General features: G+C 40.7%; 1 protein-coding gene across 4 annotated transcripts; it reads right to left on the reverse strand.

The window, feature by feature from the left end:
* Window positions 1-19,557: 19,557 nt before the first annotated feature.
* ATF7IP2 (activating transcription factor 7 interacting protein 2) lies at window positions 19,558-97,100 on the reverse strand. 4 transcript variants are annotated; one of them, XM_047780522.1, is made up of 11 exons: window positions 96,982-97,100; window positions 74,545-75,398; window positions 73,380-73,504; window positions 68,436-68,570; window positions 67,493-67,591; window positions 57,702-57,862; window positions 40,408-40,481; window positions 38,943-39,004; window positions 37,889-37,964; window positions 21,608-21,693; window positions 19,558-21,090 (listed from the first exon to the last, which is right to left on the reverse strand). In XM_047780522.1, exons 2-11 carry the CDS (start codon window positions 75,386-75,388, stop codon window positions 20,662-20,664), a joined length of 2,091 nt encoding a protein of 696 aa, XP_047636478.1. In that variant the 5' UTR covers window positions 75,389-75,398; window positions 96,982-97,100; the 3' UTR covers window positions 19,558-20,661. The 4 variants fall into 4 exon arrangements, 3 of the variants coding, with proteins under 3 accessions (XP_047636478.1, XP_047636479.1, XP_047636480.1); XM_047780523.1 differs by lacking the exon at window positions 68,436-68,570; XM_047780524.1 differs by lacking the exon at window positions 37,889-37,964 and having other exon boundaries at window positions 20,811-21,090.
* Window positions 97,101-144,179: the final 47,079 nt, after the last annotated feature.

Consider the following 144,179-nt stretch of genomic DNA (forward strand, 5'->3'; position numbering starts at 1 on the left):
AAAACTCCGTGGTAGGGCTTTATATACCAGGAAATACGGTGATTGAGGAAACCACGAGGAAACCGCCAGGGTCCGCAGACACTCATGCCACTGGGAAAGGAAACAGGATGAAGCCATGGACAGCCTGCCCCACATGGCCCCTGGCCTGTCTCTGGTCAGCACAGCATGTTCCTGATCTCAAGGCTCTCACTGCGTGTTAGCTCAATGTTTGTCATCAATTAGAACAAACAGAGCCCGGAGGAACGGGAAAGAATGGCCCCTCCATGTTTGTAGAGAGACAACAGCATAATTTGACCAGGGACTTGGACGCATACGAGGAAAGAGAGGTGTGACTTGATCTTGGCACATGTTCCCTTAAATAACTTTTTTTTTGGCCAGGCGGGGAAGTTAAATTGCCATGACATGCTGCTGCCTCGTCCACAGAGAGAAACGCTGCTTCCTGGAGAGAAGAGCCCGGCCAGCAGAGCACCCTCAGCCCTGGCCCCACCCTGAGCAGGTGAGGGGGGCAGGGTGTAACAAGGTGACCCCCTTGCCTCTGTCTTCTTTTTGCGCTTTCCTGAAGCCAGCATTTCTTCTGTCACCCCCTGTCACCCTACAGCAGCCTGGGATGGATGGTCTTTTGTCCTGAAAGGTGCCACGAATAAGGTGTGACATCCAGAAGCATTCCAATGGGACCAAAGAGACCTGCCCGCCAGGGCTAACTCTTCCTGGCATTCCAACCTGGTCCCAGCTGTGTCCCTGCTGTCTGATCTCAGGCAAGCTGCTTGATGGCTCTGGCCTCTGCTGCCTATAAAATGGGCAGAAACAGCAGGGGGCTTCCACCCTGTGCTCAGGGAGGGCTTTCAATCTCTTAATGACTGTTAAGTCACTGGGCCATGGTTGGATACCCTGTAAGTGGCAGATTCAAGCCTTGAAATGAGATTTTCTGACTCTAAATCCTGGGTTCTGAATCTTGCCACATTCTGGAACCTCTCGGGGGGTTTCCGAAGCCTGGATCCCACAAAGGTTGACATTTCCTTGGTCTGGGGAGCAGCCAGGTGTGGAAAGTGTTGATGTTTTCCAGGTGATTCTAGCATACAGCCTGCAGGGAGAGCCCATCTCTGCACCACCTTGGTACTCAGGTGCAGCCAAAGGACAGTCAGGCTTGGACAGAATCTGACCTCCCATGACTGGCTTATCTCACTGAGCTTAATGTCTTCCATGTTCCTCCATGCCACAGCCTGTGACAGGATATCCTTTTTTCTTGCCTGAATAATATTCCACCCTCTGTACACACCACATTTTCTTACTCCATCCTTCTGTTGATGGATATTTAGTTTGTTCCCACCTCTTGATACTGCTTACCCGAGGTGTTTAAAATAGTCAAATTCATGGGAACAGAAAGTTGCTGTCTAATGGGTACAGAATTTCAGTCATGCAAGATGGAAACATTCTAGAGAGCACCATGCAACATAGTAGTTATAGTTAACCATACAATTAACTATACATTTACAACTTTGTTAAGAGTATAGATGTCAGGAGTTTCCATTGGGGCTCAGCAGTAATGAATCCCACTAGTAGCCATGAGGATGTGGGTTCAATCCCTGGCCCCGCTCAGTGGGTTAAAGATCCAGCGTTGCTGTGAGCTGTGGTGTAGGTCACAGATGTGGCTCATATCCCATCTTGCTGTGGCTATAGCCTAGACTGACAGCTGCAACTTCGATTCAACTCCTAGCCTGGGAACTTTATATGCCACAGGTGAGGCTCTAAAAAGCAAAAGAAAAAGGACTGTAGATCTTGTTAGGTGTTTTATTGTTTACTGCAATGGAAGAGAAAAAAAATGAAAGGGTCAAATACGTGGTTTAAGGAAGTGCAGAAGGCTCCAGGGTGGGCCAGGCCCGAAAACCATGAGACAATCACAAGGGCTTCCTGGAAGAGGAGTGCCAGGAAGAGCCAGAAAGTGGACCCCACATGTGGAGGAATTGCTGGAGCAGAAGGCTTTCCCGGGGATTAATGAGAAAGAAGGGCTGCCAGGAGTTCCAGACAGGGATCTGGAGCCTCCAGGGTGAGCTGCAGCCAGACTCCTGAGAGCTGCCTCTGCTGGTTAATAAGGTGTGACATGCAGACTCTTGCCTACCTGGGTAAGTTGTCACAGTAACCAGAGTGCCCATGAAGGGATGGGTGACTCAGCCTCCAGTTGCAGCCTCTGTCTTGCTTGGCCTGTTTTCTGGCAAAGGAGTCAGAAGGCCAGTGGGACAAAATGGGGCAGTGTGTGATTTGCGATTTTGCCAGCAACTCAACTGACTTCAAATTCCGCCTAAATTTGTCTCATTGTACATGAAAAAGTCTTTATAATTTGCTGGAGGGTTTCTGGGGAGAGGCCTCTTAAAGTCTAGCCCAAAGACCTTGGAATTCCCTGGGGAACATGTCAGAAATACAGATTTCTGGCCACACCCCAGGCTTAAGGGACCTTCAAGGGATGGAGCCCTGGATTCTGCCATTTTAACAAACTTCTCCAGGGATTTGGACCTAACGATATCAGCAGATTGCAACTGGGAATATTTCATGGGATGCTGAACCCTGCAGACGGCCCAGATTAGGTGATGGTGGTCACCCCACCCGAACTTCCTTTCTGCTCTGCTCCTTCTCGTCTTTGTCTCACCAAGCAGGATAAACGGAGTGGACCTCAGAGGTGGTTGGAAATGCAATGATCTGATGTCAATGTTGTTTGACCAAAAATGACAGAATTTATTTTAATTCTTTTATTATTATTATTTTTTTGTCTTTTAAAGCCTTACTTCACATGTGGGGTGCACATTTTTTTTCCTTTTTTTTTTTTTTTTTTTTTTTTTGGGCCGCACCTGCGGCGTATAGACTTTCCCAGGCTAGGGGTCGATTCAGAGCTACAGCTGCTGGCCTACACCACAGCCACACCGACACCAGATCCGAACCTCTTCTATGACCTACACCACAGCTCATGGCAATGCTAGATCCTTAACTCATTGAGCAGGGCCAGGGATCCAACCCACATCCTCATGGATACTAGTCAAGGTCACGTTACTACCGTGGCACAACGGGAACTCTCGCTCTCTTTTTTGTTTTTTCTAGGGCTGCACCTGTGGCATATGGAGGTTCCCAGACTAGGGGTCTAATCGGAGCTGTAGCCTCCGGCCTATGCCAGAGCCACAGCAACACCGGATCCCAGCCGCATCTGCAATCAAAACCACAGCTTAGGGCAACGGCGGATCCTTAACCCACTGAGCAAGGCCAGGGGTCGAACCCTCAACCTCATGGTTCCTAGTCGTATTCGTTAACCACTGTGCCATGACAGGAACTCCAATGGGAACTCTTCTAAAAAATTAAATTTAAGGAGTTGATTTTATATTCTGTAGCTATCTGGAGTTCCCAAATCAGACTAGGAACCATGAGGTTGTGGGTTAAGGATCCGGCGTTGCCCTAAGCTGTGGTGTAGGTTGCAGGCGTGTCTTGGATCCCGAGTCACTGTGGCTGTGGTGTAGGCCGGCGGCTACGGACCCCTAGCCTGGGGATCTCCATATGCCTTGGAGCAGCCCTAAAAAAGGCAAAAGACCGAAAAAAAAAATTAAATTTAAAAGGAGGAAATCTCGCTTAGTCAACAGGCTTCCAAAACACCTATTAAACAGGTTGACTTGAATCAGGTCTTTTTGGCTGTTTAATATGCAGTGACCCTTGCTCTGATAACAACACCTCAAGTTCCTTCTGGAGTCATCTCTCTTCCTGCGGGCAATCTTGATGAGCAGGTCCATCAAGGTGTCCTGAGGCATGTGACCCAAGCCTGGCCAATCAACCCTTCTGTCCTAGACTCTCCTAGGTGCCAGGAGGGCATAAGCCCTGCCCCCAGGCTGCCGCCTCTTCTGCCTTTGATTTTCTCGGTGCGCCTTCCTGAGCCTTCTCTAGGCTACAGCACAATTCTGTGGGCTACCCCAGGTCTCTCCCATAAAATGCCCTTGCTGCTTAAATTCGGGTCCCCTAGACAACGCTGAAGCTTCTCTTCATCTATGTCTGCATGCTGCAAAAATTTCTAGAAAGTTTTGTCCCATTTCAATTTTTCAGGGGGATAGGGGAGGAGCTCAGATGGGGACGATAATGTGGCAGTTTCTATGCTCTTCATTTCTTCGCTGTACCCATGGCATAGGGACGTTCCCGGGCCAGGGATCACATTGCACTGCAGTTGTAATTTGCACCCCACTGAGGCAACGCGGGATCCCTAACCTGCTATGCCACATGGGAATTGCCATTTTGCCATGTTCAATCCAGCCCCTCAGAAAAGCTTTACATTTCCTTTTTAGTGATCGTTTTCTTTTTTGGCCACCCCACGGCGTATGGAATTCCTGGGCCAGGGATCAGATCGGCGGGGCAGTTGTGACCTACGCTGCAGCTGTGGAAACGCTGGATCCTTTAACCCATGGTGCCTGGTGGGGATCGAACCTATGGCCTAGCACGGCAGCGACATAGCTAATCCCATTGCGTCACAGTGTGAACCCCAAACTTGACATACTCATCATAGGATAAGTTGTTTCCAGAGTCTGAGATTGTCTTTTTCAACTTGCGTTGGATTTTTGGCTTAAACTAATTGCTTTTATTCTATCCTCATTCAATTCCAATTTGATGAAATGAGCAGATGATAAAGTCCACCTGCAAGGGCTTTTGTTTGTAAGTAGAACAGAAGTTCTAGAGTAGAGAACACAACCAGGGAAGAGTTTCTGACTCTCGAGTATAGAAAAGTAATTCCAGTTAAAATTTTTGACTCCAGACCAAAAAAAAAAAAACAACAGAACAGAATCAGTGTGGAGGGCTGGGAGGAAAGGACCGTATTCTACTTAGACATGAGCTATAATCCTTCTACACTGGCACCATATTTCAAATGTAGTGTATGGTAGTATTGCGACAGTCGATTGGCCTCAACACCAAAAAGGAAGAAAGGTTTTTAACTTCTATTTCAGAAATGTGGAAGAGAGACACTACTGCCACCTGGTGGCTACTTTTCCAAATTGTTCGTTCAGGTCTTCAGGATGAAATTTGTGACCTTGAATGCCAGGTAGGCAGTAAACTGCAAATATCCCAAAGCTTCAACATTTGGCTATTAACCTGAACTCTGAATTTCTATAGTCAATTAAAATCCAATCACAGGCAGTTCCCTTTGCGGCGCAGCAGAAACAAATCCAACTAGTATCCATGAGGATGTTGTTTCGATCCCTGGCCTCACTCTGGGTTAAGGAACCTGTGTTGCCGTGAGCTGCAGCATAGGTTGTAGGTGCGGCTTGGATCCCACATTGCTCTGGTGTAAGCGGGCAGCTATAGCTCCGATTTAACCCCTAGCCTGGGAACTTCCATATGCCTTGGGTATGGCCCTAAAAAGAAAAAATGAATAAATAATAAATTTTAAGTAATTAAATTTTTGTCTTTTAACACTTGTGACGTATAGAAGTTCCCAGGCCAGAGGTCAAATTGGAGCTACAGCTGCTGGACTATGCCAGAGTCACAGCAATACAGGTTCCAAGCCACCTCTGTGACCTATACCACAGCTCATGGTAATGCTGGATCCTTAACCCACTGAGAGAGGCCAGGGATTGAACCAGCATTCTCATGGATAGTAGCCAAGTTCATTACCAGGAGTCACAATGGAAACTTTTTCTTTTTTTCTTGTCTTTTGAGGGCAGAACGCTTGGCATAGGGAGGCTCCCAGGCTAGGGGTCGATTCAGAGTTGTAGCCCCTGGCCTACGCCACAATCATAGCAATGAAGGATCCAAGACGCGTCTGCGACCTACACCACCGCTCACAGCAATGCTGGATCCCGACCCACTGAGCAAGGCGAGGGATGGAACCTATACCCTCGTGAATTCTAGTCAGTTTCTCAGATTTGTTTCCTCTGAGCCACGACAGGAACTCCCCCACCCTTTTATTTTTAAATAAAATTTAAAAGGAGGAAATCTCACCTAGTCTATGGCTTTCAAAATACCTATTAAACAAGTTGAACTGGGTCTTTTTGGCTGTTTCATATGCAGTGCCCCTTGCTCTGATAACAACACCCCAAATTCATTTTGGAGTCATCTCTCCCTTCCTGTGGTGTAGGCCAATAGCTACAGCTCCGATTTGACCCCTGGGCTGGTAACTTCCATATGCCATGGGTGTGGCCCTAAAAAGAAAAAAAAAAAAGAATGAATAAATAAATATAATAGTTTGCTTCTATTAATCCCCAACTCCCAATCCATCCCACTCCCTCCCATTTCCCCCTTGGCAACCACAAGTCTGTTCTCATTGTGAGTCTATTTCTGTTTTGTAGATAGGTTCATTTTTGATGCCATAATTTAGATTCCACATGTAAGTGATATCATATGGTATTTGTCTTTTTCTTTCACTTCTCTTAATATGAGAGTCTCTAGTTTCATCCATGTTGCTGCAAATGGCATTGTTTTGTTCTTTTTATGGCTGTGTAGTATTCCATTTTGTATATGTACCACATCATCTTATCCATTCGTCAGTCAATGGACATTTAGATTGTTTCCATATCTTGGCTATTGTGAATAGTGCTACCATGAACATAGGGGTGCATGTATGTTTTGGAATGAATGTTTTGTCCAGATATATGCCCAGGAGTGGGATTACTGGATCACATGGTAGTTCTATATGTAGTTTTCTGAGGAACCTTCATACTGTTTTCCATAGTGGTTGTACCAGTTTAACATTCCCACCAGCAGTGTAAGAGGGCTCCGTTTTCTCCACACTCTCTCCAGAATTTATTATTTGTAGTCATTAATGATGGCCATTCTGACTGGTGTGAGGTGGTACCTCGCTGTAGTTTTGATTTGCATTTTTCTAATATTTAGCAACGTTGAAGATTTTTTCATGGGCCTGTTGGCCATCTGTATGTCTTCTTTGGAGAAATGTCTTTGAAATGTCTTCTGCCCATTTTTCAATTTTTTTTTCCTTTTCTTTCTTTCTTTCCTTTTTTCTTTTTTGCTGTTGAGTTGTATAAGTTGTCTGTATATTTTGGAGATTAAGCCCTTGTCAGTTGCATTATTTGAAACTATTTTCTCCCATTCTGTAGGTTGTCTTTTCATTTTTTTTTTAATGGTTTCCTTTGCTGTGCAAAAGCTTGTAAGTTTGATTGAGTCCCATTGGTTTATTTTTGTTTTTATTTCTATTGTCTTGGTAGACTGACCTAAGAAAACATTTGTATGGTAGGTGGCAGAGAATGTTTTGCCTATGTTCCCTTATAGGAGGTTTAAAGTGTCTTGCCTTATGTTTAAGTCTTTAAAACATTTTGAGTTGATTTTTGTACATGGTGTGAGGGTGTGATCTAGTTTCATTGATTCACATGGAGCTGTCCAGTTTTCCCAGGACCACTTGCTGTAGAGACTGTTTTTTTCCCTATTATATGTTTCTTGCCTCCTTGTCGAAGATTAATTGACCATAGGTGTCTGGGTTTATTTCTGGGATCTCTATTCTGTTCCATTGGTCTGTCAGTTTTTGCACCGGTACCACAATGGATTACTGTAGCTTTGTAATATTGTCTGAAGTCTGAAAGAGCTACGCCTCCTGCCTGGCTTTGTTCCTCACAATTGCTTTGGCAGTTCTGGGTCTTTTATGGTTCCACAACAATTTTTGGATTGTTTGTTCTAGTTCTGTGAAAAATGGGTAATTTGATAGGGATTGCATTGAATCTGTAGATTGTTTTTGGTAGTATGGCCATTTTAACAATACTAATTCTTCTAATCCATGAGCATGGAATATCTTTCCATTTCTTTGAGCCCTCTTTAATTTCCTTGATTAATGTTTTATAGTTCTCAGCATGTAAATCTTTTAGCTCCTTGGTCAGGTTTATTCCTAGGTATTTAATTTTGAGGGGTGCAATTTTAAATACTGTATTTTTATATTGCTTTTCTAATAGTTCATTGTTAACATACAGAAATGAAGCTGATTTCTGAATGTTAATCTTATATCCCGTTACTTTGCCGATCAGTTTGAGTATTTTTTTGTGTGCAGTCTTTCGGGTTTTCTGTATGTAGTACCATGTCATGTGCATAGAGTGACAATTTTACCCCTTTTCTTCCTATTTGGATAACTTTTATTTCATTTGTTTGTCTGATTTCTGTGGCTAGGACTTCCAAAAATATGTTGAATAAAAGTGGTTAGAGTAGGCGTCCTTGTCTTCTTCCAGATTTTAGCGGAAAGGTTTTCAGCTTTGTCCATTGAGTATTACATTGGCTGTGGGTTTGTCATAAATGGCTTTTATTAAGTTCCCTTGATACCCATTTTTCTAAGAGTTTTTATTATGAATGGATGTTGGATTTTATCAAATGCTTCTGCATCTATTAAGATGATGATGTGGTTTTTGACTTTTGTTAATGTGGTGTATGACGTTGATTGATTTGTGAATGTTGAACCATCCCTGTGAACTTGGGATGAATCCCACTTGGTTGTGGTATATGATCTTTTTTATGTGTTGTTGGATTTGATTAGCTAAATTTTATTGAGAATTTTTGCATCTATATTCATCAAAGATGCTGGCCTGTAATTTTCTTTTTTGGTGGTATCTTTGTCTGGTTTTGGCATTAGGGTGATGGTGGATTCATAGAAGGTCTTTTGAGAGTGTCTTTGGGATTGAAGAATGTCTTTATTCTTCAATCTTATGGAAAAGTTTAAGAAGGATGGGTATGAGTTCTCCATATGTTTGGTAGAATTCTCCTGTGAAGCCATCTGGTTCTGGACTTTTGTTTGTAGGGAATGTTTTTTATTACATACTCAATTTCATTTAAAGTGATATATCTGTTCAAATGATTTATTTCTTCTTGATTCAATTTTGGAGGACTGTATGTCTCTAGAAATTTGTCCATTTCCTCTAGGTTGTCGAATTTGTTGGCACATAATTGTTCATAGTATTCGCTTATGGTTTTTTTGTATTTCTGCAGTATCCATTGAGAGTTCTTTCTCATTTCTTATTTTGTTTATTTGGGTTCTTTCTTCTTGGTGAGTCTGGCCAGAGGTTTGTCAATTTTGATTACCCTTTCAAAGAACCAGCTCTTGGTCTTATTGATTTTTTTTCCTATTTTAAAAAATCTCTATTATTATTATTATTATTTGCTTTTTAGGGCTGCACCTGCAGCATATGGAAGTTCCCAGGCTTGGGGTCCAAACAAAGCTGCAGGTGCCAGCCTACACCACAGTCACAGCAAAGCGGGATCCACGCTGCAACTTCAACCTACACCACAGCTCACAGCAATGCCAGATCCCTGACCCACTGAGCGAGGTCAGGGATTGAACCCTCATCCTCATGGATACTAGTCAGGTTCATTTCCACTGAGCCACAACAGGAACTCCCTAATCTCTGTTTTATTGATTTCCTCTCTGATCTTTCTGATTTCTTTCCTTCTGCCGACTTTAGGTTTTGTTCGTTCTTCTATTCCTAATTCTTTGAGGTAGTAGGTTAAGTTGTTGATTTGAGATTTCTACTCTTTTTTTGAGGAAGGCCTGTATCACTATGGACTGACTTCTAAGAACTTCTTTTGCAGCATCACATAGATTTTGAATGGTTGTGTTTTCATTGCCATTTGTCTTGAGGTATTTTTTTAATTTCCGTTTTGATTTCCTCATTGACCCATTGGGTTCTTCTTTTTTTTTTCTTTTTTTTTTTTTTTTTTGGTATTTCTTTGGGCCGCTCCGGCGGCATATGGAGGTTCCCAGGCTAGGGGTCGAATCAGAGCTGTAGTCTCCAGCCTACGCCAGAGCCACAGCAACGCGGGATCCGAGCCGTGTCTGTAATCTACACCACAGCTCACGGCAACGCCGGATCGTTAACCCACCGAGCAAGGGCAGGGACCGAACCCGCAACCTCATGGTTCCTAGTCGGATTCGTTAACCACTGCGCCACGACAGGAACTCCGGGTTCTTCTTTTTTAATTTATCTCCTTATTTTATTTTTTTCAGTTGTATTATGAAGTCATTTCTTTGGCCAGTCACTTGACTTTTTCTTTATTTTGTTCATCCTTTCTTGAGTCTGATCATTAACAAATTACTCACAATTACTACCAAAGACCTACAGTAATATTTTGTCAAATTCTAAAAGAACTCTCCATGTATTGAATTTTCAAATAAGTAGCTGTATTAAAAAGCTTTTAGCAGTTCCTGCCATGGCACAGTGGGGTTAAGAATCCAACTGTAGTAGCTCAGGTCATTGCAGAGGTGTGGGTTCAATCCCTAGCCTGGTGCAGTGTGTTAAAGTATCCAGCATTGCTGCAGCTGCATCGTGGGTTGCAGCTGTGGCTTGGATTCAATGCCTGGCCTGGGGAACTTCCATATGCCCTAGGTGTGGCCATAAAGAACAACAGCAACAAAAAAGAAGGCTTTTATAGTCCATACTTAACCCATACAGGGGCCAGCAAAAATGTATTTTTATGCTATAATATTAGACCCATTGGCTTTTTAGTAGCATGTTGTTTAGTCTCTATGTAGTCAGTTTTTTCTCATTTCTTTTCCTGTGGTTAATTTCTAGTTTCATGCCATTGTGGCAGAGAAGATGCTTGAAATAATTTCTCTATTATTAAATTTGTTGAGGTTAGTTTTATTTATTTCTTTATTTGCTTTTTAGGGCCATACCTGAGGCATACAGAGGTTCCCAGGCTAGGGGTCTAATTGGAGCTACAGCTGCAGGCCTATGCCACAACCACAGCAACTTGGAATCCAAGCCATGTCTGCAACCTACACCACAGCTCATGGCAACACTGGATCCTTAACCCACTGAGCGATGCTAGGGATCGGATCAAACCTTCATCCTCATGGATGCTAATCAAATTCGTTAATCGCTGAGCCACGACGGAAACTCCTGACCAAACTTCTTAACATGGACAATAGTCTCTAATAGTGTCTCAGATGCTACTTCTGCCTCATAAACAAGTTCTGAACTTAGTGGCTTAAAGTAACTTTTATGTCGCTTGTGGTTTTGTGGGTCCACAGTTTTGTGGATCCAGGATTTGGATAGGACTCAGTTGGGCTATTCCATGGGGCTTCAGCTGGGGCATTTGCAACCCAGGATCTGCTCCAAAGATGACATCTTCACTCAGGGGCTGCCACCTTCGTGCTCCCTGGTCTCTCTCTCTCTCCATGTGGTACCTTGTCCTCCAGGGTCGTGTGGTCTGGGCTTTGGGGATCTTGGGGATGGTTGCACTTGCATGGTGGCTGGTGTCCCAGAGGCAGGAAGTAGAAGCCACCTAGCCAGCTCCCAGCACTGGCACAACATTGCTTCTAGGGTATTCCATTGGTCAAAGCAATCGTAGCCCCTCTAGATGCAAGTTAGTTGCAGCCATCAAGACATTTTTCCTCCAAGGGCTTCAGAATCTCCTAAGAACAAGAACAATCTCCCATGTAAGCCCAATATGGTGACCATTTTCAGGTGATTTAATGTGGATGTAACACTGTAATCTGTACAGTCCAAAGTCAGACTTCACCAAGGTCCACATAACGTCCTCAATCCAGGATCCGCTGAGAGTTATGCATTGCATTTCACTGGCTTGTGGGATCCCCTCTTCCACCCAAATCTTTTTTTTGTGGGGGGAGGGGTGCACTGTGGCATATGCAAGTTCCCAAGCTAGGGGTCGAATTGGAGCTGTAGCTGCCAGCCTACACCACAGCCACAGCAACTCAGGATCTGAACCGTGTCTGTGACCTACACTATAGCTCACAACAATGCCAGATCCTTAACCCACTGAGTGAGGCCAGGGATTGAACCAGTTGGGTTCATAACTGCTGAGCCTCAGTGAGAATTCCCCAAATCCTTTTCCTTCAGATGACTTTCCCGATGGGCATTAAGCCTATGGGTCTGGCACAACCCCTTCCACAGACACTCTGTGCCTTTCTCTTTGTCTTTTTTTGTCTTGTCTTTCTAGGGCCGCATCCTCAGCACATGGAAGTTCTCAGGCTAGGGGTCAAATTGGAGCTTCAGCTGCAGGCCTACACCACAGCCACAGCAACACCAGATCCTTAATCCCCTAAGTGAGGCCAGAAGTCTAACCTGAGTCCTCCTGGATACTAGTCGGGTTCATTACTGCTGAGCGAGGCCAGGGATCAAACCCGCATCCTCACGGACGTTATGTCGGGTTCTTAAGCCACTGAGCCATGACGGGAACGCCTCATGTGTGCACTTCTCATTTGTGAATCTCCTCTGTCCCAGACCAAGTCAGCTCCAAAACGGTAGAGACAGTGTCCAGTCTTGCTCTCCACATCAGCTCCTGCCACCGTGTCTGGCATCTGGTAGCACCTGGCACGTTCTGTGATGAATAAATACATGAGTATTTCACTGTGAGAATGTAAGTAATGGGCCGAAAAGAGTTTGGGGTAGCCTGGGCTGTGTGTTTTTACTAAGCCTTCACCAGGTCATAAACCACTTAACCCAGCTGCTAAGATTTTCTGCTGTCTGGGGATATGATCCAGCCATGCTTGTTTTTCTCAGAGAAATAACCCCTACTCATAAATTTACCAAATTGCCTTTTTCCATTTCCTTTTTTCTTTTATTTGTAGGGATGCACCGTGGCATACGGAAGTTCCCAGGCTAGGGGTTGAATCGAAGCTGCAGCTACTGGCCTACACCACAGCTACAGCAATGCCAGATCCATGCTGTGTCTGTGACCTACACCACAGCTCATGGCAAGACCTGATCCTTAACCTACTGAGCGAGGCCAGGGATCAAACCGCATCCTCATGAACACTAGTTGGGTTCATTACCACTAAGCCACAATGGGAAATCTCCAAATTGTTTTTATACAGAGCCCATTTGGCCTGAAACAAGGCCCTCAATCCTACTACTTAAAATACCCCAAATAGCTCTGCTTGCTGCTCTTGGGTCTCTTGGGTCCCAGTCTGTGAGCCAGAGATGGGTGCGTAACTCCAGCCCTGGGATAATTTTTTTTTTTCATGAAGAAATAAGTGCTAAATAAGTACCCTTAGCCCAGAAGGACTGAGCTCAAGGTGTGGTGGTGTTGGGGGGATTTGTAGGTACCTTGATTCCCCATGATCCTAAATAATACCACCGTGTGTGGTTTCCATGGTGGCAGGGAAAGCTGGAATGGATTATTTGCTCTCATCACAGAACCACCTGTCCTGCATCTGCGTCCTTCCTTCGCAGGTACTCTGCACCTCCATCCCGCAGATTGTTCCTATCTTCAGGAACCCTCCCCAAACCCAGTGTTGTCTTTCATGTGTGTGAATATAACTCTGCGTGGTGAAAATCAAGTAGGCTCCCGTTTTGTATTACCTTGGCTTGAATTCCACCCCAGCGTGTTCCATGGCATTTACTATATTCCTCTGGAGCCAAAATCCAGGGGAACATAATGGGGTTAGAAATAGCTTTAAATAAAGCTCAAGTGTAGAAATCCCGTCTTCACATATCCAACATCACTGCCCTCCATCCAAGTAATGAAAAGCAACCTCGGTGTCTTTGCCCCTGATGTCAATTACAGCATCTATGGATTGGTTCCTGGATATCAGCTGTATTCATCCAACTTACCGTGATTTTTTTTTTTCTTCCTTTTCCTGCCCCCCAACTCCCTGAGGCATACGGGAGTTTACTGCGCCAGAGATTAGATCCAAGCCTCAGCTGTGACCTAAGCAACAGCTGCAGCAATGCTGGATCCTTAACCCACTGTACCAGGCCGGGGATTGAACCTGTGTCTGAGGGCTCCCAAGATGTCGCTGATCCTGTTGGGCCACGGTAGGAATTCCCAACTTACTCTGCTCTTTAAAGAGTTTTGCTTCCCTGGGAGTTCCCATTATGGTGCAGAGGAAACTAATCTGACTCATGACCATGAAGTTGCAGGTTTGATCCCTGGCCTTTCTCAGTAGGTTAAGGATCCAGCATTGCCATGAGCTGCAGTATAGGTTGAAGATGCAGCTCAGATCTGGCATTGGTGTGGCTGTGGCATAGGCCGGCAGCGGTAGCTTCACTTTGACCCGTAGCCTGGGAACCTCTATGTGTGGTGGGTACAGTCCTAAAAAGCCAAAAAAAAAAAAAAAGTTTTTCTTCACTGGCATTGAGAAACAGCTGTCCATCTTGTAACTGAACTTGAGTTCACCTGCCAGATGCACAGCAAACCACTCTACCGACACCAGGTTGTGGTGAATTGTGGGGTGCCAAGCAAGAACAGGCAACTCATGCTCAAAAGACCCCAACTCTTCGATGGCTTCTAGGGAAGGATTTTTAGAGGCAACATTAGGGGTGAGGGTTGCAGAGGATATGATCAGCTTTTGGATGTTCTGATGGGTTGGTGGTGAGGTTAACAGCTGGTGAAGTTTGAGGTTAATCATCAACTTTTGTGCTCCAACCAGTCTGGGGTCTCTGTGCTTGTGGTCAGCAGTTTCTCTCCAATGGAGCCCTGGTTACTGTAAAATAACTCAAGGGTATGTGTCAGATTTATTCTATAACCCTTGAGGACTAATGGGTCCTGTGACTCTGTTTTATGGCCAGCCTATTGTTTAGGCTATCATTACTTTTCTCACTTGACTGCTTTTCCTTTGTTTCTGCATTCCCTCACTTCCCTAATTAGTAACTGCTCAAGTCTGTTCTCTGCAACCTGGGAAGGCCTAGGGAGTGGCCACCAGGAAGGGCCCACAGGGGTCCTGCTTGGTTTCAGTCTCACAAACCCCTGGCCCTAATTTTAAAATTAGAAGAAATCGTTCCTTTCAAAGAAATTTGAGAAAACATCCTGGTGTATGGATTATCATTTCCTTGCCTGTGTGCAAGAGTTGTTGCTTGTTAACCAGCGATGGTTTGAGTTTTAACTAATTTTAATCCTTTTCTGCAATCTAGATAGCTAATTTGTTAAGATCTGCCCCCCCCCCCCCCGTTGGTCCTGTGATCACTGTCATCTTAGATGTTACCTGTGCATTGGATGCTTAGATCCTGGGGGGGTGGGGCTCCTTACCCCAACACGGTTCTACCACCTTTACCAGAGCTCACACTGTGGAGGAAGAAAACTTTTCCCTTTTAGGGTCTATGAATGGAAACTGTGGATAAACTGAAAAAGGAGTAATAGAAAAAAAGAATAAAATTAAAAAAAATTTTTTTCATGCCTGGAGGTTTCGGAGAAAACACGTGAACTCCCAAAGAAGCCGTTAGACAATAGAGGGTTTTTTGGTTTTTTTTTTTTCTCTTTTTTCTTTTTAGGGCCACACTTGTGGAAGTTCCCCAGGCTGCAGTTGCTGGCCTACACCACAGCAATACCAGATCTGAGCCTGCATCTGAGACCTATACCACAGCTCATAGCCATGCTGGATCCTTAACCTACTGAGCAAGGCCAGGGATCAAAGCCACATCCTCATGGACACTATGTTCAGTTCATAACCTGCACAACAGGAACTCCTAGACTCTAGAGGCTTGTTTTGTTTTGTTTTTTTAAAGGGCCGCACCTGCAGCATATGGAAGTTCCCAGGCTAAGGGTTGAATTAGAGCTGCAGCTGACAGCCTACACCACAGCCACTGCAACGCAGGATCAGTGTGACCTACACCGCAGCTCATGGCAACACTGGATCCTTAACCCACTGAGCAAGGCCATGGATCGAACCCAAGTCCTCATGGCTACGAGTCAGGTTCATTCCCACTGAGCCACTGTGGGAACTCCTAGACTGTAGAGTTTTAACAAAAGGTGATAAATTCCGGAGAAATGCAAAGGAAAGGGGTTTGGGGCTCCTAGAGGTGGTAAACTGGGGAGGAGGGTGACTAGGGAATGTATGGTAAGTATGGTTGCTGGGTTGGGTTGCACAGATTGATCTCAGGTCTTCCTGGTCCTGGAGACGGAAACACCTTTACAAAGGGAGATTTACGCGCTTATTTTAGGCGGAAAGGAGGAGGGCAGAAAGCTCGCTCTTGGCTTCAGTTTTCTCGAATGCCTTCAGCTCGACATAATCCTTAGGCTGAAGTGGCCTATTCATGGAGGCATGTTCTGATCCCTTTCAACAGGAATACAAAGTTAGCCACATCCTTCCCCCTGAGAAAATCTCGTGAGGCCAAAAGGTAGGAAGTGATGGATTAGGTTTGTCCCTGTTACAGGACTCTTTCGTCCTTTTAACGTTCAAGGAACCAACTCCATCCTCTGGATTTGTGGCCCTCGGTGAGTTGACCTCTGAGTTTCTGCCGCTCCAGCGGTGCTAAAGGACAATTGAAATGGAGCTCGGGTTCTAACCACGCTCTGAAATGAGCCGGGAGGCCCATGAGGAAGTGAGACTGGTGCGCGGCTCTGCCCCAGTGGAATCTGACCTTTTGACCACTTATTGTCTTAACCTCTGCACAACGATCCAGAAACTCAAGACACTTATTGGACCCTTACTCTAAATAACTCACGGCAGCCCATTGCTTAAGGACAAGGATTTCCTTTTTGCGTCAGAGTCCATCCTAATTCTTGCCCGGCAGCAGGCAGAGAGCAACCCTGTGGCCTTTGCCTTTATAAGGCCCTGACTCCCTCTTCCCTGGAACATTCCCTTCAGTTTTATCTGAATCTGTCTCTGGAATTGTGGGGGTTTTTTTGTTTTTTTTTGTTTTTTTTTTGGGGGGCCACACCTGAGACACATGGAAGTTCCCAGGCTAGGGGTTGAATTGGAGCTATCACTGCCGGCCTACCCCACAGCCACATGGGATCCAAGCTGTACCTGCAAGCCTACACCACAACTCACGGCAACGCCCGATCCTTAACCCACTGAGTGAGGCTAGGGATCGAACCTGCATCCTCACGGATGCTAGTTAGGTTCGTTAACTGCTGAGCCACAATGGGAACTCCTGGAATTGCAGTTCTTAAAATGCCAAATAAGGTTCTTTGTTCTTTGAAGCCTTGACACTGATTATTGTCCACAGCTGCTTGGATCTGCCGGTTAAAGCCTCCGTCTGAATCCGTGATGGGCAGGCGTAGTTCGAAGAGGAAGATACTGTAAAGCAACTGACGGGGCTTCGCATGTTCCTTGTTGGGGACATGAAACCACCTCCCAGCTGACGTGTCTAGGAGCACCCAGGAGGCCCCACCTCCACGGTGTATGGGGTAAGGGCCAGGTGCCCTTGTTTTAAACAAATTGTGGTCCCTGTGAAGAGTGATTGTGTTAGTTTTCCTAGGGCTGCTGCAGCAAATTCGCACTAATTTGGTGGCTTAAAAACAGAAATGTATTCTCTTATGGCTCAAGAGGCTAGAAGTCTGAAATCAAGATGTTGGCAGGGCTGTGCTCCCTCCAAAGGCTCTGGGGGAGGGTCCTTCCTGCCTCTTCCAGCTTCTGGGGGCTTATGGTGTTCCTTGGCTTGTGGCTGCTTCAGCCCACTCTCTGCCTCTGTCTTCACAATGGATTCACATTACAGTGATTTCGAATAGGATTTTCTTTTCTGTCCATGGCCACCTCCGAGTGCCATGCGGTCGCCTGCTGACCCTCTTGTCACAGCAAATTATCGGTTGCCTTAGAAACAAGGTGTTTCTAAGTCCCTCATCCCCTAGCAAATGTTTTGGTTTTTTTGCTTTCTATCATTTACTAATAAGGATTTGCTTTGTCCTAGGTATTCTGCTTTATCTTGTTAACACCTTATGATGACCTGGAATCCATCAGGGCGTCTTTTTTGGAGGCTCTCACCTGTGGCATATGGAAGTTCCCAGGATAGGTGTCCAAGCGGAGCTGCAGCTGCTGGCTTACACCACAGCCACGCCAGATCTGAGCCATATCTGCAACCACTGCAGCTCACAGCAGTGATGGGTCCTTAACCCACTGAGTGAGGCCAGGGATTGAACCTACATTTTCATGGCTACTGGTTGGATTCACTACTGCTGGGCCACTGCAGAAACTCCCCATCAGCATTCTTGATCTCACGCAGCAGGACAAGTTACATGAGGAAGGAGAGAGGGAGAGGAGTGCTGCCTTCATTCTGCTCGTTGAGAAAAAGGAGACTCAGAGAGATGTCCACCTCACTGTGAGTGTTGGAATTACTGTGTCTGAGTTCCTCATCCCACAAAAACAAGGCATGAGATGTGCAGTTTCCAGGACAGCCAGACAAGCTACTGCTCCCCTGGGCTTCCAGATGAGGGCTTGCTCCCTGCCTGGGGACCCCACGGTCTCAGTGAGGGAGCCATTGAAACTAGAACCAGGAGCAGATTACAGGGGCTAGACTTGGCCCAGGGTAGGAGAGCTGAGGGGGGAAGCTATGCAAACTGTTCCCTTTGGGTCTAGTGTTGAGTCTGGAGTCACCAGAAGTCAAGAGGGAAGGATATGAACAAGAGCCAGTACAAACTGGAAGCAAGTCTGTGTTGTCGCTGCTTCCAGCCATGATGCCTCAGGAATCACGGAGTAAGCCTGGAGCTGCCCACAGATGCATGCGTCCTGCACTTGGACAGGCTCTGTCGGACGCTGCAGGAGCGGCGGCCAGATCAGTGGTGCAAGGAGACCGACAGAGAATCTCAGGCCCCGTGTCCACCTTTAGAACACAAAACAGAACTGCTGTTTCAGCTCTCCTCTGAATCTCACACCGGGTCTCATGCCCAACACTGAATTTGAACCAGCCAGGGAAGGACATCCTGGGGAAGGTAGTTCAAGCTCAGTGACATGGATGTGGTCCAAAGTCACCACATCCAGCCTGGGTGGCAACCAACCCCAAATGCCAGAGGTTCACCTTGCAGCTCTGCCACCACCTGAGGACAAGCTCATCATATGTGTGTCTAGGGTCTGGGCCACAGGGCCATAAGAACAGTGGGGCAGTCTTCCCATTCTGTCGTCCCACACAGTCCCAGAGCTGCCTGTGAGCTGGGTCCCTGACTTGGGCAAGCCACCTGAGCTGCTGGGCCTGCTTCCCCATCTTTAAAATGGGCAGAAAACACCTTAACCTATTACTACGGGGTAGAATAGAAACTGTATAAGCTGGCACAGGTTTGAAACTTCATAGGAATTTGTTTCAAGTATCTTTTTTCCCCTTCTTGTTTTCCAAGCCTGAGTCTCTTAGTTCCCTGGAGATTCCATGAACTTGCCCATAGCCTTTTCTCAATATGTTCAATTTTAGCACATCAGAGTGTAGTTCTGCTGCTTAAAGGAAAGTATAAGGGTTTCCCACCTGAAGTACATAAGACATTTTCTGGGTGGGGTGGGGTGTCTGCCCTTTAGTGTGTGACTATACACACCCTGGGTCTTGTTCCCAGGCTTGCTCTCTTCTGGTGGCCCTGCCCCTCCAAAAGGCAGGAAATACTAATACTTTGAGCCACTGGCTCTAAGACGCTTGCCAGCAGCATTTCTTACTCTATCACATGAAAAGCTCCCTTGCTTAAAGACTTGAGCACGCATCAACATTCCAGAAGACCTGCTGGTTTAGACGCAGTTTCCCCTCTCGTGATGGGCACCAAATTCTTGCTTATGGCGTCAAGTCTTTGGGCTTGAGTAAGTGAACATCTAGGCGATGCCAGCCCCAAGGGTGCAATCACCCTGCAGTGAAGCCCTCATCCTGAGCCCCCAGACGCCCTCACAGACGGCAGCTCATCTCTTCAAACTCAGTTCAGACTCTGGCTCTCTCAGTCATGTTTTAAAAAGGCAAAGACACAGGAGACTGGAAAATAACAGCTTTATTTATGATGGAAGGCGTGAAGGCATTCACAAAATGCCAAGGAAAAACATTCCCTGTTCAATTGTCTAAACCTCAGAGCCTCTGAAGCCTGAACTTTGTCTATGTACCAGGAAAGAATGCCTCTTGAACACACTTCCACGCTAACAGTTATTTTTCTGTCTTCTCAGCATCCTGGTATTATTTATCCACAGTTTTGTCCCATCGGGTCCTGACCAACCACACTCATCAAGTCTGCTTGACCGTCAAGTTTCTTGGGCGACTTACGGAGCCACGGTTTCAGTCAGTGTGCCTGAAGACAGAGGTATGGAGGGAGGACACACCTATGGGAGTTATGTTCTTCCTCTGAGTAATGATGGCAGCCAGGAAATAAGTAAAAAAAAAAGGGGGGGGGGGGTGGTGGTGGTTGCATTAGGGAACCAGCAAATTAAAGCCTTACATCTAAGGCAGACAAGTCCATTTTTCTCAACTGAATTAGTGGGTTGGATAATTTATAAGAGATACTGTATTTTTTTGTGTGTGCACAGCACACAGTTTGAGTATATAAACTGATTTAGGGAAAAACCTCTAGACTATTTCCCCAAATGATTGACATAGACCGAGACAAAAAGGGGGCACAAATTCATAGCCCTTAGAATCTGAAGAGAATGGGAAGACATTTTCATAAAATTGTGGTGGAGATGCACCCCAGGGATGATCTGGTCTCAGTAAAGAACTGAATTTTCCTGCACCAATACTGACCATAAGCAGGGCCCCCAAAGCTGACTGTCAACAGAGGAAATGGGGGCTGCCTGCACCCCAGGGCTTCTGACAGCAGCAGCAGCTCTAGTCACCAGAGGTACTGTATTTAACGCAGCTTAGTGACATGAGTCCATGATAGTGTATGTCTTAGAACATAGCCTTTGGCAGTACTTACTGAGTGCAAATCAGAAATTCATGAAGGCCGCTTACAACGTAGGGAAGAGGACTGTCCCTATACAAAGGGTTCACAATCTGAACTGGCCTTTAAGACATCAAATAGTGTTAAGAGAACACTGTAAACAAACAACTCAAATAGAAAAAAATAAACATGTACAATACACAATTATCAAGTACTTTTTCCTTCAGTAAGACTTTCAGAAAACCCAGGAATAGATTTTATATCACAAAATGGCCCATATCGTCCAAAAATGTCTTTTGACTGGACAGTAAAATAGTATTTGTTGGAAGCTAAAAACTGAGATAAAGTGCAGGCCATTGGGAGTGGTAAAGCTTTAATTTCTCCAATCTTCTTCCAAATCAACTTATTATTAGGGTTCTCATGGCACAGGAACAGGTGGTAGCTTTCCACGGGGGCACACTTGGGATTGATTTTGGTGATGTTCCAAGTCAGGGCAATGCCCCTGGGTCTCAGCACTCGTTTTACTTTCAGCTCAGGCTTCTGGGGAGGAAGCGTGTCTCGGATTTTGTCCACGAGTTCGGGTAGTAGTGGTGGAGGTTCTGGGAGAGGTGGCAGGTGCTCAAAGGATTCAGGAACCTAAGACACAGGTAGAGAAAGTTTAGCGAGCTGGACGGGTGGGTTCTGATTGTTTTAAAGTGGTCAACAATATATACTTCCCATTCCTCAATCCATTTATCAAAACTGATGAGGCTGGATCCAATCTTTCCAAGCCTAAGCTTCTTTTGGAGTTAAAAGCTCTACACTCTGAAATATCGCTAATCCAGAATGGGTTAGGTCCAAGCCATTCTGAATAAATATTCCATCCCATTTCCAAACCGTGCTCCCGAACACTGTGCTAATTTACATGAAAAGTGAGAGGGTACGAGAACACCCATCTCCATCCACCCTCATCGACAATGGCTACTGCTCTTAAAAGTCGTTTCCAATTTGTTGGATTAAAGAAATGTATTTAACCTCTATAGCTTCTGGAAAATTCAATTAGACTATTTTGAGTAAATAGACACACAATAACACATTTAAAAAAGCATATTAAGGGCATGGACACCCCACTCCCCTGGGAATGGCTCCTTCACAGAGCATGTCATCTCTGTACCTGGGCTGCATTTTGTGCCACTGTGGTTGCCTCTTTTGAGACTGAAACAGCTTTCGTAGGTGACTCAAGGGTGGATACTGGAGTTTCTGTGAAAAACACAAGGTTTAAAAGTAAAATTTATCTGCAATGATCAATCTTGTAGCCTTTAAGCTGTAGTTTATGTCTTGAGTAGTAATTAAATGTGAACTAAAATTACAAAACTGTGAAATCACGTAAAATTCTGATAAGAGTTCAAGGCCTAAAAGTATCAAATATAGAGACGTCTCTAACTTGACAAAAATTCCCCTCTTAAGGTAAACACTTAAGTTAAGATGCAACTAGAAACTAGGGAAAACTACCCATGGGAGAAGGATTCCTGCTCAGTAGTCTCCGGCAGATTCTGCTCTGTGAGGTCAGTGAGGATGTTTGCAAACACAGAGCCATTTACAAACCTCAAACTAAAACTCAGGCAGTTGAGGTATTTCTACTGTTGAGATCCGTGGTGGCCTAGAGGGAATGAGACATAACCTGTGGACAGCCAAAAGGGAGGTGGGGAGACAGAAGGGTGAAGAGAAGAAAGAGATGGTTAGAAGAAAGAAAAGGAGGAAAACAGAGAAAATCATGTGAGGTGAGCAAGAAGATTTAGTAGTTACAAGTATGGTTTGAGAACGACTGGGGAGTGTTATGGGGAAGGTAAGAAAAAGGGCTCATGTTGCAAAAGCAGTAGGGCTGGGTAGCCAAAAATTTCACGTTTGGCCATATCTAATAGGCAGTAAAAACCACTTTAGATACACTGGGTGTGGTGATAAAACTTTAAAATATTCTATAAATTTACCCAAATAAAATTTATTTCTATTTTTCTTTTAACTGACAAGGATAATTAAGACTCTACTTGTGTTTCAATGTTAACTTATTAGTCACTTTATTTACTGGCATTAAAAAAAAAAACCTTTTTAAAAGAGGTAAAAATTTTTTGGTTTTAATTGTAAGAGAATCTGTACAGCTTTTATAACTGGTTTAATTAATTTAAAACTAGAACTAGTTTTGTGAAATCATAATCTGCAGGTTAATCAATGTACAAGAACTGATACCAATAATCTTTAAATTTTCAAGTGAACAGTTTCATGCAAAAAAAAAATCTAATAGATATAACTTTCATAACTAACTTTTCTTCTTTTAAGGTAGTAAGTCAGCAAGCCCTTAGCAACTAAAACAGGCTAAAACAGAAACTAACTCTATGATAAGAAGAGATAAAACAGGACTTTTATCCCAAATGAGTTAATGTTTATATTCTTTGTGTCATCAGTGTGTTGTAAATACTCTGCAGCTTTTATCCGTATGTTTATAGAAATGGTATTAGACCTTCCAGATCCTTTGCTGTAAGTATATGCACATGTAAACACATTCACTCATGTAAATATTTATATTATACACATGATTTTTAAAGTTTGTATTTTAAAATGAACTATTCAGACATAATTTACATACAATAAAATGTATCCATTTAAAATGTGTACTTCTTTGTGTTTTGACAAATGTGCAATTGTAAAACCATAACCAAAATCAAGACAGTGTTTTTATTACCCCCAATAGTGACCCTTCTTGTGATACAGAACAAATCTGATTCCATACTGGATGTTTCTTTTTTTTATAAACTTTGTTCTCTATGGCTTTTGCTGTAAGTACTCTATAGGCTTTTTGCCTATAACCTGAAATACAGCCCATTCTCAAGGCCCTGACTTTTAAAGGTGTGACGCTTGCCCCCTGACACAGTTGCGGGACAGAGACTGACAGCTGCCTTGTTGGAGGTTTACAGGACCATTGTGACCAGACCTATGTGGACAACAGCTGTGAGAACAAAGGATTCCAGCACCAAGAAGTTTGCAGCAATCAACCCCACCTTCTCTCCTTTTTGTATAAAAGAAGCCTGAATTGTAACTCAGAGAGGATGGTCCTTTGGGACATTGGTCCATCATCTTCTCAGTCTTTTGGCTTTTTCTCTCTCTCTTTTTTTTTTTGCTTTTTAGGGCTGTACCTGTACACATGGAAGTTCCCGGGCTAGAGGTCAAACAGGAGCTGCAACTGCTGGCCTAGGCCACAGCCACAGCACTGTGGGCTTTGAGCTGCATCTGCGACCTATACTGCACCTCACAGCAACACCGGATCCCCAACCCACTGAGTGAAACCAGGGATTGAATCTGCATCCTCATGGATACTACTGAAGGTTCGTTACTGCTGAGCCAGAATGGGAACTCCTGGATTTCTAAGGTCACTCTTCCTTGTCCCAATGACCCATCTCTTGACTTAGTGGCCTGTTGTGCAGCAAGCAGTATAAACTTGGACCTGTTAACAAATTTTGATGTGCCAGCTAGGAGCCTTGCTGCTTGGAGCTCGCCCGTCCCGGTTGGGAAATTTTGGGATAAGGCCCTACTAGCAGCTGCTGGAGCCATTTGTCCTGAGGATCTTCCTTTCAAATTTCTCTAACGCAGCACCAGCTGCCTCAGCACTTGGCAGCTGGAGCAAGGAATCAACACCTGGCAGCTGACTGGCCTCAGACAGTAGGTAAATCACTCTGGGATGCATAGCTCGAGACTTTATTTCCTCCCTGTTTGGGGCTCTTTTACTCTGGAATAAGCCACTTTGTTTTGTGTTTGAGTAGGGCACCCTGTTAGTTGTGGACTTTCACCTGATTTTTGAACTTGTTTCTTTGGACACTAGTATTTGTATGCACCATCTGGGTTTTGCTTGTCTTGTATTTCTGTCTTTAAAAATTGAAAAATATTTCAGCTATCCCTAAAAAATGTCCTCTGGAGTATACTTTGGGATAAATGGACTGATGACAATTAAGAACCCATGACTAACAGAATTTTTTTTTTTTTTTAAAGGCCATACCTGTGGCATATGGAGGTTCCCAGGCTAGGGGTTGAATCACAGCTACTGCTGCTGGCCTACACCACAGCCAGAACAATGCAGGCTCTGCGCCTCGTCTATGACCTACATCACAGCTCACGGCAACACCGGATCCTTAACCCACTGAGCAAGGCCAGGGATCGAACCTGACTCCTCATGGATCCTACACGGGTTCATTAATCCCTGAGCCATGAAGGGAACTCCCGAAACAGAATTACTGTTACAATTATTGTAACAGCACTTGTTAGGATCTCCACAAGGGGTTTATGCAGGGTTATCCTGGGACCCTGCCCTGTGTACCATATGCTGTCACCCTTGCTTTGTGAATTACGTTGTTTGCTGTTACTGTGTCTTCCGTCTAGCCAAGGAGTCACACTGTGTGAGCGTTGACCTCATGGTTCCTGTGATATGCAAAACCAAACTTTAGGGTTTCTTTAGGGTTTTATGTTCGTACTTTGGGTTTTACGTTTCATTTTGCTTTGACACTGTTTTTCCATTTACAGCCAAATCAGTTTTGTGATGTTTAAAACTTTTACTGATGTCTAACGGAGGAAAAGAACAATCTTTTTTTTCCTTTTTTTTTTTTTTTTTTTTGCATATGGAGGTTCCCAGGCTAGAGGTCAAATTGGAGCTGCAGCTGCTGCCTTGCACCACAGCCACAGCAACATGGGATCTGAGCTGTGTCTGTGATCTGCACCACAGCTCCTTAACCCACTGAGTGAGGCCATGGATTGAACTCAGGTTCTCATGGATACTGGGCAGGTTCGTTTCTGCTGAGCCACAATGGGAACGCCCAAGGAAAAGAATCTTAGCTGAAAGTGGGGCACTGCCGGGAAAAAGACAAAGATTCCATTTGGTTCCTAGAATCACCAAAGGCCCCAGCTCAGAATTCAGCCTGGTTGGTTGATGTCAAGGCAAAAAGGCATCCTTTTAATGGCTAGAGAAGACTGAGCACTCTTGATGGTTGTTTGGTGACCTCTGAGTGGCTCTACATAATCCTGCAATTAGAGCTATTCTGTGAACAAGTGAGGAAGAATGATGAAATCCTTTACGTGAAGGCACTTGTGCAATTACATCAAGGAAAATAAGGAAGGGAACGAGAGTGAGGACATGTTGCATTGAACCTTAACTCTTCTGGCGGAGCTGGGCTGTCCCCGCCTCCCATTCCCGTCCAGCCCCGATTCCTGACACTGGGGCTCAAGAAGTGGTCAGACTGGCTTCCCCTCCTCCTGGGGATCAATGAGAAAACCCTGTATTAGTTCCCATGGCACAGGGAAATTTCCCTCATACAGTTAATGCCATAGGGGGCCTAAGTGCAAATGGCCTGCAGGCTGGATTCCTAGGGATGACCTGCCACTCTTTATGGGCAGCAAAAAAAATCTGAACAAAATTCAAGAAATTCAGCAAAAAGCAAATGAAGACCCCCTCTGAATAGTTGGAAAAGATGTATCAGGCCACAGACATTAGAATGATCCTGAAGCCCCTGCAAATGGGCCGAGTGCCCTAGATATCAGGAGAACACTGCAAAAAGTTGATGGCACATTTGGAATGAATCCTTCTCAGCTAATACTCATTGCTTTTAAGATATTTAACAGCAGAGAACAATGACAGAAGAAAGAAGATGCCACTTTTCTGGCAGCAGTCCTGGACTCCCAGCAGGTAAGTAACTCAGAGAGAGGTGAGCCGCCCCTGGGGAAGGAACACTGTGCTTACTGTAAGGAGCAAGGGCACTGGAAAAAAGACCGCCCCGGCTGAAACATTAGAAGGAAAACAGTAAAAGACAGGGGTGTTCCATATGGTAGAAAGAAACACTGACGAATAAAGAGGCCAGGGGACTCCCTTAGACTTGAGACACCCAATTCCAATTTCCCCAGAGGAGCCCTGGATAATAACACTGATGCAGAGAATGAGCTGAGTGACTTTCTGATAGATACCAGCAGAACATACTCTACGGTAAACACTAAGGTGGCACAGAAAGCATCTCAATCCATCCTGGTTACTTGAAGTCTCTGGGAAGCATAAAACTGTTTGTTCTTACACCCTTTAGAATGCCAACTAGGGGACCTCACCCTGAAACAATTTCTTATATATAGGCCAGAGTATCCAATCTCTCTCTGGCCAAGATCTCCTTTGTAAATTAAATGCCCACATAATTTTTCCGCCAGGAACACGTGTTAAGGCTACAGATGATGCTCAAGAAAACCCTGGAAAAGGAGATGGAGGTCTCCTTCTACCCCAGGACTATGAAAGGGTAAGACCAGAAATGTGGGCTGATGGCACCCCAGGGAGGACCAAAAATGCATGGTCAACACAGGTCCCATTACAGAGGGATGCTGGGACACCTAATCTAAAACAATGTCCTTTGAGGCAAGAGGCCCAAAAGGGCATTCAGCCAATTCTCAAAAGTTTTTGAAAACAGGACTGATTAAACCGTAAGGTCCCTGTACAACACTCCTATTCACCTTGTCAAAAAGCCAAACTCAGCAGATTGTCACTTTGTGCAAGACTTGAGGGCTATTAATGAAGTGGTCCAAGATTTACACCCTGTGGTGCCTAAGCCATGCACTTTGCTTACAACTATGCTGGGAGAAAACTGCTGGTTCTCAGTTTTGGACTTAATGACTTTTTTTCTTTTTTTTCCCCATTTTCCCATTGCAAAGAATCACAGAAGCTATTTGATATTGAAAGGCAGGACCCTGAAACACAGGAAGTCTAACAGTATTGCTCAAGGATTTAAGACCTGCCCTGCCTTGTTTGAGGAAATGCTGTTGGAAACCTAATATTAGATCAAAGACTTTTACTCCCAATTTGCTCCAAATACCCATTACCAGAGAGATGCCACCTCACAATGGATTCACCAGGTTAAGGATGGAGCATTGTTTTCTGGTTATAGCTGTGGCATGGATTCGATCCCTGGCCTGGGAACGTCCATGGGTTGTGGGTGCGGTCAAAAAAAAAAAAAAAGTGTATAATGGGGCTTAACCTATAAGAGAGACTCTAGCAAATCACTCAGAATTGTATGGTTTGTACTAAAAATAATTGAGAGACTCAACACAGAGGAATGTGCCCCCCTGAGGACTGGCAAACAGAGTTTACTCAAATGTCTTGAACTGCAGGAAATTTCAGATCCCTGCTAGTGTTTGTGGACACTTTTTCAGGATGGGTGGAAGCATGTACCTACTAGACAGAAAAAAGACTCTAAAAGAGGTTAAAGTCCTCCTTAAGGAAATTATTTCCCAGTTTGGATTGTCTAACACACTTCAAAGTGATAACAGGCCTGCTTTTGTCTCTAGCATAACCCAACAAGTATCTAAAGCACTGCACATTGACTGAAAAAATGAATCATACATTAAAAAGAACATTGCTGGGGTTCCCGTCGTGGCGCAGTGGAAATGAATCTGACGACGAGGAACCATGAAGTTGCAGGTTCGATCCCTGGCCTTGCTCAGTGGGTTAATGATCTGGGTTGCTGTGAGCTGTGGTATAGGCCAGCAGCAACAGCTCTGATTAGATCCCTGGCCTGGGAACCTCCATATGCTGCAGATGTGGTCTTAAAAAGACAAAAGACAATAAATAAATAAAAAGAACACTGCTAAAATATGTCAGGAGATTAATTTAATTTGAGATATTGGGATAAGGTCTTGCTAATTGCCCTGCTACAGATTTGAGGGGCTCCCAGAAACAAGTTTAAATTAAGTCCTTTGAAATGTTGCACGGTAGGCCATTCCAGGTGTCTGCCCAGGCAGGACAATCTGTAGATGTCTTAAAAGAGGGGGTAGTCAGCAACTATGTTAAGACTTCAGCACTATGCTTACTTCTGTTCATGTGTTTGCCTCCCATAGATCCACCTACCCAACTGAGGTGGTCTTTCACCCCGAGATCGAGTCCTCCTCAAAACCTAGCGAGAACAAGAACCTGGACATCAACTTGCCACTAAGTGGACAGGAGCCGCTGAGCACTCACTCCCATGTTAAATTAGCCCAGGGTGAGACTGCGGATTCACCACTCTCAAGTCAACACTCACTCCTCCAGAAATTGGATGGGACAGAGAAAAGCAGATTTGGTCTTGTGAGCTATTAGAAGATCTTTTTTTCTTTGATTTTTTTTTCTTTTTGGCTGAATCCATAGCATGTGGAAGTTCCTGGGCCAGAGAAAGAACCTATGCCACAGTAGCGACCACTTCGGTGACAATCCCAGATCCTCAACTGACTGAATCACAAGAGAATTCCAGAAGGTTTTTTTTTTTTTTTTTTTTAATCTTTTTAAGGCCGCACCTGTGGCATATGGAAGTTCCCAGGCTATGGGTGGAATCAGAGCTGCAGCTGCAGCTGCCAGGCTATATACCACAGCTGAAGCAACACAGGATCTGAGCTGCATCTGCAACTTACACCACAGCTCACAGCAAAAGCAGATCGGCTCCTCAACCCACTGAGTAAGGCCAGGGATCACACTTGTGCCCTCATGAATACTAGTCAGGTTCATTACCACTGAGCCATGACGGGAACCCCCAGAAGTTTTTAAGTTGCTGTTTTAAGCCAAGCCTCCTCCCAGGTAAGTAATGATGACTTTTGCTCTTCTGTTTCACTACCCTGGTGATAGACACTTACTGGAAAAGACCACAGGGAGAAATATTGCCCCCACTCAGTAAAATAGTTGGCAGGATATAAAGAAAACACAGAGCAGAGCACCGTGGGTATCTCTATCCCAAGTGCTGGAGTTCAGGTATAATGTTCCAGCGCTTGTCTAAGTGTTGTGACAGGGCCCTGAAAAGTGGAGCCAAAGATGCCCAACCATGGACTCGGGAATCCTTCCAGTCCCAAGTCCATCAGTTCTATTCCATGAGCACCCCCTCGTTGTCCCTGTTCATCAGAAAGTAGCCAGGGTGGTCATCACCCCTTTTCCCACAAGATTATGGAATGGACAGTAACAGTGGAAAATACTGCAATAGGGAAGAACAAATGATTTCTTTTACTTTATCCTTTCTATTCTATGGCTTTGGCTACAAGTTAAGAATGTTGCTTATAACCTGAGACATACAAGACAGGCCATTCTCAAGACCCTGACCTTGAGGATGGCCTATGGGTATAACACTTTCCCATTTATGAGACAAGAATTTGCAGAAGAGAGAATGAAATTTGCCTTGTTGGAGCTTTATAGGAACTTTGTGACTGATCCTACATGGGCAGCTACAAGAACAAAGGATTCTAGCACCTAAAAGTTGGCAACAACCACACCCCCTCCCCTTTAGAGTATAAAAGAAGCCCCAATTCTCACTCAGAAAAGATGGTTCTTTGCAACACTGGTCCATCATCTTCTCAGTCTGCTGGCTTTCTGAAAAACGTCGCTATGCCTTGCCCCAACAACACATCTCTCCATTTATTGGCCTGTTGTGCGGCCAGCAGTATGAGCTTGGACTCAGTCAATTCCTCTCCCACTGCAGGCCACAAGCCTGTCTTCACTAAAGATTAGATTGGCCTTTTCTAGAAATTGACATAAATCAAATCACACAGTATATAGAATTCTTTCACCCAGTGTTTTGTTGCATATGATACTCTGTTCATTTTTATTATTGAGTATTACTTGGCTATATAGATATGATACGACCTATTCATCTGCTGATGAACATTTGGGCTGTTTCTAGTTTGGGGCTATTAGGAATAAAGTTGCTATGAACATTTGTGTGCAAATCTTTGGATAGATGTAGGTTTTCATTTCTCTTGGGTAAACACATAAGAGTGGAGTAAGTCTGTTAAGAGTATAGTTAATGTTTTAAGAAACTGCCAAAACACCTCCAAAGTAGTTTTATCATTTTACATTCCTAGCAACAAAACCTGAGAATTCCAGGCTGCTATACATCCTTACCAACACTTTGTATATTTTCAGTTGTTTTCATTTTAGCCATTTTAGTGGATGTGTTGTGGTATCTCATTATACCACAACAATGCTGAGGATGCCTTGTGTTTATTTGCCATCTCGGTATCTTCTCTAATGAAGTGTCATCTACTTGCTTTGGGTTTAATTTATTCTTTTTATCCCAGCATCTTAAGGCAGAAGCTTAGATTGCTCATTTTAGACTTCCCATTTTTTTTCTAATATAAGCATTTAATGCTAGAAATTTGTAAGTACTGCTTTAGCCAAAGCCCTCAGATTTTGATATGCTGTGTTTTCATTTTTTGGTTTTTTTTTTTGTCTCTTGAGGGCCGCACTCTCAGCATCTGGAGGTTCGCAGGCTAGGGGTTGAATCAGAGCTGGCCTATGCCACAGCAAAGCCAGATCTGAGCTGCATCTCCAACCTACACCTCAGCTCACAGCAATGCCGGATCTTTAACCCACTGAGCGAGGCCAGGGATGGAACCTACGTCCTCATGGATGCTAGTTAGATTCGTTTCCACTGAGCCACGACAGGAACTCCTGTTTGCATTTTCATTCAAGTTCAAAATATTTTTCAACTTTTCCTTTTGATTTCTTCTTTGACTCATGTGTTATTTAGAAATGCAATGTTTAGTTTCCAAATATCTAGGTATTTCCCAAGTACCTTTTGTTACTGATTACTAATTAAACAATGTTGTGTCAGAGAACATACTCTGTATGATTACAGTCCTTTTAAAAACACTGAGACTAATTTTATGGTCCAGAACCTGATGTGTTTCAGAGTTCTCTAAATGTCAAGTAGGTTATGTTGGTTGATAGTGTTGCTCAGGCCTCTGTAACTTTACTAATTACATACTGTATCAATTACTGAGAAGGGAGTATTGGAAACTCCAAATATTTTTCTATTTATAATTTTGGTCCCATCAGTTTTTATAAATGAAATTCTGAAGTTATACTATTATGTGCAAAAACATGTAGGATTGTTTTGTCTTTCTGATGAGATGACTGCCTTATAGTTAGGAAACAGCCTTCTTTATCCCTGGTAATATTCCTTGTTCTAAAGTCTGTTTGATAATAATATAGTCATTCTAGCTTTCTTCCGATTACTGTTTGCATGTTTTTGCATGGTTTATATTCTTCCATCCTTTTAATTTTAACCTATTCAAATATTTATATTTAAAGTCCATCATGTAGTCACTACATAGTTGGGTCTTATTTTAACAGTGTCTGCTTTTCGAAGGGATATTTAGGCCATCTATACTTACTCTGTCAATATGGTCAAGTTTAAATCTACAGTCTTGCCTTTTCTCTATTTAGTGTCATTTGCTCTTTGGGTTTTTGGTGGCTTCTCTTGCATTGAGAATTTTTAAAATCCCTTTTTATCTCTATTATTGGTCTATTACCTATACTTTGACTTAAAATATTGCTCCAGGGATTGCCACATGAATCTTGAATAGTCTATCCTCAAAAAACATTAGACTACTCGTATCTCTTAAGACCCTGTACAAGAGCATACTTTTATTCCTTTGACCATCTTGTGCATTAGTGTCATACATTAGCTTCTATACAAACTATGACCTCTACAATATGGTGTTATATTCCTTTGTGTAGATCCACTTTTCATCTAATCTTTTCCCTTTGCTTGAAGAACTTCTTTTTAGTTTTTTTGTTTTTGGCTGTGTGTGTGACACACACCATAGCAGTGACTACACTGGATCCTTAACTGCTAGGCCACCAGAGAACTCCAAAAAAATTCCTTTATTTTTTATAATGAAGATCTGCTGGCAACAAATTATGTTTATCTGAAAAAGTCTTATTAGCTTTCACTTTGGAAACACATATTAGCTGGATATAGAATTCTAGGTTGACGATTATTTTCCCCAGCCTTTTAATGAGACCATTTGATTTTCTTTTGCTTTGCATAGTTCTCATTGAGAAAACCGTTCATTCTTTGTTCTTTCCTGTCTTCTCTATATGTATCGTGTCTGCTGGCTCTTAGGTTTTTTCCTCTTAATCATTGCATTTTTAGGAATTGATTATGATGTGCCTTGATATGGTTTTCTTTGGATTTGTCCTATTTGGAACTTTTTTTGAAGTTCTTCGTTTTGTGGGCTTATATTCTTCATTAAAATTGGAAAACTTTTTTTTTTTTTTTTTTTTTGTCTTTTCTAGGGCTGTTCCTGCAGCATATGGAAGTTCCCAGGCTAGGGGTCGAATCGGAGCTGTAGCCACCGGCCTACACCAGAGCCACAGCAACACAGGATCCGAGCCGCATCTGCAACCCACACCACAGTCCACGGCAATGCCGGATCCCCAACCCACTGAGCAAGGGCAGGGATTGAACCCGCAACCTCATGGTTCCCAGTCAGATTCGTTAACCACTGCGCCACGACGGGAACTCCCAAAATTGGAAAACTTTTGACCATACGTGTATGTTAAACCACATGAAATTGTTCCACAGTTCACTAAGGTCTGATTCCTTTTCCCCCAGTCCTTTTTTCTTTTCTTTTCATAATCTTTCTTTAATTTGGATCAATTTGGATAGTTTCTTGCCAAACGATCTGGTCAGGTACTATTTTTTCCAGTATACCAATTTGTTTTTCCTTCTTCAGTGTTTAATATGCTGTTTATTTCATTTGGTTCTATTTTATACCTTTTATTTCTCATAAGTTCCTGTTTTCCTTTCAGTCTTTTAGGTATGTTTCTATCAGTTCTTTGAAAGTCCTTGTCTGTTAATTCTTTTTTTTACTCAATGAATTTTATTACATTTATAGTTGTACAACAATCATCACAACCCAATTTTATAGCATTTCTATCCCAAATCCCCAGCCCATCCCCCCACCCCCTAACCTGTCTCATTTGGAAACCATAAATTTTTGAAAGTCTGTGTGAGTCAGTATCTGTGTGCAAGGAAGTTCATTGTGTCCTTTTTTTTTAGATTCCACATGTAAGTGATAGCATATGATGTTGGTGTCTCCCTGTCTGACTGACTTCACTTAGTGTGATAATTTCTAGGTTCATCGATGTTGCTGCAAATTCTTTCTTTCCTTTTAGTGGCTGAGTAATATTCCACTGTGTATAGTACCACATCTTCTTTATCCATTCCTCTGTCAATGGACATTTAGGTTGTTTCCATGCCTTAGCTATTGTATCTAGTGCTGCAATGAACATCGGAGTACATGTGTCTTTGCGAGTCATGTTTTTCTCTGGATAGATGCCCAGGAGTGGGATTGCTGGATCAAATGGTAGTTTTATTTTCAATTTTCTGAGGAATCTCCATACTGTTTTCCACAGTAGTTGCACCAATTTACATTCCCACCAACAGTGTCATAGGGTTCCCTTTTCTCCACACCATCTCCAGCATTTATTGTTGGTAGACTTTTTGATGCTGGCCATTCTGGCTGGTGTAACGTGGTAACTTATAGTGGTTTTGATTTGCACTTTTTTAATAATTAGTGATGTTCAACATCTTTGCATATTTTTTTGGAGACTTGTCTTTGGAGAATTGTGTAAGATCTGTCCATTTTTTTTGACGGGGTTGTTTGTTTTTTTTTTGTATTGAGCTATAGGAGGTGTTTATAAATTTTGGAGATTAATCACTTGTCAGTTGCTTCATTTGCAAATATTTTCCTCCATTCTGTGGGTTGCCTTTTTGTTTTGTTTAGGGTTTCCTTTGCTGTGCAGACACTTTTAAGTCCCAGTTGTTTATTTTTATTGTCATTGCTCTCGGAGGTAGGTCTGAGAAGATACTGCTGTGGTTTATGTCAGAGAGTGCTGGGCATATGTTTTCCTCTAAGTTCTATAGTATCTAGTCTTATATTGAGGTCTTTAATCCATTTTGAGTTTATTTTTGTGTATGGTGTTAGGAGTGTTCTAACTTCATTCTTTTACATGTGGCTCTCCAGTTTTCCCAGCACCACTTATTGAAGGGACTGTCTTTTCTCCACTGTATATTCTTGCCTCCTTTTTCATAGATTAGTTGGCTGTAGGTGCGTGGTTTTAATTCTGGGCTTTCTATCCTGTTCTACTGATCTGTATAGTCCTTGTGCATTACTGCTGTCATCTGTCATTTCTAAGTTTGTTTCTTTTGACTGACTTTTCTTCTGGTTGTGGATTCCATTACTTTTCCTTACATCTTGAGTGGTTTTTTTTTTAATTGGATGATGAGCATTATGGATTTTACATGGTTGGGTGCTGAATTCTGTTGTCTTCTTTGAAGAGAAAGTAGACTTTGTGTGATAAGCCACTGAGTTACTTCCAGTTCAGTTTGACCCTTTCAAAGCTTGTTTTTAGGTTTTATTAGGGCAAAGCTAGAGTTGCCTTTGCCCTAAGATGAGTTTACACCTAGGTAATCACTAAGAATCTGTCACTATGGCTGGTCATATCTGAAATATTTCCCAGTGCTGTTTGAGCTCTGGAATTTGTTTAGTATAAAGCTCCATGGTCATTCTTCGCCCATATTCCGAGTTCCATTCTGTGCATGTGTGGCTCAATACTTCAGCAAAGACCCAAGAGGACTCTTAATGCTAACCTCTTGGAGGTCTTTCTCAGAGTGGCTTCCTCATTTCTGATAGTACTCTTTCCCCTCACCCCAGTTTCCTCAGCATCTCTGAATGCCAATCTGTCTCTTTACCTCAGCAAGACAACTATTGTCTGCTTGGGATCTCCATCACTGCACAACAGTCTAGGAAGAAAGCTGAGGCAGCCCAAAGGGCTCATCTCATTCATCTCCCTTCTCTCAGGGACTACAGTCATGTTCTCCAGTATATGAAAAATTTTTTCTTATATCCTATTTCTTATATCTTATTTAGTTTTCTAGTTTAGTTGTTTACTGCAGAAAAGTTAAGTCTGATCCCATTTACTCTATCATGACTACATGTATACTTTTATAACTTTTTTCTCATTATATTATTGACATGTTTACATCAACACACATACTTCTATGTTATTTTTAATGGGTGAATATTGTTGCACAATATAAATCTAAGTTCTGTGATTAATCCCTTATTTCTAGAAATTTAAGGGTTTCCAAAGTGTTATTTTTCATAAATAGTACTGTAATGAACATTTTCATATTTCCCCTATACTTTAGTATCTTCAGGTAACTATTCAAAGAATTTTGAGTCACAAGGCTTGTATATTTGTAAAGTTTTGATAGTGACAAAATGTCTTCCAGAAAAATTAATTTACACTCCCATTCACAATATATGATCTTACATTTTTTGAAAAACTATTTAGAGGAAATTCTGGATTAATTAATCTGCATTAGTTCCATTTTTTTCCTCAGAAAAGTATACTCTGTGCCAGGCACTGTGCTAAAAAGATGTAAGTATACGGATTACTAAAAGCATTAATGCTGCTGAAAAGAATTTCAAGCCCTTTTAGGAAGTCGGATATGTAAAGAAACAATTATAGAACCATGAAATAAAGCTATAATATAGGCACGCACAAAATACAATGAGTACCCAATTCTGCCTGGAAGGAACCATTCAGCCCAAGTGTCTAAACTTATACTGAAGGATGAAAAGTGAGGTCATCAGATGACCCTATGAAAGTACAAGAGGGGGAGTTACCGTTGTGGCGCAGCGGTTAACGAATCCGACTAGGAACCATGAGGTTGCGGGTTCGGTCCCTGCCCTTGCTCAGTGGGTTAACGATCCGGCGTTGCCGTGAGCTGTGGTGTAGGTTGCAGACGCGGCTCGGATCCCGTGTTGCTGTGGCTCTGGCGTAGGCCGGTGGCTACAGCTCCAATTCGACCCCTAACCTGGGAACCTCCATATGCTGCAGGAGCGGCCCAAGAAATAGCAAAAAGACAAAAAAAGAAAGTATAAGAGGGAGAGCATTCCCGGAAAATAGATCAGCAGGTGTAGAGATGGCAAGGAGAGGATAGGTACTATCTACTAAAAAACAATTAAGGCACAAATAAGGACTTTGTAGAAGATAAAGCTAGAAAAGTTTTTAGGGTCTTAAGTCATTAAGAATTCTGTAAATCTTGGAGTTCCCGCTGGGGTGCAGTGGAAATGAATCCGACTAGGAACAATAAGGTTGTGGGTTCGATCCCTAGCCTCGCTCAGTGGGTTAAGGATCTAGTGTTGCTGTGAGCTGTGGTGTAGGTCACAGATACGGCTTGGATCCTGCGTTGCTGTGGTTGTGGTGTAGACCGGCAGCTGTAGCTCTGATTCGACCCCCAGCCTGGAACCGCCAAATGCTGTGGGTGAGGCCCTACAGAGCAAACAAAAAATTCTGTAAATCTTGTTAAGGAATTGGGATTTTATCCTAAAGACAGAAACATAACTAGATTTGTATATAGGAAATAACATTTTAGTGGCAGCTTAGAAGACTCATTAAAAGCAGTAGTTTAGAGCAGAACCAACTGATATCCATGAGGATGCTGCTTTGATCCCTAGCCTTGCTCAGTGGATTAAAGATCCAGTGTTGATGTGAGCTGTGGTGTAGGTCATAGATGAAGTTTAAATGTGGCATTGCTGTGGCTGTGGTGTAGGCTGGCAGCTCCAGCTCCAATTCAACCCCTGGCCCTAGAACTTCCATATGCCGTGGGTATGGCCCTAAAAAAAAAAAAAAAAAGAAAAAAGTGCCATAAACATTCAAGTGCAATTATTTATTTATTTATTTTTTGTCTTTTTAGGACCGTACCCACAGCATATGGAGGTTCCAAGGCTAGGGGTATAATCAGAGCTGTAGCTGCTGGCCTATGCCACAGCTGCACCAACACCAGATCCGAGCCACATCTGCAACTTACACATGGCAACACCGGATTCTTAATCCACTGAGAGAGGCCAGGGAATGAACCCAAAATCTCATGGTTCCTAGTCGGATTTGTTTCCACTGCACCACAACAGGAACTCCCAAGTGCAATTATTAAGATATGAAACCTTATAACTGATAACCAGCCCCAGAAGACTGTATTTTACTTCTCTTTCTTTAAATCTGAGAAAGAGGGCACTGCTGTTACTCTCCCTCTACATTCTCACGTTATGCCCTGGCATCCTCTCACAGCCACTGCTGTTATGATTAAGGAAAAAAGGTGTGTCTCACAAGCAGCCTCCAGCCACCCAGATGTCTTTCAGTGAATGAATGGATAAACTATTAAACATTCACACCATGGAATACTACTCAGCAATAAAAAGGGAATACTTAACAACTCGGACGACTTGTGGGGAAAATTACGCTAAGTGAAATAAGCCAATCTTAGAAGGATACATATTCTATCACATTTATATAACATTCATGAAATAAGATAATTATAATGGTGAGGAACAGATTAATGGTTGCCAAAGTTTGGGGGCTGGGGGAAACCAACCCCACTTCCCTTGCCCCCAAAAAAATCCTATAAAGGGGGTAGCATGAGAGAAACTTTTGGTGATAGAACAGTATAATTAGTGGTGGCAGTTATAGTAATCTACATATGTGATAAAACCGTATAAGGCAATGAACATGCAAAAAACTTCTTAATAGAAGGGTCAAATTATTTTGAGTTGTTACCCTTCCCTCTTTCTTTACCTGTGCTGCAGTTTGACAGGCCTTCTTTTGTCAGGTCAATCACAGAATCAAGTTTCTTCTCCATAGCCTGAAAAAGCTGTTTAAAAAAATGAGATTTTGCCTCAACAGAAAATCTTTTTAATTTTTTATTTTTGCTATTTAGGGCCACACCTGTGGCATATGGAAGTTCCCAGGCTAGGCGCTAAGTTGGAGCTGGAGCTGCTGGCCTACACCACCGCCACAGCAATGCAGGATCTGAGGTGCACCTGTGACCTATATGGCAGCTTACGACAACACCAGATCCTTAACCCACAGAGCAAGGCCAGGGATTGAACCCACACCCTCATGGATACTAACTAGGTTTGTAACCTGCTGAGCCACAATGGGAACTCCAGAAATGTTTTTTAAAAATCAAACATATATCATTTAAAATGACCACTTAGAAGCTAGAGATTGAACATTGTATGTCTTATGGTTTAATTTAATTCTAATATGAAAGAGAAGCTCATGAAATATTGTATGATTTCTGAGAATATGACTAGGCAGAGTCTAAATGGTTAATTTGGAAATAAATATGGTTGTGAAATATGTTTATCATTAGCTATTTGCTTTTTAATGTTTAAGCTGGACTGGAACCTGGTTATACTAACTAGTTAGACATTAATTTATTTCTTTCCTTTTTTTTTTTTTTTGTCTTTTGTCTTGTGAGGACTACACCCGCAGCATATGGAGGTTCGCAGGCTAGAGGTTGAATCAGAGCTGTAGCCGCTGGCCTACACCACAGCCACAGCAACGACAGATCCAAGCTGCATCTGTGACCTACACCACAACTCACGGCAACACCAGATCCTTAATCCACTGAGCAAGGCCAGGGATTGAACCTGTGACCTCGTGGATGCTAGTCAGATTCATTTCTACTGAACCATGATGGTAACTCCAGTCAGACATTAATTTCTTAGAGAATGAATCTCCCAAAGAATGAATGACAAGGATGACTCATCCAATATGTAGCAACACTGAAGTTCCTAGAACATATTCAAATAAACAACATTCAGAGACAATATTTAGTACCTACCATGGCTTCACTTTCAGCATCAGGGGAATCGTTAGAACATCCTAATGTACTTTTTCCAGTATCTGAAAGAAAATTATTAAAATAGGAACTTTGGACAAGTTTATTAACTAGTAAATATTTACAGACTTTATAATATACAAATGCTGAACAATAATAATGGAGATGCTAATTTACTATTATATAATCAAAAATGTAACTCAATTAATTTTACCTATTCCAAAGACCAATTAACAGGTCCCCAAAAAAGCAAAATCTAATTTCGGCTCAAAAAATTTTGTCCTTCTATATCTTTACAACTATATTAAGAACTTAAAAAAAAAACCTATCTGTAAATTTGAGGAAATAAACTTGGAAATGTGCATATTTTTAAATTCATAGTATCTTTTTAGACTAGACCACTTGAGATGGCTAAGGGGGATTCTTCATAGAATCAGTTAAAACCTTAGATAAATGATTAATATCCTTTAACTATGTGATTTACAATCTTTTTTTTGTGTGTGTCTTTTTTTTGCTATTTCTTGGGCCGCTCCCGCGGCATATGGAGGTTCCCAGGCTAGGGGTTGAATCGGAGCTGTAGCCACCAGCCTACGCCAGAGCCACAGCAACGCGGGATCCGAGTCGCGTCTGCAACCTACACCGCAGCTCACCACAACACCGGATCCTTAACCCACTGAGCAAGGGCAGGGACCGAACCCACAACCCCATGGTTCCTAGTCGGATTCGTTAACCACTGTGCCACGACGGGAATCCCCCCCCCCTTTTTTTTGTCTTTTTTTTGATTTACAATCTTAATAGCCCAAATCATGGGGAATATTAACTAGCTACATAACTGGCAACAAAGCTTTGTGAAATTAAGATGCAAATTAAATTCTCTAGTACATAGTACAAATGAAAAGGAAATAGTACAAATGAAAAGGAAATGGGGAATTTTGAATGAGAAATTATGGGCCAACAAGATAGCTATTTTAAGAGAAAGGAAACTTATTGTAAATCTAAGGTTAAAGGTTTTTACATAAGTGTTATTTAATGAATGACTCTAAAGAGTAACAAAAGTATTATTTTTAGCAGTTTAAAAAAAAAGATACAAAGGATTATCCAATTTTAAATCTTAGGTAGACTATAAGATAATGCAATAGGTAAAACAAAAAGACAAATAAAAACTAAACCACCACTACCACCACCAAGGCCAGAGCAAGCAAGTAAAAATAATGAATATGAAAGTTAAGTAGTTCTATAATTTACAAAGCCATTAAACAGAGTAAAGAAACAAAAGGCCATAAACTAATAAATACAAGGTTAAAAAGAAACCTCAACTGTATTAAAGAATCACTGATTTATTCAGGTAGTATTAATCACAGACACACAAAAAAACATTGAGAGCAGAATTAATATTTTCTATTTTTAAACAAATACTGATTTGAGCCTTTCTAATTCGATAGGTCATATTTTTATCAACTTAAGATACCTGCTGAATTTGATGTAACTGGAGTTGTCAAATTAGGACTTTCCACAGAAATCAACACAACATCATCATCGTTACTAAAATGATAAAAACAAAGCAAAAATAAACTAAACATGCAATCAATGGTTAGCATTCTTCTGATTTAACATTTCATAACTGCTAGGTTTTAATCTAACAATTTGTGGGGATAGGGGAATGAAGATGATAAAATCAAAACGCCAAGAAGCTTTGTTTAAATCACCAATTCATCACATGACTTAAAGTTCATGATATCCAATAACAACAGACCCTTAAAACTTAGTAGAGCAATGAGGTCCTACTGTACAGCACAGGGAACTATATCCAATCTTGTGGGATAGAACATGATGGAAGATAATGAGAAAAAAATGTGTATGTATATGTATGTATCACTGAGTCACTGCAGTACAGCAGAAACTGACAATATTATAAATCAATTACACTTTAAGAAAAAATTTTAAAAAACTTAGAGACCCATTTACATGAATCCCAATGTACAATCTCTAAGTATAGAATATACAATAAATGTAACAAATATGTAAGTTATTCTAGCACACATAATTGCTTTCATAAAAATGAAACTGGAGTTCCCGTCATGGCGCAGTGGTTAACGAATCCGACTAGGAACCATGAGGTGGCAGGTTCGGTCCCTGCCCTTGCTCAGTGGGTTAAAGATCTGGCGTTGCCGTGAGCTGTGGTGTAGGTTGCAGACGCGGCTCGGATCCCGCGTTGCTGTGGCTCTGGTGTAGGCCAGTGGCTACAGCTCCGATTGGACTGCTAGCCTAGGAACCTCCATATGCCGCAGGAGCGGCCCAAGAAATAGCAAAAAGACAAAAAAAAAAAGAAAAAAAGAAACAATATAACAAAAATAAACCCATTAAAACTGACTTAGAGATATAAAACTATAATACAGATATTAAAAAATTAATTCTATCACTACTTTATCACTATAGTAGCAGTATTTACCACACATTTACTAAACTTAGGCAATGATGATACATGATGCTAATTACAGTAACAGAATACTCAGAGTCAGAAGACTGTCTTCTGTTCCCACTTGATCCCAATTCCACTTTTTTGAGTCTGACATTTAATCAGAATTTTTGCTAGGAAAATCTTGACAAAACAAGGACCTACTGTATAGTACAGGGAACTATACTCAATATTTTGTAATAATCTGTAAGGGAAAAGATTCTCAAAAAGAATATATATATATATATATATATATGAATTGCTGTGCTGTATGCATGAAATTAACACGATATTGTAACTCAATTATATTTTAAAAAATTAATAGGAAGATTACTTTCCAAGCCCCCAAAAGGTTTAACTGTTCTAATCCTGGTTTTTAAGATCCCTGAAAATAATAACATTCTAGAAAGCACATACAAGTAGCCAACAAAAGAACAAATAGCCTAATGTGTATCTCTGCTGAGTTCCTACTTACAGGGAAAGAAAAGAGGGAAAGGAACCAAAATCAAGAAAATGTAAAAAAAGATAATCCTGACACAAATTTCAGTAAACCCATAAATCTGCTATGTGAATTTTCTATACTATTATAGATGTTAGTAATTTTTAGCTTTTGTATGTGGTCTATGACCAATTTTAAATTATTTCTGTATATGGTTTAAGAGACAAAGTTTACTTTTCCCCTCTGGTTATTCCAGCAACATTTGTTGAAAAGACTATCTTTTCCCCATTAAAATACCTTGGCATCTTTGTTGAAAGCCAATGTGCTATATGTATACTCTCTAATTTGTACATTGTTTTATATATTTGTCTTTATGCCCACACCATATTGTCTTTTTTTTTTTTAATCTCAGCACCTGTGGCATAGGGAAGTTCCCTGGCTGCCTACCCACAGCCACACCAGATCCGAGCTGCATCTGCAACCAACAACTCAAGGCAACACTGGATCCTTAACCCACTGATCGAGGCCAGGGATTGAACCTGCATGCTCACAGAGACAACGTCAAGGCCTTAACCTGCTTAGCCACAATAGGAACTCCCAACACCATATTGTCTTAATTACCAGCTTTATAGTAAGTCTTGAACTGAGGCAGTGTACGTCTTCATCTAGGTTTTCTGCATTTCACAAGGTTTTGATCAGTTACTTTCTATAGAAAAGGATGCCACGATTTGAATTAAAGCTGCATTAAATATACAGAACAATTGTGGTGAAGTGAAAGATAAGGCCAGGCCCAAGAACAGCCCCCTCATGTATAGGCATCAGGCAGAAGGCAAAGGCACATCCTTGTTCTGCATTTCATGAGGCATGGAGGAGTGACATTTAAAACATCCACTTTGTAACATCTGAACAAGAAACTGACCATGAAAACCCTGGCACATGTACTTCGAGGCAGGAAATAGAGAGGCTTTGGGTTAACCTGCTGCAACTGGTTTCATGCTGACCCTTTGAGATAAACTACTATCTGGATGAGTCCTGATTGGGGGAAGGACAGAAGCAACCTGCCAGTCCCACAGTCTGTGGACAAGGGGATTTCCCAGCCATCCTCTAGTAACCTTGGGCTCATTGTAATCTCATTATAATACCATTAGCACTGCGCTTTTGACCTCTCCTCTGTGGTTTCATTCAGGTGTTCACAGGAAAGTTTCAAAACGGTGGCTTGTGAGGTCCAAATAAGGAATTGCAGATGATGTGATCATAGGGGAGGGAAAAGAGGGGTCATCCTCATCCGAACAGCAGATCAACCCCATATTAACAATCTAAGGTACCCCTATTGTGCACAACTCAGCGAGTTCGACTGCGTGCTCTCCCTCACTTACTGTGCTGCTAATAAATGCTGTACTTGCTTTGAAAATCTTAGTCTCTCTGTTCAATTCTTTCCTCCATGAAGACCAGAACTGAGGTCCTCTTGCCGGCCAAAATCAACATTAACAACGGATTTTCTGATTTGCAAACATGGTATATCTCACCATATGTTTTTGTCTCCTTTAATTTCTCTCGGCAGTATTTTTCACTTTTAAAAATTATTAATAAACTATTTTTAGAGCACTTTTAGGTATATAGGAAAGTTGAGTGGAAAGTTCAGTTCTCCCACATACAACCTCCCACAAAATCCTGTACCCCAGTGATACTCTTGCTATAACTGATGAAACTACACTGACAACATCATTCTCCTCAAAGTCTGTATTTACAATATGTTCATTCTTAATGCTGAGACAGTCTATGGATTTTGACAAATGTATGACATATATCCCCCATTACAGTATACTAAAGAACAGTTCCGCTGCCCTAAAAATCCCCAGTGCTCTGCCTATTCGTCCCTCCCACTAACCTCTGGCAACATTCAATCTTTTTCTTATCTCCATAGTTTTGTCTTTTCTGAAATGTCACAGTCAAAATCAGACAGTTATATAGCCTTTCAGCTTGGCTTCTTTCACTTGGTAATATGCATTTAAGCTTCTTCCATGTCTTTTCATAGCCTGATAGCTCATTTCTTTTTCAGCACTAAACAGTATTCCATTGTCTGAAAGTAGCCATTTATCTGTTCATTTACTGAAGGACATCCCGGTTGCATCCAAGTTTTGCCAGCTCTGAATAAAACTACATTTTACATGATTCCATTTTCTCTCCTTTCTAAACACATTATACTTCTGCTTTTAGTCGGTGCCCTAGAGTTTGCAATATACTTTTACAACTAATTCAAATCAATTTTCAAAGAATGCTACACTGCTTCACTAGTACAAGTACCTTAGAACAACAAACTATCCCTAATTCCTCCTACCCATTCTTTGAATCATTGATGTCATTCATTTCCCTTATATAAGTGTATAAGCATGCCCAAGCACACAAAAGCATAATCAAATATATTGTTCCTATTTATTTGAACAGACTCTTGTTGGTTAAATAAATTAATAAGAAAAACAAGAGTTCCCGTTGTGGCACAGCAGAGATGAATCTGACTAGGAACCATGAGGTTGTGGGTTTGCTTGCTGGCCTTGCTCAGTGGGGTAAGGATCTGGCGTTGCCGTGAGCTGTGGCATAGGTCACAGACGGGCTCGGATCTGGTGTTGCTGTGGTGTAGGCCAGTGGCTATAGCTCTGATTAGACCCCTAGCCTGGGAACATCCATATGCCTTGGGTGTGGCCCTAAAAAGACAGAAAGACAAAAAAAAAAAAAAAAAGAGAGAGAGAAACAAAAGGTTCTATTTTACCTTCACTCATTCCTTTTCTGATGATCTTCTTTATGTAGAGCTGACTTTCTGACATATTTTCCTTCTCTATGAAGGATTTCTAACACTTCTTGCAAGGCAGGTCTACTGGCAACAAACACCCTAAATTTTTGTTTGAGAAAGTCTTTATTTCTTTCACTTTTGAAGGATAATTTCACAGTGTGCAGAATTTTAGGTTGGTAGTTTTTCAAAATATTTCACTCCACTCTCCTTGTTTACAGAGTTTCTAAGAAATTGTTGTATGTGAATCTTACTTTTGCTCCTCTATAGGTAAGACATTTCTTCCTTGGCTTCTGCCAAGATTTTATCTTTAATTTTCTGAAATTTAAATATGATGTGCCTAGGTGTATGTTTTTGGTATTTACCCTGCTTGCTTGGTGTTCCAAGCCTCTTGGATCTGTGGCTTGGTGTCTAACATTAACTTGGGGGAAATTCTTAGCCACTCTTACTTCAAATACTGCTGCTGTTCCTTTCTTTTTTTCCTTCTGGTGTTCCCATTATGCATATGTTACCCTCTTTGTAGTTGTCTTAGGTTTTTGGATAGTCTGGATTGCTTTTGTTTTCTTTTCTCCTTGCTTTTCCATTTTGGAAGTTTCTGTTGTCATATTCTCAAGCTCAGTGATTCTTTCCTCAGCCAAGTTTATTTTACTAATGAGCCCATCAAGGCATGCTTCAATTCTGTTAGTGTTTTTGATCTCAAGAATTTCTTTTTCTAAGAATTTCCATCTTTCTGCTTATATTACTCACCAGTTTGTGCATTTTGCCTACTATTTCCATTATAGCATATTAATCATAGTTTTAAAAAAATTCTTGGTCTAATAATTTGAACATTCTTCCCATATCTGACTCTGGTTCTAATGCATTTTCAATCTTTTCAAATTGTGGTTTTTGCTTTTCAGTATATGTCATAATTTTTTTGTTGTAAGGTAGACATGATGTCCTGGGTAAAAGGAACTATTGTAAATAGGCCTTTAGTAATGTGGTGGTAAAATGTGAGGGAAGGAGAAGCATTCTACTTATCTTATGATTATGTTTGTCTTTTAAGGAGCCTGTGCCCCTAGAATGTGAAATTCACTAATGCATCTCAGGGCCCAACACCCCCCCTTAGCTGGGACATGATGGCTAGAGGGGCTAGAGCTGGGTATTTTTTCTTCCTCCATGTGGAAGGCTAGAGGGAGCAGGTGTTGCATATTTAAGTGTGGGATTTAACATATGACACAAATGCACTTATCTATGAAACAGACTCACAGAAACAGAACAGACTTGTGGTTGCTGACGTGGAGGGAGGGTTGCGAAGGAACGGATTGAGAGTTTGGGATTAACAGATGCAAACTATTATATATAGAATGGATAAACAACAAGGTCCTACTGAAGAGCATAGGGAACTGTAGTCAACATCCTGTGATAAACTGTAATAGGGAGTTCCCATCGTGGCGCAGTGGTTAACGAATTTGACTAGGAACCATGAGGTTGTGGGTTCGGTCCCTGCCCTTGCTCAGTGGGTTAACGATCCGGCGTTGCCGTGAGCTGTGGTGTAGGTTGCAGACTCGGCTCGGATCCTGCGTTGCTGTGGTTCTGGCGTAGGCCGGTGGCTACAGCTCCAATTCAACCCCTAGCCTGGGAACCTCCATATGCTGCGGGAGCGGCCCAAGAAATAGCAACAACAACAACAACAAAAAAAGACAAAAAAAAACCGTAATAGAAAAGAATATGAAAAAGAATGTACATATATGTTTAACTTAATCACTTTGCTATATAGCAGAAAGCAACATAACATTGTAAAGCAACTATAATTCAATAAAATAAAAATTAAAAAAAATACAGGCATACCTCAGAGCTATTGCAGGTTCAATTCCAGACCACTGCAATATAAGCGAATATTTCAATAAAGTGAATCACGTGAACTTTTTTTTTCCTTTTCAGGGCTGCCCCATGGCATACTGAAGTTCCCAGGCTAGGGGTTGAATCAGAGCTGCTGCTGCTGGCCTGTACCACAGCCACAGCAATTTAGGATTCGAGCTGTGTCTGCAGCCTACACCAGTGCTCATAGAAACGCTGGATCCTTAACCCACTAAGCGAGGTCAGGCATCAAACCTGCATCCTCATGGACACTAGTTGGGTTTGTTACTACTGAGCCACAAGGGGAACTCCTCACAAACTTTTAGATTTGTCAGTGCATACAGTTATGTTTACTATATAGTAATGTATTGTAGAGTTCCTATATACTTCACTATATAGTACTGTATTGTGGTGTAGGTTGCAGACATGGCTTGGATTCCACATTGCTGTCGCTGTGGCACAGTGCGCAGCTATAGCTCCAATATGACCCCTAGCTTGTGAACTTCCATATGCTGCAGGTGTGGCCCCAAAAAGAAAAAAAAATACTGTACTGTATACTATACTGTACCCTATTAAGGGTGTAATAGCATTATGTCTAAAAAATATATATACCTTAATTTAAAAAATACTTTATTGCTAAAAAATGCTAACCATCCGAGCTCCTTCAGTGAGTCGTGATCTTTCTGCTGGTGAATGCCTTGTGTTGATGTTGATGGCTGCTGAATAATCAGGGTGGTGGTTGCTAAAGGCTATGGTGATTGTGGGAATTTCTTAGGGTAAGACAACAATGAAATATGCTGCATAAATTAATTCAAACAAGCGATCAATTTTTCTTTAGCATGTGATGCTGTCTGATAGCACTTTACCCACAGTAAAATTTCTTTCAAAATTGGAGTCGGTCTTCTCAAACCCAGCCACTGCTTTATCAACTAAGTTTATACAATATTCTAAATCCTTTGTTATCACTTCAACAGCCTTCACAAGATCTTTATCAAGAATAGATTCTATCTCAAGAAACCACTTTCTTTATCTGTTAAAGTTTTATCAGAGATTATCTTCAGGCTCCACTTCTAATTCTAGTTCTCTTGCTATTTCCTTCACATTGGCAGTTACTTCCTCCACTGAAGTCTTAAACCTCTCAGTCATCCATGAAGGTTAGAATCAACTTCTTCCAAACTCCTGTAAATATTTTTAATTTTGACCTCTTCCCATGAATCATGAATGTTCTTAATAGGTCTGGGATGGTGAATCCTTTCCAGAAGGTTTTCAATTTACTTTGCTCAGATCCATTGAAGGAATCACTATCTATGGCAGCTATAGTTTTTAAAAATACTTAAAAATGATACATTGAAGTGCCTTCTTGATTCAAGGGCTGCAGAAAGGATGCTGTGTTAGCAGGCATGAAAACAATATTAAATCTCTTTGTACATGTCCATTAGAGCTCTTGGGTGACAGGTGCATTGTCAATAAGCAGTAATATTTTAAGAGGCATCTTCTTCATGAGGAGTAGGTATCATTGTTCGCTTGAGTAAAATATTCAGAAATTCAAGCCAGGATGTACTGTCAGCCAGGCTTTGTTGCTCTATTTAGCCCAGGAAAAGAAGATTTAGCATAATTCTTATGGCCCCTAAGATTTTTGGAAAGGTAAATGAGTACTGGCTTCAACTGAAAAGTCATCTGCTGCTTTAGCCTCACAAAAGAGAGAGAGCCTGTCCTTTAAAGTTTTGAAGCCAGGCATTGACTTCTCTGTAGCTATCACATCCTGCATGGCATCTTCTTAAAATATAAAGTCGTTTCATCTACACCAAAAATCTTCTGCTTAGTGTAATCACCTTCATTAGTTACCTTTGCTAGATCTTCTGAATAGCTTGCTGCAGTTTCTATGTCAGCACGTGCTGCTTCACCTTGCACTGTTATGGAGACAGCTTCTTTCCTTAAACCTCATGAGCCAACCCCTGCAAGCTTTTTTTTCCAGCTTCCTTACTACTCTAAGTCTTCATAGAACTGAAGAATAAGAAGTATGCTCTAGATTAGGCTTTGGCTTAAGTGAATGTAGTGGTTGGTCTGATCTTATATCCAGACCAATAAACTTTTATATCAGAAATAGGGCTGTTCTGCTTTCTTATCACTCATGTGCTCTGCACTAGTATTTTTAATTTCCTTCAAGAACTTTTCCTTTGCATTCAGAACTTGGCTAACTGGTGCAAGAGGCCTAGTTTTTTGACCCTCTCAGCTTTCAACATGCCCTCCTCACTAAGCTTAATCATGTCTAGCCTTTGACTTAAAGTGGGAGACATGTGGCTCCTCCCCTTTCACTCAAACACTTAGAGGCCAATGTAGGGTTATTAATTGGCCTGATTTCAAAATGGTTATGTCAGAGTTCCCATCGTGGCTCAGTGGTTAACGAATCTGACTAGGGTTAAGGATCTGGCGTTGCCGTGAGCTGTGGTGTAGATTGCAAATGTGGCTCAGATCCCGAGTTGCTGTGGCTCTGGCGTAGGCCAGTGGCTACAGCTCCAATTCAACCCCTGGGAACCTCCATATGCTGTGGGAGCAGCCCAAGAAATGGCAAAAAGACAAAAACAAAAAAAAAAAACAAAAAAAAAATATGGTTATGTCTCAGAGAGTAGGGAGGCCTAAGGGAGGGAGAGATGGGGGAGTGGCTGCTCAGTGAAGCAGTCAGAACACACACATTTATTAAGCCCACTACCTTATATGGGTGTAGTTTGTGGCACTCCATAACAAGTCCATTAAAGATCACTGAACAGACCACCATGTGACACAAAAAAAACATGAAGTGAGCAAATGCTGTTGGAAAAATGATGCTAATTGTTTGATGCAGTGTTGCCACAAACCTTCAATTTGCAAAAAAAAAACCAAAAAAACAAAAAAACAAAAAAAAAAACAGTATCTATGATGCACAATAAAGCAAAGTGCAATGAAACAAGTCATGCCTGTATGTGATGCTATAAACATACCAGTGTGGCTAAAATGAAGAAGACAGATAATACCAAGTGTTGGCAAGGATATGAAATAAGTGTAACTTCGTACAACTTCTTTGGTAAAATGTTTGGTAGTATCTATTAAACCTGAAAACACACACCCTTTGACCTACCAATTCCACTTCCAGTCAAATGTCCAATAGAAATGTATATATATACATTCACCAACAGACATGTAAAGGAATGTTCAGAGCAGCACTAATCATAATTTCCCCAATCTGCATATAACTCAGATGCCCATCAACAGCTGTGAATGGAGTAAGGTGTGGGATATTCATATGATGGACATTATATAAGACAGTAATGAGAAGGAGCAAATTATTGTTACTAAGCAACAGCATGGATGAATCTCTTAACACAGAAAGTTGGGCAAAAGAGGCAAGACACCAAAGAGTTCATTAATATGATTACATTTATATAAACGTGAAGAGGAGACAAAAACAGTTTATGGTGTTAGCAGTCAGGATGACGTTTACTGAAGTCAGTGAAGGAGGGATGATGGCGACTGGCATGAGACAGAACGGATGCCACTGGTGTTTTTTTTTGATCCGGGTAATACTTACAAAATGTGTTTACTTTGTCAAAATTCACCAAGCTATACATTTACGTTTAGTTTTCAGTAGGTATGTCAATTAACTTTATTTTAAAAATTGTGTGTGTGTGTATGTATGTAGGTAAAGCTGCTAATGCTTATCCTGAGAAATGCATCAATAAGAAGAATGTGGCTGAAATCACAGTGGACTGTACTGGGGAGACAAAAATTGGAGTAAAGACCAGCTAGACCATAGGAATGGGAGAACATCAGAATAGACTGAGTCTTATAAAAACTGCTAATCAGCCTTAGTTCTGCCCAATGCCTGACTGAACGGAAATGTTGTATTATTTACCTACTGCTATATAACCATTTATCCCCAAACATGCTGTCTTTAAAAAATAAACATTTAGATGGCCAAAAGACACATGAAAAGATGTTCAACATCACTCATTATTAGAGAAATGCAATCAAAACCACTATGAGATACTACTTTACACCAGCCAGAATGGCCATCATCAAAAAGTCTCCAAACAATAAGTGCTGGAGAGGGTGTGGAGAAAAAGGAACCCTAGTACACTGTTGGTGGGATTGTAAATTGGTGCAACCACTGTGGAAAACAGTATGGAGATTCCTCAGAAAACTCAAAATTGAACTACCATTTGATCCAGCCATCCCACTCCTGGACATCTATCCAGAGAAAACCACGTACTCCGATGTTCATTGCAGCACTATTTTAAAGAGCTAAGACATGGAAACAACCTAAATGTCCATCGACAGAGGAGTGGATCAAGAAGATGTGGTACATATACATAGTGGAATATGACTCAGCCATTAAAAACAACAAAATACTGGCATTTTTAGCAACATGGATGGACCTATCATGCTAAGTGAAGTCAGTAAGACAATGAGACGCCAACATCAAATGCTTTCACTGACATGTGGAATCTGAAAAAGGGACAGAATGAACTTCTTTGCAGAACAGATACTGACTCACAGACTTTGAAAAACTTATGGTTTCCAAAGGAGACAGTTTGAGGGGTGGGGGGATGCGCTGGGGTTGTGGGATGGAAATCCTATAAAAATGGATTGTGATGATTTTACAACTATAAGTGTAATACATTCATTGAGTAATAAAAAATAAATTAAAAATAAACATTATTTCATTGTTTTTGTGGGGAAAGTAGGGAACAGAATAGTTGGGAGGTTTCGGCGCAGGATTTTCCATGACATTGGAGCCAGGATGTTGGTGGGAGGTGAAGTTATCTGAAGACATGACTGAGGCGGCAAGTTCTGCTTCCAAAATGGCTTACTCACATGCCTACTGGCGGGGTGCCTCACTATGTGGGTGCAGAGGCTGCTTGATGTCCTCAAGTAACCTATTCTTGTCACCATCTTATCATGTCAGTTAACTTGCCCCAGAGTAAGCAGTCCAAGAGAAAGCAAGGAAGCTACAATGTCTTTTCAATTTCATTACATACAGTTACTTTGCCACTTTTGTATTCTATTTGCTGTCTCTAAGTGTAGTGCAAGACAGGAATCGGGCTCCATCTTTTAATGGAAAGACTCTCAAAGAATTTATGGGCATATTTTAAAACCATTAACAAAAGAGGCTGTGTTCCTCTCGCTGCCTCCTATCAGAATATAGGGTGAATCCATCATGATAGAAGATATTTAGAGACTCCACAATTTTCAATATACATTGCCTAAGATTCAAACAAAAACATCAATAGGTATAATAAGAAACTGAGCAAACTTGAAGTATAGTAAACAGAAACAGAGCTCAAAGTGACCTAGATATGAATTATAAAAAATAAACCAGAAAATAATAGTGATTACAATATTCAACACGTGGATGACAAGATGAACTTCATCAGAGGACTTGAATCTATAAAAATGGATCTAATGGGAAGAGGAGACTGGAAAATTAAACAAACTGAAACTAAAAACACAATACATTAATTTAACAGCCATTTTGATCCAGGTGAAGAGAGAATTCATAAACTAGAAAATAGAAAATATCCAGACAAAAGCAGAGAGAACAGAAAAGATGGAGTATACAAAGAAATATGTAATTGGAGTATCAGAAGGGGAGAAGAGATAGAATGGTGCAGAAGCAATATCTAAAAAGATAATAGCCAAGAATTTTCTAAAGATTATGAAAGGCATGAAGTCACAGATTCAAGGAAAAAACTATGAGCCCCAATCGAAATAAATTCCTCCCCATCCCAGTATCATACAGCATACTGAAGAAAACCATGGATATGTAGATTATCTTGAAAGCAGCTAGAGAAGTAGAGACACTATCCTTAAAGAAGGAACAATAATATGGATATCTAACTTTTCAACAGAAACAATGAAAGTTAGAAGACAATGCAATAACATCCTGAAAGTGTTGAAAATAACTGCCAACCTATAATTAATTCAATACTCATGTTAAAATATCCTTTAATGGAGTTCCCATTGTGGCTCAGTGGAAACAATCTGACTAGCATCCATGAGGATGCAGGTTGGATTCCAGGCCTCGCTCAGTGCATTAAGGATCCGGCGTTGCTGTGAGCTGTGGTGTAGGTCGAAGACGCAGCTCTGATCCCACATTGCATTGCTGTGGTGTAGTCCGGCAGCTAGAGCTCTGATTTAATCCCTAGCCTGGAAACTTCCATATGCTGTTGGTGCAGCCCTAAAAAGACAAAAGCTAGAAAAAAGAAAATACTAAGAAAATCATAAGGAAAATAATTTATAGTACTGTCTTGTATTTATTGATACTGTTAAGTTTACACTGTTTACAAGATGATTTGTCTATGAGTACCTTACATCAGTATTATCCTGTGTGATACACACTGCCATAGATGTTACATGTATGATGAACACTAGACATGAAAAATGTGAAAAAGAAATTTTTGTTTATAGGTACTATATTTATGGGGAAAAAATCCATGCATAAGTGGACCCAAGCAGTTTAAACTCTTGTTTTTCAAGGGTCAACTGTATTTAGGTAATGCTAAATGAATGACTGCACAAAGTAATGATACTGTCTGATGAGATTTAAAATAATGTAAAATTTAAACGTGTAAAACAAATGAGGGAGAAGCAATAGATGAAAGGTCCTAAGGTTAAGCGTTGCCTATAAAATGGCTGGCCTAAGTAGCAATTCTTATTAGACTCTAATATTAAATTGAGTCTAGAAACTTTATCATGATCTTTCGGATAACTTCTACAGGTACAATGAAAGATGTATGATTGAAGAGGTAATGAGAAATGGAAAAAAGAAACCCAAAGGAAGACTAAAATAAGCAGAGAGAGATACAGATAAGGGAAAAGGACCGTAAAATAATGGGACAAACAGAAAACAAGCAGTAAGATTGTAGTTATAAACTCACATTTATCAGTAGGATTACGTTAAACATAAATAATCTAAAATTTCTAATATATATATTTTTTCAATTTAGATTAAAAATACGTGCTCAGCTTAATAAAGGTCCATGTGACCTCTACTCAGATACATTTTTAAATATCAGCACTTCAGAAACCCATGTGCCTCTATCCTGCATCATAAATCTCCTTCATAAATAGCATTTGTGATACTAAGTTCTTTAGATTTACCATCTAGCTTTGAACTCCTAAAACATGTACTTTTTGCTGTCTATTTTTGAACTTCATTCGAATGGAATCATACTATTCCTGGTATATGCTTCTCAATAATGTTTTTGTGGGATAACTCATACTATTACATGTGAATGTAGTTTCTTCGTTCTCATTAATGTACAAAAGTCCACCATATGGATTTATAGCAATTATTTTTCTTTTCAACTGTAGATGAACATTTTTTTCTTATGGGCTTTGGCTATTATGGAAAATGCTGCTAATAAACATGTGTACATGTTCAATATGGACATATATATAGGATGTATGTATATATACTATATGGTATGGACACACATATATGGGGGGTGTGTGTGTGTGGTGTGAGTGTATATATATAGAGCGAGCCTTCCTATCCCTCGATATATACCATGGGGATATACCGAGGGATAGGATGGCTAGGTCAAAGGATATTTAGATTTTCAGTATTTTTAGATAATGCCAAATTTATTCTAAAGACTATACAGATTTACTCACCCAACAACAAAATACTAAATAAAACCAATTCCCTTTATCACAAAACCTCATCAAAACCTGGGTATTGTCAGGTTTTTAAAATATTTTACTTCTCCTTACCTGATACGAAAAGGTATCTCATTGTGGTTTTAATTTGCATTTCCCTGATTACTAGTGAAGATGGGCACCTTTTCATATGTTTATTTGCCATTTGGAATTCCTCTTTGTGAAGTAGATATACAAGTCTTTCGCCCATTTTTCTTTTGCATTTATCTGGATTTTACTCATTGATTTGCTGAAGTTCTTTATATATATTCTGGGTACTAGTCCTCTATAGGTTATATGTGCTGCGAGTATCTTCTCCCACTCGATGGCCTGTCTTCTCACTATCTTTATAGTGCCTTTTGAGAAAAGAAGTTTCTAATTTTAATCTGATAAAATGGATAAGTTTTTTCTTTTATGGCAAGGGTATCTGTGTCTTAAAAAATCTTTCCTTATCCGAAGTTCATGAAGACATTCTATGCTACCTTCTAAAAGTTTCACAATTTTCCTTTTGATATTTAGTTAATTCACATGAGACTGATGTATATAGCCTGATAAACGGATCCAATTTCTTTCATGTTTCTCCCAATTTGAATAGCACCACTTATTAAAAGCCAATTATTTCCCAGATGATCTGCCATACAATCTCCAATACAAATCACTCATACATATATGCTTAGGTTTCTGGATTCGCTGTTACCCTGCTTTATTTGTCTAGCACTTGACGATATCACATTATCCTCACTACTGCAGTTTCTTAATGTGCTGACATCGATGGGAAATTCCCTCTTGTTTCTCTACTTTAAGGATATCTTGGCCTCTTAACCCGCTGCACTTATATATACATTTAGAATCAAATCAGCTTGTCAAGTTTCACAAAATTACATACTGGGAAACTAACTGAAATTGTACTCTATAAATTAATTTGGCCAAAAGTAAAAACATTTTATAATACTACATTTTCCAAACCACAAACATAGTACATTTCTCTACTGAATTCTTTAAATGTCAAAGTTTTGTAATTTTCTTCAGAATTATTATGTCTTGTTAATTGTATTTCTGGGTACTTCATATTGAATACTAGTATGCATTAAAAATTTTTTCATTTCCTAATTGTTTATATCTGGCATATAGGAACATAATTGATTTCTTATATATTTTAATTTGGCAATCTTACTGAATCCTTATTAGTCCTAATAATTTGTCTGTAAGTTACTTTTTTTATAGCCACATCTGCAACCTACACGGCAGCTCATGGCAACACCAGATCCTTAACCCACTGAGCTAGGCCAGGGATTGAACTTGCATCCTCATGGACACTAGATGGGTTCCTAACCACTGAGCCACAACGGGAACTCCTGTAAGTTCCTTTGGATTTCCTACATATCTCCAATCATTTAAGAATAGTAATATTTACTGTTCCTTTTTGAATCTTTCATATTTTTCTTTTTCTTTAAATTTTTTGTGTTCTTGAATTAGCCAAGATATCCAGTATAACATTAAAGTGGTAATCCTTCTATTTTTATTTCGAAGGAAATATTTCCAATATTTTACTATCAGATTTGTTTTAAGGTTATTATAGATACTCTTTTTATCAGACTCCTTTACAGAAGTTACCTCCTAGACTACATTTGCCAAGAATTTGTTTCTAATCATAAACAGGTATTTTATCAAATCCACATCTATTTTGAGCTGATGATTCTTCTCATATTACATAAGTTGATTTTTTAAAATCATTAAACAAATATTGCAGGATTCCTGGAAGAAAGTCAACTTCTGTAGATTGTTGAATTTGATTTTCTGGTTTTGGATATCTCTATTTTGCAAGTAAAAGTAAACTGTAATTTTCCATTTCTGAAAAATCTTTAAATTGATTTATCAAAGTAGCAGAGTTACACTAAATTTTATTATCTGTTCTCGTAAAAGGAACTGAAGAATACTCCCTCTTTTTTTTTATTCTTTGGAATAGTTTGTTTAAAACTGATATTGTTTCTGCTTTAAGTGTTTTATAAAGTTCACCACTCAACGGGCCTATCAGGGTCAAGTTACACCTTTATTACACCTAGTCTCACATTCATCATGGATGGAGAGGGCCGCCTGAAATAGTTTGATAAAATGCACATTTCTCCTTCATTACAGAGCATAAGGTCAACTGTTCGTATCATAGATATAAGCCACTCAAATTTAATATATTTTTGTCCATTAAATGCTATTTTAATGGTATCTTCACTTTTTCACTTCCATGAACAGCATTTTATTTTTCTTTTTTGTCACTTTATGATTTTCAGCACAGGTGTTAACAAGCGGTAAAACAAAGACTCACTGAAATGTGACTCCTGCCTTCACAAACTAAATAAATGACTTCCTCACAGCAGCTTTCTGGCTCAAAACTAAAATGCTGGCCTCAATATTATGGAATATTAGGGTTTCTTTTTTTTCAACAGGCAAGAAATAGATTTATTAAGATAGGACGCTTGTGAGAGATGCAGGAGGGCAGGCAAGGAGGCTCTGCCTGGTTTCTTTTGAAGAGTCAAAACTGCATGTAAATTCTCAAATACCAAGAATCTCCTATAAATGGTGTATCTTCATAATGCTTCTCCTTCATTTTGTGGCATCCTTGAGTATGCAGTTATTTGGCGGAAAGGGTGCAGTTCTTCAAACAATGGCCATAATTCGTTTTTTGGCTGTGCCTGTGGCATATGTCGTAAGTTCCCGGGCCAAGGGTTGGACCCATACCACAGCAGTAACCAGAGCCACAGCAGTGGCAACGCTGGATCCTTAATCTGCTGAACCACCAAGGAACTCCTAATTCACTTATTTTTGTTGATAAATTTTCCTCTTTTTAAAAGCTGAGGGATAATTTAACAATGTAAAAGCAAAACCATAGGACATTTTTAAGGAGTAAATGTTAAAAATAAATAACGTTACAAAGCTCCAAAACTACTGATAATCACCAGTGAAAAGAATTCATTAAAATGTGCCCCCCCCACCCCAAACCTTGAACATCAATCCAGGCCAGGCTCACCCATCACGCTTTCTCGTTAAACTGAACTACCTCTTCCCTACCAGCCCCACATCTTTTATAGATTAGATTGGAGAGTAGGGGTCTCAGCTGCTCTGTGATCAATTAGATGAGTAAGTTAACTTGTTCACTCTAATGTGAAGTTCTGATAGTACTTTTAACATGCAGGGAACTAATTTTAGATACTTTTTCCTAGTCTTACTCTTCTGTGTACTTTTTTAAAACTAATGTTTCATAGGGCCTTGATGCTTTCCTGTGTAGAAGTGGAAACGACTGGAGTGATCCAGTTGATCACTCAGCTGCCACACCAAAAATGGAGAGCATCCCAATGAAAAGATCTGATCACCTAACCAATTGAGAATTTTCTTTAATACTGTTACAATAACAACGAAAACTAGAGTACCAATTCCATTTCTTCATAACACACAAAAAGTGTTCTCATAAGTGTGAAGCTTGAAGCTACTGTATGCTTAACTAAGAAAAAGAGACTATGTGCTTATAAACATATTTAGATAAGTAAGTTTATGCATTTTTATAGAAATGCCTACCTTTCAGAAACAGCCTCATTATGATCCCGTGACACATTAACCTTTTCACTTGCTTTTTCTGAAGGGTTAGAAGGTTCCGAGTTCACAGAAGTTTTTCTTTCCTGTGGACTATTAACCGACTCTGTATTCTTATCCAAATTCATAGTCTCTGAATTTGCAACCTGTTAATTGGGTGAGGAAAAAGCAGTTGAGGGGAGGATTACCAATTGGGCTCTTTTACACAAAATTAATGATAGATAAAATTTCGCTTGCAAAATCTTCTCAAAATAGTCTCACATACATATGAAAAAACATAAATTACATGCACCTATCAATGGCTGATGACCATGACTGCAGTTACTCTGCCAAAATGAATTTAAAAAAATACTTGAAAGAAATAAAAAAGACAGCACAAATCAACTTCCCAGCTTGACTGGAAAGAAGAACAAATACTTAAGTACTTAGACAACATTTTATTCCTATTAGTTTTAGGGACTAATAAACATTAGACTTTAACAAGTAAACTTACTTTGCTATACTTCTAATAACAGTGAAGACCAGAAATAAAGCAATTTTCCAACTTGTTCTATTTGATGCATTTTGGATAGGCTCAGAATTCCCCAAATCAAACCCTAGTTCCTTTTTATTAAATGGTTCCTCCCTTCAATTTCTCTCCTCCCTCTCACATTTCACTGTAAGCAAGAAATCAAGCCAAACCTTCAACACTTGCTCAAAAATCTCCTCAGCCTAATAAAAATTCATCACATAACTAAGTTCTACTTTCCATATCGCCGTAGGATCACACTAGCTGATCTTCTTGTCAGTATATAACAGTTTCTAATAACATTTGAATCCTCACCAATGGTGCCTTTAAATGTCCATATTTCTACTGTCTGTCTGGGGTTTCTCTAAGGTGTTGCTCATTTCCTCCTGAGACCTCACTTGCAGTCTTTAACATCTTTTTCTACTAAGAGTCTGATGAAAGCAATCTGGGCTTTTGAAAACTTATCTCAATATTCTTCCAGCCTCTACCATTCCAAATCCACTTCCATTTGTTACAGCAGCACCCCCATACTGCCTGGTACCACGTTCTGTATTAGTGTCCTGAGGCTGCTGTAACAAATAACCACAAACTGGGTAGTTTAAAACAACAGAAATTTATTCTAGCACACTTTTGGAGGCCAGAAGTTTGAAATCAGTTTCATTAAGATCACGTTGTTGGCAGGTCTGCATCCCTTTTGGAGACTTCAGAGGAGAATCTGTTTCCTTTTTCCAGTTTCCTTGGCTTGTACCCCTGCCTCCATCTTCAGGGCCATCATTCCAACCTGCACATTTCTTGTCCCATCTCCATCTTGTTTGACCTTCATGACTCCAGTTTATAAGGACCCTTGTGATTATACTGAGCCCACCAGGATAATCTTCCCATCTGCAAGCTTCTTTTACCACATAAAGTAAGATATTCAGAGGTTCAGGGGATTAAGTCAAGAATATGTATATATTTAACTGGCCGCACTCACAGCATATGGCGATTCCAGGGCCAGAGACTGAATAGAGCCACAGCTGTGACCTATGCCCCAGTTGCAACAATGCCAGATCCTTAACCCACTGAGCCAGGCTGGAAATCGTACCTGCACCTCCACAGCAACCCGAGCTGCTGCAGTTAGATTCTTAACCCACTGTGCCACACCAGGAACTCCAAGGACATCTTTGGAGGCCAATTTGCCACTATCAACATCCTGACACAATTAGCAGAAAAGCTGACATTTAGAGTACTACACCCAATATTCTTTTCAAGTGTATGTGGAACATTCACCAAGGGAAAGTACATATTGGACTACAAAATAAGTGTCAATAACTCTCAAGATTGAAATTTTACATAGCATGTTCTTTGACCACAATGAAATTAGCTATCAATAAAAATGAGATACCTAGAAATGTTTAGAAATTAAACATATATTTCTAAATAACCCATGGGTCAAAGAACAATACAAAGGAAATCAGAAATTATTTTAAACTGACAGAAAACAAAAATACAATATAATACAGATATTAATACACTCTCTACACTGAGAAATACGTAATATAAGCACTACAAAGATACTTAGAAAATGTACTACTTGAAGGAAATTTATAGCTTTAAATGTTTTCTAGTAGAAAAGATTAAAAATTAGTGCTCTTTCTCTCTTAAGCTGGAAGAAGAACAATTTATCCAAAGTAAGACTGATGAAGAAAAAAGATAACATAGGTTTATAGTATCACAAATGAAATAGAGTTTATATCACTAGCAAACTAAAGATCTACAAACTTTAAACGGACAAGGGAAATTTATCAATAACTTCATGCCAACAAAGTCAACAACTTATATAAAACAGACAAATTCTTTGCTAGGATAACTTAAAATGAAAACAGAAAAATCTGAAATGCTTTATACCAATTAAAGAACTATGTGTTCAAAAAAAAAAGTCCTCCTACAAAGAAAGCTCCTTGCCCAAACAGTTTCCAGAGGTGGATTCCATCAAAAATTTAAGTAAGTAATAAAAATCTTACACATGGAGTTCCCATCGTGGCATAGTAGAAACGAATCCAACTAGGAGCCATGAGGTTGCAGGTTTGATCCCTGGCCTCGCTCAGTGGGTTAAGGATCCAGTGTTGCCATGAGCTGTGGTGTAGGTCGAAGACATGGCTCAGACGTGGCATTGCTGTGGCTGTGGCTTAGGCTGGCAGCTATAGCTCCGATTAGATCCTATCCTGGGAATTTCCATATGCTGTGGGTGCGGCCCTAAAAAGCAAAATACACACACACACACACACATATGTATTACACAAACTTTCAAAAATAGGGAAGGAAGTGCTTCCCAATTGATTTATTAAGGCTAGCACAAATATGATACCAAAGGGAATGAAGATACCATGAAAAAAATTCAATGACTATCACAGATTATTTTAGATTTTATACAAAAAATATATAGATACTAAACTTTACATAATGATACCCATGCTGAAATATTTTAGAAGTGTACTCTGCAAAGATTATTTTGATACAAAATACATTAGTACTTATGAATGTGCCAAATATAAAGATGGCTTAGAGGGTGAGTAGACTAACAGATATATGACAAAAACAAATACACTAAATAGTAAAGGTAGACATTAGGCATTGACTACACAAGCATTCACTGTAAAATACTTTCAGGAGGCAGGATCAAGATGGTGGAGGAGTAAGATGTGGCGCTGACCTTCTCCCACAAACACATAAAAAACCTCATCTGCATGTAGAACAATTTGCAAAGAACCTCTACTGAATACTGGCAGAAGACCTTAAACCTCCAAAAAGGGCAAAAAACACTATATAACTGGGTAGAACAAAAGGAAAAAAGAGAGAGAAAGGAATCAGGATGGGACTAGCACTCCTGAGAGGGAGCTGTAAAAGAGGAAAAGCACCCACACCCTGGGAAGCCTCCTGATAGGGAGGATCAGCCGAGACAGGACCTCAAAGCCTCAGAGAAAAGTGCAGCAGGTGGACTGAGGAGGTGAAAGCAGAGACAGAGCCATGCAGACCATCGATACCACTTCCCATGATACCACAGACTGAAACGCTCAGGCAGGGGCTTGGCGCTAAGACTCAGGCTCTGGAGGTCAGTTCTGGGGAAAGGACTAGGGTTGGCTGTGTGGAGACAGCCTGAAGGGCTAGGGAGTGATTTGCCAAGGGCCAGGGAACAGAGCACCACAGCCAAGGGAACCCAGGAGGAGGTCTGGGCCCGCGGTAGAAGCGAGGCACCATTGTTGGGGAGGGCAAGAGGAAGAGGGACAGACCACCATAAGAATGTATTTCAGTTCATACTTGTGGATTTTCGGAGGGTGGGCTACAGGCAAGGTGCCTCTTGGGTGGCCTACAGGTGGCAGGGGCAAACTCAGTAATCTCTGATTCCAGAGGTGGGCGTGGCCCACCACCACTAGGAGTCTGTGAAGAGGCATCATCTCAGAGGTTGGCACAGAAGAGGGCACTGCAACCAAGCACCAACGATTATTGCTGTCACTCCCCTGGGAACACACATGCTCTGCCGCAGCCCCTGTCAAGTGCTCCAGTTGCCACCTATGCCTGCCTGAGAGTCACTGCCACTTCCCAGGGACCTGCAACTAGGAGCAGCCTGTGCCACCTTCCCATGGGTCCTTGCCACCGTCAAGGGCCCAGCAACCAGGCACTGGCTACTAGAGCTGCCCATTGCCTCCAACTCCCTGGAAGCCCATGCAGCACTCTACAAATAAATAATAAGTCCTCACAAAATGCCCAGGGGTGCTCATGCATATAAACGGCCCTCCAAGACTACAATAGTTGTTTTCCCTAAACTCACAGAATTAGAAAAATAGAAGCAAAATGAAGCAGCTCAGGAACCATTCCCAGTTTAAATAACAGGTGAATTCACCTGAAGGAGCAAACAAAGAAACAGACCTCTGCAGTCTAACAGACACTGAGTTCAAAAAGGAGACAGTGAAAATACTGAAGGAATTAAGGGCAAATATGAAAGAATCAAGATATGAACAGTAATGCAGATTGCTTTAGAAAGGAACTACGAAATATAAGGAGGAGCCAACAAAAATTAGAAAATTCATTTGCAGAGATGCAAGCCGAGTTAAAGGCACTGAAGAGCAAAATGAACAATGCAGAGGAACGAATTAGTGACTTGGAAGATAGAATAATGGAAATCACCCAATCAGGATAGTACACAGAAAACAAAATGAAAAAACATGAAAATACCTACACATTATAGGGATTCCAGAAAGAGAAGAAAAAGAAAAGGGGACTGAAAATATATTTGAAGAAATTATGGCTGAAAACTTTCCAAATCTAAAGAAAACAGATATCAAGATACAGGAAGCACAGAGGGCCCCAAACAAGTTGAGCCCAAACAGGCTCACACCAAGACATATTCTAATAAAAATGGTAAAAGTTAAAGATAAAGAGAGGATACTAAAGGTAGCAAGAGAAAAAGAATTATAAGACAGCCCCCACCCCAAGGCTATCAGCTGATTGCTCTACAGAAACACTACAGGTCAGAAGAGGGTAGCAAGATATATTCAAAGTTGTAAAAGAGAAAAATTTGCAGCACAGACTACTACTCTACCCAACAAGAATATCATTTAAAATAGTAGGAGAAATAAAGAACTTCTCCAACAAACTAAAACAGAAAGAGTACAGCAACAGTAAACCCATTCTAAAAGAAATACTGAAAGGGATCCTCTAAATAAAAAAGAAGAAATAGGATGGAGGAAATCACAATTGGAAAGTAACCACTTAAATAAGCCAGTATACAGATCTAAAGTGGAAAAAAAAAAACCCCAAAAACAAAAACCTATTGTAAAAGTGATGATAAACACAAGGAACAGCAAAAGGATAAATATGAAGATGTTAAAAAAAAAAAGGACATCAAAATAATAAAATTTGGGGAAGGAAAGTAAGGAAATCTAGACTCTTTTTAAGAGTGCATTTGAGCCTATATCACCATCAGGCTAAAGCAAGCAGATACAGGAAGGAATTAACATATTTGAAAAATAAGGCAATCACAAATCAAAACCAAACATTACATCCACAAAAACTAAAAAGAAGAGGACACAAGCCTAAAATAAAGGGAAATCACCCAACCAAAAAAGAAAGAAATAAATAAAGGAGAAATACAGAACAAACTGGAAAATAAGGTTTAAAATGGCAATAAATACATATTAATCAATAATTATCTTAAATGTCAATAGACTGAATGCTCCAATAAAAAGACAAAGAGTGGGAGTTCCCATTGTGGTGCAGTGGAAACAAATCCAACTAGGAACCATGAGGTTGTGGGTTCAATCCCTGGCCTCTCTCAGTGGGTTAAGGATCTGGTGTTGCTGTGAGCTGTGGTGTAAGCCAGCAGCAGCAGCTCTGATTCGACCCCTAGCCTGGGAAGCTCCATATGCTGCAGGTGTGGCCCTATTTAAAAAAAAAAAAAGCAAAGTCTATAGGATGCTGCAAAAGTAGTTCTTAGAGGGAATTTCATAGTGATACAGGCCTTTCTCAAAAAAGAAGAAAAATCTCAAATCAACAACTTAACCTACCACCTAAAAGAGTCAGAAAAAGAAGAACAAACAAAACCTTAAGTCAGCAGAAGGAAGGAAATCATAAAGGTCAGAGAGGAAATCAGTAATAGAGATTCAAAAAACAGTAGGGAAAAAAACCCACAATAAAACCAAGAACTGGTTCCTTGAGCGGGTAAACAAAATTGACAAACCTGTGGCCAGACTAACCAAGAAGAGGAGAGAAAAAACTCAAACAAACAAACAAAAAAGAAACGAAAAAGGGAAATCTCAATAGATACTGCAAAAAAGCTTAAGAGAATACTATCAACAATTATATGCCAACAAATTTGACACCTAGAAGAAATGGACAACTTTCTAGAGACAGAGAGCCTGCCAAAAGTGCATCAAGAACAAACAGATCAACTGAACAGATGTATCACTAGAAATTAAATTGAATATGTAATAAAAACACTCCCTACAAACAAACGTCTAGGACCACATTGCTTCACAGGCAAAATCTACCAAACATTCCAAGAAGAACTTAGACACATCCTTCTTAAAACTCAAAGATATTGAGTTTTAAGACATTGTTTGAAGCTACCATCACCCTAATACCAAAACCAGACAAATATACTACCTCAAAAAAATTACAGGCTAGTATCTTTGATGACTATAGATGCAAAAATTCTCAACAAAATTTTAGCCAACCAAATCCACCAACACATAAAAAAGATCATACACCACAACCAAGTGGGAGTCACCCCAAGTATACAAGGATGGTTCAACATATGCAAATCAATCAAAGTCATGCACCATATAAACAAAAGTCAAAAACCACATGATTATCTCAATAGATGCAGAAAAAGCATTTGACAAAATCCAACTTCCATTCATAAAAACTTACCAGGGAGTTCCCGTTGTGGTGCAGGGGAAACGAATCCAGCTAGTATCCATGAGGATGCAGGTTCAATCCCTGGCCTCGCTCAGTGGGTAAGGGATCCAGTGTTGCCATGTGCTTTGGTGTAGGTTGCAGATGTAGCTCAGGTCCCACACTGCTGTGGCAAAGGCTGGCAGCTGCAGCTAAGATTCAACCCCTAGCCTGGGAACTTTCATATGCCACAAGTGCGGCCCTAAAAAAAAAAAACAAAACACCTCTTACCAAGGTAGGTAGAGAGGGAACATACCTTAACATAATGAAAGCCATTTATGACAAACCCACAGTCAAAGCACAAAACTGACTTCACGCAAAAACTACTCGAACTGATCAATAAATTCAGCAAAGTAGCAGTATACAAGGTTAACATTCAGGAATCAACTTCATTTCTGTATGTTAACAATGAAATATTAGAAAAGGAATATAAAAATACGTTTTAAAACTGCACTCCAAAAAACTGAATACCTAGGAATAAACATGACCAAGGAGGTGAAAGACTTATATGCTGAGAACTATAAAACATTAATCAAGGAAATTAAAGAGGGTTCAAAGAAATGGAAAGATATTCCATGCTCATGGACTGGAAGAATTAATTTTCTTAAAATGGCCATACTACCCAAAGCAATCTACAGATTCAATGCAATCTCTATCAAATTACCCATTTTTCACAGAACTAGAACAAACAATCCGGAAATCTTTGTGGAACCATAAAAGACCCAGAATTGCCAAAGCAATCCTAAAGGGAAAAAAAAAACAAGCAGGAGGCATCTCTCTCCCAGACTTCAGACACTATTACAAAGCTATAATAATCAAGACAGTGTGGTACTGGTACAAAAACTGACAGACCAATGGAACAGAAATAAATCCAGAACCTATGGTCAATTAATCTTTGACAAGGAGGCAAGAACATATTACAGGAAAAAGACAGTCCCTTCAGCAAGTAGTGCTGGGAAAACTGGACAGGTGCATGTGAATCAATGAAACTAGAACACACCCTCACACCATGCACAAAAATCAACTCAAAATGGCTGAAAGACTTAAACATAAGGCAAGACACCATCAAACTCCTAGAAGAGAACATAGGTAAAGCATTTTCTGCTGTCTACCATACAAATGTTTTTTTAGGTCAGTCTCCCAAGCAACAGAAATAAAAACAAAAATAAATCAGTGGGACCTAATCAAACTTACAAACTTTTGCACAGCAAAGGAAACCATAAGAAGAACAAAAAGACAACTTACAGAATGGGAGAAAATACTTTCAAAGGATGCAACTAACGAGGGCCTAATTTCCAAAATATACAAACAACTCATACAACTCAACAGCAAAAAAACAAAAAACAAACAAAAAACCAAAACTCAACTGAAAAATGGGCAGAAGACCTGAATAGACATTTCTCCAAAGAAGGCATATGTATGGCCAACAGGCACATGAAAAAATGCTCAACATCACTAATTATTTGAAAAATGCACATCAAAACTACAATGAGGTCACCTCACACCAGTCAGAATGGCCATCATGAGTAAGTCTACAAATAACAAATGCTGGAGAGTGTGGAGAAAAGGGAACCCTCCTATACTGTTGGTGGGAATGTAAACTGATACAACCACTAAGGAAAACAGTACGGATGATCCTCAGAAAACTACATATGACCCAGGAATCCCACTCCTGGGCATATACTTGGACACAGCTTTCACTGAAAAAGATACATGCACCCCTATGCTCATTGCAGTACTATTCACAATAGTCAAGACATGGAAACAACCTAAATGTCCATTGGCAGATAAATGGATTAAGATGTGGTACATAGATACAATGGAATGTTACTCAGCCATAAAAAGAACAAAATAATGCCATCTGCAGCAATATGGATAGAACTAGGTACTCTTTTGTTTTTTTTTTGTTTCATTTTGCTTTTTTCAGGCCATACTTGCAGCATATGGAGGTTCCCAGGCTAGGGGTCAAATCGGAGCTGTAGCTGCTGGCCCATGCCAAAACCACAGGAACATAGGATCTGAGCTGCATCTGTGACCTACACCTCATGGCAACGATGAATCCTTAACTCACTGAGCAAGGTCAGGGAATGAACCTGTGTCCTCATGGATGCTAGTCAGATTCGTTAACCTCTGAGCCACAAAGGGAGCTCCTAAAGACTCTCATACTAAGTGAAGTAAGTCAGAAAGAGAAGGACAACTACCATATGATATCACTTACACGTGGAATCTAATATACAGCACAAATGAACCTATCTACAGAAAAGAAACAAACTCATGGACTTGGAGATTTGAAGTTAGTAGGTACAAACTATTACACATGGAGTGGATAAGCAATGGGATCCTGCTGTATCGCATAGGGAACTCTATTCACTTGTGATGGAAAATGAAGGAGGATTATGTAAAAAAAAAAGAATGTGTATATATATATATATATGTGTGTGTGTGTGTATGTATAACTGGGTCATTGTTGCACAGCAGAAATTGACAGAACACTGTAAATCGACTATAATTAAATTAAAAAAATTAATAGCACATTTTCAGCTTTTCTTTGTACGTTTGAAAGTTTTCATCATGATAAAATGGTGGGGAGGGAGGCAGGCTAAGCAATCACAAGTCACCTCTCTGCTCACTTTATGAAAGAAACACAAGTGACATTTACTTTTGGCTACCTGAGGGTATCTTCTCCAGAGATTAGAGTCATAGAAACATTCTAAGTATAAATTTATTGTCTTTTAAACCTTGCATCTTTGTTTGGAAATATATTCCATTCTTAAAATCCAATTGCTTATATTGTGGGTCAAGGAAGTTATCAAAACTCCTATATATTAATACCAACCTTGCAGGTGGTATTACTGGATACTGTGTTTGGTTCCAAACAATTCCTTTGAGATAACAATACCGTTTTAATACGTCTTTGAAGTTTTGCTATTTTTGCCTAGAAAAGAAAAACAAACACAAAACCAGAGGACCAAATAATATATCATGTAGAGATGGGGAGAAAAGTATTCACCAACATAGTTTCATGAGACTCAGGCATCCACCAAATAAATGAGAAATTCTTATGTAAGCCACACATTTAAATCAGGTTTGATGCTAGTATAAAACTTTTGAGAATGTAAGATTAAAAAAAAACAAACTTCTATGTGGTCCACAATAAAATTAATGTTGGTATAAACACCAATCAGCTAATAACCTCAAAGAGTAAAACAAACAAAAAACCTGAAGAAAGCATGTAACAACTTGTAGAATATCTAATATAGAATATATTTTGAATTAAAAGAAACTGTCAGCTGATACAGAACTGTTGACAGTTCTACAAGTATTTCTCAAGGGCCAATATTGCTGAGATATAATAAATTCTATTACCTATGAGGGAGTTCCTGTCGTGGCTCAGCAATTAGCGAATCTAACATCCATGAGGATGTCGGTTTGATCAGCCTTGATCAGTGGGTTAGGAATCTGGTGTTGCCATGAGCTGTGGTGTAGGTTGCAGACACGGCTCGGATCTAGCATTGCTGTAGCTGTGGTGTAGGCCAGCAGCTGCAGCTCTGATTCGACCCCTAGCCTGGGATCCTCCATATGCCGCGGGTTCAGCCCTAAAAAGCAATAAATAAATAAGTAAATAAATAAATACCATTACCTATAATATAGTACACCAGGGTTGTGGCTAGGGATCAGATTTGGGTCCATCTTTATTGTTTTCCTTTCCTAACATGTTAAATGTCAAATTCTACTTTTTAAAAGGGCTCAAACGAAATCAAATGAAATCAGAAACTTACGAAGAGTTGATCAGCTATTGCTTCATGTTTATTCCTGCACTGTGTCTTCCCAATACGTTCAGTCAATTCTTTCAGTTTGTTATCGAATAGTTTGTAATTTATACTACAGATCTCCTGTCGAATCAAATGTTTGACCTAGAATTTTAAAATAAAAACCAAAACAGCCCATGTTTCAAATTTAAAAGCAATTTTATCTTCTACTTCTTAAAAACAGCTTTGCTCTTTTCTGGATTTACTGTGACCAATAAAATGTACTTCATTTTTATATCACTATATCAGTAAGTTTTATAAAAGTTAAATGTCAAATTGAGCAGACCACATCTATATTTAAATATCTGAGTTAAAAATTAAACTTAGCCTCTGCTGTAGGAGAGGCCCTAGAAAAAACAAAAAAAACAAACAAAAACTTGTCTCCTAGTGCTAATTTTAGTTTCCTATAGTTTCAGATGAATTCCATAATTCAATTAAAGGAACAATAAAAGCTTATATACATCACATTTATATTTTTAAATAAAAGTCCCCTCCATAAAAAGGGACTCAACTTATCTGAAAACCAAAGTCCAGTGAAAATGATTGGTTGATTTACAGTAGATATAGAGCAAATTATGAAAATTTGAGCCTTGACCCTGTCATTAACAAGTTTATGTACCTTTTGGGAAACTGTAACATCTCTGAGCTTCATTTACCTTGACCACCAATGGGCAGATGTCATATAACGTTGATATCTCATAGGATTTTTTTTGTTATGGATGCTGATATGATTTTCATAAGAAAATAAAAGGATAAGAGCTCCATAAAGTAGAAAACACTGAATTGAAATGAAATAAATGTGCAAGACAATCTCCTTTATTTACAGGTTGTTTTTTTTTTTTTTTTGTGGGGACAAGGGTGACTTTCTTATTGTTCAAACTGAAAGAGGCCAAAGACAATTGTTTGACTAATGCTATCTGGCATAATGCATGTTATTCTATCAGGTTATAGTAATTAGAACATGAAACACTAATCCATTTCATTAACTGGCTGGTTTCTAGAAAGACCAGCCTATTTTCAGGGAGTATAATTAATCTCATTGCCCACTGATACAAATAGCTCTGCTGAACCATTCGTTCAGAAATATCCACTGCAGCATTTTGCTCAATGTGTATCCTCCTTTAAACAACTCTCACAGCAGAGTAGTTTCTCTTAATAATGAAACCTGTCATGATATATTTATAAGATATTTATTAGTAATATTTATATCTTTCCCCTAATACCTTGCTTCATGGTGCTCAAAATTACATCACAGTTTCTATATTAAACTCTTTTATACTGATGTCACCTGGATGATTAGTCATTCAGTAATTTTATTTGATTATTCCCAAATCATATTCAGTATTTGATTATTTTTCCTTCTCATTCCCAATTATTCTTGCTCTCCAATATTACTGTCTCCTTGATTTCTTCTGTAATGCTTCACTAATGTTTTTAAAGTGGCTTCTCAACATTACACGTGATTGTCATTTATACTCACAACTTTTAAATATCTGATTAAATTAATAGCTACTCAAAATATATTATGTAAATAAGTGCTCAGAAACTCATACTATTTTTACTGACAGCCATTACCTGTCACTCATATGTGATTTTTATGGATTACTGCATGCTTGCTAGCTCAATGACTAGGGTCAATATGTAAGCCCATACTCTGATGAATCTTGGAGAAACATATGCAACTGTTTTGAATATGGAAATACTCTTTTGCTAAGAAGCAAAAACCACACAACGTTCTTCAAACTTTCCTGGTGAGAAAGAATCACATGGAATACTTGTTAACATCACAAATTCCTAGGCCCTACTTTGGATTCACGGAAAAATTTCCTGGAAAGAGGCCTGGAAAGTTGTATAATTAACAGGCACCACTAATGATTCTCATCATGTAAGTTTGAGAATGGAGTGTCTTAAAACAACAGTCTTCAACTAGTAGCCTAAGACACCACAATTTAAACAAATACTCCTGGTGATTCAATTGGAAACAGACTCTTAAAACTTGGTTCTTTTGCATTAACTGCCCACCAAGGGGTTATTCCTCTAGCGTCGAGTGGGTATTTGCTCTCAGTTATTTGTCTCTTCTTAGGAAGAAATACCTCACAAATACCTTCTGCTGGTGGTAATTTGTCTGAAATTATGGAATCAAATGAAGTCCTAGCTAAAATTTGCAGATGGCAGGCAAAGTGGCCTAAAGGCTGGTGAAAAGCTAGCAATTATATATATAATTTACATATATATTAATGTTTATAAGTATATATGTATGTGTGCATGTATACACAAACACAAAGTACACAAATACAATCTACCTCAACTTTCCATGATGGTGGGTAGAATGAATAACTTGGACTTTAGAAAACAAACCCCCCACATCAGTAATTTAACTGGAATCAACTAGGCTAAGATCCTTATGAAACTTCAAAAGATAAAGATTCAACAGCTCTGGAACTCTCTCAGTAGGGAAGAACAGTATCAGAATGGGAGGCCCTATTATACTAGAATTCAAGTTTGTAATAACCTATATGGTTAAAAAAAAAAAAAAAAGAATGGATACATTTATATGTACGGCTGATTCACTTTGCTGTACACCTGAAATTAATACAACATTTTAAGTCAATGAAATCAAATTAAAAAAGAAAGAAAGAAAAGGAGTTCCTATTGTGGTGCAGTGGAAGCAAATCCAACTAGCATCCATGAGGATGCAGGTTTGATCCCTGGCCTTGCTCAGTGGGTCAGGGATCAGGCGTTGCCATGAGCTGTGGTATAGGTTGCAGACAGGACTCAGATTCCGTGTTGCTGTGGCTGTGGCATAGGCCAGCAGCTACAGCTCCGATTTGACCCCTAGCCTGGGAACCTCCATATGCTGTGGATGCGGCCCTAAAAAGCAAAAAAAAGAAATAGAAAGAGATGTGATTTAGAGAATTAACTGTTTAGACAGGAATCAAAACAAGTGAGGGAGAGCTAGTTACTGACAGATAAAAGACAGGAATTAGCTAAAACCCATGTTGTCTCTGGACAATGTGCAAGAAACTTTGGTGGTAGTGGTGAGGGAGGATAACACACACACCGAATTCCCTAAACCTCACTGGAAAGGACCGTTTTCTGTGTCAAATTGGACCAGGTATTTTGTGAGGTAGATAATAGTAGTGAATGAAAACACTGATTTTTCTGAGCCAGTAAAACTAAAATGTTCAAATTTTGTCTTTATATGTCCATATCAGAACTTATGTCTGGATTCAAATACTAATCAATAGGAATTAGACACAGCAACAGTCTCCAACCTCTTAAGCTAGATCCATGCTTAACATATATTCTGCTACCCCTTCCCTGCAAACAATAGAGTATTTACACATTTTTTTAAATTAATGTCTCCTTCGGTCTTGCAGAAGAGAATAAGATAGAAAGGGGGAAACTGCTGATTCATCTTTTTTTTTTTTTGTCTTTTTGCTATTTCTTGGGCTGCTCCCACGGCATATGGAGGTTCCCAGGCTAGGGGTCGAATCAGAGCTGTAGCCACTGGCCTACGCCAGAGCCACAGCAACGTGGGATCCGAGCCGCATCTGCAACCTACACCGCAGCTCACGGCAACGCCGGATCATTAACCCGCTGAGCAAGGGCAGGGACCGAACCCGCAACCTCATGGTTCCTAGTCGGATTCGTTAACCACTGCACCACGACGGGAACTCCTGATTCATCTTTTAAGCTGATTCTTCATGAGCCTTTCAAAAAGGTTTCCATTTATTATGTATTCATCTCATATGTAACTATATAATCATAATAGCTTGTTTTAGAAACAACAGTCTTTTTGTTTCTGAAACAGCAGGATAGTTTGGATTGGGACATGTTAGTCCATTACAGCTAATGACAGACACATTAATCTATCACATAATGACTTTTATTTGTGGCTTTTCAGTGGTAATAAAACAGCAAACCATGATCATCAAAACAAGTATTGATTACAGAACCTACTAAAATTAAAGCTCATGACTCTTAAACTCAGAGTCGATTAGATATGTATGGAAACTGTACTACAATGAGATGAAATAAGGCAAAAATAAAAGCATGCATTTCATGATGCTATAAAAGCAAAATGTTAGATATTACTGCATATCTGTGTAAACTTGGAAATTGGGGTAAGTAAACCCGAATGTAGCAGGACTTTGCAATGGACTTCTGAGTTGCCTGAGTCTATGAAGTAGTGGTGAGCTATGATAAAGTCTACGAACAGCTATAGCTGCATATCAAAGAACCCCATGACCAGTACAAAAGAGATTATTCACAAAGCTCAAAAGAGATTAGAGCATAATACTGACAGAAAAGCTCATTTTCTGTCTACGTTAGCCCTCCACCCAGACGTTTCTGTCGGTTACTCTGCATAGGATCATTTTCAAGGATCTGGAGATGTTTTGGTGATGTAACAATTATCTTTCTCTAATACTTCCGCCTGAGGATGAGGATTCAGGTAGGTGTGTGTGTGTGTGTGTGTGTGTGTGTGTGTGTGTGTGTGTGTGTGTGTGTTGGCGGCACCTGCAGCATATGGAAGCTTCGAGGCTAGGGTCTGAATTGGAGCTATAACTACTGGCCTATGCCACAGCCACACCAGATCCAAGACACATCTGCAACCTACACTGCAGCTTGCAGCAACACGGGATCCTTAACACCCACTGAGTGAGGCCAGGAATTGAACTTGCAGCAACACGGGATCCTTAACACCCACTGAGTGAGGCCAGGAATTGAACCTGCATCCTAATGGATACTAGTCAGATTCTTAATCCACTGAGCCACAATGGGAACTCCCAGATTTTATGTACAAGCTGTGCATCAAGTGAAAGTCATCCGTACTCATTGCGTAGATTAACCTTCGTCAATTTCTACTAATCAAAAGCTTCTGAAGCAAATATTTAAGCCCCAATATTTTACCTGTTCCAGCAATGCCGTTTGCTTTTCCAGAGCTACACAAATATTTTCATTAATTTGCTCTGAAGTTTTCACACGCTTAACATTTTCTTTGCTTTCTGAAAACATCCTCTTCTTTTGATTATGGCCTTGGGAGATGGAAACATCAGAAATAAAAATATTCCTTCTAATGAAGGAATCAGGGGAATTCTCTAACTTACAGGCCTCTAAGCAGTAAAATCTAAAACATGACCACGGCAGCATTTTTTAGAAAATCTAACTATATAAAAAATTCTGACAAACTAATCCTTAAAAAAAAAAAAAAAAAGAGTATCTTAAGTAGGGTCCTGGTCTCAGATACACTTTTCCTTCAACCTTATTTAATATACATTTAATAATTAATTCCAACAAAACCTGAACAAGTTATAGCATTTGATCTTCTGTTTACAGTTACTTAAGTAGTCTATTTTCATAGTTACTTATGCAGTCCTACATATTTTTAATAGGCGATTCTATTATTTTTAGCAATTTGAAATTCATCTTGTTAAATGATTACCCTGAAGCCTAGCCGAGAAAACACATATAATTTTTCCTATGAAATCAATCTTTTCTTCTATTTCATTAACCTACAAAAACACTCTACTTTCAATGAAATTACTTTTGCTATTTTATAACCCTAGAACTTCACTGGTTAATGATTTGATGCATTTCTCTCTCACTTTACACACATACCTGCATGTATGTATATGCATATATGTTCCTATTATCTATCAGCTTATATTCAGCATGTGATATACAGGTCAACTTCTATGGAAAGAAATGGGTTCACCAACAATTTTAAAAACCCACTCTCCCTTTCAACTAGCCTCATTAATCTAAAAAAATTTCAAAAAAAGAAAGTAAATGAAATAAATCAAACGACTGCCGTAAACCACCTTTTGATTTTGTACTCTCAAAGTGACTGATTCCTTCTTTCCCAGAATTTATTTCCCTTTAGACACAGAGGATACCATTACCCCTCTCCAGCCAAGAATGGTTCAGAAACAAGATACTCTGAAACAACTATTGTCATCATTTACTTTTTTCCTGTCTATATGTGCTCTACTGTTTTTATATCTGAAATTATAAAATCCCCCAAAGAAAAGTAACTATTTTAATTTCTTCAACAGATGCTTAAGTATATACTTACTGTTATTACTATCAGTGTCAAGTGAGGGCAGCCACGTTGTGTCTGTACTTTGACAATTTAAAATGCTGGAATGACAGGTTCTACAGGATTCTTCACTTTTCAAAATGTCAGCAGCACAGTTACTGGAAATGACTGAATTTACCAACTTAGGTATTTTATCTACAGGCACAAAAGGGGTATCTGAACTTAAAATGTCATTTTGCCTTTTATCATGTAACTCAGAGTTGAAGTTTGTTTCTAAATAGGAAACTATCTTATCAATTCTCTTAACATCCAAGGTATTGGTTATTGAAGACTTTGGCATTTGAACTACACCAGTCAGTTCCCTGGATGGATGACAGCAAATGGATTTCATATCACAATTCTCTTCATGTTCAAAACAGGATCTTGTTGTATTTGCCTGACATTCAAAATGGTTTTCAGAAGTGTTTTGTGAATCTTCTGCCTCTTGTGTAAAGAGTTTCCCGGGAGACTGTATTGTTTCACTTGGTTTTTCATAAGGGTACCCAACTTGTTCTTCAGTGTATTCCAATCTTGGTTCTGAATCAACAATTTCTCGTGGTTTTATTAAATTCTGAGAAAATAATTTACTTTTTGGTGAACATACTGAATTTTTGGAAGACTCCACTGAAGAAGCATCATTTTCAAAATGTCTACATTTGCTAATGATACCAGTACTTGAATTCTGATTATCACTTGACACATTATTCCCAGGAGCTGCTGTTTTCGGTGCTTCAACAACATTCTTTGACTTTTTCAAGATCTCTATTTGCTTCCGGCAACTTGCAGGCATTGTTTTTTTGGCTTTTAATATCTTCCGTTTACTTCTATCTGGACTTGCCATTTTTTATATCCTAGAATTTAAGATACCATATTTTAAATCCATTTCTCTAGCAAACAAAAGCTAACTTATATATTTACAATATTAAAATAACATTGAGACTATCTCTCCAGATTTAGGTTTTTTTTTTTTTTTTTTGGTCTTTTTAGGGCCGCGCCCATTGCATATGGGAGTTCCCAGATGGGGTCAAATCTGAGCTACAGTTGCTGGCCTACACCACAGCCACAACCAGTGGGATCCAAGCTGCGTCTGCAACCTACACCACAGCTCATGGCAATGCTGGATCCTTAATAAGTGAGGTCAGATATCGAACCTGCCTCCTCATGGACACTAGTTGGGTTTATTATCGCTGAGCCATAACAGAACTTCCTATAGAGCCCTTATTACTCAAAGACAGAATCGAAGACCTTTTAAGGTACAATAATTCAGTCAAACCTGAATAATTTATCATTATCTATTTTCTTACTTGAAGTTTTCATTTACTATATTCTTTTTATTCAGTATACCATTTGATCAGGAAAAGTTCTAGGATTTGTACCTAAAGGTTGAGGTGAATATTTATTTATAGCAAGAAAAAAAAAATCACAAAGTTCAAATTTCAAAAACCTGTTATGTAAACATAAACATAAGAAAACCCGGAAAAATAGTACACTTTCATTAATTAAAGGCTTGATATAAAATTCTATTTTTCCTATATAACTATATACTGTATGCCTCTTCATAGACTATTTTTATAATATTCCCCACTGAGAAAAATTGGACAAATCAAAGTTTTTCTCTAGCAAAACTGATCAATTCTTATGTTTTTTCATTTTTGAAGTCTTTTGCTTTTTCTTTTTCAAACCTTTTACTTAAGTATAATATACATACAGAAAAGCACACATATCCTATGTGTTCAACTCAAAGAATTTTCACAGAGTTCCCACTGTGGCTCAGCAGAAATGAACCCAACTAGTATTCATGAAGATGCAGGTATGATCCCTGGCCTCGCTCAGTGGATTAATAGGATGCAGCATTGCCACGAGCTTGTGGTGTAGGTTGCAGAGGCAGCCTGGATCTGGCATTGCTGTGGCTGTGGCTGGCAGTTGCAGCTCTGATTTGACCCCTGGCCTAGAACCCAGATCAAGATCCATACGTTCATCAATTATAACAAATGTACCACTGGAGGGGGGGGGGTTGTTGATAATGGGGGAGGCTATCTTCCGCTTAATTTTGCTGTGAGTCTAAAACTACTCTTAAAAAAAAATGAAGTCTGTCAGTGAGATACTGTCATATGCTACCACTTAAATGTGGAATCTTAAAAAAGGACACAGTGAACTTCTTAGCGGAACAGGCACTGACTCACAGACTTTAAAAAACTTATGGTTTTCAAAGGAGACAGGTTGGGGGCATGGGAGGGATGGGCTGGCGATCTGGGATGGAAATGCTGTAAAACTGGGTTGTGATGATTGTTGTATAACTATAAATGTAATAAAATTAATTGAGTTAAAAACATTAAAATTAAAAAAAAATGAAGTCTGGAAAAAAAAACCCTATAAAAATGAAAGAATAAAAAAGAGAATAATTCCAGTTCCTTAGAAGTCCCCTCATACTCCTTTTAGTTACTGGCTCTCCCCCTCCCAGGGGTGAATGATATCCTGCCTTCTAATAGCACAGATGAGCCTAGGCCAGCTTTTATACTTTAAACAAATGAAATTATAAAGTACTTTAGTGTCTGGCTTCTTTCACTCTTCTGTATATTTTTGAGATTCACACACATATTGTGTGTGACGGTAGACTGTTTCTTTCTTGTTGCTGTATCTCATCATTTGAATATGCCACAATTTGTCGGTCTGCTCTGGGTTAGTTTTTAAATTGATAATCAGTATGCATAAAACAATCAACTTCACCTAAAAACATAAATTCTTATTGGTACTGCTGCAGCTTTGTACCCCATAAAAACACATTTTATTTGAAAGGCAGAAATCCAATTTAAAAAACCCACCATATATGGTGAATTTTTAATTGAATGTGTCATGTTACTGGATGTACTTCTAACAAAAGAAAAGTTCTCTTTTGACTGGAAATCTATGAGAACTAAATCCCCTACTTATTTTGTTTTTTTCCATGCCTGCTGCATCCAGAAGTTCCAGGGCCATCGAATGAATCCGAGCTATGGTAGTGACCCAAATCACCACAATGACAATGCCCGATCCTTAACCAGTCAGACACCAGGGAATTCTCCCTGCTTATAATTTTAAACATCAAATAACTGGAAAAATTTTCCTATCTTCTGCCTCCATAAATTTCAATCTTTGGTTCTTCACTAATTACATATTTCAGGTGCCAGGCACCACAGAATTCCCATTACAATCAGGCTGATAGTCAATATTGCCTACACTCAAAAGTGACTGTGAGCCACAAATATATCCTATCAAAACCACACGAAGTCTAATCTCCAGTCACAAAATGCCTGACGCCGTTCTACTGCCAGGTGATACAAAGGTAAGGAGAAATCAAGATCAAGAGAGCAGTCTTAAATGATTACATTGAAAACATCTTACTTTTTTAAGTCCTACAAAAACATCTAACCATGGTTCATCTCAGGGCCTTCGGAAAAGGTCCAAACTAGTGAAAAGCTCTAAAAACTTGGGGATGAATAGGCTACCTAAAAGCGTATTTATCTCAAAGTTTTATGCACTTGATACATAAAAATACATGCTAATTATGAAGTATAACATACTGAAAATACTGCATAGCTTTGAACCACCCACCATTCAACCATATGACACCAGTAAATAGCATTTACCTGTATTTCCCCATACCATGCCCCTCCCCCCTTCTCTACCCTAAGGCAATCTATACCCTGATTTTTGAGTTTATATAGCTACAAATTAGTTTCATCATAAATTGCAAATTAGTTTCATCATAAATGTCATGTGTGAACAATATAGTTTAGTTACATGTATTTTTGAGCAAACTATAGTTTTCTAATACTTCTTTTTCACTCATATTCCCCAATTCATGCATGTGATTATGTATAGCAATAATTCATATATTTTCATGGAATTATAATAATCCATTGGGTCAGTAAAACAGAACTTGTTTATTTAGTTACGCTATTTGAGTCATTTTTATTTTTTTCTTACTAATATTGCTGCTGTGAATATTTTTGTTTTAAGGTGTCTATTTGTAAGGATTTCTTGAGTGGGTATGTTAGGTAGCAATTAAGTTATACAAATTTTCAACTTTTCAGGAAAGCCAATTATTTTCCAAAGCAGCTACACTAATTTACATTCCTGTGGGCAGTGTGTAAAAGTTACCACTACCCACTTCCTCTTGAGCTCTTGGTATTGCTACACTTAATATTTACCAATCTACTTGGATACAGATATATGTCTCAGGGTCTTAATTTGTATTTCCCTAATTATTGGCATTTTTTTCATGTTTACTGGCTATACATGTTTCCTTGTCTGTGAAATTCCTGGTTATGTCTTGCTCATTTTTTTCTAGTGGGTTGTCTTTTATCATTTATTCTTAAAGAGAAATCAATAAATCATTTTTACATATGAATAATCCTTTGTCAATCTTTTGTTTTGTTGAGTTACATGTTCTTCCATTCTGTGGTTTGTCTTTTCCTAATTTTAATGTAGACAAATTTATTTACATTTTTTTCTTTTATGCTAAAAATTCGTCCCTCTTCTTTTGAGAAATCCTTTCCTACCCCATGGTAACTAGTGTAATAGTGAGGCCTACTGGTGACAAAGAAGTCTTCTAGTCTATTGGAGGACATGGAACAGTGATAAACATATATAATAGGAAAGCAGAATGAATACATACTAGGAATTTCTCAGAGATGACTTTTTTTTTTTTCTTTTTAGGGCCTTGCCTTCCGCATATGGAGGTTCCCAGGCTAGGGGTTGAATCAGAACCATAGCTGCCTGCCTACAGCAAGGCCAGATCTGAGCTACGTATGGCACCCACACCACAGCTCACAGCAACACTGGATCCTTAACCCACTGAGCGAGGCCAGGGATCAAACCTGAGTCCTCATAGATACTAGTCAAATTTGTTTCTGCTGAGTCATGACAAGAACTCTTAAGAGTCAATTTTTCATAAAGTTTATAAACATTATTAAAAAAATGGAGTTCCCATTGTGGCTCAGAGGGTTAATAACCTGACATAGTGTCCATAAGGATGTGGGTTCGATTCCTGGCCTCGTTCAGTGGGTTAAGGATCCAGTGTTGCTGGAAGCTGCAGCAAGGTCGAAGATGCATCTTGAATCCAGTGTTGCCGTGGCATGCTGGCAGCTACAGCACTGATTAGACCCCTAACCTGGGAACTTCCATGTACCGCAGGTGTGGCCTTAAAAAACAAAAAATGCCCAACATTATACTTACAGTACAATTTCCTAGTTGATAAAACTTAAGATACTGAAAAGAGGTGCTGCATCTGGTAAACATTGCACCAAAATGCTTAGAGGGGGAATTCCTGCTCTGGTGCAGTGGATTAATGATCTGGCTTGTCTCTGTGGGCACTGGTTCAATCACTGGCCTGGCGCAGTGGGTAAAGGATTTGGTGGTGCTGCCATTATAGCATAGGCTGCAGCTGCAGCTTGGACTTGATCTCTGGCGCTGGCACTTCCATATGCCAAGGGTGCAGCCATAAAAGGAAACAAAACAAAAAATGCTTAAAGGAAATAAGTAAAACTGCCAGTAAAAGGCTCAAAGAAATTAAGTACAGCTCACCCTTGAACAACATGGATTTGAAATTAGTAGGTTCACTTACATTCAGAAATCTGAATCACTACAGTACTACCCGATTCATCCACAGTTAGTTCAGTCAGAGGATGTGGAACCAGGGAAACAGAGGACCAACTGTAAAATTTTATTGGGATTTTTAAATATGCCCCTAACCCTTGTGTTGGTCATGGATCAACTGTACTGGCAATAACCTAAAAGATGAAGAATACTTTATGTGTTGTAGCGAGGTTGAGTGAAATTTAATTTGTTATTGGAAGCTTAAAAGACAACAACTCGATTGTATCCACTATATCACCACTTGTATCACCATCTTAACTTTGTCAACCAACTTGAACATTACTATCAAAGAAGCTGCATTTCAGAGATCTTTGGAATCACAGGTCTGTCCTACTGCACAAGGTCAGAAAGACAGGCCATCTATATTTTCTCAGGTCTTAAAGATGTGTCTTTTATAATTTAGCTCAACTCATTTAGAATTGATTTTTATAGTTAGAGAAAGGGATATAATTTTGGATTTCCCTCAGATATATACAGGCACACCTAGGAGATACTGAAGATTCAGTTCCTGACTCCAAATATTGCAATAAATCAAGTTACATAAATTTTTTGGTTTTGCAGAGACCAAAACAATCTTAAAACAACCAACTTAAAACAATCTTATATATTGTTATATATATTAATATATATTAATATATATTTAGACTCCTGTATCAAAACTTCATGATAACTGCAAACCAAAAATCTACAACAGAAACACACACAAATAAGAAAAAGCAATCCAAACACAACACTAAAGATAGTCTTCAAACCACAAGAGAACAAAGGAAGGGAAGAAAAAAGACCAACAAAAACAAATCCCAAACAAATAATAAAATGGCAATGAGAACATACATATAAATAATTACCTTAAATGTAAATGGATTAAATGACCTAACCAAAAGACACAGACTGGCCAAAAGGATACAAAAACAAGAACCATATACACGCTGTCTTCAAGAGACCCACTTCAGTTCTAGTGACACATACCAACTGAAAGTGAGAGGATGGAAGAAAATATTCCATGGAAATGGAAATCAAAAGCAAGCTGGAGTAGCAATACTCTTATCAGACAAAATAGATCTTAAAATAAAAAATATAATAGGAGAAAAACGAGGACATTACATAATGTCAAAGGATCAATCCAAGAAGATGTAACAATTGTAAATATATATAGACCCAACATAGGATCACTTCAATACATAAGGCAACTGCTAACAACCTTAAAAGGAGGAACTGAAAATAACACAGTAAGAACAGGGAGCTTTAACACTCCACTTACAGCAATGGACAGAGCATCCAGACAGAAAATTAACAAGGAAACACAGGCCTTAAATGACACATTAGACAACATGGACTTAATAGATATTTATAGAACATTCCATCCAAAACCAGTAGAATACACATTCTTCTCAAGGGCACACGGAACATTTTCTAGGGTAGATCTCATTCTGGGCCACAAATCAAGCCTCGGTAAATTTAAGAAAACTGAAATTTTATTACATATCTTTTCCGACCACAATGCTATATGACTGGAAATCAACAACAAGGAAAAAAAACTGCCAAAAACCACAAACATGTGGAGACTAAACAACTTGCTACTAAACAACCAATGGAATACTGAAGAAAGCAAAGAGGAAATTTAAAAATACTTAGAAGCAATTGACAACAAAGACACAATAATCCAAAACCTATGGGATGCAGGAGAAGCAGTTCTAGGAGGGAAATTTATAGCAATACAAGCCTATCTCAGGAAATAAGAAAAATTCCAAATGAACAACCTAACTTTACATCTAAAGCAACTGGAGAAAAAAGGACAAAACCCAAAGTTAGCATTAGGAAAGAAATCATAAAGATCAGAGCAGAAATAAATATAAATGTAGAAAACCATAGAAAAGGTCAATGAAACTAAAAGCTGGTTCTTTGAAAAGATCAACAAAGTTGATAAACCTTTAGCCAGACTCATCAAGAAAAAGAGATTAGAAATGAAAAAGAAGTTACAGCAGACATCGCAGAAATACAAAGAATCATGAGAGACTACTACAAGCAACTCTATGCCAATAGAATGGACAACCTAGAAGAAATGGACAAATTTGTAGAAAAGTACAATTTTCCAAGACTAAACCAAGATGAAGTGGAAAAGATGAATGGACCAATCACAAATATTGAAATTGAAACTGTGATTAAAAAACTTCCAACAGGAGTTCCTGTTGTGGCGCTGTGGCTAACGAATCCACATCCGACTAAGAACCATGAGGTTGCGGGTTCGATCCCTGGCCTTGCTCAGTGGATTAAGGATCTGGTGTTGCCGTGGGCTGTGGTGTAGGTTGCAGACGAGGCTCGGATCCCATGTTGCTGTGGCTCTGGTGTAGGCCGATGGCTACAACTCTGATTCAACCCCAAGCCTGGGAACCTCCATATGCTGCAGAAGCAGCCCAAGAAATGGCAAAAGGACCAAAAAAAAAAAAAAAACTTCTAAAAAACAAAAGTCCAGAACTAGATGACATTACAGATGAATTCTATCAAAAATTTAGAGAAGAGTTAACAACTATCTTTCTGAAATTATTCCAAAAAATTGCAGAAGAAGGAACACTTCCAAACTCATTCTATGAGGCCACCATCACTGATACCAAAACCAGACAAAGATACCACAAAAAAAAAGAAAATTATAGGCCAATATCATGATCAACATAGATGCAAAAATCCTCAGCAAAATAGCAGCAAACAGAATCCAGCAATACATTAAAAGGATTGTACACCATCATCAAGTGGGATCATGATTCTAGGGATGCAAGGATTTTTAAATATCCACAAAATCATTCAGTGCAATACACCACATTAACAAACCACACGATCCTCTCAATAGATGCAGAAAAAGCTTTTGATAAAATCCAACACCCATTTCTGATTAAAAACAAAAAACAAAAAAAAACCTCCAGAAAGGGCATAGAGGGCACCGACATCAACATAATAAAGGCCATATATGACAAACACACAGCTAACAACATTTTCAATAGTGAAAAGCTGAAAGAATTCCTGCTCAGACTGACCCCTGGCTGGAACTTCCATATGGTGAAGACGTGACCCTTAAATAAAGAGAAAAGAGAGACAAAAAACTCGTACTCTGAAAACACTGATGAAAGAAAGAAAAGATGACACAAACAGATGGAAAGATATACCATGCTTTTGGATTAGAACAATCAATATTGTCAAAATGACTACACTACCAAAGGCAATCTATAGATTCAATGCAATCCTACCAAATTACCAATGGCATTTTTCAGAGAAATAGAACAAAATATTTCAAAGTTTGTTTGGAAGCACAAAAGATCCACCCAGAATAGCCAAAGCCATCCTGAGAAAGAAAAATGGAGTTGCAGGAATCAGGTTCCCAGACTTCAGACTATACTACAAGACTGCATACAAAGCTACAATCATCCAAACAGTTTGCATTGGCACAAAACCAGAAATATGGATCAGTGGAACAGGATAGAAAGCCCAGAATTAAACCCATGCACCGATGGTCAACTAATCTATGACAAAGGAGGCAAGAATATATAATGGAGAAAAGACAGCCTGTTCAATAAGTGGTGCTGGGAAAACTGGACAGCTACATGTAAAAGAATGAAATTACAACACTCGCTAAAAACACACACAAAAAGAAACTCAAAATGGATAAGTCCTAGATATTAGACCAGACACTATAAAACTCTTAGAGGAAAACATATGCCCAACACTCTCTGAGATAAACCACAGCAATATTTTCTCAGGTCTACCTCCTAGAGTAATGACCAAATAAATAAATAAATAAATAAAGCAAATGGGACCTAATTAAATGTGAAAGTGTTTGCATTACAAAGGAAACCCTAAACAAATTCAAAAGCCAATACACAGAATAGGAGAAAATATTTGCAAATGAAGCTACTGACAAGGGATTAATCTCCAAAATATATATATATATCTCTCCTGCAGCTCAATACCAAAAAAAAAAAAAACCATCAAAAAATGGGCACAAGATCTAAAAAGACAACTCTCCAAAGAAGACATACAGGAGTTCCCGTCATGGAGCAATGGTTAACGAATCCGACTAGGAAACATGAGGTTGCGGCTTCGGTCCCTGCCCTTGCTCAGTGGGTTAACGATCTGGCGTTGCCATGAGCTGTGGTGTAGGTTGCAGACGCGGCTCGGATCCCGCGTTGCTGTGGCTCTGGCGTAGGCCGGTGGCTACAGCTCCGATTCAACCCCTAGCCTGGGAACCTCCATATGCTGCGGAAGTGGCCCAAGAAATAGCAGCAACAACAACAACAACAACAACAAAAGACAAAGAAGGCATACAGATGGCCAAAAAACACATAAAAAGATATTCAACATCAGTCATCATCAGAGAAATGCAAATCAAAACCACGATGAGGTACCATCTTACACCAGCCAGAATGGCCATCATCAAAAAGTCTATAAACGATAAATGGTGGAGTGTGGAGAAAAGGGAACCTTCTTACACTGCTGATGGGAATGTAAACTGGTGCAACCACTATGGAAACCATTATGGGGATTCCTCAAAAAATTTAAAATAGAATTACCATTTGTTCCAGCGATCCCACCCCTGGGCATCTACCCAAGAGAAAGCCATGACTCAAAAGGATACAAGTACTCCAATGTTCACTGCAGCACTAGATACAACAGCCAAGACATGGATGCAAGCTAAATGTCCACTGACAGAGGACAGGCTAAAAAAGATTTGGTACATATACACAATGGAATGAATGAAATAATGGCATTGGCAGCAACATGGATAGACCTAGAAATCATGATGCTAAGTGAAGTTAGACAGTGAGACACAAATATCATATGCTACCACCTATATGTGGAATCTTAAAAAAGGATACAATGAACATCTTTGGAGAACAGATACTGACTCACAGACTTTGAAAAACTTAAGGTTTCCAAAAGAGACAGGTTGTAGGGGGAGGGATGGGCTGGGGCTTTGGGATGGAAATGCTGTAAAATTGGGTTGTGATGATGGTTGTACAACCAGAAATACAATAAAATTCATTAAGAAAAGTTTACATTGTATTATAGTCTCAAATGCAATAAACTAAAAGAACAGTGTACAAACTTTAATTTTAAAATACTCTATTGCCAAAATAATTCCAACAGGAACATCAAAGTTCACAATACCAAATATAATGAAAAAGTTTGGGGAAAAACAAAAACAAAAACCAGTATCTGAGAAGCACAATAAAGCACAATAAAACAAGGTATGCCTGCAATTGTCTGAAAGCATCCTGTTAATTTTAAACTTTAAAAACATAATCTGTCTGTGAGTCTATTTTATCTGCTAATGTTAACTCATGCTGAATATACTGTTGTCTATCTCACCAATTTGTTTTAAATGCCTCTTGTAAAACTTATTGGAAATATTTTGAAATAACAAGTCTCTTTTAATAGGAGTGTTACAGAAACCGTGGTAGTGGAAAGAGACAAGTGGCTCCTCAGAGATGCATAAGAGCCAGGTTTATTCAGCACTGGTGAGGGCTCAGAGGAGTCAACTCCACAGTCTTGAGTACCAGGTCATTGTTACGGGTAGCTTTTATACAATACAGATTTCCGGGTCTTGTTTTTTCCCAAGCAAGTAGCCCAACCCCCGCTCCCCTTCCCCAAGCAGAGTGTTCCTGCCTAAGCTTAGTAATCAAGATTACAAAAATGAAACTGATAAGCAATTCTTGGAGCACTGCTAGTAGAGCTGCTAGCAAGGACATAAGGCACGTAGTTGCTACAAGATTACAAGGGTGGTATGGGGCAAACAAAGCTGAGGTCAGGCACATAGTTGCCTCCTCAGCGGGGGGAGGAGGGGGTTTCTCTAGTTAAAACTCTTACTTCAGGAGCATTTGTTGTATTAAAGCTTTAATTTATATTTGGTTTTTATGCCCTCTGGTATTTTATAACCTGTTGCAGTTATGTTTTACTTTTTATTATTTATCTCCACGTTATTTTAACATGAAAAGTCCTATTTTTGTTTAAGGTCTACATATGCTTTACAATTCCATGGAGTCTAGTAAATTTAAAGATTTTCTAAAAGCATCCAACATTTCATTAACCACTGAAGTCAAGAGTGAAGCAATATTATTTCAGTATGCATTTTATTTTATTTTTTGGCATTTTAGGGCCGCACTCGTGGCATATGGAAGTTCCCAGGCTAGAAGTCAAATTGGAGGTACAGCCTACACCACAGCCACAGCAACAATATGGGATCTGAGCCTCATGAGACATACACCACAGCTCACGGCAATGCCAGATCCCCAACCCCGCAGTGAGGCCAGGGATGGAACCCACATCCTCATGGATACAAGGCAGATTTGTTTCCAATGAGCCACAATAGGAACTCCCTCAGTATGCATTTTAAAAATTCAACTTTCCCTCACTTTATTACCCTCCCTTTTAGTATTTTTTCATTGGCTTTAGAATCTTTATAGGTTTTACCTTTTATGTTATACACATAATTTAATGTGAACATCTGCAAGTGGATACAGAGTTTTTGTTTGTTTGTTGGTTGTTTTTTGCTTTTTTTTAGGGCTGCACCCATGGCATATGGTAGTTCCTGGGCTAGGGGTCAAATCAGAGCTGCAGCTGCTAGTGTATGCCACAGCCACGGCAACGCAGGATCCAAGCCGCATCTGGGACCCACAACAGCTTATGGCAATGCTGGATCCTTAATCCAGGGAGCAAGGCCAGGGATCGAACCCACATCCTCTTGGATACTAGTCAGATTCATTTCCACTTAGCCACAAAGGGAACTCTCTAGACACACAGTGTAAAAGAGAGTTCTGAAAAGGACATTCCTTCTCATTAAATTTTGGGGCACTGTCATCAAAAACCAATTGAAGGTTTACTACCAGATTCTCAGTTTTATCCCACTGATACATAGGTATGTCCTTATACCAGTACCATATTGTCTTGATTACTATAGCTTCCTAGGAAGTTCTGAATTTAGGACATGTGAGTTCTCAATGTTCAAGACTGTTCCAGCTGTTCTGAGTTCTCTGAATATCTACATGAATTTTCGAATCAGATTAACAATTTCTTCCAAGAAGTCAGCTGGGACTTTGATAGAGATTGTCTTGCCTCTTTAGATCAATTTAGGAAGTGGTTATCTTAATTCTATCAAGTTATGATCCATGAACATGGGATGTCTATCCATTTATATATTTAATTTCTTTCAATAATTTTTTCATTTTTCAGAGTTTAAGTTTTGCACCTCTTTTTGATGCTACTGTTAATGGAAGAAATTTCACCGCACGTTTATGGAAATACAATAGAATTTTGTATATTTATCCTCTCTACTGCAACACTGTTTTTATCTCAAAACAGTTTTGTGGATTCCTTAGGATTTTCTACATACCACCGGTCAATACTTTTTATTTCTTCGTCTCCATTTCATTTTCTTGCTTAATTGTTCTGACTACATGTTCCTGTACAATGAACAGAAGTGACAAGAATGGACATTCTTGTCTAGTTCCTGATTTAGGAGGAAAACCTTCAGTCTTAACCATTATGTATGATGTTAGCTGTGGATTTTTCACATGTAGCCTTTAACATGTGAATGTTTTTTTAATCAGGACTGTGGGGTTTTGTCAGAATGTGCCTTTTTAACATTTACAGGATCATATGGCTTTGTTCTCTATTCAAATGATATGTTACATTGCATTAATCTATTTTTGGATGTGAAACCAACCTTCCATTCCTGGGATAAACCCTACTTGGCCATGATGTATAATCCTTTCCCTATGTTGACGGATTCAACTTGCTAGTATTTTGTAGACAATTTTTGCATTTATAACGTAAGAGATATTGTTCTGTATTTTTACTATAGTGTCTTTGTTATCAAGATAATACTGGCCGCACTGAATGATCAAGGAAGTATGCCTTCCTCTTCCATTTCGTGGAAGAACTTGTAAAAAAGTGGTATTTTTAAATGTTTGGTAGAATTCAAGAACAAAACTACCTGATACTGGACTTTTGTGTTTTAATTCAATCTTTTCACTTGCTTTCAGATTTTCTATTTCTTCTTGAATCAGTTTTATTCATTTGGGTTTTAAGAGTTTGCCTTTTTCATCTACTTAATTGGCTAGTATAATTGTTCTATAGTAGTCTCTTCTGGAAGATCAGTAATAAAGCATCCTTTCATTCTAGATTTCAGTGATTTAATTTTTTATGGTCAATCTAGTTTGTAAAAGATTGTCAAATCTGTTGATCTTTTAAAATTTAAAACAACTTGATTTCCTTAATTTCCTCATTTTTTTCTTTCCCAATTTTATTAGTAATTTCCACTCTATTGTTTCCTTAATTCTTCGAAGGTTTAGCTTTCTTTCTGTAAAAGTTATTGATTCTTCTTATTTATTTTTTGTCTTTTTGCCTTTTCTAGGGCATTCCCGCAGCATATGGAGATTCCCAGGCTAGGGGTCCAATCGGAGCTGTAGCCAATGGCCTATGCCACAGCTCACAGCAACACCGGATCCTTAACCCACTGAGCAAGGCCAGGGATCGAAACTGCAACCTCATAGTTCCTAGTTGGATTCGTTAACCACTGTGCCACGACAGGAACTCCGATTCTTCTTTTTAAATACAGGCATTTACCGCTACAAGTTTCTATCTAAGGAAAACTTTAACTGCACCCAAAATGTTTTGTATATTGTCTTCATTTCCATTCATCTCAAAGATTTTTATTTTTTTAAGGGCCACACCTATGGCATATGCAAGTTCCAAGGCTAGGGGCGAACTGGAGCTGCATCTGCTGGCCTATACCACAGCCACAGGAACATGGGATCTGAGTCATGTCTGTAATGTACACCATAGCTAATGGCAACATGGGATCCTTGACCCATTGAGTGAGGGCAGGGATCAGACCCACATCCTCATGGACACTAGTCAGGTTCTTAACTTGCGGAGCCACAAAAGGAACTCCCTCAAAGTATTTTGTAATTTCCCTCATGATTTCTTCTTTGACCCACTGGTTATTTAGAGGAGTGTGTTGTTTTGCTTCCACATAGCTGTGAATTTCTCAAGTTTTCTTCTTATTAAATTCTAATTTCATTCCACTGTAGTCATAAAATGTATTTTTTTTTATGATTTCAGTCCTTTAAAATGTGTTGAGGTTTGCTTTACAAACTAGCATAATGAGTATATTGGAAAATTTTCTATGTACATTTGATAATAACATATTCTGCTTTTCTTTGGTTCAGTGTTTGAAAGATGTTTTCTTAGGTCCAGCTGATTGATGACATTAAATCAAGTCTTCCGACATGGAAACAACCCAAATGTCCATCGACAGACTGGATTAGGAAGATGTGGTATATATACACAATGGAATACTACTCAGCCATAAAAAAGAACGAAATAAAGCCACTTGCAGCAATATGGATGGAACTGGAGACTCTCATATTGAGTGAAATCAGTCAGAAAGAGAAAGACAAATACCATATGGTATCACTAATAACTAGAATCTAGTATAAAGCACAAATGAACATTTCCACAGAAAAGAAAATCATGGACTTAGAGAAAGGACTTGTGGCTGCCCGGGGGTGGGGGGGAGTGAGAGGGATTGGGAGCTTGGGGTTAACGTATGCAAAGTATTGCTCTTGGAGTGGATTTACAATGAGATCCTGCTGTGTAGCATTGAGAATTATGTCTAGAAACATGCATCACAACACAACAATGGGAGGAAAAATATGTATACATGTATGTGTAACTTAGTCCCCACGGTGTATAGCGGAAAAAATAAAAATAAATAAAAATAAATTGCAAAAAAATATATAAATAAATCAAGTCTTTTCTCATTGACCTTTCAACTAGTTTTCCATTATGAAAGCACTATATTAATGTCTCTACTGTTGAATTTTCTATTTCTCCTCTTCAATTCTTGTATTTGCTTCATATATGCTGGTGCTATTATTAGATGCATGTTTACAACTGTTACAACTACCTGAGAGACTGCACATTATAAAAATGTCCCTCTTTACCTCTAATATTTCTTAAAGTATTTTGCCTGAAATTAGTATAGCCACTCTAGTTTCCTTATGGTTGCTATTCACATGATTTTTTTTTCCTATCCTTCTACTTTCGGCATAACTGTATCTTTCAATGTAAGTGTGTCCCCTATACACAATATATACTTAGATGCTATTTTTCCTACAATCTGACAATTTTTTGACTGGTTTGTTCAACCCAGTCACACCTGACATTAGTATCAATATATTAATGAATGCCATTTAACTTTTTGTTTTATATATCTCATGGCTTTTTTTTAGGGCCACCCCCTCAGCATATGGAAGTTCGCAGCAGGCTAGGGGTCAAATTGGAGCTGCAGCTGGCAGTCTATACCACAGCAACTCAGAATCTGAGCTGCGTCTGCAATCTACAACACAGCTCATGGCAGCACCAGATCCCCAACTCACTGAGGCCAGGGATTAAACCCGCATCCTCATGAACACTAGTCAGATTTGTTTCTGCTATGGCACAACAGGAACTCCTATCTCATGTCTTTTGTTTCTCTATTCCTTTACTGATGGTTATTCATTTTTCTGCCTGCTGGTATATTAGAAATAAAATCAAGTGTTTTACTATTGATCACATCTTCAAGTAATTCACTGAATTCTTATTAAATCTAACAAATTTTTTTTGGGGGGGGGCATCTATGGCATATAGAAATTCCTGGGCCAGGGATCAAACCTGCGCCACAGCAGTGACCCAAGCCACTGCAGTGACAATGCTGGATCTTAACCTTCTGTGCCACAAGAGAACTCTTAAATCTAATAAAGTCTTTAAACTTTCTATATAATTTTATGATTTTCTTGCTAATCCTTTCTAGTTTATATATTTTTCTTATAGTTAGAACTTCCAGTATGCCATGAATAGGTATGCTGTCAGTCTGGAAGAGGGTTTGAGGTTTCACCAAGACCACTACTATTTTTCCTACACTTTTTGTAGAAGCCCTGCATTGGATTAATGAAATAACCCTCTAGCCCCAGCTACGTAAAATTTTATCACTAAGGCATTTTCTTTCTTTACTTTTTCCTTTTTACAGCCACTCTTGTGGCATATGGAAGCGTCCAGGCTAGGGGCTGAATTTGACCTGCAGCTACAAGCCTATGCCATAAGCATGGCAACAGAAGATCCAAGCCACATCTGTGATGTAGGCTACAGCTTGTGGCAAAGCTGGATCCTCAACCCAAGGAGTCCAGAGATTGAATCTGCCTCCTCACAGATACTATATTGGGTCTTAACCCACTGAGCCACCATGGGAACTCCTGCATTTCAATTTTATCCTTTTTTTGTATCTACTTAGACAACCACAGAATCTCATTTTTTCAATTTGTATCATACTAAAGCTAGCTTATTCCTGAAATAAACCTCAGTCATAATATGGCCTTTTTCCTTCTTCATGTTCCTGTATTCAATTTACTAACATTTTGTTTAGGACTTTGCATCAATGTTATGAGAAAGATGAGCCATACCTTTCCTTTATGAGGTTTTGAAATCAAGGTTATTCTGGCTTCACATAAAAAACAAACAAACAAACAAACAAAAAAACCCACATAGGAGTTCCCATAGTGGCCCAGTGGAAACAAATCCGAATAGTATCCATGAGGATGCAGGTGTGATCCCTGGCCTTGCTCATGTGGTGATCCGGCACTGCCATGTGGTGTAGATTGCAGATGAGGCGCCAATTCTGAGTTGCTTCGGCTGTGGCACAGGCCAGCAGCTGGTGCTCCAGTTCAACCCCTGGCCTGGGGACTTCCATATGCTGAAAGTGTGGCCCTGAAAAGCAAAAACAAAACTGTAAAGTCTCCATTCTCTGAAGAGTTTGTATTTGCAAATGGTATAACTCTTTCCTCAAGTGTAGAAATAATTCATCATAATGCCATCTTGGTGATAAAGGTTGTCAAATATGACTTATTTTTTTTTGTCTTTTTGCCATTTCTTGGGCCACTCCCGCGGCATATGGAGGTTCCCAGGCTAAGGGGTGAATTGGAGCTGTAGCCGCCGGACTACACCAGAGCCTCAGCAACGCAGGATCCGAGCCGTGTCTGCAAACTCCACCACAGCTCACAGCAACGCCAGGTCCTTAACCCACTGAGCAAGGCCGGGGATGGAACCTGCAACGTCATGGTTCCTAGTCAGATTTGTTAACTACTGAGCCACGACGGGAACTCCAAATATGACTTAATTTTTAAAATAGAGAATCATTCATATTTTCTTTTTGTTTTGTTTTCTACTCAAAATTTTAAATTAATCAACAGAACTTCAAGTTTATAGTTCTTCATAACATTCTCTAGTTACATTTGTAATATATGCAAGACCTGTGGTGATATCTTTTTAATTTTTTTTTTTTTTGTCCCTTTGCCATTTCTTGGGCCACTCCCATGGCATATGGAGGTTCCCAGGCTAGGGGTCGATTCGGAGCTGTAGCCACCAGCCTATGCCACAGCAACATGGGGATCTGAGCCACGTCTGCAACCTACACCACAGCTCATGGCAAAGCCAGATCCCTAACCCACTGAGCAAGGCCAGGGGTTGAACCCGAAACCTCATGGTTCCTAGTTGGATTCGTCACTGAGCCACGACGGGAACTTCACCTCTTTTTAATTCTTGACTGTTGGTGACGTGTTTTGTTTTTCTTTTTCTTGGTCACTCTTACTAGAAATGTATCCACTGAAATCAGTATTTTCAAAGTGCTTTTTGGCTCTCCTGACTATTTAAGCTGTGTTCCGTTTCATCCTTTCCTCTTAGTTTTATGATTCAATTTTCTTCTTTCACACTTGTGTTCCAACTTGAGATGAAAACTTACATCTTTAATTTTCAGTTGCCCCCCCCTTTTCTGCATTAAAAGCTACAAAATTTCCTCTAAGTCCTGCTTTATCTAATTTTATTATTTAATTTTCAGTTGCCCCCCCTTTTTTTTTTGCATTAAAAGCTACAAAATTTCCTCTAAGTCCTGCTTTATCACAAGTTCTGGTGCACTCACATCTTTTGGTTCAAAATATTTTCTAATTTCCATGGTAATTCCTTCTACGATCTATGCATTATTTAGAAATATATTTATTTCCAGGCAATTGCAGATTTCTGAGTTACATTTTTGCTGAAGGTTGGCTTAATCCAACTGTAATGAGAAAGTATCTTCTGAATAATTTCAATTCTGTAACATTTCCTGAGGCTAGTTTCATGGCCAATTATTCCATAAGTTCCATGTGTATTTGAGTACAGTATGTATTCTAACACTGCTGGGTGCAGTGTTAGTCTATGTTGATCCCAGCTAGTTCAAATTTCTTGGTTGTGCTGTTCACAATCTTCCAGCTATTAAAATAAGAGTAATCCACTATGATGGTAGATTTATTTCTTTTAATTGAAACATTGTTCTTCCTCCTTAAACAGTTTGAAGCTATGAGTACAGAGTTTATTTTCTCTATTCCGGGTGGTGGATTGATTTTCCTCATTAACACATATCTCTATCTCTAGTGATGCTTCTTGTTGAGATAGTACCTTAAAACTTTATAAACACTAAATAAAGGTTAATTACTGTTACATATTTTTAAAAAATCCACTGAACCATAGTTTTCTAACCTTTACTTTTTCTCGGGTTTTAATTTCTAAAAATTAAAATCTTAAAAAAAAAAAAAACAAAGCAAAACAAATCTGAGCTAGGTTGTATAACTCGCTCAAAAAATACAGTTCAGAGCCAGTATTTAAACCCAGGATCTTAAGACTCAAAGAAACCTCACATTACAACAACAGATCAGATAAGGCATTATGAAGAAAGAAGGTTACCTTAAGGAATATATAGTGGTCAACAGACAAAGCATGACCTGTGCCAGGTAACAATCTTATTCAATGAGCATGAACTAAATATTACCACTTTAAATGTGGTCCACTGACTGGCAGTATTAGCATCTTCTAAGTGCTAGCTGAAGTTTGCTTTTACTTATTTCATCAATGACATAGCATAAAATCCTCATAATGAAATAAAGCAGTTTTCAGCACTCAATACCTAGTGGAAATTACTTTTTAACTTAAAAAAAACCTCAGTATTTTAAAATATGTTCATAATAGTATTGATTGAGTTACAATTTCTAGCCATTAACTATCAAGGTCCTATACTTATACATAAGAATTTGGCTCTTTTCTGTATTTTATAAACCTTTTCATTAATTTGTAATTAAATCAAGAGTTGTTACAAATATTCTTTATACAATCAGATAATCATGACTGCATTACCTTTTTTATATTTCCTTTTTCCTGAAGATACCAAATTTTATCTCTGAACTTCCTGTAAACCTATTCTTCACCTTTCTTTTCATCGAATTCATCAGAAACTGTCATATATCAACATTTTCCCTTATTCTCCACTCTTTCAAGGTCACATCTTCAGGGAAAGCCTTCCCCAAATAGAAATTCCCTATCTGAATTTCCCATTAGAAATCTGTATTTTTAGTCATGATCTTTGCAGGCAGAGCTGTGTCTTATTTTTATACCCTCAGTGAGATGCGTTTGATTTAGATGTTTTATTAAATGCCGCTTAAATGAATACTCATAAAAACAAACTTCTTGAAAGCCATCCAAGGTGATTTTTTTCCTTAAGAGTACTAGAACAGGCCTAAGCAACTATAGCTAAAACATAAGCTATTTCCTATCAACAGCACTGTACACAGTAAAACCTCAATGGCATTCTAATAGTACCAATGAGGGATATAGTGCCTCTGTATACTTAATGGTTAAATTTATTAAGATCTGTGTAAAAACACCCCTATATCCCTAGAAATTTAATCAGGATTTGAAAAATTCAAATTATATCCAACTATCTCTCCCTACCCAAAGAGTTATGGTTACTTCCCTCCAGACATTGCCTGGCTACAATATTTCTGTCCCACTTAGACTGGTAAAGCTAAAGAGGGATACAAAGTTACCTGAGTTTATAGTAATCCATTTTAAAGCATGTGTTGAGGTTTAATTGCCCCTCAAGAGAACAGAAAAAGTATTTAAATGATGTAAGCCTATGAGACAGAAAAAGACAGAAAAATGTGTCTTTGCATTTTATATTTAATATAACCTCACTCAATGAGAACTAATACTCTTGCACATTTAAAATGATAAATTTTATTTTTATTTTTAACAACCTTCCAGGGTATTATTTAAAATTTAATTACATCAAATGAAATACATTTGTACCACCCACTATAAGACAACTAGATGAAATGTACAGGCAAAGATGCAGGGATTATGCAATTATTTTCATAGCAGCAACGAAATACAATCGAATTGAAGGTTGAGGTGAAGTACACAACTCAGTAAGGTAAGTAGAGCAGAACATTCAAAATGTATCTAGATACATCAGTTCTTAAAAGGCGTAACTTTTTCCCAATAAGACACTGTTCGTGCATTTCTTTTGAGGCAGAAGTCAATCTTAGGATGTGGTCGGTACAAATCTGCATTTAAGACTGAGTTAAGTAGATTAATCTGATTAGGGTCAGACTCAACATTTCCAAAAACGAATCGAAGGCTAAACAAACTAAGAAGACATACTTCACAAGAGCTGAATTCAGTGTAGCTGGTCCTTCAGTCAGATGCTTCATTTTTGTATTTTCAATAGGCTCCCTGTGATAGAAATTATCTTTATCTTGAATGTTCTTCCCCATTTGTTTTGCAAATAGTTATGTCGCAGGTCATTTACTGGCTACAATATATGACAAAATCACAATGAGAAGAGTATTAAATCCTTATCTAGCATAACAGTCCGTTTAAGCGGATTTCACGTAATTCTTCTAGCTTTTAAAACTTTACTTCTAATGAATTATTCAGTACAATCAGTTTTTTCTAGGTCTTGACCATCTATGAGTCTTTAGAGCAGTAAGAACTAGCTCGTCACAAAGCAAGCACACGTGCCGGCTTATAATGTGGGAAACTTCAACATAGTAACACCGAAAGGCGGAAGTCAGTTTTCCATACACAGCAAGGTTTCAGTCAGAGAGTCAAAGCAAAATAATTGCTTCCCCTGGACAGGACACATTCTTGAACTTTGCCAAAATTGGAGAAATTAGATGGGGGGAGGAGTGATAAGCAGGAAATGTCAATTTTTTTAACTTGTAAAAAAATAAACTGTGTTAAAGCAGCATGCCCGCCTGTACACGGCTTTCATCCTTCAATCACAGCATCCCTACACTGGTGAGCTCCACAGGTATACACTACACGTTTGTGCTCCAGGTTCTTTCGTGTGGGCATAATACTCAAATTCTTTTCCTGACGTTTTAGTGCCTTCTTCATAACAACATACTGGAAGGAAAGCCTCTACTATTTTGGCACCTGATTTCTTCAGATAAATTATGAGTCAGGACTAAGACAATACCTGGAAATTTGGCAACGGAATCCCCAAACCTGGGATGGGGACTACATTTCATCCCTCAGTTTGTTAAAGTAGTCCGGTCGCGCCCCACACTCATACTTACTCAGCGACTACCAAACCCTGAGGCCAGGTCCCTCCGCGGCCCCGAACCGGACGCAGCGACACCCACCACTCCGGCTCCGCCCGCGGTGCGCTCGGGAAGCGGGTGGACACGCGTCCTTTCGCCCTTCACAGGCGTCTTCGCGGTCGGGTCGGAGCCCCAGCGACTCCGCGGACGCCTTAGAGTCATCCCCGCCGCAACCGCACGGCTCGCGCGGCGTTCGGAGGCTTCTGGCGGCCCGGCCCTCAGAGAGGCCCGCAGCGCCCCAGAAACCGCCGTCCCGGCCAACCGCCGCTCACGCGGGGCTCTCCCCCTGGCCCCAACGTACCTAGAGCGGTGCCGCGCCGGCCACTGCTGCCCCACAACCTCCGCGAGCCGCAACCGCCGAACACAAAGAATCTCCCGCGCGGACCCGCTGAGGTAAGTCTCTTGACCTCACCCTGAACGGACTTCTGGCCAATTGCAGCGCGCACTTGCAGCAGCCCAGCCAATCAGAGGCGACCGGGTGGAGGGGGCGGGGAGAAGGACGGTCGGAAGTGGAAGTCTTCTGAGGGGCGCAGAGAGTTCGCTTCCAGGCGAGCGACTCTCTTGTCAGCTGGTTGGGCTCACAGGCCGGTCAAGCGACTAGGTGCCGGAGCTAGGCCTTTCTTTTAAGTGACTTATACGGAGATTCGGGAAGTTCTTAGTATCACTATTAATAAAAAACTTTACAAAAACAGGCAGTCTGCCTGCAGGTACTGGCTAGCCCATTTGAGTTTTGAAATACTTCAATAAATTATCATTGATTTCATTTCGGAGTTTTGTGACAACTCCTTAAATTTTGTGACCCAGGCAAGGGGTCATTGTCCCATTGTGGTTTCTTGAGTTTTCTAAATCGTCTCAGGGACTTGCCACGCTAGGCTGCCTCAGACTGCATGAGACCTGCCAAGCTGCGGGATAACCACCCTTTCGATGACTGTCTCGCGTTCACTCAATAGTTAAGTATCCTCAGCTGGGTGAGGTGCACTATCCATCTAGTTCCGTTAAGGCCTCCTCGTCACGAGGGTAGAGCTGCCTGCCTTGTATTAGTAACTACTGGCTAAAAAGAAAAATGTCAAGGTCCTACACTCTAGAAATAGGTAATTCACGTAATAGCATACTCTAACCTAGTTGGTTCCCAAGATATGGTCCAGGAATCCCTGGAATACTATTTTCGTAAGAATAGGAAGATGTTATTTGCCATTTTCATGCTTCTAGAAAATTGACATGTATTTTTCAACAGAATGCAGAAATAGGTATGAAAATCCAACTGTTTGCTGTCAAACACTAGGGAGACTGGCAAAAAATGTAGAACATAGCCAATCTTTGCACAATTTTTTATTTCATAAAATAATTTTTCTTCCAGTTTTATTGAGATATTGTTAGGACTGCGGGGAAGAAGGAGGCAAAGGCTGAGCAACGAGATGGCAAGCAGAGTTTATTGACCAATAGAGTGGTCGGAAGCTCAGAGCAAGCCAGACTCAGGCTCTCCCCACCCCCACCCCCACCCCCACCCCCACCCCCACCAAAGCAGGGGAGTGCTTGATTTTTATAGAGAGGGGTCATTTTGCTGAGCCACTGCTGTCTGAGGTTGCTTTTGGGGAGCTCTGTAATCTTTAACTTTCTCCTTCAGGCTATCTTTGTTTTAGGGAACTCAATCCGTTACATAGGCCTGTTTGATAAGAAGGAGTCTGCAAGACTGGATTCAGCTGGGTTATGCTGATTTTTTTGTCCTTTTAGGCCTTGTTTCATTTTCCACCTAAGAGATACAATTGACATACAGCACTTTATAAGTTTGAGACATACAGCCTAATTATTTGGCATATAAATAATGAAATGATTATCAAATAAGTGTAGTGAACACCCATCATGTATAAATACAACAGTAAATAGAAAAAAAATTTTGTGTATGATGAGAACTCAGCATTTACTCTCTTAACAGCTTTCATATGTAACCTACAGCAGTGTTGATTGTATTTAACATGTTGTGTGTTACATCCTTACTACTTGTTTATTTTATAACTAGAAGTTTCTGCCTCTTACCTGCCTTCATCTGATTCCCACTGCCATGCCTGCCCCCTCCCACCTCTGGAAACCAAAAATCTGATCTCTTCAGAAAATAAGAAATTTGAATATAAGTGAAGGATATATAGAGAGTTACTAAGAGAGAAAGGTGGTGTAGGAGAAATTGGGAGGCAAGTAAATTGGAGCCAGATGAGGAATTTAGACCTTATTCAGTCAAAAGTGAGTGAGTAGCCTTTAGAAATGTCACGTCGATTTAGGGTAATTGGATATCCTGTGTGCCATTTTAATAACGATTGATTTTACTGGGTATTATGTCAATTGAGTTCATTACATGTGTTATTTTCCATTTATTTCCAAATATGAAATTGGACAATCTGTATTCACAACTTAGGCTGGGTCATTTACTAGGAATATAATCTTGGGCAAGTCAGGTCGCCTCAGAATTATAATGATCTTATCTCTAAGATGGGAATAACAACAGTAAATGACTTATAGATTTCTTAATTGTCTCAGCCACTGCACTAAGCACTTGTCCATGTTATTTAAATTAATTCTCATAACATAGTACATGCAGTACTGTGAAATCTTTCAAGTTACCATTTGATTTTGGTGTGGGGAGGGCATGTGGAAGTTCCCAGTCAGGGATGGAATTGGCCAGGGATGGAATTCCTGTGACAATGGCGGATCCTTAACCCACTGAGCCACCAGGGATTTATTATTATTATTATTATTGAAGTATAGTTGATTATACTATTATATAAGTTACAGGTGTGCAATATATTTCATGATTTTAAAATAATGTTCCATTTATAGTTACTACAAAATGTTGGCTGTTTGATTTTTTAAACACAGAATAACATGGAATTATAGGGATACATCTCCTTATATATTTCCAGACTGTAGTAGACACTCAGTACATTGTAGGTATTTTTATTAAAATTGGTAAAGCTGAGTAACATGAATGATCTTAAGCAAATCTCTTAGCTTTTTGTGTTGGAATTTTTTTGTTTGATGTTTTCTTCCAGTGAGAATTGTGGTAGGTAGAATTTTGACCCCCATGATCTTCGTCCCCCGATGAACATTCCTCTCATGATTATGTTACATTATTGGCAAAAGGGATTATGCAAATATAATTAAGGTTACTAATCGACTCACCTTAAGTAAGTGGGATCTGCCTAGATTTTCCAGGTGAGCCCATTGTAATCACATGAACCACCTTTGGCAAAATAGCAGGTCAGAGAGATGAAGCAGAACGGAAATTCATAAAGAAAGGGAATTCATAAAGATTTGAAACATGAGAAGGACTCAACCCAGAGGTGCTGGATTAAGGATGGAAGGAACCACATGAGAACTACTCTAAAGAAATGAATTCTGCTCACAGCCTGGACATTCCTGAAAGCAGATTCTTCCCCAGTATGTTAGCTGGCTCAACACCTTGATTCTAGACTTATGAGACCCTAAACAGAACTGTGAAATAATAAGTGGGTGTTTTTTTAAGCCACTGCGTTTGTGGTAATTGTTTATGGCAACAATAGAAAACTAATACTAACTTTCATTCTCATACCCTTCATAGCTCTTCCCAAGGCATACTAGAAACCTGGGAACTACATTTCCCAGGGGCCCTTACTGCCAGTGTTCTGGATTCATTTACATTTCGTCAAGTGGGATGTTCTTCCTGAGATCTGGAAAGTGGCAGAAAGACATAAATTATTGCTCAGTGTTTTTTTGCTTGGTCTTTGGCTTGCTCCCTTACCAGTCCCTGCCTAAGTGATATAAGGTAGCTGTGGCAATCAACCATGATATCTGAACTTTTCTGGCTTCTTAGTGGCAGCACCAGCAAATCTCTATTCTCTGGACCAACCATAAAAGCAGTGGCACAAAAAAAAAAAAAAAAAACTAAAGTGACAGTAGTTCCTTCAGGCCTTCCAAAGGCTTTCAAGCACTTAATTCTCTGTGCTAAATACCACTATGCTCGAAATATCTGGAGCAGTTTCTACTTTCATGATTGCACACTACTGATAGACTTCATGCCTCAGTTTCCTCATCTGTAAAAGGAAATTACCAATATGCATGACAGATTAGAAAGTAACCTCTTAGGATTTTTTGTGTGGATTAAATAACATGGGCAAATCTATATAAAGTGCTTAATATTTAACACATAGTAGGTGCTTAATAAATGTTTGTTAGTATTTTTTCTAAAGGGTTATTAATGTGATTACCAAATTGACACTATCAAATGCCAATTTAGTCTACCTTTTTCCTAACCTATCATCAGCATCCCTACTTGGAAACACATACATTGTGGCTCATCTGGTTAAGAACCTGACTAGAATCTATGAGGATGTGAATTCAATCCTTGGCCTCCATCAGTGGATTAAGGATCTGGCATTGCTGGGAGTTTCAAAGTAGGTTGCAGATGTGGCTTGGAGCCTGCATTGCTGGGGCTGGGGGCATAGGCCAGCAGCTATAGCTCCGATTCAACCCTTAGCCTGGGAACTTCCATATGCCACAGGTTCATTCCTAAAAAAGACAAAACAAACAAACAAACAAAAACAACAAAGAAAAACCCTCACACATATGCATTGTCACTACTTTATCTGTTGGGGATTTTTAGCAGCCACAAAGTACTTTTTAACACAAGAATTTAGGATTATATATAGTTCTCAGCACTGTCAACTGTGAAAACAACTCTGGGGTTAGACAGATTATTTTATAGTCTTTATTGGATCTTTTTCAAGAGCCATAGGAAAAGTCTGGAAATAAAGCAGTTGCAGAGAAAAAAATACTTTCCAAAAAGTTACCCTTGCCTAGCATACTATTCTTATTTCTAGCCTTTTGATCTCTAGCCTTTCCAGTGGCTTTATTATTATAAAACCATATTATGTCAAAACCTGGGAATTTGCATTTGTTGTTCCAACTATTTGGACAAATCTTTTTCTCCTTCTTCAGCTGGCTATTGTCTACTCACACTTTAAGTCAAGTAGTTCCACATTTATCCACAGCATAATACTTATTATACTGTGTTATCTCTTTTCTTCATTTGTCTTTTCCCACTGATTATGAGCATCTTTAGACCAGTGACTGACTTTTATGTATTGTTTTAAATAAGGTATGCCTTATTTACCTAATAAAAGTTTGAAGCTACTATTACAATAAATCGTCATTGCCACCCTCTCATCATTATATATTTCTGTTTCCATTATCTGATATATAATACATGCTCATTAAAAGTCCATTAAAGGAGTTCCCTGGTGGCTCAATGGGTTAAGGATCCAGCATTGTCATAACTGTGGCTTGGGTCACTGCTGTGGCACAGGTTCAGGTTCACTGCTTCAGGCACAACCAAAAAAAAAGAAAAAGTCCATTAAAATGACTTTGATATCTAATTTCAGAAGGAATTAAATATCAAGTATAGTATCATTTCTATTAGCGTAAATCAAAATAGAGCAACTAAATTTTATTTAAGGGAAAATTACAAAAACAATGCTGATTATAAATACAACATTAAGTTATAGGATAAAACTATTATTATCTTTAAGAAATTTGTTTGTGTGATTATTATGATGGTTAAATTTTATGTGTCACTTTGGCAAGGCTGAGGTATTCAGTTGTTTGGTAAAACACTGTATGGAGATACTGCCGTGAAGGATTTTGTAGTATGATTAACAGCCACAAATCAGTTGACTTTAAGTAGTCATTGTGTAAAGATGAAATTTATGATAACAACAGACAGGGGAAGGGAAAGAATTGTAAAAGAGCAGGGTTTCCCTATACCATTGAAGTTTATGTGGTATTAATACAAAATAGGTTGTTATAAGTTTAAGAGTCTAAGAGTCCACACCAAAACTCCAGCCTAGACATTTTTCTCAGGAGCATCTGAAACAATTCTCCAGGATAGACCATATATTAGGCCACAATACAAATCTAAAAATGTTTTAAAAGATTGAAATCACACAAAGTATATGCTCTGACCACATGGAATAAAATTAGAAAGCAAAACAGGAGAAAAACTGGAAAATTCACACATATGTTGAACTTAAACAACATGTTTTTACACAACCAGTAAGCTAAAGAAGAAATTACAAGGGAAATCAGGAAATACTTGGAGAAAAATGAAAATAAAAATACAATATATCAAAACTTATGTGATGCAACAAAAGCAGTGCTCCAAGAGAAACCTATAGCTGTAAATACTTACATTTAAAAAGATAAAATATTTCAAATAAATAACCAAACTTCACACCTTAAGGAACTAGGGAAATGTCCTAAACATAACCAAAAGCCAGCAGAAGGAAGAAAATAAGAATTGGAGCAGCAATAGATGAAATAGAGAACAGAAAATCAACAGAACAAAAAAAAAATGGTTATTTGAAAACAAAACAGCAACATTGACAAATCTTTAGCTAGACTGACCAAGGAAAATATAGAGAAGACTCAACTAACATCGGTAATGATTGTGGGGACATTACTACTAGCCTACTACTGAAAAAAAGGTATCATCTGAAAGCTGAGAACTATGATTTATTTGGGGGCTTTACTGAGGACTTTAAGCCCAGGATACAGCCTCTCAGATAGCTCTAAGGGAATTTTCTGAAGAGGTTAAATGAGGATCCAGGGTATATAGAATTTTTGCAAAAAAAAACCCCAAAAAACAAAACAGGTAGTGGGAATATCAAAAGATTACTGCTAATTAAAGAAAAAACAGACATCTCAAGTTAATGAGTGTAGGTAGCACTGTTTGGGAAGATGCAAGACTCTGGGCCTAGTGAAATTAAATACTTTCCCTATTTAATGATAGTTAACTATTTAGGGCCTGTATTCTGTTTTTCTCCATCCTGAATCCTTTCAGCATACATTTTTGGGGATGGCTTTAGTGGTCGATGGCTTGATGGCCGCAACATCCTTTGTTTGCTGATAAGGCAGGCAACATTCTTTGTCCACATAGACATAAAAAGGATTGTAAGAGAACACTATGAAAAACTGTACACCAACAAATTTGATAACCGAGATAAAATGGACAACTTCGTCCAAATCCACAGACTACCAAAACTGACTCAAGAAGAAATAGAAAATCTGAACTGGCCTTTAAGAAGTAAATAAATTGAATCAGTAATCAAAAACTTCCCCAAAGAGAAAAGACCACGACTATATAGTCTCAATGATGAATTTTACTGGTTATTTAAAGAAGAATTAACAATCTTTCTTAAACTCTTCCCCCCAAATAGAAGATGTGGGAACATGTTCTAACCCATTTTAAGCTAGAATTGCTGTGATAAGAAAGCTAGATAGGGGAGTTCCCGTAGTGGCTCAATGGTTAATGAATCCAACTAGGAACCACAAGATTGCAAGTTTGATCTCTGGCCTCGCTCAGTGGGTTAAGGATCTGGCATTGCCATGAGCTGTGGTGTAGGTCGCAGACTGGCTCGGATCCAGCATTGCTGTGGGTGGCAGCTACAGCTCCGATTAGACCCCTAGCCTGGGAACCTCCATATGCTGGGGGGTGGCCCTAAAAAGACAAAAGACAAAAAAAAAAGAGAAAGAAAGAAAAAAAAAGCTAGATAAAGATAGCACAGGAAAAGAAAACTATAGGCCAGGATCCCTTATTAATATAAAAGTAAAAACCCTCAACAAAATGTCAGTGAACCAAATCTAGCAGCATATTAAAGGGATGGTCCACCATAACTACTTGACATTTATCCTGGGGAATGCTAAGGTGGTTCAACATAAGAAAACCATTGAATGTGGAGTCCCCGTCATGGCACAGTGGTTAACGAATCCGACTAGGAACCATGAGGTTGTGGGTTCAATCCCTGGCCTTGCTCAGTGGGTTAAGGATCTGGCATTGCCATGAGCTGTGGTGTAGGTCACAGACACGGCTCAGATCTGGTGTTGCTGTGGCTGTGGCATAGGCTGGCGGCTATAGCTCCGATTAGACCCCTAGCCTGGGACCCTCCATATGCCGCAGGGGCAACCCTAGAAAATTAAAAACAAAAACAAAAAACCATTGAATGTAATCCCTCAAATTTACCGAATGAAGAAAAAATAGCCACGTGATCAATTAATTGATATAGAAAAGCCATTTGAAAAAAATCCATCGTCCTGTCATCATAAACACTCTTACAAACTAGGAACAGGAGAGAACACCTTCAACATGATGAAGAGCGTTTATAGCACAATCCCCAGGGCCCTCGCTGGTGCTTTCTCTTTGTACTTTGTGAGGACACAACAAGAGGACAGCCATCTAGGAACCAGGAAGCAGGGCTCTGCCAGACACCACGTGTGATGGTGCCTTTATCTTGGACGACCCAGCCTCCAGAACTGTGAGAAAGCAGAAGCTGGTGAAGGCTATTAGGACCATGACATTGTCCTACTTTAGGGTTTCCTGCCAAATTTGCAGACAGTGAAGCATACATGCTGCAGACAATGAAGCATACATGTATCTATCATGATATAAAGGTTGATTTGTCCATTTGGCAACTGAAATAGAAAGTGCTAATGTACATTCAGAATGCTCTCAGCCGGCCAGCTCCGAAATTACTCCATTCTTGTCAAAGGTTTTGTTTTGGGGGATTCCCAACACATGGGTATCAGAAGTAGGGACTGTGATGTGATTAAAAGATGCCCACAGAGAGTGTTACTGAATATAAAGTGTCTTTGATGGCAAAGCTGTTAGAGCAGGCAGTTAGCCAGATGTGAGCAGAGAAGAGAGGCATGGGTCATGTGACAGGAGACCATCTATCTTACAGTAACAGGGGTCCCAGAGGCGAACAAAGAGAGGCTGGAATCTCCAGCATCTGCGAGTAATGCTTTGTTCATCAATGTCCTCATTTCAATAGAATAAACATTGCAGCCAGAGTGGGCACTCCCATCATGCACCAATGCTATGACAGATCTGAGCAAAATTCACTGTGCCTTTGTGGTCACCCCCAACCTCTGATCCTCAGCCCCAAGAAACTCCTGATCTGCTTTTAATCAAGATGTATTAGTTATGGAGTTCCCATTGTGGCTCAGCAGGTTAAGAACCTGACTAGTATCCATGAGGCTGTAGGTTTGATCCCTGGCCTTGCTCAGTTGGGTTAAGGATCTGGCCCTGTGGAAAGCTGCAGCATAGGTTGCAGATGCAAACTTGGATCCCAAATTTCTGTAGCTGTGGTGTAGGCCAGCAGCTGCAACTCTGATTCAACCCCTAGCCCGGGAATTTCCAAATGCCATGGGTGTGACCCTGAAAAAAAAAAAGGTAATATTAATTGTGCCTGTTCTAGAATTTCGTGTAAATGGAATTAAACAACATATTCTATATCTTTAATACAGCACATTTTTGAGATTCATCCATGTTGTTTTGTGTTTAGTAGTTTTTTCCTTTTCAGCGGAGAATAGGTTTTAATTTATAGGTGAGCCACACTTAGTTTGTCCATTCATCTGCTAATAGGTGTTTTGGTTGTTTCCAGTGTTGTCTATTATGATTAAAGTTGCTCTGAACATTGCACACAAGTTTTGCAGAGATCGTATATTTCTTTGCTACGTGGGAAGGCATATAATAAGCATATACTTAACTTCAAAGTTTGGCAAATTGTTCTCTAACCACAAAGTAAATAATTTAGGCTTTGTGGGTTATGTGGTCTCTGTTACAGCTATTCAGGTCAGCTACTCTAGTGTGAAAGCAACAGTAGGTAATAAATACGTAATTGAATGAGCATGTCTATGTCCCAATAAAACTTTATTTAGAAAAATAGTAGTGGCTCAGATTTGGTCAGCAGTCCTGGCAACCAACTTTGCAAAGCTTCACACCTGTGTTTTCTTTCAGACATTTTTATAGCTGTAGCTTTTACATTTAGATATAGATCAATGATGAGGTTTTTTTTTTTTTTTTTTTGTCTTTTTAGGGCCGCGCCTGCAGCATATGCAGGTTCCCAGGCTAGGGGTCTAATTAGAGCTGTTGCCGCAGGCCAACACAACAACCACAGCAATGCCAGATTCCAGCCTCGTCTGCAACCTACACCGCAGCTCACGGCAACACTGGGTCCTTAACCCACTGAGCGAGGCCAGGGATCGAACCTGCATCCTCATGGATGCTAGTCAGATTCGTTTCCACTGAGCCGTGATGGGAACTCCCAGTGTTGAATTAATTTTTGTGGATGGTATAAAGCTGGGGTCAAGGCTTTTCTTGTTTCAGTAACACTTGTTGAAAAGACTGTTCTTTTCCCTCTTTGGATTACTTTGGCATATTATCAAAAAGCAATTTAACCATATATGTATCTATTTCTGGTCTTGCTATTTGTTTCTGTTGATTTAAATGTTTACCCCCATACCAGTATCCCATGGTTTTGATTACTGTGGCTTTATAGTAAGGTTCTGGTTCAGAGGTTATAAAACCTCCAATTTTGTTCTTCTTTTTCAAAATTGTTTTGCCTATTCTAGGACTTTCTTGTTTCCATATAAATTAAAGAATTCGTTGTCACCTTACATGTAAAAAAATACAGTGATGCTGATTTTGATTGCATTGAATACATAGCCAAATATGGAGAACTGACACCTTAACAATATTGAATCTTCCAATCCATGAGCAGTTAACACTCTGACATGGATATGTATAATTTTTATGAAAAATATTAATAGTAATCCTCTGAGGGCTGGGATTATAGAATATTTTTACTTCTTTTTACTTTTCTGTCTCAAAAATATTATTTTAAAAATATTTAGCTAGACCAAAAAAAGACACTAATTTTGGTTATGCAACAGCTCAATTTAATTTGAATGATTCAGAGACAAGTAACTATATTAGAAAAAGAGAAGATAATTGTTTCTGTCTTTCCAACTAAAATAGAAGATTCATTACCAAAAGAAAAAATTATTTGATGGTGTGTCCTTAGCAACTAAATTTTAAAAAGGCAGTTGAAAAAAAGAAAATGGGAAACTGCATATTCATCTACACTGGGAAAGTATCTTCATCCAAATAATTCTTTTTTTGTACAGCGTGAGTTCATAGTCTATTTTCTCTTGTGAAAACAAAAGAAATATGTACTTTTAACTTTCCCTTCTGAAAAAGCCAAGAAGTAATGGCCAATTTAATGGCAGTGGACTCTCCCAGTGTTCCGTCTATTATGTTATTTCCCACTCCAAGAAACCAGAGCTTCTTAGAGAAACAGTTGAGTCCAGTTCTGAGCAGGAAAGTACAACCTAATCTGGAGCATCCCACATGCAAGAGGAGAATTAAATTTTACGTCATAAATGGAGGAGTATTCCAGAATTTGAGAGCTGATTTGAAAACCACGCCCACAAATCCATTAAATGATTTTGGTCTTTTTACAGATACCCAAAGATTATCTGTATGTATCCTTATGACACACAAACCATAGACAAGCATGTTGTGTGCAGTAAAAATTGAAATCCCCTCTTTACAACCAGACGTAGCCACACCCATACTCTAACCTTCCTGCCATGACTTTGGAGTTTTTCCTATTTATTTACACATACATACAGAGATGTGAACATCTGTACACATGCACATACAAATCTAGAGTTTTTAGAGTTTTAAAAATATATATATTTATTTATTTTTCAGCCATACCTACAACATGCAAAAGTTCCTGGGCCAGGGATCAAACCAGTGCCACAGCAGTGATAATGCCAGATCCTTGACCCTTTGTGTCACCAGAGAACTCCTAAAGTCTTTATTATTACAGAAATGAGCTTATCTTACCATTCTGTTTATCAATCAAGTCATAGTATTTTGAAGTACCTTCCATGTCAGCATAGACATAGCTCATTCTTCTATTTAAAAAATTTTTTTAAAATTATTATTTCCACAATACAATTTTTCCTACTGTACAGCATGGTGACATGTATACATTCTTTTTTCTCACATTATCATGCTCCATCATAAGTGACTAGACATAGTTCTCAGTGCTACACAGCAGGATTTCATTGCTAATCCATTCCAAAGGCAATAGTTTGCATCTGTTAACCCCAAGCTCCCCATCCATCTCACTCCCTCCCCATCCCCCTTGGCAGCCACAAGTCTATTCTCCAAGTCAATCATTTATTTTTCCTGTGGAAAGTGTCATTTGTGCCTTATATTAGATTCTAGATATAAGTGATATCATATGGTATTTGTCATTCTTCTTAAAAACTGCCCCATGTTCTGCTGTGTTGACATACAGTAATTTATTTAGCCAGTTCCCATGGGAAAGATATAGCATGATGCTCCCTCCTATTTTCTCTTATAAACACTGTACAACTAATATCTCTTTGTCTTGTTCCCTTGTTCTATAAATTAAGAGATTGAAAGAGGAAAAAAGTGCTTTTTGGAGTTCCCCTGTGGCACAGCTGGTTAAGGATTCTGCGTTGTCACTGCTGTGGCTCAGGCTGCACCTGTGGTGCCAGTTTGATCCCTGGCCCGAGGACTTCTATGTGCCTCGGGAGTGGCCAAAAAAAGAAAAGAAAAAAGAAAAAGTTAGTAATTGCAAAATAGTGTTTCCTTTCATCTCTCCAGTGCTGAGACTAATTTGAAATTATGAGATGAAAACACAAGGTTATTTAGTACTAATAGCCTCAGCCGATTGCGTTCGCTTTGTTGCAGTAAAGAAAGCGGGGTGTGGGGGGATTGTTGCCCCAACTTCCAGAAGACAGGAAGTAAGAACCCCACAACACCTAGAGTTGCCACTCCTCCCACCACCCCACCCCTGCTGCTCCACCCCCATCCACCTCTCAGCCCAGCCCAGGCCCTGATCAGCAATGATTCCCCCACACCTACTACTGTAGGCTGCCCTGTCTGGGTTGGGCCGTGGGGAATCTCCAACCAGGCTGCAGAGGACAGGGCACCTTTGGGGAGGGGAGCGGTATGCATGGCAGGAGTAGAACAACAGCACTCACCAGAAGGGTACGTAGAGTGCAGAAGGCTGGTCTAGGCTGGCATGAGCTTAGCCACCTCAGTGTTAGGCCAAGGAGCCAAACGGATGCAGCACCTGGGGTGACTGATGGGCTCCAATCAGACAGAAAACAACCCCTCTTCCCAGCAACGTGGATGAAGGCCTTTGGGGCCCGGAAGTGCACAGAGCTGTGCCAGCGGCACTTGGAACCACTGGTGGCCCTCAGATCTTGAAACAGGAAGCCAGAAATGGTAGAATAACATGCCGCACTGGGCCAGCAGGAAGTGCCACCATCCTTGGAGAAAACTGCCTGCCATTTAGCAAAGACTTGTGCATGGATTATGAAAAAGCTGCCCTCCACTTCTTTCCCAGCCTTTCAACAGAAAACCTCCAGGCCTTCTGGCCGAAAGAGGTTGCCTACCATATGTTAAAGATTTGGAAGATTATTCAACTTGTACAGAACCATTTGTTTAAAAAAAAAATCACAAAAATATCTTCTGGAATGCCTTTTTGAAATGGAATTGTTAGATCACCCTAGAACCCATATCAGGTGCCACACACGTCCACGTTCATTCCTTAGTTTAGAGGACATGGAGCAGAAGGCTGTGAGGAGGAAGAGAAGAAGCTTCTGTGCCAGACTGGCCACGTTTAGAAGATATTTTCCTAGTAAAACCACTGTTCCATATGTACATTTTATTCCTCCCTATTTATAGTTGATGATGCTAAGTACTTTTTTGAAATATCTACTCTTTCTAGATGTTCTGAAGTGCCTGATATATATTAAAAGCAGAGGTAGCGAGATAACACGTCTCATATATATCTTTTTGTTCAAATTGATAAGAAATATTGCCTGTTTTTTGGTTGGCGATGGCCAAACCATTTCTTCGAGCACACGGCGTGTGTGTTTGCGCACTGGTTTGGGGGGAGGTGAGAGGAGATGCAAATACAAAGGGCTCTAAGCAGGTGTGTTTATTCTTAGGCAAGATGAACCATTGTCCTTGAGGGTCATACTTTTTCTTTGTACATTGCTGTGTACATAACAGTGCATGTGATGAATAGATGACTCCTGGTTTCTAGCGTCTAGTCTTTCTAGATGTTAAAATGGTTGCCAGTCTATGACAAAAGTGTAGATGTGAAATTGGAGTTCCCGTCTTGGCGCAGCGGAAACGAATCCGACTAGGAACCATGAGGTTTCGGTTTGATCCCTGGCCTCTATCAGTGGATTAAGGATCTGGTGTTGCCATGAGCTGTGGTGTAGGTCGCAGACGAGACTCGGATCCCGAGTTGCTATGGCTGTGGCGTGGGCCGGCAGCTACAGCTCCGATTCAACCCCTAGCCTGGGAACTTCCATATGCCTCGGGTGCAGCCCTAAAAAGACAACAAAAAAAAAGAGAGATACTTTAGATTTTGACTGTTGTCATATTGTGCAGCTCATTCAAGACTGCTGTGTATACAGTGGACAAAGTCCTTATTTGAAACATCTAGTCTATCTAGATGTTTTGATGTGCTTGACGTATGTTTAAAGTAGACGTAGTGATATAGCACTTTGTAAATATCCTTGTGTTAAAGTTCACAGGATACTGTCTTTTGGAAATTGAATTACTTTTTTTTTTTAGGGAGCTTACTTAATTTATTTATTTATTTTTAAAATTACTCAAATTAACTTATCACATCTGTAGTTGTATAATGATCATAACAATCTGATTTCACAGGATTTCCATCCCACAGCCCAAGCACATCCCCCCACCCCCCAAACTCTCTCCTCCAGAGACCGTAAGTTTTTCAGTGTCTGTGAGTCAGCATCTGTTCTGCAAAGAAGTTCCATCTGTCGTTTTTTCAGATTCCACATGTCAGTGAAAGCATTTGATGTTGGTGTCTCATTGTATGGCTGACTTCACTTAGCATGATAGTTTCTAGGTCCATCCATGTTGCTAAGAATGCCGGTATTTTGTTCTTTTTAATGGCTGAGTAATATTCCATTGTGTGTATGTACCACATCTTCTTGATCCACTCCTCTGTCGATGGACATTTAGGTTGTTTCCATGTTTTGGCTATTGTAAATAGTGCTGCAATGAACATTGGAGTACATGTGTCTTTGCGAGTTGTGGTTTTCTCTGGATAGATGCCCAGGAGTGGATGGAAATTGAATTACTAAACCACCTTTGTGAGCAGTGTCGACCAAAAAAAAAATGCAAAAGGCTGCATATAAGAGAAGAGTTTATCTGGGGTCTTAAAAATTACATCTGGTGAGTTCCCTTTGTGGCTCAGTGGTAACGAACCCGACCAGTGTCCATGAGGATGCAGGCTTGATCTCTGGCCTTGGTCAGTGGGTTAAGGATCTGGCGTGGCTGTGGCTGTGGTGTAGGCCAGTGGCTACAGCTCCGATTCAACCCCTAGCCTGGGAACCTCCATATGCCGAGGGTGTAGCCCTAAAAAAGCAAAAAAAAAATTGCAATTGGGAAGACACAGATTTATTGATTTATTTATTTATTATTATTATTTTTTTTTTGTCTTTTTGCCATTTCTTGGGCCGCTCTCGCGGCATATGGAGGTTCCCAGGCTAGGGGTCTAATCGGAGCCGTAGCCACCAGCCTACGCCAGAGCCACAGCAACTCGGGATCCGAGCCGCGTCTGCGACCTACACCACACACAGCTCACGGCAACGCCGGATCTTTAACCCACTGAGCAAGGGCAGGGATCGAACCCGCAGCCTTATGGTTCCTAGTCGGATTCGTTAACCACTGCGCCACCATGGGAACTCCATGGGAAGACACAGATTTAGATAAAACCAAAAGAGTGTTTCAGGGACGAGGAAGAGACCAGGGCTCATAAAGGCAAAAACACAAAGTTGTACTCTGACCCAAGAAAGGAAATAATTATCCTTGAGTGATAGGCTGTCATGTGTTATTTTGGGTGAGGGTCTGATTATCTCTTGAGTTTCTAGAACATTGGACTTATGTTCTGGATGCCTTCTTTAAGACTTATGTTCTGGATGCCTCCTTTAAGACAACAAGTGCTCAAAAGCTTGGATTCCATTTGGCCGGGTACACAGTTCACACTTCTTTCAGGGGCCTCCCCACTCCATTTTAGAGAAGGCTCTTAGCAATACCAATTCTACTTTGACTTTCCTTTCTCAGCAGTCTCCTCTCTTCTGTATTGTGCAGTGGTTTGGAGGAGGTGGGAGGAAAGGAAATGCAGAAGGTGCTCTGCTAATGTGGTCAGATTTGCATAGTTTCAGACAGAACCCTTTGGGGGTATGTTTTATGCATTTTTTTTTTTTTTTGCTGTATATACAGTGTATATGATAGACAAATGAGTCCTAATTTGGTAAAAAATGAGTCCTAATTTGGAAACATCAAGTCTCTCAGGGCTCAGAGATTGCCAGTGTGTGACAAATATATTACAATATATTTGCACAATGACAACACATTAGTAAGAGTGAACACATTTTGCGCAGCCTGTGTTGAAATTTATAGGAAAACTGGTCTTCCATATATGACTTTTTTTTTTTTTGCTTTTTAGGGCTGCACCTGAGGCATATGGAGGTTCCCAGGCCAGGGTTCTAATCGGAGCTGTAGCCTCCGGCCTACGCCACAGCCACAGCAACGCAGGATCTGAGCCATGTCTGTGACCTACACCACAGCTCACGGCAATGCCGGATCCTTAACCCACTGAGCGAGGCCAGGGATGGAACCTGCAACCTCATGGTTCCCAGTCGGATTCGTTTCCGCTGCACCACAACGGGAACTCTGATATATGAGTTCAACCACCTGTAAGCATTATCCGTGCCTGTACTTGCCCCGTTGGATTGTGGAGGAGAGAAGGAAGTAAGGAAGGAATGATTCAAGGCCACAAAATATTTTGAAGATACCGCAGTTATAACCCTGGCTATGGGCGTGCCCTTTTATTTAACAACACTGTATTTATAGTGGACAGTTAAGGTCCTGCTTGAGATATCTCATCCTTTTGGATGTTTAGAAGGACTTGATATACCTAAAATCAGAGGGAGTAGAATGACAGTTTGTAAACAGCATTGACAATTTGATGAGCATATAGTGTGGCTCTGCTTATAGGAGGTACTTAGAAAGTCAAATTCATAGAGACAGAAGGTCGAATACTGGTTATCAGGTCGAATACTGGTTATCAGGGGTGTGGGAGAGGGTACTAATGAGGAGATGGTGTTGAATCGGTATCGAGTTTCAGTTTGGGGTGATAAAAAGTTCTGGAGATGGATGGCGGTGATGGTTGCACAAGAATGTGAATGTACTTAATGCCCCTGAACCAGAGACTTCAACATGGTTACGTGGTAAATCTTATGTCATGTATGTTTTACCACAATAAACAGTTTTTTTAAATGTATGGGAAATATCATGTTTGCGCATGGAATTGTTGAACCATCTCTGTGAACTGCATTTTCTCCGTACATGCTTGTTGGGTTGAGGTGGGAGGGAAGACATTGCAAAAGGTGTTTTGCTGGCATGTGCTAAAAGATTTCACATTACACATTGCTCAGTGTGTTGTGTGCATTTCATTTAACTTTTGCTGTACTGTATATAAATCCAGGAATACTTTTTTCAAGGGCCTGGGAACCATCTCTTTGAAATCTAATTATCACTGGAGATGGCCCCTGTTCCCAGTTCTGTGAGAAGGTTGGACACTAGCTTCAGTGGACTCCTACTGAAAGGATGAAAATGCAACCTGACCCTCCCAGAACCCAGGAAGTTAATAAGAAGCTCTAAATGCCCTCGAATTCCAGACCCTGTTCCCTATAGGTAAAAGATCATACTTTTTGCTGTTTTAGGGCTGGCTTTCTGTTCTGTACAAAACTATGTGGAAGGGGAAAAACAGGCCCCTGAGTATGTGCCTCTATGCATGAAACTTCTTGAAACTGCTTGAGATAACAGGGAAGAGGGTTCCTAACTGCTTGTTTGGCTTCTGTAAAGCTGCTTGCATAAGATAAAAAGAGGAGAAGTTAATCGCCTAACCAACCCCAGTAAGATCGGGTGCGCCACAAAATGTTGAGAATCCTGATAAATATATCTTGGTGACAATATGTCTCCCCCACCCAGGGACAGGCACAAACATGTAACTCCAGAACAACTTAAAATTAATTGGTCCACAAAGCGCGGGCTCTCGAAGTTTTGAATTGACTGGTTTGTGATATTTTAAAATGATTAGTTTGTAAAAGCGCGGGCTTTGTTGTGAACCCCATAAAAGCTGTCCTGACTCCACACTCGGGGCCGCAGTCCTCTACCCCTGAGTGGCGTACGACTGTGGGCCCCAGCGCGCTCGGAATAAAAATCCTCTTGCTGTTTGCATCAAGACCGCTTCTCGTGAGTGATTTGGGGTGTCGCCTCTTCCGAGTCCGGACGAGGGGGATTTTCACTCGACTGACCTTTCACTACCAAGTTGCAAAACTACCTTCCATCATAAATGCTCATAATAAGTTTATTTTTCCTTTGGATAAAGCCAGTTAGCAAACACTGATGGCCACTTTAATTACCAAGTGAACTTAAGGTGGATTATGGGTGATGGGAGTTCCCGTTGTGGCTCAGTGGTTAATGAACCCAACTAGTAACCATGAGGTTCTGGGTTTGTTCCCTGGCCTCGATCGGTGGGTTAAGGATCTGCTGTTGCCCTGAGCTGTGATGAAGCTTGCAGACCTGGCTCAGTCCTGGCTAATGGCGTAGGCTGGCAGCTACAGTTCCAATTCGACCCCTAGCCTGGGAACCTCCATATGCTGTGGGTGTGGCCCTGAGAAGACAAAAAAGACAAAAAAAAAAGAAGAAGAAGAAGAAGAAGGACTATGTGTGATGAATGGTGTCAAGTCCTTGGACTTGACGCTGGTTATTCATCTATCTTGAGAGCACATCTGTAATAGGTTGTATCTGCTTCAGGAGACAGGATGCCCTGAAGCGAGGGTGAGGTTCTTCCTGTCTTTCTGGTCTCTTAGTGGATTCCCTATGATAGATAGCACATTCTGGTTTAATCTTTACCCAATAACAAAACTGTTTTCTTTCTCTGTTATATTTGTGGAGAAGATCTGGGGGGTGGGAGAAGATTTCGCTCTTATATTTCTCTAACAGTGACAAAGAGGCAGTAAATGAACACATATGGTTCACTGTGTGTTAAAGCTCACAGAAAGATTGTCTTCTGAAAATGGCTTTGGGAATGAAATTGTAAAGCCTCATGTCATTCAGCTGGTCATTTTTAGGGAGGAGGAGTGGAGAGAAATGAAGGATTCTAGACTATGGTGTTGCTAATCAGAAATCACTTTTAGGTGTAACCATTGTTTTCCGAGTATAGTTTATTCAATGCTACTGTGTATATGATGGGCCAACATAAGTCGTTATTTGAAACATATAACTTGTCTAGATGTTTCGAAGTACATGAAATATGTTAAAAGTGGAGGTCATGAAATAACACAGCCCATACATATCCTTTTGTTAAAATTCACAGGAAATAGTGTATTTGGGAAGTGGCGTGATCATGTACCTTTCTGAGCAGGACATGTCATGTTTGTGCTGGTTCAGGGAGGAGGCAGGAGAACAAAGGGTGAAGGACAGTCTGTTCATAGTTAGGCAAGATTAACCATCATTCCTGTGATAGTCTGTGCATCTGGCTTTATTTTGCAGTGTATCTAGTGCAAAGGACAGACAAGTTTGAATTTTACAGCACTGAGTCTTTCTAAATATTAAAGAAGTCGCGAGTGTATGACAAGAGTAGAGTTAGTCCTAGCTTTTTCTCATTTACCTTTTGGCGATGGATGAATTTCTATACTTAGAAATGTAAGTATAGAAATGAAATGGTGGGAGAGGGAGAAGATGAAGGATGAAGCGAGGGGACTCTGCTAACATCTCCACATCTGGAGATAGTCTTGATTATCGCCATAGTTGTAGATGCACTTTTTCATAAAGTGCCTGTGTTTATGGTGGATAAAGCTCGTTCTTTGTAACATCTAAGCTTTCTGGATATATTGAGCTGACGATATATGATTAAATGGTAGAGTTAGTGAATGAAAAAAAACTATAAATACCTTTAAAAAAATTAATAGAAAAGAGGCATCTTGGACCTGAAATTTGTTAAATCACTTCTGAGCAGTGAAGGGTCAGGATTTGTACATTAGATTGGTGGTGGGGAAGGATGAAGGCAGATGTGTTCATATTTACATTTTCAGGATAGCAATTTTTGTATGTTATACAACACTTTTGGCTGTACCGTTAAGTGATTCAGTAGAAACATGCTTTCTTCTTCTTCTTTTTTTTTTTTTTTTGGTCTTTTTAGGGCCGCACCAGTGGCATATGGAGGTTATCGGACTAGGGGGTCCAGTCAGAGTTACAGCTGCTGGCCTACACCACAGCCACAGCAACTTGGCATCCAAGTCGCATCTGCAACCTATACATGCGCATGGCAATGCTGGATCCTTGATCCACTGACTGAGGCCAGGGATCGAACCTGAGTCCTCATGGATGCTAGTCAGATTCGTTTCTGCTCAGCTACAATAGGAACTCCAAACATGCCTTCTTGATGTTTTAATAGACTCTACCTGATAATGAATTCTCTTAAAACTATTGCACTCGGGTGCTCTATGTCTCATTTAATATTGAGCATAAGTGACTGCACTATTTTAATTATAATTCTGTCAATATCATTATCTAAGAGATCTTTGCCATTTTTGTCTTTTATAACATTTTTGTCTCCTAGTGTATTAGTCAACGTTCTCCAGAGGAACAGAATCAGCAGGACTGACTGATTGATTGATTGGAATTGGCCCCAGAAACACCCAGAAATAATGTTTAGTCTAGGTATCCCATGACCAGTCAACACAAAAATATTAACCATCACACCAAGGAAAGAAGGATTTTATTTTATCTTTTCCTGATTGAGTTGGTGTACTGTATCCTTGGTTATCAAAATACTCATGGCTTTTGGACTTTGAATTGATAAATGTTCATGATCATGGTGTGTGAAAATGAATGATATATACTGTACAATCTCAACCACATAAAGCGGTTGCTTAGCTCTGGATATACCGCATAGCTTCTAGAGGACACATTGAGCTGTAAAGTGCTTATGATTATGAACGATGTTTGTGTACTTTGCTTCCTGTGTTTTTTTTTTTTTTGGTTTTCCATAATGCACATATTAACTTTTAACAGTTTAAAAAATGACACCAACATCTCCATGATTTCCAACCATAAAGGTTCATTACTCACTGGCTCCTGTTTACATTGGCTGCTCTCTAGAGCTGCCATAACAAAGTACCACAAATGAGGTAGCTGAACAATACATGTATTTTCTCATGGTTCTGGAGGCCAGAGTCTAAAACCAAGATGTTGGTAGCTTTGATTTCTTCAGGAGGTACGGAGGAAGGACCCTTCTCATCCCTCTGTCCTGGCTTCTGATGGATGCCAGCAATCCTTGGAGTTATCTTGTAGCTACATCACCAGTCTCTGCTTCTCTTGTCTCATGGACTTCTTCCCTGTGTGTGTCTGTGTGTTCTCTTTCTTATGACCCAGTCATATTGGATTGAGAGCCCACCCTCATCTAGGGTGACTTCATTTTAACTAATTACATCTGCAAAGACCTTACTTCCAAATAAGGTCCCACTCACAGTTACTGGGAACTAAGACATATCTTTTCAGGGGACACAGTCCAACCCACAACAGTTGCAGGTCAATGGTGGCTCTGCTTCTTCCAGATGTGTCTTTCTATTCTTGGACCCAAAGAGTGGCCCCTACTTACTGTTGCAAGACATGTTTCCTTGAAAACTCCATCTTGTCCTTCTTTACTTTATCCCATCTTCTTGACTTACTTTATCCCATCTTCCTGCTTTGAAAAACAGTCACAGTGCTGGTAAATGACTTAAGCTTAAGAACAAAGACCTAAAGGCATAAGTGAACTGTTATGTGCCTAGAGGTCAGAGTAAGAGCTTAACCCTTTACCACCTAAGTGGCTTTCTAAATAGTAAAAGAACTTATATAATAGCAAACAAACCCTGTATCATCCACCCATAGCCACTCCTCACTTGATCTCATCTAAAGAGCACAATAAAAGCAGTGTGGATTCTTGAGGGCGCGCTTGGTCCCTGAGACCTTGAGTTCCCTGGCTCCCACCTTTACTTAAGATAAATGTCTCTGTGTCTTGTTTTATGTTAACTATTTTTCCTTAAGTTCCACAGCACCCGTTCTCCAACTCCATCCTGCTGAGCTGGCCCCGGCAACTTACTATTTATTCCTGTGGCAGGAATAAATATCAGTTCTCAAAATATTCATTCAGAAGTTCCTGCTCTGGTAGGATCGGCATCTCTGTAGCACCAGGATGCAGATTTGATCCCCGGTCCAGCAAAGTAGGTTAAAGGATCCAGTGTTGCAGCAGCTGTAGCATGGGTCGCAACTGTGGCTCAGATCTGATCCCTGGCCCAGGAACTCCATATGCAGTGGGGGTAATGGGGGAAAAAAAATCCATTCAGATGGGGCATATATCATGTTTGGTTATGTGGCAAGTTTGATCATGTCATTACTTGCTCTGCATTACAAGTTCCAGCCTCAGGCTTGTGTTTGTCCAAAACCTTTGTCATTTTGCCATTATGGAGTTCCTGTTAAGAGTCAATCTAGGACTTCGCTTGTGGCTCACAACAAAACTACACGGTGTTGTTTCTACAGTGGCTATGGCTCCATCTCTGGCTCAGGAACTTCCATATGCCACAGGCGTGGTCACTTGTTAAAAAAAAAAAAGAAAAGTCTATTTCAATTCCTGTTTCATTTTTACTTTAGCTGATTTATAGTCATTACTCTTTCTGTAACTATAACAAAACTATTTTCTCTTCTATCAATCCAATCAAAGCCAACTTCTTTGAAGAAGTTTGAAATTTTTTCTTAAGAATTTAGATATATCTTCAGCCAATTAGATGCAAGAAAAAACACATGAAAAAAATTTTGAGCACCTAAAATTCTCTCAGGAAAAAGTATCCATTTCTGGAATATACTTAGAATATTGTAATATGAAGACAACAGTGATTTCAGTTATGCTCTATAATTTTTTCTTTTCTTTTCTTTTCTTTTTTGTCTTTTTAGGGCCACATCTGCAGCATGTGGAAGTTCCCAGGCTAGGGATCCAATCAGAGCTGTAGCTTGGCCTACGCCACAGCAGCATCAGATCCGAGCTGCATCTGCACCCTACAGCTCATGGCAACACCAGATCCTTAACCCACTGAGCAAGGCCAGGGGTCAAATTCTACTCCTCATGGATACTAGTTGGGTTCATTACCATTGAGCCACGATGGGAACTCCACTCTATAAATGCTTTTAAGTGAAATATTTTTGCAACATCCATATCAATGCGACCGACTCTAAAGGCTGCTTTTCAAGTCTTGGTCTGTGTGGTAGAGAGGGAAGCAGGACAAGAACAAGGGGTTATTTGCTCTACATCTGGTTCCAGTTTGCTAAGCAACCTGGGTAGAGGACTATAGCTGTGCCATGGTGGCATCTGCACAGTCATTTGTAAGAATGGGGGAAGGAGGAAGGGGTTCACTGCACCTCTGAATGTCAGGAAGTGGGCGAAGCCATCAGAGGCAAGTGGCCTTTAAACCCATTGGTTAGAGATTTTAGGGCACAGTTGGCAGCTTGTGTTTTTTTGCTTGTTCATTTTTGGCCTTTGGGTTGAAGTGCACATATTCCACTTCACCTCAGAATGATGTTTAAACACATGAAATGGTACCCAGCATGGCTGCTCGTGAGGAAGATGCCACATAGAACCGTGATGAGAAGTGATTATACATCCTCTAGAAGGTCAAAAATTCAAAAGATGCACAGGAGGCAGTTCCTGTTGTGGCTCAGTGGGTTAAGGATCTGGTGTCTCTGTGAGAATGTGGGTTCAATCCCTGGCCACCCTCAGGGGGTTGTAGATGCCATGTTGCCACAAGCTGCATTGCAGGTGTGGCTCGGATCTGGTGTTGCTGGCGCTGTGGTGTAGGCTCCAGCTGCAGCTCTGATTCAACCCCTGGCCCTGGAACTTACATCTGCCGCAAGCGCGGCCAGGAAAAGAAAAAATTAAGAAAAAATTTAAAAATAAAAACAAAAAGATGCATAAAACAAGGTCCTATTGTATAGCACAGGAAGCTATATTCAGTATCTGGAAAATAATTTGAAAGAGAATATATATATATATATATATATATATATACACACACACACACATGTATAACTGAGTCACTTTGCTATATACCTAAAATATTGTAAACTGACTATGCTTCAAGTAAAAAAAAAAAAAAATGATGGGAGTTCCTGTCATGGCTCAGCAGAAACAAATCTGTCTAGTATCCATGAGGACACAAGTTTGGCCTCACTTAGAGGGTTAAGGATCCAGTGTTGCTGTGAGCTGTGGTGTAGGTGGCAGATGTGGCTCAGATCCTGCATGGCTGTGGGATAGGCCAATAGCTGTAGCTCCGATTTGACTCCTAGCCCAGGAACTTCCATGTGCCGCAGCTGTGCCCCTAAAAAAGAAGAAAAAGGAGGGGGTAATAGGGCAAGTATTCTGGGCCCTGAACAACTCCAACATCTGCCACAGGTCTACACTCACTTATTTCAAAATCCTTAAGATATTTTAGAATTCAGAATTTTTTATTTTAGAATGACAGTACAGTACCATATTGTTACACCATTACCATGGGTAATGCAAAATATGAATTCATTTGTAGGAAAATGTACACACAGGTGTACTAAATGGGACAAATTGTTATCGAACCCAGGTTTGACTGCTTGCCACTCATAAGCCAATAATTAGTGAGGCAGGTGTAAGACGAAAGGAAAGGTGCTTTGATCAGAAAAGCTGGCCATCTGGGGAGAAGGTGGACTTGTGTCCAGAGACCAGCTCCAGAGATTCCACTCGGTCATGACAGTTTTTAAAGGGAAAAATTGGGGGAAGGAATCTGAGTGAATGGGGTGGAGGCAGGAGGTTCTGCACCCTTCTCCATGGAGTGCTGACTGGCCGACTCTCTTCACATGTTATCTTGCCTGCAGGATTGCTAAGGGGCTGCTTTGATGGGGGGGGGGTGTTGGTTGTTTTTTGTGGGTTTTTTTAGCTGCTTATTTTGTCATTCTTTTTTTCTAGGAAAAGAATCAACAGGTTAGGCAAGGCAAGGCATGCATTCAGGAGTTAGTTTCTCTGGCTTCGTGAGCTCATTCCCATCATTCAGTTCTTTTAAGGTTAGAGAGGCACAGAAATAGGCAAACAGGAAAGGGGCCAAAGGGCCGCTTTCAAAATTAAGACCATAAGTAGCCACCAGTCAAGTATTTACTACCAAGTGATTTGCTGTGAAAGAAAAGAAACAGTTGAATTGTTAAAACTCTTTTGGATCTTGATTTTGGAATTGCACTTAAGGGGTGATGGATGGACCTACAGTTGGGCCTGCCTAGAAAGTAGGGAACAAAGAGGGTGTGAAACCGAACGGGGCCTTGTGGGGCTCCTGGGCACACAGGCCTCTCTCTGTCCCCCATTTCTTGTTTTGGGGGAATGGGCTTCAGCCTCCCTGACCTTCCCTGAGCTCCAAAGGGCAGGTTCAGTCATTGCTAATCAGGGACAGGAGGGGATGCAGCAATCAGAGAGGAACAGGCCAGAGAAAATAGTGCGGCCTCGGGGTGGGGTCCTGGTTCCTCCTCAAGGAATATGGGTAACAGTACCTTTGAGTTCTAACACAGAACTAAAGCCCCCGACAAATAGAAATGAAGAAGCATTCTTCACTCCAGAAAGAGGGAACACCAGCTTTGAAAAACGATGAAAGCTTGCATCCACCCTGTCCTTATCTGCAGCCCTATTTTTCACTCCCAAAAAACTGTACCACCACCTCCTCTTCTCTCCCAAAGTGGGCACAGTCTTTAGGGCATTAGCCTGCAGTGACCCTCCTTTGCCTGGTGAAGCAGTAAAGCTATTTTTTCTCAGTCACCCTGAACTCTGTCTTCATGTTTCTACCCCGCACCTTGTGGACAGAATTTCCACAACAGACGAGGGAAAAGAAAAGGCAGGAAAGGTTAGTGGGTGGAGAAGAGTCTTGTAATCTGACAGGTTTTTTTGGTTTGTTTTCGGGGTTTTTTTTTTTGTTTTTTTTTTTTTGTATTTTCTAGGGCCACACCCACGGCATATGAAGGTTCCAGGCTAGGGATCTAATTGGAACTGTAGCCGCCAGCCTACACCACAGCCACAGCAATGCAGTATCCGAGCCTCATCTGCAACCTACACCACAGCTCACAGCAATGCAGTATCCGAGCCTCATCTGCAACCTACACCACAGCTCACAGCAACACTGGATCCTTAACCCACTGAGCGAGGCCAGGGATCGAACCTGCAACCTCATCATTCCTAGTCGGATTCGTTAACCACTGAGCCACAACAGGAACTCCTTGTAATCTGATTTACTGGGTTCTAAGCCTGACATTTAGTCTGCAATGGCAGGGAAGCAGGGAAGTATATGGTCAGGGAAGCTTGTTGGTGCTGGTGTAGACCATGGAATGGGTGACAGGCTTGAAGCAGAGGTGACGCAACGCAGTGAGGATCTCAGTCGTGGTGGCAGAGGACACATTTTTCTGAGTGGCAGAACACACATAAAGATGATAATATTCATCCTGTGCCTTGGGGTACTTGGAGAACACTGCTCACACAATGAGGTCACTAGCCCTGGGGGCTCTGCCCACACCTCCTCTAGCTGCCCTGTGGGTAACTTACCCACCCCCCAAGGTCCAGGGCACAGCATTATGTAGGGGTCACTGGTTGGGGAGCTCTGGGTTTAAGAGCTGATACTGGAGAGATGATACCGGAATCCGGGTTCTTATTCACGGCAGTCGAAGAATGAACCCACAAACACACAGACAGCAAGCAAGCAAAGTCTTTATTAAAGAAAAGCAAATAGGGGAGAAGAGCTCCCTTTCTCTATTGTCCTATAGGGGGTTTTATTCCTTAAGGATGGGGGGTTACCAACGTGGGGTCCAAAAAGATGGCTTTCTCCCATTGGCCTTGTTCAATTACCTCTATCAGTCCTTGTCTGGTAGGGTCTTAGGGGTGGAAATGTCCCGTAAGTCTCATAGTTTCTTTGTCCTTGTCTTCCCGTAAATTGAGTCATAGGGGATTAGGGATTAACGTTGGTCTGGGAATAGGTGCACCACCCGTAGTAAACAAAGCCTGAGGGGATGTTACTCCCTGAAACCCTTAAGCCACAAATGTGAATCACTGGCCATATCAAAGAATGCGTCCAAGCCCATGCTCCTACACTGACCACCTGAGTTAATATTCTGCCTCCGAGCTATCGAGGAGGTAGAAGCCACTGGACTTGGCAGTATTCCGCAATCAATTTGATATGGGGGACAAGGAAGAGGGTGACATCAGGGGTGGTACTCAGGTTTCTGGTTGGACCATGGGGTGGATGGAGGCTCCGCTCTTGGCCGCCGATCTTGCTGGACATAGCAGCATGCTCTTGGCTGTAGGGTGATGCCAGGGGAGGGCTTCAGAATTGTCCTAATGAAGGTGGGAATTGAAGTCTTTGTGAGAGTGGCTGGGAAGAATGTTTCTAGTGAGAAGAGGAGGGAAAAAGGAAAGAAGAGTGAGGAGAGGACTCAACACCTTTCAATTTGTCAAAGTTCATCAACACAAGCCCAGAAATCCTTTTTTTTTTTTTTTTTGCTTTTGCTTTTTAGCACCACACTCGAGGCATATGAAAGTTCCCAGCCTAGGGGTCCAGCCAGAACTACAGCTGCCGGCTTACACCACAGCCACAGCAATGCTGGATCCGAGCTACGTCTGCGACCTATACCATAGCTCTCAGCAATGCCAGATCCTTAACCCACTCAGCGCGAGGCCAGGGATCAGAACCCACGTCCTCACTGTTAACCTCTGAACCATGAAGGGAACTCCCAAGCCCAGAAATCTTAATCAGATCACCTTCCCAATTCATTGATCAAGGTTCAATAGGTTAATGTCTGGCAAGATTGGACTTTCAGATAAAATTCCTTATAAATAAGTGAAAAGCCTCATACACTAAATGGCCTTCAATGCCCCAAACTTTGAGGTGCAAAAGACCCAGGAAGCCAGAGAATCTACCCAACCAGTCCAACTGCTTCTGTCTTTCTTGATACATTAAAACAGTAAAAGATCAGAGTCACTTGTGAAGGGAGGAGTTGGGGCAGGGCGGCCTGTTGGTGGAGGGTGGGCGAAGAAGAAAATTTTGTCTTTGAATTCTGTATTCTGTGTTTTGGGAAAAATTTTCCAGAAATGTTTTTGTGTATTACTTCTGTCAATATATAAAGACTGAAACCATATTAAATGGGTTCTGGCAGTTATATTGTTACAGAAATTGTGGCAGTGGAAAGAGACAAGGGCCCTCCGAGATGCGGAATAGCAAGGTTTATTCAGCACCAGTGAGGGCTCAGAGGAGTCGCCTCCAGAGTCTGAGCACCAGCCCTTTGTTCTGGGTAACTTCTATGCAGTATGGACTTCCGGGGCTTAAGATTTTCCTGTGCTAGCAGCCCCGCCCTCCCCATTCCTGAACTGAGCTCCTGCCTAAGAAGCTGGACAAGCAGGATTACAAAAGCAAAACTGATACGCAAGGCTTGGAGCCCTGCTAGCAAGGACATAAGGCACTTTGTCACTGCTACAAGATGACAAGTAGGGTGGAACATCGTGAGTAAAGCTGCTGACGGGCACGTAGCTGCCTTTTCAGCGGGGGGGGGGGGTTGTTTCTCTAGTTAAACTCTTGCTTCAATATTATGATTTGTTCTACAGAGTGATTAATTGGCAGTCGCAGAAAAGGCAGGAGCAGGGCAAGTCCGAGTAAGGTGATCAAGCTTCTTTTGTTTAAAAAAAGGAGGGAGGAGTTCCCAACGTGGTTCAGCAGAAATGAATCTGACCAGCATCCATGAGGACACAGGCTCGATCCCTGGCCTTGCTGGTGGGTCAAGGACTCCGCATTGTCGTGAGCTGTGGTGTAGGTCACATACCCGCCTCGGATCTGGCGTTGCTGTGGCTGTGGTGTAGGCTGGCAGCTGTAGCTCCGATTCGACCCCTAGCCTGGGAACCTCCATATGCTGCAAGTGCAGCCCTGAAAAGGCAAAAATAAATAAATAAATAAATAAAAATTTAAAAAGGAGGGAGCTGATTGCCTCTGATGGCAGGAGTGGGGGGGTCAGGACACAACACCCCCAAACCTGGCACCTTAATGTATTGACTATTTTAGCTGAAGGAGTTTGAGAAAACAGCAAAAGGGAAACACTCAGATTTCCTTCCCCCTCCTGCCCTCCTTGGAGCATCCTTGTCCCTGAAGACAAAAGGACACTGAGAAGAATCATAACCAACCAGCCGTCACACCTAGTACAAAATACATGATTCTAACTGTCTCTTTGGGACTTCATTTCCTTAGGAAGACTCCTGCACCACATAAAACATATTAAATCAACGTGCATGCTCGTCTCCTGTTAATCTGTCTGTGCTGTTTTAATGTTTAGAGTCTCTGGGAAGGTCCAGGAAAACTTTCCTCCCTGAGACCTCCCTCTCCTGCTTAGGATGTCTCCTGGAAATGTAAGAAGCCCTATAGATCGGAGTCCAGCCTTTTGATTTTGCATTGCAAATCCACGGGCTTTCTGATCCTCTGAGATGTAAACACGCAAGCCTCCAGGGCTAACTTTGAAGGTTTGTGGAGAAATCTCAGAGAGGAGAGTAATGTTTGTTTTTGTTTTCTTTTCTTTTTTAGGGCCACACCTGTGGCATGTGGAGTTCCTGGGCGAGGGGTTAAATTGGAGCTGCAGCTGCCTGCCTACCCCACAGCCACAGCAAGCCAGATCCAAGCTCCAGCTGCTACCTACACAGCTGCCTACAGCAAAGCTGGATCCTTAACCCACCACACAAGGCCACGGATTGAACCTGCATCCTCACAGATAATGAAACCGAGCAGGGCCCCATGGGGCTCCTGAGCACAAAAGCCCTTCTGTGTCCCCATTTCTTGTTCTTAGGAAATGGGTCTCATTCAACCTCCATGACCTTCCCTGAGTTCCAGGGGGCAGGTGCGGACAGGTGCTGACCAGGGAGGGGAGGGGATGCAGAGACCAGGGAGGAACAGTCAAGAAACAACAGTACAGCCTCAGGGCAGGACCCTGGTTCCCTCTCAAGGGATGCACATAGTAATATAGGCATCTCATACAACGAAGAGAAAAGTTAGATTCCTTATGCTTCTTTTAGAAATGAGTACTTTGAAATTGCACAGCTTAGAGTCCTTCCTTGTCCTTCTCCCTGGCTTAATTGCATACAATCACCCACCCATAAGCTAAAGATCAGGCATCCTGAGCATAATTGCCTGTGGGTTTAATATTATTAGCACATGATGTTTTTCAAGAACTTTCCTAGTCTGTTCTAATCTCTGATCAATATGCCCTTTTTGAAAGTAGTTATTCTAGGCAAGAACCCAGAAGACCACCAGCATGATCATACCGAGACCTCCTGAGTTCAGCTTTGATGACTGAGATTCCCCCAAAGAAAGAAGAATGCATGTTTGTCTCAATTCTGATTCCTATCTAAAAACCTGTTTTTCTCCTTTTTACTATAAAACTCTGGCAATTCTTTCCAAAGCGGGGGGGGGGGGGGGGGAGCAGTCTTTAGGGCATTAGCCTGCTGTGACTCTCTTTTGTCTAGCAAAACAATAAAGCTATTTTTTTTTCTTCCTTTACCCAAAACTCTGTCTCTGCATTTCAATTTGGCACCAGAAGACGGAGGCTGAATTTTGGCAACAATACCAGTCAGCTTCTCAACCCGCTGAGCCACGATGGGAACTCTGAGGAGAGTAGTTTTAATTATGCTTGTTTCTACCTTTTCGTACACATTGGTGTGAAATTCTGTTCAGACCTTGTGGTCACTTTGTTTGGGTTACAGAAACGGGTCAAAGCTGAGGGTGAAAAGAATAACCATGCTGGCTGCATGCTGATGTAGTGGAACGAGCTGAGGTGGTGGTGTCGTATCCAATGACTGTATCTTCGATGGACCACAGACTGGGTCACATCATAGGGAGGCTGATGTATTCTTAGCTGCAGAGCTTGTAAGCCCAGAGGCTAGGGTTCATCTCCCAGGCTGTTACCTGGCTCTGCCAGGTGCATTTTCTGCCCTTTATGGCAATGGGCATCGGAGGGCCGGAGGGCCACACACCTGCTCCTGTCCCATCTCTGTTATTTCCTCCAGTAAACACTGTTCCAAGTGCACATATCCCTTTTGTTCAATGCCCATAAAATAATTCTCACCTTCATCCTGAATTCCTGGCTTCCAGGATGCATCTGATCTTTCTTATAAATGAGAAGTGGTCTCTAAATGGTTCCCTCCAAATAAATTAAGTAAAAAAAAAACAGTGGAAAGAACATGGCCACACAGCATCCAAATAGATTTAACAGAGGAAAAGGACTCAGGGCCAGCTGGGTCATTTGATGATCTAACAGAAAAAAAAAAAAAAAAAAAAAGACTTATTGGGTATTCTAGGAGGAAATGAGAGGCAATATCTGGTAAATATGGGGTTAGGGTTAGCATTTCTTCCTCATTCATTTGTGGTTTGAACAGAAGTACTTTTCAAAAATTGAAGTATAGTTGATTTACAATATTATATTTCAGGTGTACATAATTCAATATTTTTGTGCATTATACTCCATTTCAAGATATTACAAAATAAAGGTTATAGTTCCCTGTGTGTACATACATCCTTGTTGCTTACCTCTTTCGTTTGTATCTCTTATTCCGCTACCCCCATCTTGCCCCTCCCCACTTCCTGCCCTCTGTTGGTAACTATTACTTTATTCTCTATCTCTCTGAGTCTGTTTCTGTTTTGTTATATATATATATTAGTTTGTTTTATCTTTTAGATTCCACATGTAAATGATAACAGAGTATTCTTTGTTCTCTGACTTATTTCACTAAACATAATTCTTTCTGGGTCCATCCACACATTGTTGCAAATGGCAGAATTTCATTCTTTTTTAGGGTTCCGTTTTGTGTGTGTGTGTGTGTGTGTGTGTGTGTGTATAAATATATATTTATATATACCACATCTTCTTTATCCATTCATCTCTTGATGGACATTTAGGTGGCTTCCATATCTTGGCTCTTGTAACTAATACTGCAATGAACATTGGGGTGCATGTATCTTTTTGAATTAGTGTTTTCATTTTCGTCAGATATATACCCAGGAGTGGAATTTCTGGATGATATGGTAGTTCTGTTTTTTTTTAGGTTTTTGAGGAACCACCATGCTGTTTTTGAATAGAAGAAATTTTATAGTGCTTTCCATCAATATTTAAATCTTTTGTCCCAATATGTTTTAGAAGGGAGAGATACAGTCTATAGATTTCACAATTAGAATCTAATTGAAAAAATGGTAGAAAAGAACTTGTTCAGAAAACAGAAACTGATTCAAAGATTTCAAAACCAAACTTATGGTTACTAAAGGGGAAATGTTGGGAGGGGGGCTGGATTGAGTGGTTGGGATTGGCATGGTTCTACTATATAAAATCGATCAGTGATAAAGACCCACTATTAAGCTTAGGAAATCTATTCAATACTCTGTGAAAGCTTATATGGGGAAAGAATCTGAAAAAGAATGGATGTATATAATAGGTATGCCTGATTCACTTTGCTGTAAACCTGGAACTAACACAACATTGTAAGTCACCTATACTTCGATAAAATTTATTTAAAAAAAAAAAAAAAGAATCTCTGGAGTTCCCGTTGTGGCGCAGTGGAAATAATCTGACTAGGAACCATGAGGTTATGGGTTCGATCCCTGACCTCGCTCAATGGGTTAAGGATCTGGCATTGCCACAGGCTGTTGTGTAGCTCGCAGATGCGGCTCAGATCTGATGTTGCTGCGCCTGTGGAGCAGGCCAGCAGCTGTGGCTCTGACAGGACCCTGAGCCTGGGAACCTCCATATCCTGCAGGTGCGGCCTTAAAAAGCAAAAAAAAAAAAAAAAAAAAAAAAAAAAAAGTTAAAAATAAAAAAGAATCTCGAAATTAAAAGTTAAGCCATTATAATTGACCCTTATTGTTTGCTGCCTCACACCGATTCCTTCCCATTGACATCAGTCCACTGGATTTCCTTGAACAAAATTAGTCAAACTGTTTAGGTAGGATTGATCTCACCTGCAGGTTCAGGAGTGGCTCCTTAGTGGTATTGAGGCAATCAGCAAAAAACAGTTTCATTACTTAGGACTCGTGATTGTCTTAAGAACATACGTATACGTGAAGTTTCTGCTGTGGTACAGCATGTTAAGAATCCATCTACAGTCACTGTGGAGGCACAGGTTGGATCCCTGGTCTGGTGCAGTGGGTTATAAAGGATCCAGTGTTGCCACACCTGCAGCTCGGATTCAGTCCCTGGCTCAGGAACTTCCATATGCTGCAAGTGTGGCCATTAAATAAAGGGAGTGGGGGGAGAGGGATTCCTGTTGTGGGGCAGCAGAAAGGAATCCGCCTAGGTATCCATGAGGATGCGGGTTCAATCCCTGGCCTTGCTCAGCAGGTTGGGAATGTGGTGTTGCTGTGAGCTGTGGTGTAGGTCGCAGATGTGGCTCAGATCTGGCATTGCTATGGGTATGGTGTAGGCTGGCAGCTGCAGCTTCAATTGGACCCCTAGGCTGGGAACTTCCATATGCCGTGGGTGCAACCCTAAAAAGACCAAAAAAAAAGAACATAATGTACATGTGACTAGATTTGGGCAGTTGAGAGACAATGAGATGCTGGTAAACCCTGAGAGGGAGATTTCTTCCCTTTTCTGAGAAAAATTCAAGGAAAGATGTTCCATCTGATGGGGAAGAAATACATGGCCCTGGCACTCCTGGCAGACCTCCTTGACCTCACTGGGAGGCAGACATCCTTCCACCGTCACAGGTGCTATAACTGGGTTTAAGAACTACATTCACATTTGAGAAAGATGCAAATTTTACATAATATTTTTATGTGTACATGGGAGTCTTCAGCAGGAAAAGGAAGACCCGAAGCATCCTCGGGCCCCAGAGCTTACAAGGATGATAAATTGTGGGGTTGTGAGGGGAGACAGAGGAACTAGATTAGAGGTAGTAGATTGTGGGGCAGTGACTAGGAAGCACATGGGGAAAATGAACAGAGGATTAGGGTTACAGAAGCAGGCTGGTTTGCGCGGGTCCGTTTGGGCGTCTCTGGTGATGAGAATGTTGTCCTCTCCCTGGTAGAGCGAGGGCATCTTTCTCATGGGAAATTTTACAACCTGTTTTTAGGTAGAAAGGAGGGGGTCGAAGAACCCTCTCTGCCTCTGCTGTTTCTCAAGATAGTCAGTGTGCCAAAGGGGCCTATTTTGGAGTGACATGTTTTGAACCCCTGAACAGCCTTGGTTTGAAGCCCGTTTTAGGGAAAGCTCAGAGTGTCCGAAGGAAACCAGGTCACTAGTGATGTGGCTGAGCTGCTGAGCTGAAGTTCTGTTCTCTCGATGAGTTGATTAATTTGTGGGGAGATACGTGCTCCTTCTTGTTCAAGACAGTGACTATGGAACTCTACCGCTTGCGGCTCAAAGGACCCTAACAGATATTGACTTTACGTCTGATGTGATGACGAGAAAAAACATTAAAAACAGACCAAGAAAGAAGCCAGAAAGGCAAGGGTAGTATGATTTTTTTTCTTTTTTCTTTTTTTTTCCTTTCTTTTTACGGTTGCACCTGCAGCATATGGAAGTTCCAGGCTAGGAGTCAAATAGGAGCTACAACTGCTGGCCGCGTATACGCTACAGCCACAACAAAATGGACCTGTGTGCTTATGGATACTAATTGGGCTCATTACTGCTGAGCCACAATGGGAACTTAATGATTCAAATTTTGATACATGCTCCTCTGTGTTACATTAAGAGTCAAGAAATTCTACGGAGTTCCCGTCGTGGCGCAGTGGTTAACGAATCCGACTAGGAACCATGAGGTTGCGGGTTCGGTCCCTGCCCTTGCTCAGTGGGTTAAAGATCTGGCGTTGCCGTGAGCTGTGATGTAGATCGCAGACGCGGCTCGGATCCCGAGCCTGGGAACCTCCATATGCTGCAGGAGCGGCCCAAAGAAATAGCAAAGAGACAAAAAAAAAAAAAAAAAAGAAATTCTGCAAATTGAGTTGCTTGGTAGGAAAGATTTTATGTGCTATGTGTTCAACAGGCCTTGATTTTTACAATGCTGTCTTTATCCAAGAAGCTAGGATGTGGGACCTGGCTGGGGATGTAAAGATGGTTATACTTATACGTCGAGCAGATAAAAATTGTTTGAAAAGTGAGATAAGGCCAAGTTACACAGTCCAGGTAACTGGTTACAAACATGAGCAACTTGTCAACATAAGTGGAATTGTGTTGTTTGAGGTCTTTGTTAATTGGGGGTTAAATGAGGTTGACGGCCATGTCTATGAAGTTAACGTTTACCCCCAAACAACTTAGTCATGAGTTTTATTGCCTAACAATCTTTAACCAGGTGTTTCTTTCCAGAACCTAGTTTTGCAATATAATCCTCCCTCTTTCCTTTGTATCAAAACCTCCCTCTCTGAAAGAACACCGTATCAAGCTTCTGTATTGCTCTTGTTCGATCCTTCTGTTAACAAGTCTACTACAAGAGTTCCCATTGTGGTGCAGTGGTTAACGAATCCGACTAGGAACCATGAGGTTGTGGGTTCGATCCCTGGCCCCACTCAGTGGGTTAAGGATCTGGCGTTGCCGTGAGCTGTGATGTAGGTCGCAGATGTGGCTCAGATCCCGAGTTGGTGTGGCTGTGGTGGAGGCCAGCAGGTGCAGCTCCTATTCGACCCCTAACCTGGGAATTTCCACATACTGCAGGTGCAGCTATAAAAAAAAAGTCTACTGTCATGTTGATTTGTGATTTGTTTGTAAGAATGGCTGCAACAATTCCTTCCCTCCTCCCGTATGTGTGCACATTTGCAGCAAGATTCTCTCTGCATCGAAAGGTGGAGTCTATTTCTCCACCTTGCCCTGGATTGGGATTGACCTCTAACTTGCCTTGGTCAATAGAACATGGTGCCAGAGATGCGCAACTTCTGAGCCCAGGCCTTGATCGGTTCTGCAGCTTCTGCCTCTGTCCCCTTGGAACGCTTCCCTGAGCTCACCGCAGATGGAAGCCTGTGGAGCCCATGGAAGCCTGTGGGGGGGCTGTGGATAAGAGGTCCCAAGGAGCAGGAAGGTGACCAGCAGCCAGCAGTAGAACCAAGTGCCTGACATGTGAGTCAGACCATCGTGGACCACCTGGCCCAGCTGATCCTCCTGCTAAACGCAGCCATGTGAATGACCCCAGGTGAAACTAGCTGAAGGGCTTGCCCACCCATCTCGCAGAATCATGAAAAACCATAAATCAATGGCAGTTTTAAGCCACTAAGTTTTGGTGTGACTTGTTAGACATCAAGAAATAGTTGAGGAGGAGTTTCCGTTGTGGGGCAGCGGAAATGAAACCGACTAGAAACCATGAGGTTTTGGATCGATCCCTGGCCTCAATCAGTGGGTTAAGGATCCGGTGTTGCTGTGAGCTCGGTGTAGGTGGCAGACATAGCTTGGTTCCTGTATTTCTGGGCTGTAGTGTAGGCCAGCAGCTGTAGCTCTGATTGGACCCCTAGCCTGGGAACCTCCATATGCCTCGAGTATGGCCCTAAAAAGCACACACACACAAAAAAAAAAAAAAAAAAGAAAGAAAGAAAGAAAAAGAAATAGTTGAGGCAGAAGTTCCAGCTATGGCATAACAGGAGCGGTGGTGTCTTGGGAGCCCTGGGATGCACATTTGGGTCCCTGGCCCAGCATAGTGGGTTAAGGATTCACTGCTGCTGAAGCAGCAGCAACTACAGCTCTGATCTGATCCTTGGCCCAGGAACTCCATATGCTGCAGGGCAGCCAAAAATAGAAAAAAAATAAATGACTGAGGCAGTTCTCCAGATCACTTTTGCTGAGATGTCTATTTAAAATGTAAAGGCGTGGAGTACCCTGGTGGCTTAGCATGTTAAAGACCTGACGTGTCACTGCTGTGGATCAGGTTGCTGCTGCGATGCAGGTTCAATCCCTGGCCAGGGAGTTTATGCATACTGCAGGCACAGCCAAAAAATAAATGAAATAAAAAATAAATTTTAGGAGTTCCCGTCGTGGCGCAGTGGTTAACGAATCCGACTAGGAACCATGAGGTTGTGGGTTTGGTCCCTGCCCTTGCTCAGTGAGTTAACGATCCAGCGTTGCCGTGAGCTGTGGTGTAGATCGCAGACACGGCTCGGATCCGGTGTTGCTGTGGCTCTGGCGTAGGCCGGCGGCTCCAGCTCCGATTTGACCCCTAGCCTGGGAACCTCCATATGCCGCGGGAGCGGCCCAAAGAAATAGCAAAAAAAAAAAAAAGACAAAAAAAAAATTTAAAAATGTGGATATCACTTTGGGAGGGCTTGGTGCGTACCTCAAAGAGGTTGTTGGTCCTTCTCCAAAGAGCTGAAACTGAGGTACAAGGAAAGGACCCTGTGCCTGCTCATGTATGGCAGACAGATTCACATACGTGCGTCACCCTCTCCATAAATTACGCTGCCCGAGTACGGGAGTGCTGCATCCATGGCTAGCAGGCCTCTCCACACCTCAGCCTTCTCATGTGAAGAAGAGAGTTCTGCTGTCTAGCTCACAGAGTTGTTTAAAGGGTTGACCAAGACTCTTTAATCTTGACCCAGCTTTATTTAGGCTCCTCTGACCTCTCTTCACAACCATGCCTCTACCTTTGGGCTTCCAGGTTCTTTGAATGGCCCAGTTTTAGCAAGAATTCTAAAGCTGTCAAATCAGCTCATCCAGAATCCCCCACCATGTTATCTAATGACCATGGATGTCTGACCAAATTCCTCATCCCCTCACCCCAGGTGATGCCTGATCACCTCGGGCCACTCTCAGCAAGAACCCTGATGGGTAGGTTTAGCCAGAATCTCCAGGGTTTCCTCTTAGTAACTTTCCATCCCCTGATGTCCATCTTCCTCCCGGGCTCCAAATCCCCATTTATCCTTGTCGTATTCAGAACTGAGCCCGGGAGTTCCCGTCATAGCGCAGCGGAAATGAACCTGACCAGCATCCTTGAGGATCCAGGTTGGATCCCTGGCTTCGCTCAGTGGGTTAAGGATCCGGCGTTGTCGTGAGTTGTGGTGTAGGTTGCAGACGCAGCTTGGATCTGGCATTGCTGTGACTGTGGTGTAGGCCACTGGCTACAGTTCCGATTAGACCCCTAGCCTGAGAACCTCCATATGCTACAGATGCGGCCCTAAACAGACAAAAAAACCCAAACAACAACAACAATAACCCATGAGTCCGGTGCTACACAGAGGTCTCTTTCCCCTTGGCATGACAGTTCTGAGTAAATCTGTTTTTGCCACTTTACTGTTGAGCTCTGGGGTTTTTCCAACAGGGTTAAATGGGTTAATGCATGAGAACCACTTAGAATGGTACCTTTTCTATCTGTTTCCCAGCTGATGGGGTAAAGATACATCCCTGCTGGAACCGAGGTCCAAGAGGCAGCTGCAGACATGGGCTCCAGCTCCTCGACCCCTCCCTTCTCTCCCCGAGCTGCTCTCCTTTGGACCATTCAGACCCCCCCCCCACCTCCTCCTCTTCCTGCTCAGGGGGTGAAGGGTCCTGTTTTCTGCCCCAGCACAGGCTCTGAGTGTCTACTTATCTTATTCTATAATGAGCTCTCTTTCCCCAAGACACATGATATTTTTTGGCTCCTTATTCCTCTTTCAAGGACCTTTATCTGCTCCGCTCCTTTCCACTCAAGGTCGACCACATTCGTTGTCCTCAGATACTTGTTGTTTTCCATTTTCCTTGGGCAGAGCAGCTGGCCGCTAAATAAAATAACTAAATCCTCATGCCGCTTTAAGAAAAGAGGTTTGAGAGAAGGGTGGAACTGAGAAAATATAAAATTGGGGGTTCCTTCTAATATACCTTCAAAGTCCAGGGTCAAGTAGAAAGCTGGGGACTTTGTCACAATTCTGTATTCCTTTTTGAGTTTTCATGGCTGACAGGGTCACTGATTTCTCTCCCCTCACCAGAGCACCACCCCTACCTCCTCCTCCCTTCCTGATTTCCGTTTTTTGTTTTTGTTTTTGTCTTTTTAGGGCTGCACCCGAGGCATATGGAGGTTCTCAGGCTAGGGGTCTAATCAGAGCTACAGCTGCTGGCCTACACCACAGCCACAGCAATGCCAGATCCGAGCCACATCTATGATCGACACTGCAGCTCATGACAACGCTGGATCCTTAACCCACTGATCGAGGCCAGGGATCGAACCTGCAACCTCATGGTTCCTAGTCAGATTCGTTTCCACTGCACCACCATGGGAACTTCCTGATCTCCGTTTTTGACTCCAGGTGTATTTGTGCAGAGAACATCAGAACTGACAAAAATCTGTAGTTATAACCATGGTCAGTAACCAATTCTGGAGAGCTCTTTGGAAAGACCCTATTACCAGACCAAAAAAAAACTTGCCTGCTGTAGGAATTCAGTAGTGGCCACTTTTTACAGATTCTATATAGGAAAATATTAGAATAGAAGGGCATACACTGTCACCACCACCACCACCAAAAAACATATTTAAAGTGGTGATTTTTCAATGGAAAAGGACAGAAACACAAGCCAGACTGGTGTAAGCAACAAATATAGAATTTTTGACTCACATAATTGAAAAGTCTGTTTATGGTATTCAGGCACAGCTGGATCTAGGTGCTCAAAGGATGTGATTAGATGTCTCTCTTCCTCTCTCCCTCCTTTCTCCGTTCATTTCTTGGCTGGCTTGACCTTTATCATTTATTTTATTCAACAAATATCTATTGAGTTTATTTGAGTTTCAATGTAGCAGGCACTGGGGATATTTCAGTGAACGAAACTAACAGGGTCCCTATTCGCATGTTCTGTTAGAGAGGAGGGCAGGAAATTAGTTAATGGACAGAGACATGATATACTTACCTTGGGGATAATTATGCTGAAAACAAATGAGGAGCTGAGAGTTCAGAGGGACAAGGGCTGGGGAAAGCTTGTGGTCTTGAGGGTGACTAGGAAGGCCTTTCTGTCCAGGTGAGATTTTTCTGCCCCCCAAGGAGGGGTAGAAGTCAGCCATGTAAGCATCTGGGGGGAGAGCCTTCCAAGTGGAAGGAACAGCTCTACAGAGGCAGAAGAACCTTCCAATGATGAGAATGGGGTGTGGGGAAGACTGGTACCAGGGAAAGCTGTTGAGAGCCAGGGGGCAGGTTGTGGAATGACAGCTGCTGATACAGGAAAACGTATGGGTTTTGCATTTTCGGGTTTAGTAAACAGCGGTGTGATGGTGCTGGTTGCTGTGCGAAGACCAGAATGGAGCAGGGCGGGAGCAGGAGGCCTTCCCGACAGCATTGGCAGAGGAAGTTGATTTCCGCCCACCTCAGCTTCTTACAGCATCGCCTGAACTCACCAAACCACAAGATAGTGGTCCATCTTACAAAGGGAAAGGATTGTCATGGCAACGAGAACATGCACAGTCCATCACCTAAACCCTGTCAATAGACAACCCAAAATATGTCCCATCCCACAATTTTCTGCTCACAGAGCTTGCCTTTTCACGTTTACTGACTCGGTACAATGTGGCCATTTTTCAAAATGTCAGAGGCCATTATTTTAAACATTCAGGGTCCCAGGAAAGCTACGTACTTGTTCTTGTGAGCTGTGCATGAAATTTTTCTAAGTATAGTCCTTTTGAATTCCTTGTCCTTTCCTTTAAATAAAGCGTCTAGCCATATGTTCAATGAGTAGTATTCTGAGCTCTATATCTTGCCTCATTTTCTTTGGAATCCGTCAGTGTCAGAGCTTCTAAACAGTGTTACTGTAAAAATGTACCCAACCTTGGTTGAGAAAATGAGCTTTTCTGAAGATAAAGTGATGTTTTTAAAAGAGGTTGTGTGGGAGTCTGTGTCCTGCTTGCAAAAATAGTAAAATCAGGCCTTTCAGTTAATTCCCTACCTAGAATTGAGCTGGGTTTTTTTTCAGAGTCATGTTGACTCTTTTGCCTGGATTTAAACACACTTTGTTTGCAGTTCGAAATCATTTCATACGTTTGAGAGGGAAGGTCATGGACTATTTCACCCAGAGGCAGCTGGAGTTGAAGAAAAGTAGGGGATAAATAAAACATGCTGAATATATATGAGAACGGAAGCTGACATAATTTCCTGTTCTTGAATTAAACCATACTGGGACCAGAAATATGTTTGCATGCTTATATTAACACAGAAACCAGGCATAAAACAGTTAGCTGTTTACTCCAGGAAATACTTGCTCTTAGAAGATAAGACCACGAACCACCTAAAATAGATTGTTGATCAAGATTTTTTTCTTGGAGTTCCCATTGTGGCTCAGCAGTAACGAACCCCGCTAGCATCCATGAGGATGTGGGTTCGCTCCTTGGCCCCACTCAGGGGGTTAAGGATCCGGCGTTGCTGTGAGGTGTGGTATATATAGGTCACAGATTCAACTCGGATCCTGAGTTGCTGTGGCTGTGGTGTAGGCTGGCAGCTGCAGCTCCAACTTGACCCCTAGCCTGGGAACTTCCATATGCCGTAAGTACGGCCCTAAAAAGCAAAGAAACAAAACCCCACAAACCCCCCTAATAAAGATTTTTTTTTCTAGACTTAGGATCTATGGGTCCACCTACCCAAAGCTATCTGTGTCATAAATTATGCCCAATTCTGGATGATTTTTTTTTTTTGCCTTTTTAGGGCTGCACCCGCAGCATATGGAGGTTTCCAGGCCAGGGGTCTAATCAGAGCTGCAACTGCCAGCCTTCACCACAGTCACGGTAACACCAGATCTTAACTGCGTCTGCAACCTACACAACAGCTCACGGCAACGCCAGATCCTTAACCCACTGAGCGAGGCTGGGGATCGAACCTGAAACCTCATGGCCCCTAGTCAGATTTGCTTTTGCAGCGCCACGACAAGAACTCCTGGATGATTCTTTACCTTGCAAAATCCACATTAAAATCACACAGCCCAGGCCCTAAAGGCCTTCAAATACTTTCTGCCAATAAAGGGAATCAGAAAATGCCACTCCAGAATATGCCACTTTGATGTAAGGATTATTTTGCCCTCGCAGCAGTTTAAGAGCCAACAGATGCAGGAAGAGTTCTCTGCCCTCCCTTCTCTGACTGAAAGCTGGGCATAAATTACCCTTTGAAGACCATGCCCTCCCTCCCCCTCTCCCCACTTCTAGCAAGTGGAAAGCAACTCTTATTATTCAATGTGGGGTGTCTGTACCAAGATGAGTTTGCGTAACTAGATGTTACTAAAATAACTTTTTCTCCCACTAGTTCTCTCCATATATTTTCTAGTAATTTCCCCATACTTTACTGTCTCTTGAAGCCCAAAGCCTCTTTTTTGTTAAAAGGAGAAATAAGCCCTTGAATCTAATCCCTTTTCTGAATTTTCACTTCTTTTCTCTGAATTCTCATGCACTGAAATATTAATAAAAATGGTGTAACTTTTTTCCTGTTATTTTGTCCTTTGCTACAGTAATTCATGGGCCTCCAGATAAAGAACCTAAAAGGAGAGAGGTAAATGTTTTTGCTCCTCAACACTAATTTTCCCATTTTAAGATATTCCCCAAACCACCAAGACGCTCTCCTTTACTACAGTAAATCGAGTCAAGAGCTTTGCTTAGTTGACAGATTTTTATCAGAGGTCCTTGCAGAGTTAGTAGCCGATGTATATATACTGTGTGTATGTAGTGTGTAAATAAAGTCCTCGCCAAAGCACTGTGGTCCAAATGATCTGATTGCACATAGTATGGGGTTGCGTGATTGCAAGGATAATGAAATTCCCTTTTGTACCATCAATTTTTCCATCTCAGTTATGAGCCATCTACTCTGTCTATACCAAAAACATGACAGATTGATTGAAAAAACAATCAACACTTTTCTCTTCCTCTTCCACCCGTTATGATGTGACTCTCCAGCTCCTCCCATCAGGAGGTAGAGCTCTTTCCCCAGCCCTTCAGTCTGGGCTGGCCTGTTGACTTGTTTAGGCCAGTGGAATGTAGCAACATTGAAGATGTGCCTGTTTGGGGCCTCGTCCTCAAGAGGTTTTTGTCTTTTTCTCTCGGAATTCCAGGGCTGTCATATGAACAAGCCCAAGTTAGCTTGCTGGAAAATGAGAGACCACAGTGGGAAATTAGTCAAGGCTCCTCAGCCTGCAGCCAGTCTATTTCTTGTCAAGTGGGAAAGGCCAGCCCAGATCAGCAGAGCCATGTACCCAGCCCTCACCCAATATTGAGCACATGTGAGCCCATTTAGACCAACAAACTCCAAATGTCCATTATTTTAAGTCATTGAATTTTGGACTAGTTTGTTATGCAGCAGTAGCTAACTCATACTGCGGCTGAACCACACTGACTCTGTTCTGTCAGCTTCACCTTAAGCCCTAGTCCTACTCCTCCCCTTTTCTGCATGACTGAACTTCAGCCTGCTCATGAGGAATGCACTCAAGCCAGGTAAGTTCCCTATCAGCTTTTACCCTTGCCTTCATCTGATGTGAAAACTGGAAGAATGTCTTTGCTGCCACAGGTGATTAATAGTCATCAGAGCCCAGGGGGAACAACAAAATCCCTGATTCCCATCATTATGGATGTGCTTCTCCCTTAGGGGTCAGATTCTATCCTCATTTTCGATCCTTTTAAATCTCCCTTTTAGTGGCTCAGAGTATAGCTGTCAATGCCTCTGGATTGTTGTCCGCCCAGTCCTGCCTGTATAGAAATTAAACCCACAATAAACTTTATAATTTCACTTTATGGAGTTGCCTGTTTTGTTTTTGGTCTCAAAGTTCCTTCTTCATTTTGTAGGATGTTATTCAATATCCCCGCCATGTAACAGGTACATAGAGGGTGTCAGATATTGTTTATTGCCTAAAAACATCTACCTTCTTGTCTTCTTCCCAGCTAACAGAGTGTAAATTTTGTTCAGATTCCTTGACTTGGGAAAAGGTAGGCAGTGGACAGTCATATTGTCCCACATCATTGGCTGAAAATTGGGATGTCTCGTGAGACCTGGGTCCTTGTGGGACCTTCCTATGGTCATTATGATGAGTCAGAGGTGAGCACGTGAGTCAAGATATGTGTCTTAGTCTGTTGGGTTGCTATAATGGAATACCCTAGACTGGATGGCTTAAAAAACATTTATTCCTCATGGTTTTTGGAGCCTAGGCAGTCCAAGTTCAAGGCAGATTTGGTGTCTGGTGAGAATCAGCTTCCTCATTCATAGACAGCTGTGTTCCTATGCTCTCAGGAACCTTTTTTTTTTTTTTTTTTTTTTTAAGGGTACTAATTCCATCTCAAAGTTCTCACATCCTAATGCCTTTACATTTAGGTTAGGATCTCAATACGTAAATTTTGGGGGAACAAAAACATTCGGTCTTTAGCAGTATCCTAATCAGAATTCTTCACTAGAATTTTATAGATGGAGGTTAGAAATGAGAAAAATGTGACTGAGATGGGGGCTAAGTCAGATTGATCTGCTTTAGAATAAAGCATGAAAGATGAATTTTACGTCTGAATATTTTAGAGAAAATTCGTGTCTGTGAATTTAAATGCCACCTCCTTCAACATACAAACTGTACAACAAGTTAATAGTCAGCCTTTAGACTTCTGGAAAGACAAATGCCACATTAAAACAAGATGATACATAGTCATTTTTATGACTCCCACTGTAATTTTCTTTCTTTCCTTTTTTTTGCTTGGCTAAAAACAGTTGAAGCAATGGATGTTTATCGTAGTTAGAAGAATCAAGTCAAATGAACTCATCTCCAAGGAGATTAACATGCTTTTAAAACCCTCTGTGATACACACCAAATTATATGCATTTCCTTTGAACTCTGTCATTCTGGGCCCTGTTTGCCAAGTTGTCTTTGTGTCCATATTTTAGACTAAAGCTCCATCTTCTGGAGGAGAAATGACATATAACAACTGCCTGGCACACTGACGAACAGTGAAACTCAATTTGGAAGTTTCTGAGATGCCTTTCCTAGTCAGGCAGGCGATTTCTCATTGGCCGCCCACTTTCCCCCTTTCGGAAAGAGTGTCATCTCAGTGGGGCAGTGAAACTGGATGTATGCTGTTGATCACCTCCTCTTTCTCAAAGAGGGATTCAGAGCACAGTGTCAGCTTTACATTTATGGTTTCTGCAGTGGGAGACTGATTGGAATAATTTCCCTTCCCCTGGCTTGTTCTTTCTTTGATCCCTTGTTTCATTGAATAGGTACTGGGTATTATTTTCTAACCCTCTAGAGAAACCAATTTCTCTGCAGCGTTTGCCGTATTTTATTCATGTGGTTTATTCGGAAACTCCTTCTTGAATGCAAGTATTTTAAGAAATATTTTACATTAATATCATAGTTTTGAGAGATTGAAAACTCATCAATGTTTTGTTAAAATAAAATTAATTTGGGGGAGTTCTTGTTGTGGCTCAGTGGGTTACGAACCCGACTAGGATCCATGAGGATGCAGGTTCGATTCCTGGCCTCGCTCAGTGGGTTAAGGATCCAGCGTTGCTGTGAGCTGTGGTGTAGGTCCCAGAGGCAGCTCAGATCTGATGTCTCTGTGGCTGTGGTGAAGGCCGGCAGCTGCAGCTCTGATTCCACCCCTAGCCTGAGAACTTCCATAGGCCACAGGTGCAGCCCTGAGAAGCAAAACTAAATAAATACATAAATAAAATAAGATAAAATAAATTTTGAAGAATAGTTTTAGATTTAAAGAAAAACTGTGAGACTAGTACAGAGAATTCCCATATATCCTGCACTCAGTTTCCCATTAGTATCTTACATTAGTTGGTATATTTGTTAGAGTTACTGTATTAGTATTAATTAAGGTCCGTACTCTATTCAGAATTCCTTAGTTTTTACCTAGTGTCCTTTTTTGTTCCAGGATCCCGCATTGCATTTAATTGTCATGTCTCTTTAGGCTCTTCTTGGCTGTGACAGTTTCTCACACTTCCTTTGTTTTTGATGACCGTTTTGAGAAGTCCTAGTCAGGCATTTTGTAGGATGTCCCTTTGCTGAGGTTGTCTCATGTCCCTGTCCTGACTAGACCAGGGTTGCGGGGTTTGGGGGGGCAGACCTTAGAGGTAAAAGTGCCATTTTTTTTTCTCTTTTTTTTTTGGTCTTTAGGGCCACACCTGCAGCATATGGAAATTCCCGGGCTAGGGGTTGAATTGGAGCTGCAGCTGCCAACCTCCACCATAGCTCACGGCAACGCCAGATCCCTGACCCATGGAACAAGGCCAGGGATAGAAACCGCACCCTCATGGATACTAGTCAGATTCATTTCCGCTGTGCCACAGCGGGAACGCCTTAAAGTGATGTTTTTAATCACATCATACTTATTTCTGTGGATGCTGACCTTGAAGTCGTCTGTGTCAGATTTCTCACTGTAAAGTTACTTTGTTAGCTTTAAAGTCACCCATGATAAAGGCTCTCTGTGACCTTGGGTGGCTGTTTTGGGGGAAGAAGAAGCTAAGTGCTTTGTTGTCTGTCTTCAGGTGGTGCTGCACAGCCAGGTTGCTCCTGGCTCCAGCGGAGAGAAGCAGGGGATATGATGGGGTCCATTTGATTCAATGTATTTTATGCAGCCGCAGGGAAAGGGTGCCCTGAAGACACTATGAAAAAGGAGTCAGGAAGCCAGAGTTGGGATCTGTCTCTAGGCTTGGAAATCCTTTTGTTTCAGTCCCTGACATGCTAAGGGGTTCTTGGGGTATCTTTGAGGACATGGAAAGGAAACTTGAGTTCTCTTCTAAAGAATTAGGGTGCCTTGGACAAGGCAGTAGCCTCCTCTCGACTTAGGGGGAGGGGATACTGACAAAGATTCATTAAATCATCCAAGAAATGACATTATACAGCTCATGTCACTGAACGAGCTCGGTGACTCTGTGAGATAGACATTTCACTATGAAATGTCTATAATGGCAAGATTATAGACATTTCAGCCATAATGGCAGCCATAATGGCAAGATTAATGAAACCAGCGGTTATATATTGACTCTTACTACGTGCAGAGGAAATTCAAAGTGACTAGACCCATCTCTTGAGCATTTGAAATCTAGGGGAGAAAGAGAAACAAATAGACAGGTTGTGGTATAATAAGAAACATATTTGTTTTTTGTCCCCTGTGGCTGACACAGAGCTCCTAAAACCCCAGAGTTTACAGAGGGCCAGGATGTCTTTTGTTATTCATAGCGAACTTCTCTGCAACACACTTGAGTTTATGCTAATAAGATGACTTAGGGTGGGGCCCTAGACAGCCTAGGAACTGGACTGGTCACCCGAAAGACCAAGGGATTAGGGGGCTGGACTTTCAGCCCCAACACAGACCTCCAGGGAGGGGAGTCACCACTGGAGACTGCACTCTGCTCTGTAATTCAGGTCAGGAAGCTTCAGGGTTGGTGAACACACTAAGGTGCTGGGAGGGTGACAAGCCCAGGGATGGCCCCGGAGCTCCATGCTCCCTTCTGTCATGTGCTCCCCTGTGCACCTCTTCCATCGGGGTCTTCCTGAGTTGTATCCTTTATAATAAACTGGTAAACATAAGTCAAGGG

The sequence above is a fragment of the Phacochoerus africanus genome, chromosome 5 (genome assembly GCF_016906955.1).
Source record: "Phacochoerus africanus isolate WHEZ1 chromosome 5, ROS_Pafr_v1, whole genome shotgun sequence".
Classification (NCBI taxonomy): Eukaryota; Metazoa; Chordata; class Mammalia; order Artiodactyla; family Suidae; genus Phacochoerus; species Phacochoerus africanus.

Excerpts from the sequence above, each read along its gene's own strand:
- ATF7IP2 (XM_047780522.1), bottom strand. The coding sequence starts at position 75,388 with ATGGCAAGTCCAGATAGAAGTAAACGGAAGATATTAAAAGCCAAAAAA. Across the intron at positions 73,505-74,544 it reads TGACACTGATAGTAATAACA|GCCATAATCAAAAGAAGAGG; the intron begins GTAAGTATATAC and ends CCATCTCCCAAG. Across the intron at positions 68,571-73,379 it reads AAACGGCATTGCTGGAACAG|GTCAAACATTTGATTCGACA; the intron begins GTAAAATATTGG and ends TTAAAATTCTAG.